This window comes from Globicephala melas, chromosome 19 (genome assembly GCF_963455315.2).
Source record: "Globicephala melas chromosome 19, mGloMel1.2, whole genome shotgun sequence".
In the NCBI taxonomy this organism is placed as follows: Eukaryota; Metazoa; Chordata; class Mammalia; order Artiodactyla; family Delphinidae; genus Globicephala; species Globicephala melas.
This window is the reverse complement of record NC_083332.1, coordinates 61,195,382-61,338,662: the sequence shown is the minus strand read 5'-3', so window position 1 is coordinate 61,338,662 and position 143,281 is coordinate 61,195,382. Positions and strand designations below refer to the sequence as shown.

The following is a 143,281-nucleotide window of genomic DNA, read 5'->3' as shown; positions in this document are numbered from 1 at the left end:
GCCTCCTGCCACTGATGAGTTCTCAGGTGACCCTAGTAACTGACGTCCGGCCGCGTCCCCCAGCCGCCTGAGGTTCAGGGGAGCCCCTCGACTTCCCTTCGCCGCCCTGTAGCTAGTGACGCCTCCGGAAAGGGCCGATGACATCACCCCGTGAAATGGAAACAAAGCGCAGAGGCACGAACGCGCTTATCATCTGCCATCTCTGTGACTCGCGCGAGGCAGAGGAAGGGGCCTGGAGCCCCTTGGAGGGCTGAACCCTGGAGAGAGCGCACGTCCAGAGGCACCCCCAAGGAAGGACGGCCCCGGGCCGGCTCCACCCCCTCGACGACTGTTCCGTCCTCAGGAACGTCAGGCCAACCCGGCGCTCTCTGGGGGCGGGGAAATGCGCCCACCTGCCCGGGGCTCGCCACCCACGCGGAGCCAGCTGTGCCGGTGATTCCTCCCTCTAAAACCGCACGTGCACGTGGGGGCCTCCTCAGCTCTGTCGGTGGGAGATCCAGGCCCCCGGCGCTGTGAGCAGCCTCCCCAGAAGGGACTGCTGGCCAAGCTGCGAGTGACTTGGTCAGGACAGGCCAACCAGGCGGGCTCCCCAAGCCGGCCAGCCGGCCCCCACAGGATGCTCAGAAAAAGTGCGGCGTCCACACCACTCACGCTCGGTGAGCTGTCCTCCCTCGCCCGCGTCCACTCTGATGTTTCCCAATTAACAAAGACCAGGGTTTGGGGAGTGGGGCGAAGCCTACTTCCTCAAAGTGCTCCGCACGTGTGGGGAGATGCTGGGAGCAGCGCACCTGCCCCGACATCCAGGCCCGCTGGCCGGCCAGCAGCTGCCCTGGCGGGTGGAGGCCACCGGGCAGAGGGCAGCTCCCGTGCCTGCGCCTCCAGCTCCATGGCCCCCAACCCCCCACCCCCACCGTGGATGGCATCCAGGCCCGGGCCCTGGCCCCTGGCAGTAGCAGGCGTCATGAATCTCTGCACACAGTGGGAGGGACTCTGCCAGAAACTTGGGTGTCTGGTTGCTTTGAGCAATTGGCTTGGAAGGGGAACAGGTGACCAAGAATAAAAAAGATGATTGCCAGCAGCCGGAGGCCATTCTCGCTATGCGCAACAGCGATAACGCAGCGCGGGCGCCCGTGTGCCCGGGTTCGGGGCCAGGGAGCTTGCTCTGAAGGAGGACTGGGCGGGGGGCGGGGGGGCGTGGAGACAGGAGACAGGGCTGTAAGTTTTAACGGCTCCAGCCAAGAGCTGACACGAAAGCATGGCTGCACCGCGTCCCCCGAGCCCCACGGCTTCCACAGACCTGACGCACGTAAGCCTCTGCAGAGCCTTCCCTCCCTCCATCTCTTTCCTTCACACTCAGGACAACTTGGGGGCTGGGGAACGTCATTACCATTCAACAGTTACCAGTGTCACGAAACCTGCAAAGACTCTGAGATGGAAAAAGTCCCGTCTGCCTCTCCGCCCTCACTGCCGGCGACGCTGCCAGCCCTGTGCCCGCAAGGGGGTGATCCCGGCGCAGGGACTCTGGTCCACAGAGAGGCAGGTGCAGCAGCGGACAGCTCAGCCCACGTGTAAATCCGCAGACGCTCCTCACTGGCGCCTGCGTGCGTAGTTCTCCGAAACCTCTGCAACATGGGCGACGTCTCCCTGTTTCCCTCATCTGTTAACGAGTTACATAAAGTCTCTGACAGGCGTGCATCTTGTACTGTTTACAGCCCGAATTTTATCTTCTTTTTGAAATGATCCTTCTCCACTGGGGTCTCACTGCCAGGAAATGGCCGGGTGTGGCTCTGAGCCCAGATCAGCCCACTCGGTACAGAAGAAAACAGGACAATGAACCTATCTGGTGCATCGGTAATGGGCCGAACATCTGTATTTCATTTAATCCTCATTCTCCAGACGAGGACGCTTACGTTCAGCTTTACATAGAGATTAAGTGGAAAGTGAACCAAATGCAGACGGTGCTCCTCAGTCCATTACTGGCCCCAAAGCAGGCCCTCCACCCTGCATGGCCGGACACGGGGTCCTCCCTGCTGTCCGTTCGTGGGGCGGCTGACCTGAGGCCCTAGCCCCGAGGCCTTCACCCCTCTGAGCCCGGCTGTGAACGGCCTTGAGGAAATTCCAAAGGCCTGAAACACCGCCCAAACCTCTGGAGAAGCCCACCCCCCCGGCCCCCGCATACCCCGGAAGAAACACACCACCTCTGAAAGCTCTAAGGCAACTTTTTAACATAGAGGTGCTGGTAACAGCCATCTACAGAGAAAAACATGTCTACAGGCGTGACTGCCTAGAAAAGAAAGACAGGAGGGAGGGAGGGAGGCCGGCCTCTCGTGGCCAGTTGTCCATGGCCTGGGGATCTGGCTCCTGGTCTGCGACAGAAACACACTGAGACCTTAGTTATTAGAACCCATCCTGCATTCTCGAAAAAGTCCCAAACTTTAGCGCTATAAACATCACCTAGGGGTGTGGCTTAAAATGCAGATTCCCAGTTCTGCCCATAGGGATTCAGGATCTGACTTTCTTCGGGGGGGGCTAGCAGTCTGTATTTTTGATGAGCAGGCCCTGTCGTTTCTGAATCAGCCTAACCGGGGGTCCATCTGCCGTCCCCAGGACGGATAAAGAACCCCGTGACCTTGCGTGGGCAAGAATTACATCTTCATTTAGTGAACGGGAGCGTTTCCTTCAAGTACAAACGCCGGTCTCAACGTGGGGTAGAATCTGTGGCACCTGGGCCTCTGCCGCCGGTGGGATCGTGCGCGCTCAGCACTGCATTCAAGTCCAGAAGCTGCTGGGCGGCCACTCAGCTCTGTGAGGAGCTCACGCCTCACTCGCCGGATTTACTTTGTTGGGAATCTGCCCCACGATGGAGCTGGGCCCCTTTGTACGTCCAGAAGAGAGTTGTTATTTTACACGTTTAGAAGTCTTTACTCCGAGATGGGGTCCATGGCACCTGGGGGTTAGGGACCCTGGTCTGAGCCAGGACCACCAGCAGCACCGCCGGGGAACGAAACTCCTGGGTGGGTGAGGGAAGGGAAACCCCCCCGGGGGCTGCCGCTGGTACAGATGCAGGGTGGTGCCCCTCCCCTACAGGAACGGGGCAGCACAGCGATGGGAGGGGTGGGACAGGTGCTGTCCTGAACAGGTGCTGTGTCCTTCTTCCTCTCATCCGGGCCACTGTCTCTCAATCGTGATGCTGGGACAGGCGACCAGGTAACAAGACGCCATCCACAAAGGCCGGTTGCTACTTAGAGAGAAGGAGATACTCACCTTCGATCAGGCTGCAAAGGAGGGCAGAGGCTACTGCACCCCAACACACAGCCTGTCAGAGCCTGTCGGTTGGAGACTAGGGCCCAGAGAGGTCAAGGGCCTTACTGGAGGTCACACAGCAGGAAGTTTCAAAGCTGGGTCTCTAAGCAGGTTTCAGGCCCCCAAGCGTGCTGCCTCCCCCTTCTCTAAGCGGCCTCCCGTCCACAGCAGGACAAGCGCAGAGCCTGCGGGAGAGCCTCTGGGCTCACGGGGGCTTCCCTCCCTCTGACACCTGTCGGTGATCCCGACAGACAGGGCTTGTAGAGGCTGGGACACCGCTCCGGTGGCCAAGGACCCACAGGCACCGCTGCGCTCTCGGGCCAGACCGGCTCCACTCTCCCTTGGCCTCTGCTGCCCGAGGAGCCCGGCCTCAGCACAGCCCATGCCCCGGGCCGGGTCAGAACTCGGGGAGGACAATGGCTGCTCCCCGCCGAGGGCTTCCCGGCTGAGCCATCGCTGCACAGACACACCTCACCGCAGCCGCCCTCCACGAGTGGAGCTGGGTGACCCGGGTGGACCCAGACTCGTCCGCACTGAGGAAGGAGGGTGACGAAGACCCCCAGAACCAGTGGCAGCTGGTCCAGCCGTGGGGAGTGGGCCTCCAGAACCCGCATCTGGAGCGTGTGGCCCCCAGAACCAGTGGCAGGTTCAAAGCCCCGCTCTGCCGCGCACTGGCTCTGGGACCTGGGGCTAGCTGCTTTACGCCTCTGCACTCCCCTGTCTCCTGCGTCTGGCACACCGGAGGTGCCCAGCAAGTACCTGCTGGCTGGACACGGGGAGTACACGTCGATGGGAACAGCCACAGACGTAACTATACTACACCACCTTCACAATGCGCCCCCTCCCGGTCCGCGTGACAGCTTGGCAGGTTACCCATTACCGAGGCTCAGAGAGACAGGGCTCCCCTGGGGCTCAGCAGGGTCGAGGCCTTCCCAGGAAAGTCCCGCGTTCCCTGCGGTCTGATCAGCCTGAGTCCCCAGAGCCTCCCCGTGACGCAGACGCTGGCTGTCCAGAGGCCTTAGTCACTTCTCCAAGTTAAAAAGATTAAAGGGACAAAAGAAGAACTCGTGGCGCCTTTGCTTCGATTCTCCCCTTCTTTAAAATGTTCAATTTCTTTCTTTCTTTCTTTGCGTTTTTTTGGCCACGCTGCATGGCATGCAGGACCTTAGTTCCCTGACCAGGGGTCAAGCTGGCGCCCCCTGCAGTGGAAGCGCGGAGTCTTAACCACTGGAACGCCAGGGAAGTCCCTAAAACGTTTAATTTTTAAATAATGATAAATTCACAGGAAATTGAAAAGAAAGGTACAGGAGGTCCCGTACCCCCTTCCCCGTTCCCACCTCCCCCGCGTTAGCATCCTGCACAGGTGGAGGAGGGCATCCAACCCAGGAGGTCCACACAGGCCTCGTGCGTATCCAGATTCTGCCAGCTCTACGAGCACACGTGTGTGCATGTGTGCGCGTGTGTGCGTGCGTGTGCATGTGTGTGAGCAGCTCTCCACCCACAGAGTTCATTCCTTTTTATTGCCGACTAGTTTGCCACGGTGTTGAAGGACATCCCAGTGGTTTCCAGTTTGGAGCTGTGAGAAATACAGCTGCAGTGGCTGTTCTCGTGTGAAGACAGGTCTTCATTTCTCTGGGATAAGTGCCCCCAGAGTGTCATCGCTGGGTGGCTCGTTGAGCTTTAGAAGAAAGCACAAAACCGTTTTTTCCAAGAGCTGTACCGTGTTGCACGCCCCCAGCAGCAGACGAGACCCAGCTTCTCGGCAGCCTCCCGGAACTTGGTGTTACCCGTCTGGGCTACAGCCATGCCGGCAGGTGTGTGGCGGCATCTCACTGGGGTTTGAGTTTGCATTTCCCCAACAGCTAACGATGCTGAACACCTTTTCGTGCCCTATGTGCCACCCGTACCTCTCTGTGATGAAGCGTCTGTTCATGCCTTTTGCCCATTTTCTAACTGGGTTGTTTTTTACTGTTGGCTTTTGCGAGTTCTCTATGTTCTAGACCCAAGTCCTTTGTCAACTCCGTGGTTGGCGACTGTCTTCCCCTAGCCTGGATCTCGTCTGTCCGTCTTCTCCACGGAGTCTGTCACTCCGCTGAAGCTTTTCATTTTGATCAAGCCCAGTTTATGGGTGTCAGCACGTTTCTGACAACCCCTGGAGGGGCTGTGCTTTACGTGTCAGTTCTAAGAACTCTCTGCCTGGCCCGGGTCCTGCAGATCTCCTCCTATGTTTCTTTTTTCTAAACTTCTGTCCTTTTCTGTTTTACATTCAAGTCCACGACCCATCTTGCACTTACTTTAGTATGAGGTGCACGGTGGCTGGCCGTCCAGCTGCTCCAGCGCCAGGCGGTGAAAAGGCCGTGGTCCCTCTGGGGAGCGGCCTTTGCATTTTACTGCCAGTCAGCTGGGCACGTCTGAGTGGGTCTGTTTCTGGGCCTTCTTTTCTGCCCCACTTCCTGTCCTCTGTCCCTCCGCCGACGCCATCCTGTCTTGACGGCTGCAGCTCTGTAGGTAAGTGTCAGCAACAGGTAGAGAGGTTCTTTCCACCTTAAGCATCTAGGTTCTTGGCCTTTCCACGGAAATTTTAGAATAAATTTGTCCATATCTCCCAGAATCAATTCTGGGTTTTTATTTTCTCCTTTTTAAAAATAAGCATTTGCAATGATCTACACTCATGCAGGCATGTTTCCAAATCCCTGGTCAACGGTGCTCCAAACGTTTTCCCAAAGTCTCAGTAGATGTGAACGCAACGTCCTTGGCCACCGGTGTTTACCACTTAGTAAGTGGCCTCCTGGGTGGCCCTCCTTTGGGCCAGTGTCTCCTGCCCCCTTGAGCTGGCCCCTCCCCCAGCAGATTCACAAAACCAGAAGGAGCCTCTCCGAGCAGCGCAGTTGGTCCTGGGAGGAGCATGTAGCAGGCTGGGAGGAAGCATTCCTTAGAAAAGCGGCTGGCCACCTGCACTGCAGCCGTGTTCAGATGGCTGTGAACAGCCAGCCTCACCCAGGGCTCCTGAGCCGGGAGGGTGGGGCAGGGCCCGAGAATCTGCATTTCCCAGGTGATGCTGCTGCTGGCCTGGGGGCCCCACTTTGAGAATGCCCTCCTTACATGATAGACTGCTGTTGCACTTTTTTTTTTTTTTTTTTTTTTGCAGTACACAGCCCTCTCACTGTTGTGGCCTCTCCCGTTGCGGAGCACAGGCTCTGGACGCGCAGGCTCAGTGGCCATGGCTCACGGGCCCAGCCGCTCCGCGGCATGTGGGATCTTCCCGGACCGGGGCACGAACCCGTGTCCCCTGCATCGGCAGGCGGACTCCCAACCACTGCGCCACCAGGGAAGCCCTGCTGTTGCACTTTAAAGTAAAGACTGTATCGTTCATGTTATTTAAAGGAAGGATGGAGAAGTGAGGAAAATGCTTTCTTGCAAAGTCAGTCTAATTTTAATCATATGTTGGCGACTCACAGAATCTTCCCTGAAGGAAAAATCACACAGTGCAGAACACATGACATGAAGGCAGCTGTCACACGTCACACATGTGGCAGGACTCGAGTCACACGCACAGAGGGCTCTGTGGTATCAGCTCAATTCATTCTCCTGTTGTCCGCTCAGGGCTGGAAAGTTACCTGTTCCCCGAACTGAGCCGGGTCGGAGCTGGGGACAGCCAGGCCCTTCCTACAGCAACAACCATGCCCTACCTGTGTGGGAGGAGAATGCCCCAGAGATGTCAGGTCCTTGTCCCAGAACCTGTGCTGTGACCCCGCCTGGAGAAAGTGACTCTGTGGGTGTGACTGAGCTGAGGATCTCAGAGTGGGGAGATGACCCTGATTACCCGAGTGGACCCTGAGTGCAGTCACAGGTGTCCTTAGAGACTTGGCACAGAGCCGGGGAGAGGCCCAGTGACTACTGGGGAGGAGGCTGGAGTGGGGCGACCACAGCCCAGGACACCTGAGCCACCGGAAGCTGAAGAGGCCGGAGGGAAGCCCCGCCCGGAGCTGCCAGTGGGAACCCCCCGCCCGGAGCTGCCAGCGGGAGCACGGCCCTGGGACACCTCGATTCCAGCCCCGTGAAGGTGGTCTGGGGCTTCTGGGCCGAGAGCTGTGAGAGGGCACGCTCGCCGCTGTAACTCCCCAGGTCCGGGGCGACTTGCCACAGGACGCTCACACCGCGTGTGGGCACCTGCATGTCTTATTTAATCCTTACGAGAGGCCGGTGAGGCGGCAGAGACCTCGGCCACCATTCGGCACAGGAGAAAACCTCTTCCTCTAAGCTCAGTCGAGTAACTGGCCCACAAACCGCAGCCTGCCCCCAGAGCCCCCACGCCCCGCCACCCTCCACTCTCACCCACGTGCCCAGGGCCACATTCCCCTCCCGCACAGCAGAGCCCCCACGCCCCGCCACCCTCCACTCTCACCCACGTGCCCAGGGCCAAATTCCCCTCCCGCACAGCAGAGCCCCCACGCCCCGCCACCCTCCACTCTCACCCACGTGCCCAGGGCCACATTCCCCTCCCGCACAGCAGAGCTCCCCACGCCCCGCCACCCTCCACTCTCACCCCCGTGCCCAGGGCCAAATTCCCCTCCCGCACAGCAGAGCCCCCACGCCCCGCCACCCTCCACTCTCACCCCCGTGCCCAGGGCCACATTCCCCTCCCGCACAGCAGAGCCCCCACGCCCCGCCACCCTCCACTCTCACCCCCGTGCCCAGGGCCACATTCCCCTCCCGCACAGCAGAGCTCCCCAGGCTGCTCTTGGGCCACCACTTCTGTGGCCACAAGCCCACGCTAGGACATCCCCACCCAGGAGGGCAGATGCTCTGAACTCAGCCTGTCCTAGAGTTTACCCCCAAGGCCTAGAGCAGCTAGGGACCATGTCTTCAAGGAGAAAGCAAAATGAGAAGATGTCTTTTGGAGACAGCTCTCGTGCTCAGGGCATTTTATTATACTCTGGCCACCAGACACTGGACCAGAGAATAGACAGGAAGGGGTATCAGTTAGGATGGAGCAGAAATCCAGTGGCAGGATGGGGCCTGATGCCACCAGGGACCCAATTCCTCTCTTTCCACTCCACCATCCTTAGCGTGTGGCTTTTGTCTTCATGACACAAGATGGCTGCTCCACCTCTGAGCATCACATCTGCCTTCCAGACAGGAGGGGGAAGGGTAAACAGTGCTCGCAGGCTGAGTCTGTCCCTTCTAAGCAGGAAACTCATTGCTTCCCTAAAAGCCTATGAGGAACACTTGGCTATCACCTCCTTGACCTGAGCTGCCACATGACCAGCCCTAACCACAAGGGAGCCTTGGAAGTATTTTTAACGGAGCCCACCGTCACCCCAGACAAGTCAGGGTTAAATCGAGAAGGGAGGAGAGAAGGGATGATGGCGTGTGCCAGCAAGGCCTGACCACACACACGGCTGCACGCGGGGCCGTCAGTGCGGTAGACGCCAGCCTCTCTCAGGAGGTGACCGCTCCCCCCGCTGGGACTCACGTGATTGGCACATCATGCCTGTGTTCTTAAAGATCCTTATAATGTTTTTTATGATCATGAAAATAATATATATTCACTGTGGACAGATGAAAAACTACAACAATGCATGAAAATAATCCAACGCCCCAGGAATGAGCACCGGGACCGTTCGGGGCTCGCGCACTCCCGTCTGCCACCTTTGCACGCTGCTATTTTCCAACCCCCCAGGAATGAACACCGGGACCGTTCGGGGCTCGCGCACTCCCGTCTGCCACCTTTGCACGCTGCTATTTTCCAACCCCCCAGGAATGAACACCGGGACCGTTCGGGGCTCGCGCACTCCCGTCTGCCACCTTTGCACGCTGCTATTTTCCAACCCCCCAGGAATGAACACCGGGACCGTTCGGGGCTCGCGCACTCCCGTCTGCCACCTTTGCACGCTGCTATTTTAAGTGTGGCTTCGACTGCGTCATGCCTTAAACGCAAGAAAAGGCAGTGTGGTCGAAACAAGTTTGGGGTTTCAGGTAAGACAATTCCGTCTTCATCCGGGATCCACCATCTGCTGACCCCGTGACCTTGGACAGCGTTTTGTTTCTTTATCTCTGGTGGCGTCTGTGTCTTCACCTGCAGAACAAGGACCGGGTATGGTGAAAAGTATAAACAGCGTGGGCCAAAGCCCTTGGAACAGGCGTGTGGAGTCGATGGCGGTGCCAGTGCAGGTCAAGGGGGGGCCCACTAATCCTCCAAATGGAAACTGGGATTTAGCTTTTTGTTCAGTAGATTTGATTCTTCCAAGTGTATGAGGCTCGTGCAGACGGCTAAGATCCCTATCGAAACGGGTGCACAAACCCCTCCCCCAAAGCAGGAAGGGGTCTCTTCTTGGTTGTACATCTGCGCCCCCAAATCCAGAACCCTGCCACAGCGGACAACCTGAAGCCCAGAGCCCTTTTCCAGCCGTGCCTTCTGTCCACCCTGACTGCCCAGGAGGGGTGCGTCCTGCCCAGCAGCCTCGAGGCCCAGGGTCCCAGGAGCTCAGTCCAAGCTTCACGTTCACCGACCCAGCTGCTCACCACTGTTCTCTCCACTTGAAGGTGGGGGCCAGGCTGGGCTCCGCTGTCAGGAAGGGGCACCTCTTTGGTGTCACCCAGACAATCAGGGACAGTGGGGTCTGCGTCGCAAGGCACAAGTCCGGCACGGAGCCCGCTGTCCGCCCCCCAGCCCTGTGACCGAGCAGGAACGTCCCACATTCCTGGAGAGGCCAGAACGTCTGCCCAGGAGACCACGACGGCTGCGCAGAGCAGACGCATCCCTCGTCCATCCTGTCGCGGCCCTCGCCTCGCCTCGCCCTTCACCCAGCAGACACGGGGGTGGGGGCGGGGGTGGTGCCCACAGGACTGGCCCTGGACGCATCCCAAGAGCGGCCCTTTGCTGACCGTTTACAATAGGCCGGAGGCCACGACAGCCCTGCTGTACAGAGAAAACCAAGGGCCCGAGGTCACAGTGCAGCGTCCCGCCAACACGCTGGGCTTCAAACCCAGCTTCTCAGAAGCCTGGTCCCCTCTCCTCGCCTAGGCATCGCCAATCCCGCGGAACCTGGCCACCCCACCACCAGGTGCCATGGGAACCGGCTCTAAGTAAAAGGTCCCCAGAGGCAGCAGCCCCACCAGCCCCACTGCAGGAGGTGGTCTGACGTGCGGGCGGTAACAGGCGGTTTGCTTCGTGGTTCACTGCAGCTCCTTGGACCCCAGTGTCTCTCCTGGGGCCCCAGAGAGACCAAGGCGGGCGAGCACGTGAGACACAGCCCTACGCCTCCATCATGGCTGCACCAAGGCTGTTGAGAGGTCGGCACCTGCCCAGTGGGTCCCTCCCAGCTCACCTGGGTCCCTCATGAATAACGCATTCAGGGTGAGCTCGCCAGGAAAGCCCAACGTGCACAGCGACCTATCCTGGTTGAAGGCCTCGGAGGGTCCGCCTTGCTCCAGACCCCCCGCTCGGATTCCCACCTCTGACGGAGCAGCTGTCTCTGCTGGAGAAGGTATTTGCAATGAGAGGCTTTTAACAGCCACACAAGGGTTCTTAGCCGGCAGCTGCCGCTCACGACAGGAGAACATCTTTTCCACGTTGGCTGGCACGGAGGCAAAGGGACGATGGCCTGAAAAGAGCCCAGGAGGCCGGGAGCCAGGCTGGGTGACCTCGAGCAAGTCGGGTCCTGCAGGTGGAACCGCTCGTTCGTGACACAGACCCTGTGAGCAACCTGCGTCAGAACCATCTGGGGACACCCAGGGACACTCCCGGAGCGCCCTTCCCAGAACCAGAGGGTGAGGACCCAGGGGCTGGGGGAGCCCCCAGTTCAGCCCAGCCGTGAACCGGAGGGGGCTCTCCGAGTGTGGACCCTGGACCAGCGGCAGCAGTGCCTCCTGGGAGCGTGTGAGAGATGCAGGTTCCCAGGCCAGCCCAGGCCTGCTGAATCAGACACCCCACGCTGTTTTACCCCCGCCCTCCCCAAGGGTTCTGGTAAGTGGCGTCGCACCGGGTCATTCCAGAAGGGGCTGGAGTTGGACGTCCTGTGAAAGCCACTTCCCACCCTAAAACTTTAATGTTCCATGCGGTTTCTTCCTTGGAGGGTTTGCATTTCATAGCTGAGTGGTGAGGACAAAACAGGATTGTAAACAGGGGATCCAGGCCATGTGGTGTGCGCCTCAGGGACACTGTTTTTATAGCAGAGGGTTTTCTCGATTCGCCCCACGTGGGTGGCCACTGCTCGGGACACCTGCTCACATCCACCAGATGTGAGCAGGTAAGACGTGAACTCGCTGATGGGGCCCCCGTCCCGGGGGCCGGAATGGAACGCGACACCCACATGGCCTGACGGGCCCAACGTCAGAGGCTTAGTCCCCAGCCTCGTGTGAGGACCCCATGGTTATGCCGGGCCCACCTGGACGGTCCACGAAACGCTCCACCTCCAACCCCTGACCCAGGCACACCTGCAACAGTCCTTCCGCCACGTCAGGTCACATATCCAGCCGCCCTTCTGGGGATCAGGATGGGGGTGTCCTGGGGGCCACTTTCCAGCCCCTCAGAGTCACCGCATCTCAAAACAGAAAGTCATAGCCCGCCCTCAGGGGGCGAAGAGGGCAGAGGCACGCGGGACACGCACCCACCCACCGTGGGCCTGGCGAGGTCCACCTGGCAGGGGGGGCACGGACCACGCTGAGGTCACCCTGCCACATGGAGAGCGGCAGCCACCTGGGGTCCCCTCTCCTGGCTGGTAGCGACCCCCTCACCCCAGACTGCACAGGATAAACACCTCCCAGGCACTTAACCAGGACGGGACCAGCCTCAGGCCAGCCTTGCCCACCTGCCTGCACGCCGCAGAGCAGAGGAAACCGTGGGTTAGAAAGAGGTGGGGTGACACCCCAGGACAACCTCGTCACCCCGACAGGGACAGACTGACCACACCCTCCCCGCTCTGGTCACATCTGCTATCTGGGTTGCATTTTAAGGGGAAAAGCCAACCTTTCAAGAGAAACGAATTAGGCAAATAAAGGAGACGCATAATTAAGGGGACACTGAAGGAAAGCACTGGGACCTGGCGGCGAGCATGCAGACACCCGACCCCCCGAGATGGTACACGGGTTCCTCCTCCGGCCTCATCCGTGGGCCTCTGCTGTACCCCCGTCCCCCCGTTGGAGGAATCCTCCTCAGGGCCCCCACCTGCCAAGGACCGTCTGTTAATTGTGAGCAGGGGAGGCGCCGGGGGCAGGACGGAGCGGGGACGGGCTCGTAACGCCTCTGCAACGCGCTGACCTCAGAGGTGCGGGGCATGTGATGGGGGCTGGAAGCCGGCCCAGCGCTGGCGCCCGTCCACGCCGCTCCCTCCGAGGGGGCCCACCGGCCAAGAAGGAAATGTGCTGCGCTGGCCCAAACGCTGCCAGATGTGGTGACGCAAGAGGTTCTGGTTATTAAACCCTCAATTACTCAGGGGGGTGACCCGGAAGATGACTTCCTCACGGACTCCCGAAACCAGCCTGCTGGGCCTGGGCCCAGACTCCGCCTTCCTGAAACTTGGCCTGGTCTGAGGACGTGTCCTTCCGTCCACACACACACGGGCTGGTGTAAACACTTGCCTTCTGAGTGTGCCCGGCCCTGACTTCCAGGATCCGGGCTTCTCCCTTCCAACCAAATCTGCACCAACCAGAAGCCACCACACAGCTCACTGTCACCCCTTCCCCAGCCCACGGCAGACATCATCAATCAATCACCAAAATTCCAAAGCCAGGGCTTTGGAATCCTTTACAGCACAGTGCTTCAGGCAGGTCCTCAATACTCTGTTCACCTGAAATGACACCTAGTCACTTATCTTGCCTGAGATGGTTGTTTGCTTTCAAATACACACTTCATACACTATTTTGAAAATGTCCCCCAGGGTCTCCCGGAAATGGCTTTTACACTTGCAACGGTGGAAATTCCTCTTCACGTCCAAGTGGCGAGGGAAGCCAGCAGGGTCCCAGACATTTATGGTGAAAGGTGTCTGGGCTGCTGGCTTAGCAAATCTGGCCACAGGCAGCCAGGGGTCCACGGCCTTCTGTGTTTATTTGTCATGACACAGAGAACAGGGCAGAACACAGGATCTCCACAAGAAACGTGAAGCAGGGCCCTGGATGAAGCCCGAGCCTCCCCGAGTCTTTGGACGTCTTCGGAGGCTCTCGCGGGAAAGGCTGGGGTCTCACCTAGAGACTCAGGCTGCCACGTGGACGCACCTTGAAGATGTGATGCTGAGGGAGGAGGCCAGACACAAAGGCCAGATATTATCTGATTCCGTTCAGGGTAAATGTCCAGACACACTGAGAAGGTTAGGGACTGCCGGGGGCTGAGGAGATGGGGTGACTGCTGATGGGAACGGGCTTCTGCTTGGGGTGACGAACATGTTCTGAAATTGTTACGGTGAGCGCTGCACCGCTCCACGAACACCCTGGAAACCACAGAACTGTGCTCTGTAAATGAGTGAACTGAACGGCATGCGAGCTACAGCTCGAGAAATCTGCTGCGTCTTCTTTAAGATCACATCTGGGGGGCAGATGACCCCTCTCCGCACAGCCAGGCTGCCGAGAGGCTCAGAGCTTCCGGCCAGGTGGCCTTGGCAAGCGGCTTAACTGCGCTGAGGTCCAGCTTCTGTGACCATAAAATGAGGTTAACATAACTCACCCCGCTCGTCTATGGGGACTCACGTGAGGATGGAAACCCACGACAGCAACGGCCTGGCGCGCAGGAGACAGGAAAGCGGGTCCCTCGGGAGCAGAAGCCTGATCCCAGAGCCAGAGCTAAGGGGCCGCTCTGACCACTCCTGAGGGCTGTGCCCAGCCCTCGCCCACCCGGGAGGCAGGGCCCACAGCTCCCACGGGGTGAGAGCCGCTCCCTGCAGGACAACGGGAAGCAGACGCCCACACCCATCCACAGGCCCACCTGGCGCGTGTGGAGGGGGTCTGGGGAGGAGGGGCATCGCCCCAAATGCGGGTGGAGGGTGCCCAGCGAGGAGGGTCTCAAGCGGGTCCCTGGGAGGGAGGCGGGGCTGGCTCCGGCCGCCTCGGGTAAGGGAGGACTCAGCAGGTTGGGGGGGCAACGGAGTGGGGCCTGCACCCACGTGGAGGGGTTACCGCCCCCCCAACCAGCTAAGGAGCGAGGGGCCTGGCGGAGGGGTCAGAGTCCAGCCAAACCCACAGCCCTGCTGTCCGCAGGCAGACGCGATAGCACCCAAGGCCGGTGCTCGGGGTGGAGGAATCGCAGACTCTGGAGACGGAGCCTCATGACCTCGCCGGCAGTCCGGGCCCGGGTCTGGGGAGGCGGACGAGGGCCCTTCCTACCTACAGGGGCCTCTGCACTCTGGCGACTTGGGACACCGTTGCCAGGAAAATCAGAACCGTGAAGTAAGCACTCACCCTGAAGCCTGGCAGTCTTCCCCCCTTGAAAACTCACGCCATGGGACTCAAAACCCAGGGGACAGATCCCAGCAGGCAGCGGTGGGGACGAACACACTCGGCTCCCGGGAGCGAACACGCCAGCCGCGAGTGCCCGGGCCTCGGGCTCACCCGCCCAGCACCTCATTTCTGTCTTTTCGGCTTAAACCGAACTCCCGGCCTGGAGGGACCCTCTTCTCGGAGTCCAAGCCGGGAAGACGATGGGGGTGCCCGACAGCTGACACTTCCAAACCTGGAAGCCTGACCACCGCCAGGTTCAGACCCGACGGGAGCCCAAGGCATCAGAGGCCCTGAGTTCTGACCCCATCCTCGGCGAGGCAGGAAATCCTGCCCATGTTTTCAACAATCAAGAAGCCGCCCCCGCCCTGTCTCTGCCACCACTCAGGACGCGGGGAGACGGAGTTGCCACCACGTGGCAAGGGCTTCCCGAGATTCTACGTCACGCCAGATTCTTGCACAAAGCGAAGTGACACTTCAGGAGAAGCCACCTCGGAGGCTGGTCTCTGGCCAACCTCACCCATGTTCCTTCCTGTTCTGCCACTTGAGCCCCGCCCAGAAGCCCCGCGAACAGTCCAGGGCCTTCTCCTCTGCGACAGCGTGTAGTGGACACAGGGCCCTACGGAAGCACACGCGGTACGTGGCAGAAGGGCCAAGAAATGCTCCCTAGCGTCTCGCGTTTCCGTCTGTTTCGCCCCAGATGACGTCAGTGCTGAGTTCATATCATCATTCCGGGCTCTCTGAATTACCTACCAGTAGACGGTAGACACAGATCTAACCCCGTTAACTGCTGGATTTTAAACACACACACACCAAGTTTTCACATCGTAAGAGGCCTCCAGCTGGGCCTCACCTTCTGCCTAGCGGGAGTTTTCTAGGGTAGCACTCGGGTATCACGGAGAATAACAAGGGAAGGGGCGAACGACTTCAGCACAAAACATGGGACTTATTATCGGAACCCCGGGATTAACATTTCTGCCCCTCACTAGGTATGTGTCCTTGGTCAAGATCCTCAACCTCAAGTTCCTCACTTGAAAATGGTAGTTGCAAAATCAAATGACATAAGAGGAAATAAAAGCACAACGCGGGCTTCCCTGGTGGCGCAGTGGTTGGGAGTCCGCCTGCCGATGCAGGGGACACGGGTTTGTGCCCCGGTCCGGGAAGATCCCACATGCCGCGGAGCGGCTGGGCCCGTGAGCCATGGCCGCTGAGCCTGCGCGTCCGGAGCCTGTGCTCCGCGACGGGAGGGGCCACAACAGTGAGAGGCCCGCGTACAGCAAAAAAAAATAATAAAATTAAAAAAATATAATAAAAGCACAACGCACAAGACCTTTGGGAAGCTGTGTATTATTATCAGTGTTACTATGTTGTCACTACTGTTACCACCCCAGCTCTGCAGGCAACAGGATTGCCATGTCTCATCCTTTATCTTTCCCTTACCATTTAAGAGGCGGGCTTTTGTATTTTAATTAAAAACAAACAAATAAAAGAAACCAGAACCCATGGGGGGCTGCCATCCTTCATCGCTATGAAGGCCCGAGAGTGAGGGCGGTGGGTGCATCTGCCCGTGTGGACGACCCCTCCCGGGGTGGTTCAGAAAGTCTACGCACGGAAACTGCGACTGTCACTTTTGCTGGTGGCCTGACCGTATAATGGGAAACAGACATATCAAAGCACTGGGAGGCAACCTGCTTTGAAACTTGCTCAAGTGAAACCGTTATGAAGAGACTGCTGGCCCCATGTCTGGTAAAATGGCTTGTCACCCATAGTGCAGGCTTGTGACAGGTTATATGCCACCGCGAGCCCCCCATTCCGCCCGTGCTGGGTCGGGGGACCCAGCCCTGTCTCCACACTTGCTCAGAACAGCCTTAATGAGATGCACATTGAGCAGAAAGTGTCGCTAATCGGGCCTGTCTGCGGCACATCCGAGCTTGGGTGGTGAGACAGAAGACTGTCACTGGGGACATATCACAGAAAAAAAAAAAAAAGAGAATAAATTGGGCAAAGAATAGAAGGCCCGAAGGAAGGAGGGAGACCCTGACTGCGCCCTCAGGGCACAGACCGCAGACACATCTCTCCACGCCAAACTGATCTGCCTCTGGGCTCTGGCTTTGGGTCCAGCACTTGAATTGTCAACAGGAAAGCGGAACGCTTTGTTTTGCCATAAAGATGTTTCCAAACTGCATTTGTTGCCACGGCTTGGTTGTAAGTCTGCATGCATTAATAACGAGAAGAAGAAACAGAGAGCCCCATCACCAGCGCATCCCACCTCCTAAGGACAGCACTTCATTTCACACCCCGCTGCCAGCCGGCAGGGACCCAGGGGGCCTGCACTTACCCCGGAGGCGGCCGTGGCCCGTCTGCCGCGTGTCCTGCGGATGGCGTGCGACGAGAAGGCTGTTGACGTGTCCTCCCCTACTTCGCGGGCCCAGGTGCCTGCGGAAACCGCAGGGTGGCTGGCGCTGCCTCTCCCCGGGCTGCTTCGCTCTCAGCTGGGAAGTCTCAAGTTCCGGACGGTCTGGGATTCCCTCTCCCCTCGCACACACTTAACCCTGCTCGTGCCTGCCGAGGCGTGGTTGGAAGAAACCCAGTCTCGTGTGCTCCAGAACGAAGGAGCGGCGCCTGGTCCCCGGCTGGCTTCCCTCCTGCTTCTCCTTCGTAAACTGAACACATGTGCAAGGAGCCGGAAGATGCTTCTCTGCAGCGCAGGCCCGCTTCTTAACCCTCTGGACCGCTTCCCCGGGCAGCGAGGGCGCACCTGCCGGCAGGGATTTCTGGAGACGTCCACCCCGGGGCTACCAGCCCGCAGGTCTCTGGGAGGCTGCCTTTCGCCGGGCTCCTTTGGGGACTTCCCTCAGGGCGTGGAGCGGCTCAGACCCACACGCAGGCTCGGGAGGCTGGTGGGCGAGGCGGTCGGGGCGGGGGCGGAGAAGCGTGGCCGGGCGGACACCAGCCTCCCCGCTGGTTCCCCTGGGATGCTCAGCGGTCACGCTCCTTCCGGGACCGGCGTCCTCGTCCAGCAGCTGTCCACAGCACCCACACGCACACACCAGTGACCCCAGGGTGGGGAGGGGGGCTGTACGTGCCCGGGGGTTGGGGCGAGGGTCGCCTTTCCTCCGAGTCGCGCCCCTGAGGTGCCCATTTTGTACTCCCACCACGGCGCCCTCGACTCTCGTGAGCCCCCAGGGAGACACGGCGCGAGAGCTTAACACGGCCATTGTTGATGTTGACCCGAAGCGGGTCCTGAAGCCCTACCACCGGCCAGCCTGGGATTCCACTGCCGAGGCAGGAACGGGAGCCGGAAGTGACCCCCTGAGGGCCAGCGGCCGGGAAGGGGGAGAAGTCCCCGCCCCTGAGGGCCCCCAGGCACGCTCACGCACGCATGGCACGCACGCTCACGCACGCCCCCCACGCGCCCACGCACACGCTCACGCACGCCCCCACGGCACGTCCTCACGCACACACAGGCGCTCAGGTCCCCCCTCCCGGTCTGACCACGTGGACCTTGTGAGGCCCTTGTTATTATGCTCCCCGGTCACACGAGGGTCACGTGACCCTCCCAAAGTGTCTCAGGAATCCTCCCTCTTGACTAAGACCCCTTCAGGAAGGACCCTCAGTGGCCATTAGATGGGGAGCCTGAAAAGATGCGTCCCCGATCTTGGTTCCGATTCCTGGTTCCAGAACTCAGCTGATGCCCCACGAACTCCGGTCCACAGGGGGCATCCCTGGGTTCTCCTTCAGTGGCTCCCCCTGAAGTGGCTCCTGCTCCCACGTGGAGGAAAGGGGTGAGACCCCCTGAGCACCCACACCATGGTGGAGAGGCGGCAGTGTGTAGGGGCCCTGTTGGGCTGCCCCCTGCAGGCCTGCAAGGCCTGTGCTTGCCCAAGACCAAAGAAGGAGCCCGGAGTCGGTGACAGAGGCATCAGTGGTTTCATGGGTGGCAGAGCTTACATGTCTGAAGAAAGGTCCTGGAGCAACACCCCACCGCGTGCGGTGGACAGTGGGCAGGACGATGTGGCAGCCTCCAGCCGGGAAGGGGAGGTTACCAGTTACAGTGGAATTGCCATCAGGTGCGCTCATTAGTTACCAGGGAAACCAGCGGAGGGGCCCGTCCCTCTCCTCCCCTTGATGAGCACAGTCACCAGCTGGCTTGGGGCAAGTATGTAGGAAGGTCAGTCAGGTGCGTCGGGTGTAGGTGAATCAGGCGCTGGACATGCAGGTCCATACAGGTCGGACCCTGACTCTGGAGCCAGCTGCCTGGGTTCAAATCTGATTCCGCCACTTACTGGCTGTGCTGCTTGAGGCAAGTTGCTTAACCTCTCTGAGCTTCAGTGTGCAAATCCGCAAAATTCAGATGATAATAGTACCTCTCTCGTGGGGATGGTGTTCAGGATTAAATGACTTTTAACACATGTAACATTCTCAAAGGTGCTATTACTAGAACTCAAAGGAGAGATCCTACCATCCCCTGGTCCTGACACAGGGCTCCTGCGAAGCCCTGTAGTTCCAGCACATAAGAGCAGGCCCCAGGCAGTGAATCTGCCGACACGTATCCGCAGCCCTGAAAACGCTGTGAGCCTCTAGGGCAGTCACTCCGTGGGCACTGCTCTGTGGAAGAACTGCCATGTCCAGGAAACATGTTACAAGGATGCTAACTGGAAACGAAAGGCCCCCAAATAGGGGGCTGGTAAATTAGGAAACATAATGACACAGGTGAGCATGCAGCTCACGGGGTGATGCTTGAGGGGCTGCTACCTTGTGGGCTTTGTATCTGAACATATATTTTTAGATGTAATTTTAATAGGTTTAATAGATATTAATATATATATATTTAGAAGTCCATCTAGAATAGACAAAATAAGATGTCCAGGATGGAGGACCAATGCATTAAAATAAAATGATTAGAATTTTTAAATCATCTTAACTGATGTCTAAGACATTAAATGCTGAATCGGGGAGGTGGGGGAGGGTGGAGAAAAGAAGAATGAATAACTGAAATACCCCCAAACTTTAATCTTGGAGTTTTGTACGATGAGCAGGACTGCGTCTATAATCAGGAAACAGACATTTGCAAAACAAAAAGCCAACTCTGGGGCTTCCCTGGTGGCGCAGTGGTTGAGAGTCCGCCTGCCGATGCAGGGGACACGAGTTCGTGCCCCGGTCCGGGAAGATCCTACATGCTGCGGAGCGGCTGGGCCCGTGAGCCATGGCCGCTGAGCCTGCGCGTCCGGAGCCTGTGCGCCGCAACAGTGAGAGGCCCGCGTACTGCAAAAAAAAACAAAAAATAAAAAGCCAGCCCTGACCTCTCCCTCATGTTCAGTCACAGGCTCTTCCTTTGAAATGTCTCTCTTGTTGCTCCCACTTTTCTGTTTCTGCTCTTCTCTGCCTGACCAAGCCACCTCCCTCCTCCTCCACCCGCTGTCCCCTGCCTGGTCTGCGGGCCCACAGCATCCTGGCCCATTGTCACGCTCACCACCTAGGGTCTGCTGGTGTTCTTGCCCGAGTTACAGATGGGAGCCGAGACTCCCAGAGGCTAAGTGACCTGCCCACGTCACCAAGGTAACAGGTGGCAGGGCTGGGACTTGAGTCCAGTCCCTTGGCCTGTGAGGTCAGGAACTCCCCCGTGGGGACCAGGGCAAAGGTGCCGAGTCCCACGTGGGGCTTCCCTTTTGGAGCTTGTCTGGGAGTTGCCCTTGGGGGCGGTGGCCTCACGATCCATGTCACAGTCATCCAGGTGTCCCCATCATCACAGGGAACATCTAGAGGCAAGTCTGCACCACCCCGCAGAGGAGCAGAGGGACGCGGGCCCTAAACCAGCAAGGGAACATCACAGGTGTCCAGGAGCGGTGCGTTTGGGCAAAGAATCCCAACACGGTGGCTATTTCAGGGTGAGTATCCAGGGAAGGCCCCTCTGAGGAAGGGGCGGGAGGAACCTGGGGCGGAGCCGGCCGAGTGAGGGACCTGGTCAGGTTGGCGAGGCACCTGGCCAGGCTGCCGTCCACCCGTCATTCAATCAAACGCTCACCTGGGGGCTGGGGTGAAGGCACCTGGGGGATGTGTGTCACCTCTGCCACCAGCCGGCTTTAGGTGAAGGAGATCCCCCTCCGTGATGTGCGGGGGCCTCGGCCGCTAGGCTGAAAGCCTTTTGGAGAAATTGGAGGTTTCCTCGAGGAAGAAGAAATCCCGCATCTGAGCTGCAGCGTTAGCTCCTGGCTGTTCCCAGGTGCCAGCCCCACAGCCGTCTGCGCCCAGCCCTGTAAGAAATCTTTCTGCATAAAAATGTCCTACGACTTCTGTCCCTGGTAGAACCCTGCCCAGTACGAGACCGAACCGGTCGCTGGGTGTCAGCTGTCTGAAGGGACCTCACGAGTTAGTAAAACGTGGACGTCCCCGTAGTGCCTGCTTCCTAATGAGTTTCGTACCGTCGGGCAGCTGTGCTCCGGGCAGGTAGAGCCTCTGAGGTCGTTTACAGAATCAGTGAACTGCGCTGTCTGTGGCCACTGCTGTTTAAAGAGCCCAGCTGGGCATCCTGCCCTCCGCGCAGTGTTTCCTGGGGCACTTTTTCCTGTGGCAAAATGCGATTAAACGTAAACCATCTCAGGTTAGACCACTGTGTCCAGAAAAACCATTTCCTGAGATGTGGCCTGCCTGATGTGTTGGAGTCTCCTTTTTAAACAAGTGCTTGCTCTATGTTGTAAACAAGGCCTGAAAACACTTTTAAGCATCAACGTGGCTGACGTGAGCCAGCTGTTTCGGCCGCGGCTGCATTCAGAACGCCCGGGTAGGTCTGAGCTTCCTGGCACCCGATGTGTCCCAGACGCTGAGCCGGTGTCGGGCTGGGGCCGGCACGGGGGGCTTCGAGCTCCCGCCGCTGCTCCCAGTGCATGGCCGAGGCTGAGCGCCTCTGGTCTACCCACAAGAACTCTGATTGAGGCACTTCAGAGGAAGGCTTTTCCTTCGTGGGGCAGACACAGCCTCGCGCCCTGCTAACAGCCTGCCCAGCTTTGGGGAGGAGCTGAGACCCAAACCTGGCCTCCCGAGTGGTGAAACTGCTAGTCTGGTTGTCACGTGAGGGTGTGCCCTGCTTGTGGCCCTGCGGGTTGGAGTGGACCCTCCGAGCAGGTCACTGATGCTGACGGGAGTCCAGTTACCCCAGGATGACTAAGAAGGGACCTGGGCAGGAAAATGAGAAGGTTTTGTCTGTCTCGGGTGTAGCCCCACGTCTAGGTTCTGTGCAGGTCTGGGTGCTGGTTCCAGTCACACCCCCCAAACTCAGTGGCTTCTCTCACACCGTCGGTCGGCCAGGCCTCTGGGGAGGGCCTGGCTGAGCAGTCTCCACTTGGGCCGTGACGTGCAGGTGTGGTCCTGTGTCAGCCGGGGCTGTGGCATCGTCTGAAGGCTGGCCTAGGGCGGGAGGGGCACTTCCAAGGTGGCTCTGTCACGCGGCGGGCACGTTGGTGCTCTTAGCCAGAGACCTGTGTTTCTGCAAGTGGCCCTCTCCGTGGGGCTGCCTGAGTGTCACGACACGGCGGCTGCCGCCATCCAAGAGGCCAAGGCGGAGGCTGCAGTGCCTTTTATAGCCTCAGAAGTCAACCCCATCAGCTCCGCCCTACGCCATTGGCCACATGGACCAGCCCTGATTTGATGCGGGAAGGTGACGCTGACCAAGAGGCCGGGATGAGTGGGGTCATCGTGGAGGCTGACCGCCACTGCGCCGTCTCAGAGGGTTCAGAGAAAAGCAATGGGAGGGTCCAGGGAGTCAGATTAATCACCTGAAAATGACCAAATTAGATAGGAGGGGGATCAGCGTTAGACCGTGGAAGGCGGGCTGACGGTGAGCTTACAGAAGGAGCCAAACTCACCATCTCCGGGCCGAAGTCTTAGACCTCCCACTTCCCATCTGGGGCTGTGACCATCACGTAGCTCCCTCAGCAGCAAAATGGGGACGGTGGTGGTGCCTGACCCCCTTCTACACCTACCTGTTAGGAGTTCGAAGGAGTAACAGAAAGAATAATGAAGGGCCGAAGGGTGATGCCGTTGTCATTAACAGCTTTACTGTGCTGCAAGTCATATGCTGTACGTTTCACCAGTAGGAAGCCCGTGATTCAGTGGTTTGGGTCTGCCGTCACCAAGACAGACTCGTGAGGCCTTTTGACACTTGAGAGGGTATTTTCGGGCACTGAAGAGAAATGCCGGTCGATGTGGCTAGTTCAGCAGGGAACTCCTTGCCCCGGAGGTACTAGGAACCATGAAGTTCGGGCTGAAAAGGACCTCGGTGGGAAGACAGGTCTGGAGGCGTCAGGGCCGAACCGCCCGTGAGTGGATATCACCAGAGAATCCGCTTCGCTCCCGTGATTCTGGCGTGAAGCCTGGCGGCCTGTCCCGAGGGGCCTCAGCACCACAGTGAGAACCTGCTTCCTGAATCCAGCGCCGAGTTCACGGGCCGACATCCCTACCCACGTTCTCTGGCTCTGTGGGGAGAGGGTCCCTGCGGCCGGGGGCATAATTCCGCCCTCCCCTCCTGCAGACGTTTCCCAGCCCCTGCAGCTCACCCTGGGACCCGTCCAGCCCCGCAGGGTGGGGAGCTTGGGGTGTAATGTCGCCCCCCGATCCGACCCTCCTTTCCTTTGTGCTTCCGGCTCCAGCCAGGCCGTCCTGCAGCCAAACCCGGGAGAAGGGGCGGGTGGGCCCCACAGGCCGGAGCACCGGCGGGGGATGGTGGCGCGGCCCGGCGGGCTGGCCAGGCACCTGCACAGAGGAGACGGGCACTGGCCGCGTGACTTTCCTACCGATCGACGACATTCGGTGGGAGTCAGGGTGCGGCTCTGGCGGCCCAGGGCAAAGGGACGCGAGCACGGGCTCACGGTACGTGTGGACTCGGACTCACTTCTCCCGGCCCCTTGCCGCGATCCTTGACAAGGCCAACGAGCAGAAGGCCCCGTGGGCCCCCGAGCCGGGTCACAGGGTGTCCTCCGGAGTGGAGAGGTGGGGGCTCCGTCGTGACCCCAGGAAACAGCAAGTCCCAGCCAGCCCGGACGCAGGTCACGGGGTTACCGCTCTGAGCGCTGGCCTGCCCTGGCCTAGTGCAAGCTGTGTTGCCAAAACGCTCCCTCCTCCCCTCGCCAGCTGCAGCCTGAGAATACCCGCCTCGCCCTCTGCCCCCGGCCCTCGGTCCGGAGCCAAGAATTCCGTGACAGACGCCCAAGCCATAGTTCACAGAATCACTCCCCACCACTGGACACGGAGGCCTGCTCGACCCTCTGCCAAGGTCAGGAGCTGCTGCAGAAGTCTGCTAGGAGGGCCTCGAGGACGGACTCTGTTCTGAGTTCCACCCGGGTCCAGGCTTCCCGCTGAGCCCAGGCTGCTCCGTCCATCAAATCACAGCCTCGAGGGACAGCTTCCTAAGGCCCACAGAACCCTGCCATGGACCGAGCGAGGAACTCTGTGCATCAGTAACCTGAACACACGGCCCACCTGGCAGGGGAAGTGAGCCGGCAATGGGGAAACTGATCATGAGATAAACACGGATATAAACGTGTGAGTGAGTGCATTTGTGCGAGGGTGACTGTGAGTGTGGACCTGCGTCTGTACAAGTCCTAGTTCTGTCCACTGAGAGGGCTGGCAGCTGTGACACCCCAGCAGCAAGGACCCAGGGCACCCCAGCACCCAGATCATGGTTTCTAAACACCAGCTTCCACTGACAGTGGCCGGGACTCCTTGGAGAGATGGCCGATTCCAACCTGGGCAGGAAAACACCAGATGCTCCTGGAACATCTTGAAACACCAGACGGCCAGGAAGCCGTCCAGGGCCCCCGGGGGCCCCCAGCGTGCTTGGAGCCAGCCTGACAGGGTGCCCCGACAGGAACAGACTACCGCCTGCTGAAAAGAATTGTAATTCACGCGCTTATACTCAGATGAATAGACAAGTGGAAGTCTGAGGAAGCGTGGGATGTTTGTGTAGTTTTAAAGTGCTTTCCTACAAAATAGTTACTTATAATAAAGAGGGACGGGGTAGCTCTGCAGGGGAGGCTGATGTCGTTTGCATGGCCAGTAGAGGGATGGATCGAACCGCCCCCCTCCGCCTGTGCATGGAGCGCATCCACCCTCCCCAGGGGTGGGGCTGACCCGTCCACAGGCCCAGCTCTGCTCGTCCCTCCACCGGCCTCTCCTGACCCGAACGGAGCCCTCCCGATGTCCACCTCCTGCTCTGCTGCCCGAGGGCTCACACCGGACGAGGGCCCAGGCTGGAGGGACTGCAGGGCCTCCGGTCCGTGGGGGTGGGGTAGGGGGGTGGTCAGCAAGGAGGGCCCCCAGGACCATGGGTCTGAGCAAGGCCCCAAGGGACAGCCGTGTCCCAGCGCTCAGAGCACCCACAGGGGGCCCCGGGCCTGGTCTGTCCACCACCCACTCCTCCACAGACGCTGAGTGCAGGCACCAGGGTGAGAGGGCGTCCCTCCACAGTGCCTCTGCCCTGTTGCCCGTGCTCCACTGTCACCCCGTCGTCCCCGCCGAGGAAAGGAAGGGCTGCCCCGCGGTGGGAAGCCAGCTGTGCCCAGAGGGGCTCCCGGCCTTGTGGGGGGGAAATGGGGGCCTCCAGGGCTTTCTGGTCTCCCACCCCGCCCCCTTTTGCTCACAGTAACTCCCGCACCTGACATCACGGGTCCCGCCTCCACCCGCTAGATGCCAGTGGCACGCCCGCCCCCAAGCTGCAACCCCGCAGTGTTTTCAGACATTGACCAGCATGTCCTGCGGGGTCAGGATCACCCTGTTGAGAAACTCGGTTTCCTCCTATACCCACCCTTGTCCCCTCTGTTCGCTGGCAAGGCTCTGGCACCCGTGGCTTGTGGATAAAACGACTCCACCAGCCCCACGTGAGTCAGGGAGGCCGGGATGGGGACTCCCGCAGGCACGCAAGCGGTCCGGGTCCTCTGGGGCCTGGTCCCAGCTGGAGAAAGCAGCACGGGAATAAAGCAAACGGTACTGGGTGCACGAGAGATCCACCTGCAGGGCTCGTGATAAACTCCAGCAAAGACCAGACACAGGCCTGCAGTCAGCTACACCCACGGCACTGAGATCATCCTTGAAAACAGCAAGGCCGGGGGGAGCGGGGCCGCGGTAAGCCGGGTGCGGGCTCAGGGGGCCTGGAGCTGCCCCAGGCCTCGCGGCCCGGCCGGCACGAGGTCCTCGCTAGGCAGGCCGCCCGCGGGTGGGCGGAGAGAGCCTGGGACTCCAAGGAGCGGCCTTGACCCACACCCACCAGCCTGGCCGGGAGCCAGGGCCCCTGTGTGCTCACACCCGGAGGTCCTCTCAGGGAGCAGGGCCAGCACAGTCCCCCAGGGGACAGTGCACAGGGAATGAGCTGAAGACCAGCCTTGCCGCCCACATCCCAGGCCAGACCCTTCGTCCCTCCCTCTGGGCTCCTCAGCCCCCAGCTCCCTCGAATCGGGGAGCTGGTGGCTAGACGGAGAATAAATCCAGGTTTTGTGAGGCCAAGAGCTCACGCAACTTTGTGGAGTCCTTCTCAGGAAAAGCAGTGCAAAGTCACGGACACCAGACCGGCACGGTGGCGAACACTTGGTTCCTGCTCTGCCGGTGCCGCAGTGGTGGCGGCATCCCCACGTCACCACTGGGTGCGTCGGGCCCGGGGGCGCTCAGACTCCCCCTGGGCGCCGCCCCTATCTACACCCAGGACGGCTAGCGGTGCTCAGTTCTACTAGAAGAGACAGCAAACCCGTCAACACACCCCACTAAACCCAGACGCTCCGTATCCCCCACCTGCTGCCCCAGGACAGGCCCCAGACGAGCCAGAGCCACTGCAGCGCCCGTGCCAGGAGGGGAGGGGTGATGGGGGGTCGCGCCGGTGGTCATAACCAAATGCAGCTACGACGTCACCGTGCAAACTTTACGGAAGGTCACGGCCACGGGAGTGCATGGCGAGGGCCCCTCCCCGGGCCTCAGGAGGCTGGAACTGGGGTGGGGGTAGGGGGCCCCAGTGGGCACCTCCCAGGGTCAGCAGGGGCTCAGGTCCAGCCAGGCAGCAGGGGCGGCTGCAGCCAGTCCTCCCAGCTCTGCCCACTTGGGCTTGCAGCCTGGTTCCGGGGTGGCGTCAAGCAGGCGGGTCCTACGGGAACCTCAGGCCGCCATCCAGCTGTGCAGGCGGGCCAGGCCGCCCACCACCCCCCACTCCTGGCTTCCTCTGGGCATCACGGCCCCTCGGCCCTCTGCCCATCCTCCCGAGAGGGCAGCTGACCTAGAAACGCAGCCTGGGCCTATGGGTCCTACGGCCTCATGGAACGAAGCCAGTGGTAAAGCAACACGACCAGGACAGTCACAACCGCCGCCTGGCAGCTGTGCCCACAGCAGTGACCCTCACTCCTGGCATCTGCCGGCAACGCTCGGATCCGGGTTTCTCTGGGCGAATCTCACTCCTTGTAGAGCCAGCCAGTGGCTGCTCGCTCCCCGGGGCCGCGGCGTGTGGGTTTCCAGGGAGGGAGCAGCGAGGGCAGGTGGACGGCAGGCTGTGTGCGCTGGCACCGTCCTAGGAAGCGGGCAGCGTGGGTGAGTGGTCTTTGATGCCGTTGGAGGGGGAACCAGAGCCTGACCCATTTCCGCGTTTTCTGGCAGAGGAAATGGACAGAGAAGAGGCACGGCTCGCACAGGCCCTGCTCAGTCTGTTATTCCATCCGACTGGTAGGGCGGCCGCCGACTCCTTCCCCTAAACCAGCTGCTGGCCGCTGCCCCCAACTCCGCTCTGGAGGGTCGCCAGCCTTCTCAAAAGCCCCTGGGCGCCTGGCATGCGTCCCCTACTCTGGGTGTGGGGGGGGGGTCACGGAGAAACCTCAAGGCTGACCGACCAGCCCTGCGCCCGAGCAGGGGCCGCTGGGGGCTCTGCTCTGACCCCTCCTCCCGGCGCCCACGGTCAAGGACAGGAACAGGCTTCCCGAGTTGGCCACCTCTGGACGCGGCAGGAGGAGCTCCCCCCAGCTCCTGTGTGTGTGGAGCTGGGCCCTTCATTACCCTCCGCCTGGCACAGTCTGGAAAGCGGAACCCAGGACAGGGTTACTGCCCGGTGACTTCAAATGGCTGGGCCGCGTGGGGTGGCGGGGGACAGACCCTTCTGAAAACGAGACTCACTGGGGGGATGAGAGGAGGCCCATCCAGGTAAGGAGGGGTCCGAGCTCTAAGCCCACCCAGGCCAGGCCAGAGCGGCAGCCTCCGAACTTCCTAACATGTTCATTTGTGCTGCAACCAGAGGATGTGTGTGGGAGGGAACGGGAGCGGCCGGGGTTGGGTAGGGGGGACACTTTCAAGGAAGGTACGTGCTCCCCGAGCCACAGCCAGACCACGTACAGCCCACCTCAGGAGACCAGGACAGCTGGCCAGAGGACTAACCCTCCGGGAGGCCCTGGGAAAGCAGGTTGGGGTATGGGGTGTGGGGAGGGGGGCCAGAATGTGGGGCAGCGAGAGGCGGGGGTCAGGTCAGGGGCCGGGTGCTCTCCGGGCCTGCTTCCTCCTCGCCTGGCTGAGACGGGGGGTGATTTTAATGCACAGTCAGGATTCCGTGGGATGCAGCACAGAGAGCGCTCAGCACGTCTGAGGCTCTGAGGCTGAGTCCCGGTGGCTGACCTGACCCCATGGCCACCTCCAGTGCGGAGCCCCACGCAGACACTGAGAGTGTGGGTTTCTAGCTGTGCTCCGACACTTGCTTGGCGGTGACCCCTGTGCTCGCTTCCCTTGATGAAACAGTGAGGCTTTGCCAGCAGTGAGGGTGGGAGGAGCTGGAACAGGCCGGGGAGGGGAGAGTGGGCTCGCCAGGCAGCATCACGCGGCCCCTGGGAAGCGCAGGGTGCTCCCCCGCTGATCTGTGCAGGTAGGCGAACACTGGGATTTTCTGTGTGGGCTTTTGCTAGATGAGTAGGAGTTCAAGCGGGTTGAGGAGGGAAGAGAGGGCGTGAGGGGCGAGGCGGTCAGCGGGTTATGGCTCCCGACTGGGTGAAGGATTCTTGGGCTCAGGAGGCCAGGGGAGGGGGCCAAAGCCCAGGAGACTCCAGGGCCCGGGCAACAGGGCACCTTGTCACCCACCAATGGGGACAGGTCTCCCTCGGGAGGTTTGTGATTTTCCCCCATAAACATCGTATGAATCTTTAATTGGATTTATTTCTTGATATTTTACGGCTACTTTAATGAAGTCTTCTTAAAGTTTCATTTTCATGTGACTGCTGATGGAATGCAGAAATGCAGTAACACTCTGTACAGGAAGTCCCCTACACACAAAGCTTCAAGTTGGAATTTTCAGAGATGCAAACGTGGCCCTGTATGCCAGCCGTTGTACCGTACTACCGTACTTTTCAAGGTACTGTACTGTAAAATTAAAGATCTTTTACTTTTTGTGCTTGTTTTTTATGTATTATTTGTGTGAAAAGTAGCATAAACCTATTACAGTAGAGTACTATGTAGCCGATTGTGTGAGTTGGGTACCCAGGCTAATTTGTTGTACTTATGAACGTGCTCTCAGAAGGGAACTCGTTCGTATGTAGGGACTTGGTTTTGACCCTAAACCTTGCTAAGCTAACAGTTGCGATAACCTGTCTTTGGAAATTGTTTGGAATTTTCTAGAACACAACGGCATCACCTCAAATAATGACAGCTTTGTCTCTCCCTTTCCACTCCTGAAGTCTTGTTTCCTTCTCCCCCACGGCTTGGAAGGCCTTCAGCTCAACGCTGAACCAAGTTCCTGGGGTCAACGGTGAGCCTGCTGCCGGCCGGCCGGGCTTTGTGGAAAGCCTTGAGCGAGGTGAGGAAGTTCCCTCTTATTTCTAGAATGCTGTCTCGTTTTTTTTTTAGCATTTTGAATAGAGGCTGGATTTTTTTTTTAAAGGCTGGCTCTGCTTCTGCGGAGCTAATCGTGTGACTTTCCCCCTTAATCTCTAAATGTGCTGTGTCACAAACCAGGCTGCAGTCCTGAGCTAAAAACACACGGGCACCAAGAAAACCTGAAGGATTTATTGTGTCCACGCTCGTGAATTCACGTATTTAGTTTAGGGAGCTCAGCCCGGTTCCTAGAAATAAAATAAACCTCAAGCCCGATGTGTTTCTCGCTACCCGCAAGTCAGGCAGCGAATGATCTCCCGTCTGCACTTTGTATTATTGCCAGATTTGATCTGCTAATATTTTGCATAGAATTTCTTTTCTCTGAGTAAGACTGGTCTGTAATTTTCTGTCCCTACTCATCTTCTTAGGTTTTGATGCCAAAGATATCTGAGCCTCATAACTGAGCTGGGAAATGTTCCGCCTCTGTTTTCTGAAGGAGTCTGAGAAAGGGTGGGCTACGTCCTTCTCTGAGCGTTTGGGACACCATTCTTCATCCTGGCTATTTTCTTCTACCCTATTTTCCAGTTCACCAATGATCTCAGCTCTGCCTAATCTGCCACGATACCTACATCCTGAATTCGCAATTTTGATTATTCTGTGAAAGTTGTACAATGACGCTTTTGTACTTCGAGCAAGTTTTCAGGTCACGGTTCCAATTCTCAGTGCTCCTGTCTCTGAACATCGTAAGCAGATTGTGTGAAAGCCTGGGAGAAGTCCAGCGCCCGTGGTCCGCTGTTTATGTTGGTTCCGTCTGTGCTGCCTTCTCACTCGTCTGCTTGCTTATTCCTGATTGTGTGCTGGGTGGTGAGTGTGCACAACTGCTTGCGCACTGAATTCCATGCCATCTTCCTTTCACAAGGATCGTGTGTGCTTCACCCGGCAGTGGGGACACAGCAGTGCAAGACCTCGGCAGCCCAGCGTCTGTACCCCAAGAGGCGCCCCCGTCCTGTGCCCCCTTCTTTCTTGCCTTCTTTCGGAGCCATTGGGTATTTTTCCTCACGGCAACTTCCCCCCTGTTAGCCTGGAAGCTACAGATACTGTTCCTAGTCTTTTAATGGATAAGGAAGGACAACTTAACGGCTGAAGCCCAGACTACTAGTTCTCTACCATCTTCCCGAGTACTCCCTTCATCACACGCCACTTCTTTTTCTCTGTAAGCCCCACAGACACTGCTTTCCCCTACGCAGCCGGTTTCCCGGACGACTCACATTTACCCCTTTCTCTGGGCTTCCTTCCTCCCCGAGTCTCAGATCCTCCGTCTGGTACCACCCGCCTTCCGCCAGAAGCGTAGGTTTTAAGATGTTTTAGTGCGGGCCTACCGGCAGCAAACTCTGGCCCTTTGTGTGTCTTATTTAGAAAGAAGAAGAAGAAAAACAAAAGCTTTTAGGGTGAAGCGTGACAAGGAAACATACAAATCACGGCACACCTTCGCACAGCGCCAGCGCACCCAGCTTAAGACACGCGGAGATGCCAGCCCCCCCGGCCGCCCGCCTGCCTCACCACTGCCCCTTCCTCCCCGGATGATTCTAACGCCAGGGAGGAAGGAGGCTCGTCCTGCCCCCTCTTGAAATGGGCATAAACGGGGTCACGGTCCTGCTTCCGGCCCCACCCATCGGTGTGACGGCAGGACTCCATCCACTCCCACGACTGTTGGCGTCCCGTGGGAAGGGCAGGCCACGGGAGGCACCCCGCGCCGCTGTGAAGGGCGCGGCGCCTGGAGGGGCTGCTGGACCACCCTCCCCGGGGCGCTCTCCCCAGTAGGGAGTCTGCGCGCTTCCGCCCAGCCCCGCCCCCGCCTCGCGGGAGGCCCCACCCGCACACCCCTCAAGGTCGCTAGTCTTTCGGATCCTGGTGATTCTGGAGGCATCTCATGGTGGTTTTGACTTGACCACTGGAACACTTTCAGACGTTCGTTGGCCATCTGGAGGGCCTCTTGCTGTGGTCTGTTCATGCGCGCATGTCTTTTGCCTTTCCTCGGGCGAGTAGCATGGGGGCAAAACTCACTAATCAATAATTCGGCCGCGATGAATGAATGACCGTTATAAACCCCGCTTCTGAAAAGGATCAGATGGTTTCCCTCCTCCACCCCATCCCTCTTCCCCCGTCTCCCTAGGGGCACCCGCGCTTTGTCCATTTCAACATGGACTTGTCTGTCTCTCTTCCCTTCCTGGTAGTAAGAAAGCTGATTACCTTACAGGTCCAGATCATGTCCGTTATTGGCTAGAAGGGTGGCAAACACCTCCCCCACTCGTGGCTGCTGGGGTCAGTGCTGCTCACACAACAAGATGGAACATGAGCCTCTCTGTTCCGTGCAAGAGTTTATAAAGACTGCTGTTCTTCTGCAAACATTTCCAAGCCCTTAACAGTGAAGTCGTCTGAGCCTGGAAGTTTCCTTGTGACGAGTTTTTAACTTATAGGTAAGATTCCGTAAGGATAGGTGCTATTAAGAGCGCCATCAGGAAGGGGCAGTATAGGAGTTCCCAGGGCTCATCCCCTCCCAGGAATGTCCCTTTGAACAACCAACCATCCACACGTGAAAATGCTTCCCAAGAGCTCAGGACTCCGGGTGAGGGATTACAGCACGTGGGTGGAGCAGAGAAATACGACAAGACACAATGAGGAGGGTAGAAAAGACAGTTCACATTACCCATCCCTGCCTCCCCTCCCCCAGGCATAGGTTGTCCAGCAGAGAGACACCCTCCGCACTGGGGAGGGCGAGTGACATGAGCGCCCGACTTTACCCCGGACTCGAGCACCCGCAGGTGGCTGCAGGTGTCCGGCTTGCCCCAGGGAACCCAGGCACCAGGCCTGCCCAGCGGCTGACCAGGTACCAGCAGGAAGCTGCCCAAGGACTCCAGCAGCGAGCCCGTCTGCGGACACCATCCCATGACCCACCCGGGTTCCTGGATGGGCCGACTGATGAAGGACTTCCCTGCCAAACCCAGTCTGTACAGTTGGAACAGGTGCCTACTTCTTCTAATGTTCAGACACCAACACAAGGCCACGAGATCACGAGTAATCAAGGAAACAAGACACAAAAGGGAACTAATACATCCAAAAAAAAAATCTTTATAAAAAAGAAAGGGAACTAATGAAATTACAACGAGCGACACCAAAAAATGGAGATCTATGAAATGTCTGACAGAGAATTCAGAAAAATCCTCTTAAAGAAATTTAGTGAGCTACAAGAAAACACAGATAGACAGCTAAATGGAATTAGTAAAACAATGCGTGAACAAAAGGAGAAGTTCAACAAAGAAACAGAAAACAAACACACACCAGCCCTCCACCCCCAGAAACCCTAAAGTTTAAGAATACAGTGAGTGAAACGAAGAATCTGATAGAGCGGTCCAACAGCACAAAGGATCTGTGAACCAGAAGGCAGCCCACCTGAAACCATCCAGCCAGAGGCGCAGAAAGAAAAAAAGAATGAAAAAGAGTGAAGAAAACGGGTGAACTATAGGACACGGTTAAAAGGAAGAGTGGGCACAATACTGGGATCCCGGAAGGAGAGAAATGATGGCGGAACTTCCCAAAGCTGGAGGGGAGAGTTAGACCTCCAAGTTCCTAAAGCTCAGAGATCGCCCTAAAATTTCAACCCCAAACTATCTTCTCCAGAACACAGTACAAGAGAACTGTGTAAAATGAAAGCCAAGGGGAGAGTTTTACAAGCAGCAAGAGAAAAAAAAATTCCTCACATACAAGGGAAGCCCCGTGAGGCTATTAGTGGGTTTCTCGGCAGAAGCTATGCAGGCCAGTGGGATGACATATTAGAAATGCTGCCAACAAAGAACACCCAGCTCAGCCGTCCTTCCGAAATGAAGGGGAGATGAAAGTCTCTTCTGAAGAAATAAAAGCTGAGGGAGCTCCTCACCACTGGACCTGCCTTACAAGAAATGCTGTAAAGAGTTCTTCATGCTGAAATGAAAGGATGCTAATCAGTAACATAAAAGCACATGAAAATATAAAACACACCAGCAAAGGTAAGTATATAGTCAAACTTAGAATACTCTAACACTGTAATATGGTGGTGTGTTAATCACTTCACTCTAGTATAAAAGTTAAAGGACCAAAGTATTAAAAATGACCTATAGCTGCAATTAATTTGTCAATGGATACACAAGGTAAAAAGGTGTAAATTGTGACTTCAGAAAGATAAAATGGTCACTTTGTTATAAAGCAGAAACTAACACACCATTGTAAAGCAATTATACCCCAATAAAGATATTTAAAAAAAAAGAAAAAAAGATAAAATGGGAGAGTTAAAAGGTAGAGTTTTTGTGTATGGTCAAAGTTGGTGTCAGCTTTAAAAGGACTGTTGTTAAACCTACAGGGGATACACAAAAGATGAAGAAAACGGAATCAAAGCACACAGTATAGAAATCATCAATTCACAAAGGAAGACAGCAAGAAAGGAACAAGGGAACTACAAAACATTAAGAAAACAATAAGATGGCATTAGTAATTCTTCATTTATCAATAATAACTCTAAATGCAAATGGATTAATTCTCCAATCAAAAGTCACAGAGTGGCTGAACAATAAAAAAACAAGACTCAAATGTATGTTGTCTAAAAAGAGACTCACTTCAGCTCTGAGGACACACACAGGCTCAAAGTGAAGGGATGGAAACGATATTACACACAAACTGGGAACAAAAGACAGCAGGGGTAACTATACTTACATTTTTCAAAAGTTTTGACTTTGAGTCAAAACTGTAACAAGAGACAAATAAGGTCATTAAATAACGATAAAAGGGTCAATTCATCCATTTATCAAAAGGATATTACAATTGTAAATGTATACAGTGCTCATGGTGCTGATATTTTTTTTTAATAAATTTATTTATTTGTTTGTTTGTTTGTTTGTGGCTGCATTGGGTCTTTGTTGCTGCACACAGGCTTTCTCTAGTTGCAGCGAGCGGGGGCTACTCTTCGTTGGCGGTGCGCAGGCTTCTCATTGCACTGTCTTCTCTTGTTGCGGAGCATGGGCTCTAGGCGTGCAGGCCTCAGTAGTTGTGGCTCGCGGGCTGTAGAGCGCAGGCTCAGTAGTTGTGGCGCATGGGCTTAGCTGCTCCGCGGCATGTGGGACCTTCCCGGACCAGGGCTTGAACCCGTGTCCCCTGCATTAGCAGGCGGGTTCTTAACCGCTGCACTACCAGGGAAGCCCGGTGCTGATATTTTAAAAAGATAAAATTAACAAACATTTAGCTAGACCAGCTAAGAAAAGAAAAGAAGATTCAAATAAATAAAACCAGAAATATGAGGAGACATCCAACTGACACCACAGAAATACAAGGGATTGTAAAAGACTACTATGAACAATTACACACCAACAAACTGGATAACCTAGAAGAAATGGATAAATTCCTAGAAACATACAACCTACCAAGGCTGAATCATGAAGAAATAGAAAACCTGAACAGACCAATACAAGTAAAGAGATTGAGTCAGTAATCGAAACCTCCCAACACAGAAAAGCCCAGGACCAGATGGCTTCACTGGTGAACTCTACCAAACCTGTAAAGAAAAATTAATGTCAATCCTTCTCAAACGCTTCCAAAAAACTGAAGAAGGGATATCCCAAACTCGTTTGCAAGGCCAGCATTACCCTGATACCAAAGCAAAGATACCCCAAGGAGAGAGAACTACAGACCAACATCCCTGATGAATATGGATGCAAAATTCTCAGCAAAATTCTAGCAAACCAAATTCACTAGCACATGAAAAGGGCCACACACCATGACAGTGATCCCTGGGATGCAAGGATGGTTCAACATACACAAACCTTTACATGTAACACACCACATTAAGAGAATACAGAGAAAAATCATACCATCTCAATAGATGCAGAAAAAGCATCTGAAAACTAGAATATCCTTTCACAATAAAAACTCTCAACAAATAGTTATAAAAGGAACATACTTCAACATAATAAAAGCCACATATGACAAACCCACAGCTAACATCATACTCAATGGTGTAAAGTTGAAAGTGTTTCCTCTAAGATCAGGAACAGGACAAGACAAGGGTGCCCACTCTCACCATTTCTCCTCGATCTAGTATTGGAGGTTCCAGTCAGAACAATTAGGCTAGGGGGGAAAAAAAAAAAAAAGACATCCAAGTCAGAAAGGAGTAAGTTAGTCTCTGCCTGCAGATAATATGATCTTATATATAGAAAATCCTAAAGGCACCACCAAAAAACTGTTAAAACTAATAAACAAATTCAGTACAGTTACAGGATACAATATTAACATACAAAAATCAGTTGTTTCTGTTTCTGTACACTAACAATGAACTATATGAAAGAGAAACAAATAAAACAATCTCAATTACAATAGCATCAAAAACAATAACTTATTTAGGAATAAATTTAACTAAGTAAGTGAAAGATCTGTACATTGAAAAATTATAAGACATTGATGAAGGAAACTCAAGACACAAACAATTGGAAAAATATCCTGTGTACATGGATTGGAAAAAGTAATATGGTTAAAATGTCTATACTACACAAAGCCATCTACAGATTCAATGCAATCCCTATCAAAATTCCAATGGCATTTTTCACAGAAATAGAAAAAACAATCCTGAAATTCTTATGGAACCACGAAAGACCCGAATAGCCAAAGCATACTTGAGGAAGAAGAACAAAGCTGGAGGTATCATGCTTCCTGATTTCAAACTATATCACAAAGCTATAGTAATCAAAACAGTATGGTACTGCCATAAAAACAGACACAGACCAATGAAAGAAAATCAACATCCCAGAAATCAACCCACACATATACGGTCAACTTGTATTTAACAAGGGAACCAAGAATATTCAATGGGGAAAGAACAGTGTCCTCAATACATGGTGCTGGGAAAACTGGATAACAACATGCAAAAGAATGAAATTGGACCCCTGTCTTACACAACTCACAAAAATTAACTCAAAAGGGATTTAACACTTAAATGTGAGACCTGAAACCATAAAACTCATAAACGAAAACAGAGAAAAAGCTCCTTGACATTGGTCTTGGTAACAGTTTTTTGGATATGACACCTAAAGCACAAGCAACAAAAGCAAAAATAAACAAGTGAGGCTACATCTAACTAAAACACTTCTGCACAGCAAAAGAAATAATCAACAAAGTAAAAATGCAACCTACAGAAGGGAGAAAATATCTGCAGACCATCCATCTGATAAGGGGCTAATATACAAAATATATAATGAATTCACATAACAGCAAAAAAAACAAATAAATCAATTGGAAAATGGGCAAAGGACTGGAATAGATACTTTTCCGAAGAAGACACACATATGGCCAACAGGCACATAAAAAGAGGCTCAACATCACTAATTATTAGGGAAATGCAAATCAAAACCACAATGAGCTATCCCTTCACACCTATCAGAACAGCTATTATGAAAAAGACAGAAAATAATAAGTGCTGGCAAGGATGTGGAGAAAAGGAAATCTTTGTGCACTGTTGGTGGGAATGTAAATGGGCACAGCCGTGATGGGAAACAGTATGGAGGGTCCTCAAAAAAATTAAAAATAGAGCTACCATATGATCCAGCAATTCCACTTCTGGGAATGTATCTGAAGGAAATATAAATTTTTCTCTAAGCACACCTTTCGATGTATTCCATGAGTTCTGATATGTTGACCTGTCGTATTTAATTGTCAATTAGAAATACTTTTCCACTCTGATCTCTTATTTGACCTTCTTCCTGGTCTGGTGTGTGGGTGACTTGAATAAAGTTCAAAAGAGCAGGTGGGAAGAACAGAAAGCGTGCCCCGTGACCGCCGTATGCCGTGTTCTACACGTCGATTAGGTCAAGTGCACTAATCACACTTGTGATTAGGATGTGGGATGCCGTTTGGACATCCCACACCTTACTGACTTTTTTCCTGTGCTGTGTTTCTTTTTTTTTTTTGTGGTACACGGGCCTCTCTCACTGTTGTGGCCTCTCCCGTTGCGGAGCACAGGCTCTGGACACGCAGGCTCAGCGGCCGTGGCTCACGGGCCCAGCCGCTCCGCGGCATGTGGGATCTTGCCAGACCGGGGCATGAACCCATGTCCCCTGCATCGGCAGGCAGACTCTCAACCACTGCGCCACTAGGGAAGCCCATAAATATTGACTTTGATGCCTTATAATTGTACAGCATCTTGATCCTTTCTCTCCGGGGCAAGGAAAGGGGGCTTTACAACGACTTAGCTCCTTTCCTGCCTGCCCCAACCTTCAGAGCAATGTTTTCCAACATTTTACTGTGAGGCAGTTTACACGGAGTACTAGATACACCTCCTCGTTGTTGTATTTGCCCCCCCGCCCCCCAACCTTCTGCTCTCAGAACCTCCTCCTGGGTCCATATTCCTGCTCTTGAAGAAAATGTCTTTCAACTTCCTTTATAGGATGGAATCGTCTGCAGGTGACACCCTCATTTTTGTTCCTGTTTTTTTAAATGCTGCCCAATTCTTTATTTTTAATAACCTTGAGATATAATTTATATCCCCAAAACTTCACCCCTTCCAGTGTGACTTCTAGTGGATCTACAGAGTTGGGCCAACAGCACCACTAATTCCAGAACATCTTCGTCCCTCCAGAAGAATCCGCATTTGCAGTATTAGTCACTCCCTACCTCCCCTCCCCCAGCCCAGGCCACTGCTCATCTGCTCTCTGTCTCCACGGATTTGCCCATTCCGGACGTTTCATACAAATAGAACCACATAATATGCGGGCTATTGGGTCTGGCTTCTCTCACTCAGCACGTGTTCAAGGTTCATCCACCATGAAACCTGTGTCAGTGCTTCCTTCCTTTTGCGGCTGAGCTACAAGGCTGCTGTGTCGGTGGACCCCGTTTTGTAGGCTGTTCCCAGTCTCCGGCTATCGTGAAAAGTGCGCTATGAACGTTCGTGTGCACATTTACGTGTGGACATACGGTTTCAATTCTCCTGGGTGTACACCTCAGAGCAGAGCTCTGGGCCAGATGCCAACTGTCACCGGCGTTCTTGAACAGCTGTTCTACTAAAGACCCGACTCCGTGCAGAGCATTTTTCCCATAACGCCTCTGCTTCTGATGTGCCCTCCCCTCATGAGGGTGGTCCGTCCTTCCTCTCTGGCTACTTCTGGGTTATGCTTGTCTTCGACGTTCTGCGTGTGTCCAGGCACGGCTTCCTCTGTATTTCTACGTGAGATCTGTTCTGCTTCCCCAATCCTTTACGTGTCATCTTCCTTCTATTCTCTCCTTCTGGGATTCCAGACACACGTTAATTAGACCATCAATATGGCATGCTCCTTCAGACACGACTTTCTCTAAAGACCCCCCAGAGCTGGGACTTTCTGGGGCTGGAAGAGGCCATGCCATTCAACAGTGCAGCTTACTCGTGGGAGCACCCCAATTCTGAAGGCTCACGCTGCCTCGAGGGACACCGTGCCTGGAGACACTCCATCGTGCAGCCCCCTGCACCCCAGGCTCCATCACAGGACTGCCAGGACAGCCACGCCCCTTCCTCTGGAAGGGCCCACACAGCTACATCAGGGCCGCCACAGGCCCAGGGGCCATCTCCTAAGAGGAAACAACGTGACAGCCGCCGTGGTCATAAATACATTTTATTCCATTAGAAATGCACAATCACAGTGCTGACAGCATCCCCCTAGAAAAGTAGGTAAGCAACGTTTCCATCAAAATCGTTAGTCTTCTTTTGCAAATACCTATTCTCATTACACTGAACAGAGCACACAGCAAAAGGCTTCTGCTACTCCACTTTTTTTTCAATTTTGTTTTTTGTTATAAACACCATAGCAAATTAAAAAAGCTGTTTGAACAGAGAAAAATATCGTAGTTCTTGATTTCCCACGTGTACTTAACGCGACCACGCTGTGCTTCCCGCTCCTTCCCCGGACACGGCGGGGTGATCAAAAGAAACAGGGTCTTCAGGCGGGGGCGGCAGGGGCTACCGTCGTCTTTATTTACCGGGGCACTCTCCCCGAGGATGAGGCACTCGGATGCACTTGAGCAGAACGTGTGCGGGCCCCCTCCCGTGCGAAGCCGAGGGACGGGTGCGTGTGAACGGTGCGGGTGACGGGAACCAGCGCTGAGCGGTGGCTCTGGCTCGGGCCCTGTCTGGTCGGCGGCCGTCCCCTCACTGGATCTGGATGGCCCCATGCTCCAGCTGCATCTCGGACTGCAGGGTGGGCTGCAGGGCGTCGGCCGCCTGCAAGAGGGGAGAGGGCGCTTTCTATCAAAGGGCCCAGTGTGCGCATCCGGGCCACTCCCTGGTCACGGACACCAGCGGTTTTCAGGCACAGAGTAAACACACACCCGAGCTGGAGGGTGAGGCTGGGGGCCTGAGTGTCGCCCCTGCTCTGGGAGAGGATGCTCCCGGCAGCTGTGACAGATCCAGGGCCACGGTCCGTCTCTGTGGGGCCCTGTCTTGGCCCCTGCTCCCCCCACACCTACCCACCGCCTCCCACATGTGCCCCTCAGCTCCAGCCACCAGCGCTGCGTTCCCATTCCCACTGGCCGTGCACCCCAAGTGATCAGCATATTCACAGTTTTAAGGTAGTTTAAAGGAAGAAAACACAGTCCTGGACTAAGTCACTGACATCCATCTCAGCCACTAAGAACGGGCTCCCAGATGGAGATCACTCGGGGGGTTTTCAGACTCCCCCAAGCCGCTGGTCAAAGGCAACACCAGACTCTCAGAGGTGGGCTCCGCGGCTCCGCTGAGGACCTGTAGCTGGAGGGGCCCGGGGGCGGGGTGGGGTGTGGTGTGCACGGCGGAGGCAGAGTCCCGCGGGGCCAGCGCTCCGCCTGCGACTGCAGCTCAAGGGAAAGGCAACACGGCATTTTCGCAGCGGGGGTGGGGGGGTGGGGGCGGTTCCCCACCCATCTGAGGACTCAGCACAGGCCTCCTCCGCGCCGTCCCGAGGCCACAAGACGAGCTGGGCTGGGCACTCGGGAGGCCCACACTCTGGTGGGGAGCCCTGCCCTCCCCCCTCGCCCTCAAAACGCGGCAGGAGACTGGGGCCCCAGGCAGCAGCGAAGCACAGCGCAGCGGAGCAGCGCCAGCACAGATGGGGTGCCCTCTCGCCTGCCCATGGCTGCTCCGGGGAACGGGCCCACCCCTCACGCAGCCTCTGGGGCTCGGGGGGCTCGGGGACCTCGGGAGCCAGACCCGTCCTTCCCCAAGCACCAGATGAGGAGTATGACCCCGTTCCGAGCAGCAAACTCTGGAAGGAAACCCACAGGAGGGCGGGAGCCCTCCTGCTAATGAAGAGACCATTGGGAGACCCCTCCCTGTGCGTGAGGCAGGCGGGGGCCCAGGGAGGGGCCTGGGCCCCAGGGACCGAGCCCTTCTGCGGGGAAGACACTCCAGAAAGTGCACATGTCCCCCTCTGATCTACTGCTCTGTGTGCTACGTGGTCCCACTGGCGGGAAGTCAGGCGCCGGGAGCTCAGTGGACATGGCTCCCCTCAACAGTGACATCCGCACAAAGACCACAGACCTGGCCCAGGAAGACCTGCCACATGACACGCACCCCAGATTCAAGGCACACACTCCGAGTACCCCCATGCGTGTGAAGCAGCAATGATGTGGGTGTCAGACCCGCCCAGCTCGGAGCCCCAGGGTCCTTCTTTAGGACAGATGTCCCTCGCACCACATGAATAAGCTCGTCCACCCCCCACCCCAAGTTCTGTAAGCCTCGTGCCCGCTCGGTCAACCTCCAGAGCGGCACAGTGTCCAGGCCGTGGCTGCTGCCCACGTGGCACAGTGGACAGGTCTGGGGAGAAGAGGGGGCTGCACCTTCTCCAGGACACACGTTCCAGATCTCTGGGCCAGGTGGGGACTTGTTGTGAACCAGGGTTAAGTCCCCACAGGACCGCTGATCACCCAGCCAGCCACCTGGTCACCAGGGCCACCTTGGGCCACCTGCCTGGCCCTGCTGAGCCGTGTTCCTCAGCAACTACCAGTGGGAACAGGACACGACACCTAGGACGGCGACCAGCGGAGGCCAGGAGGGGAGGGGACCGCGTGGAAACTCAGGGCTTTAATTCTAAGCGTCAAGGCCGAAGGCAGGATACGCGCAGCTCATCAGTGCTGGGCAGAGGAGGCGGTCCAGGAAGGAGGCAGGGAGGGGCCAACAGGCTGAGGTCACAGCGATGAGAGTGCCCCTGCCCAGAGGCACTCAGCAGTGAGTCAGTGAGTCAAGCCCACAGCCCGAGGATTGACGGCACCCGTGTCACCCTGGCACCAGCAGCCTGAGCTGCTCCAAGGGCACCCTCTCCGGACCACGCTCTGACAGACCTTGATCACACTGCCCCCAAACAGGCTCAGGCACGAGCACGGGGGCCCACGCCTGGCTCCCCCATACCCAGGGGAGGCCACAATGCTCGCCCAACCAAGCACACCCACTGGGGCCAGAGGTGCGAACGCTTCGAACATCTCGAGCAGCAGCCCCCCTGCCGAACTCACGGCTCAGAAACTGTCCAGATGGAGCCCGAGCGCTGCTTTTCTGGGGCTCCCGGGAGAGCGCAACCGCGAGCAGAGCGGGAAGAGGACCGCAGCCCAGCGCAGCAGAGCTCGGCCCACCAGAGGATGCCATGGGGGAAAAGGGCAGAGGCCACAGGCAAGGGCTGCAAAGGGACTGCCCGTGGCCGGCAGGCGCGCAGACCCTGGGCCGGCCCTGCCCCAGCCCGAGGAACAAGGGGGTCTCAGGTACACTTAATTTGGCCTCTAAATTTATAGGTAAACATTTGCATGAGACAAGAGTTATCTCAAGAAATTGTTTAAGGCTGGTATCTGGGCCAAGAAGCAACCTCTCACCTTTACACTTTCAGGCACTTACAAGACACGGGAGTCCCAAGCGAGCGCCCACGTCCACACCATCACCTCTCGTGGATCACTCACCTTCCTCGCGGGAGAAGGCCCAAGTGCGTTCACCACCTGCAGGAGGCCCAGCCCTGTCCACTTCCCAAAGGGAGGACCCACCTGGGCTGCAGCGGTGTGGTCGGTCACCGGCGCCAGCTGCACGTACTGGACCTGGATGTCGCTGCCTTGGAGCGGCGAGCCGTCCACCCCCGTGGCAGCAGGGTCTGAAGAAGCCACGGCTATCAGCTGGGCCCCCTGCAGCACCTGCAGACACAGAGCAGAACCGCGTCAGCATAGATAGCGCCGGGGGAGTCTGCCCCGTGCTACCTGGACCGCGGGGCGGGGCACCTGCTGACAAGGGTGTGGCGTGCGGGTGCGCCGTGTGGACATGCACGGCAGGACCAGGCTGCTCCACTGCAACTGCAAGTCACCTCCCTCAAACGTCCAAGTGCTGGATGCTGAGAGGGGCTTTTAGGCCTTACAGGAAAAAATACCCAAAGAGCGAACTGAACGCAGGGATGTGGCCAAGGGCGAGTCTGAGATGGAACAGGAGCTAAAGCACCTGGAGACCTTCCCAGAGTCACCGCTTTCTCAGGTTCATGGAAAGGGGAGCCTGAGGGCAGCCAGGAGGACAGGCAGACGGCCGCAGGGCCTCGACCCTGGGGCAAGCAAGACACATTCACTCCGGGGAGAAGCGGCCCCCAGACAGTGGGCCACTAATCGAGTCTGAGAAACAAGCAGAAATGGGCACGCGAGTCACAAGGCTCCAGGCTCCAGAGGGAGTCGAGGAGGGCTGTGTGTGTGGAGAGGAGGGTGAGGCCCGGATCCCGGGGGAGGATCCGACTAGCCTCCAAGGAGACAAGTCACGGATCACGGACCCCCGTCCCGTACACCAGGAACCCCACTTGGACTGTGCCTGCAGGGAGGGACACATGAGGCCCCCATGACGGGCTCTGGGTGACGCCATCACTCACGAGCTCCCACACCAGGCCCACCGCGCCCTGCAATAGGCAGGCGGGCGGACTGGTGCCTCGACGCCCCACAGGGAGGATGGCGAGTGGGCGGGGGCCTCCGACGCTCTGCGTTCACGGGAGTGAGCTGCCGTGAGCTGTGGGGCTTTTGACTTGGGGCTGCACTCCCACCCCCTCAAATTACACGCCCACTGGACCACCCCCTGGGGGCGCTCACCAGCTGCCCGGGCGGGGCGGCCGGAGTCACGCTTCCTGCCCAGCCCACGGCCTCCCACACGGGGTCAGAGCTGAGGATGCTGAAAATACACGCTGCAGTTTCAAACGCGATTCTAGTTTTTGATGAGCTAAAGTTCTATTTCTTTAATAACGAATCCATCAGTGGAAAAAAGCAGGAAAATTCGATTTTCAGAATAAAAGACAGAAGAAAGTCCTAACTGGTTTTCCTTTTGTGTCTTCGGAAGCCATCTGCAAACACAGTTTCACATCTCGTAGCGGCCAGCTCTGCTGGGCAGAGTGACGGCCCAGAGACGGGTATGTCCCAATCCCGGGCCCCGGGACCTGGGCCGTGTGCCCTGACAACAAGGGCACTTTACAGATGGGGCTGAGCCGGTGATCAAGGTGGGAACGGCGTCCTGAAGCATCCGGTGGCCCCTCAGAAAGCAGAGAACCTTCCCACATAACAAAGCGCGGACACCACGCAGCTTTGGAAGATGGAGCAGGGGCCACCAGCCAAGGAACGCAGCACCTCTGTCTCCCCGGGATTCTCCAGAGGGAACCAGCCCCGTGACCCCTAAACTTCAGCCAGCAAGGCCCGTGCTGGACTCATGACCTCCAGACTGTGAGAGGACACACTTGCACATACTCCACCAGGTGTGGTCATGTGTCCCCGCAGACACAGCCCACGTAGGTGGCCACGCTCATCTCCTTGGCTTCCTCCTTCCGGGCGGGAACCAGCTTCTAGGTCCCCAAAGAGCTGACCTGACAACAATGGCTCTCTGTAAAACACCACTCTGTCCTGTATTAACTGTGTGTACTAATGAGTTCACGAGAGGTTTTAAAAAATTGGAGAAAACTGACATCCCCTCTATTATTCATTTTCTCTTCCCCAGAACTTCCCCACCACCAGATCATTCATGGTCAGAAAGACAGGCATGGGTCTGCCCAGTTCTGCAGCTCTGCCACCCGGTCGCCAGGGAGCAGCCACCCCCTGGACCCCGTGGGGACGAGCAGCCTCGGGCAGCAGCCGGTGTGGCCCCAGCAGGGCAGAGGGCAGCGGAGCTCAGGGGCCACCCACGCTCAAAGCCCAGCGCCCCTCCCCAGGAGGCCAGGAACGCCTCCGCTGGGGTTCAGTCACCCTTGTGGCTTTTTACGAAAGCACAGCACGTCCCAGGAGGGCCTCCCGCCTACACACTCCCAGCAGGGACAGAAAGTCAAAGGATCCAAGCTGGGAAGCCAGCAGGACCTGAAGACAGGGGGACAGGAAGCTGAGTTTAGTCATTTTCCCGAAAAGAGCAAAAAGTCAAGAGCCCACGCAAAATCAGAGCCACGACACGTCTCCTTACTCTGAGCAAACCGAACAGACGGGCCTGCTCCTGCTCTCACAAACTACGTGTCAGGACGAGGGCCCCCGGGGGCGACCTCCATGGGGGCGGCTCTGCCAGCCGGGCCGGGAGTCCCCAACCCCCCCGGCGCACCCACTCCCCACTGGCCCGTGCCCCAGCCACCTGCTTGGCCGTCCAGGCTGCTGAACCACCACCCCCTCTCCACTGCTGGTCTCCCCTCCCCTAAGGAAGGGGCCGGCAGCGGGGACCAGGGACTCCCGCGCCCCTGAGGACGGGGCCGGCAGTGGAGACCAGGGACTCACGCGTCCCTGAGGAAGGGGCTGGGAGCGGGGACCAGGGACTCCCGCGCTCCTGAGGACGGGGCCGGCAGCGGGGACCAGGGACTCGCGTGTCCCTGAGGAAGGGGCCAGGAGCGGGGACCAGGGACTCCCGCGTCCCTGAGGACGGGGCCGGCAGCAGGGACCAGGGACTCCCACGTCCCTGAGGAAGGGGCCGGCAGCGGGGACCAGGGACTCCCACGTCCCTGAGGAAGGTCCCCTCTGGGCCCTGGCTTCCTCGGCCACCGTGCACCTGACTCCAGACTCAGCGCATCCCACGCAACAGGAAAATGAGCTCCGTGACGACACGGGTGGGAGGGTCTCTTCTGTTCACTGCCGGATCCCCATCGTCCAGCGGTGTACCTGACGCTCAGTAACTATTTCTGAACTAAGTGAAGATCATGCTGATGTTGACGAGGAAAGAGAACGAGGAACAGGAGGGGAGTGGAGCAGAGCTGGTCCCGAAGCCCAACATTCAGAAGCGTGTCCGCACGCCCTTCGCCCTGGCTCTCTTGTGGTCCACTCTGCCCCGAGCCTGGCAGTTCTGGGGGAACCTAAGAGACTCAAACAAAAAGCTTTCAGAAGAAAACAGGAGGAAGGAGGGGTTAAGTGTTAAGGAGAGACCTTGTCAGCTGGAGGATACGGGCTGGTTAGGATGCCTTTCTCGCCAAGAGTGACAGCTCTGGAGCTGTGAGCGGGGAAGAGGCAGGAAGAAACACACAAGCCAGGCTCACTGCCCGCCTGCTCCATCCACCCACCCGGGGCCTAGGGGCCAGACGTAAGGCCAAGCCCCTGGCACCCTGTGAAGAGACGCATGCACATCCCCAAGCTGGGCCCTGGAAAGGCAAGGTCAGGCTAGGGCATCTGGATCTCCAGGCTGGTCCTGCATCAAAGCCGGACACCGAGAACCCAAGAAGCGGGTACGCACACGTGCTCTGCAAACCTCAAAGCACCAACCGAAGGCCGGCGCAGCACAGAGGGCTCGGCGCAGTCATCGCTCATGGTGGGCGTGGCGGGGGTGGTGGTGCGCGGAGCACAGACACATCACACTGTGAGATTACAGCGAGCAGCTGAGAGCAGCTGACGGAGGCAGACAGAACTCACCGACGAGTCTGAACGTACGGAACGGACGCTGGCTTTTTCTCTGACTCTGAATCTAGCCGTGTAAACCATCTCGAGGTAACTAAAGTGCCTCTAACGACCAAATCCCAGCGAGCGGCTGGCCTTCACCGGACACTCCCCAGCAGCCGCTGCCCACCCGCGCGGAGCCCCCACGCTGCTCCCTCAGTTGAGGACCCACTGCGTGTGAGACACTGTGGGCAGGACGCGACCCCAAGGAGCCTACATTGTGGAACAGTCCCCGGGCTGTGAAGGGAAATGACTGCTTCTCAGGAGGAGCAGATGAGAACTGGCTGGCGTCCAGATACGCAGCTGGGGGGACCTCGGCCCGGAAGGCCCGGGGACGGCTAAGGAGAGAGCTGGGGGAGGTGCCGCAGAGGAGAGCGTCACTGAGGGCCGAGGCCGGGGGACACAAGCTGCGAGGCTGTAGCCTGTGCTCCCCTGTCACACCCTCACCCCCGCCTGCAGGTCCTGGACTCGACTACAAATGTTAACTATTACAACATCGTCACAGTTTTGTCACTGTTGTACACGGTGAATTTAAAGTCAAATCTAAGACTATCTTTTAATGAAACTTACGAAGTCATGGAACTTATTTCAGAGTTCGGCCTGCCCTCTGGTTCTGGAGATGAGCCACCACTCCCTACAAGTGCAGGTGTACCGCGGTGCCCTACGAGTGATCACTACCAGGCTGGCGGGTAACTAAAACGCAGGAAAGGATTCTCAACTGGGAATGCTTCCAAAATGCCATGGCCTTTCAACGTTTCCACACTGGTTTGGTCTTGATAAGCGACTCAGGAATGAGTTGAACACTTAGCGCTAAGCGAGCATGCGCCTGGACAGAAGGGAAAGACCTCCCGGGCCTTCCGTTATCGCCCCCGCCCTCCAGGCTCTGCCCTCCCCCGCTCCCCCCAGAAAAGTGCAGGGAGGGGGTCTGTTCTTCAGGTGGGGCGGCAAGGACAGTCAAGGGAGACAAGCGTCTCCATGGAAAACGGGCTCTGACTCCAGTGGGCAGGAAGGGGCCCGCTTCTCACGTGGCACTCGAGCCAGGGCGCCGCCAGGCTGGGAGAGGCCGGCGGTGACACGGCCTCCAGGGCTGCTCCACCCACCAAAGCCACCTCGCTCATCCGCGGTTTCAGTTACCCGCCGTCAACCGTGTCCGAAAATAATAAATGGGAAAATCCAGAAATAAACAAGTGCTAAGGTTTGCTCTCGCGCGGTTCTGAGCACTGTGATGAAATCCCGTCCTGGCCTTTGTCCTGCACGTCCCACCCGTTAGCCACTTAGGAGCACCTAGGTCATCGGCTCCGCTGTCTGGGGATCACAGGGCTTGCGCTCAGGACACCCTTCTTCTACTCCGCAGTGGCCCCGAAGCACAAGAACAGTGACTCTGGCATCTGGATGTTCTCTTACTGTGCCTCATTTGTAGAATAAACTTCAGCACAGATGTGTAAGTACAGGAAAACCCTAGTACGGGTCTGGTGTTACCCGTGGTTTCAGGCATCCTCTGGGGGTCCTGGAACACATCCCCCGCAGACAAGGAGGCACGACTGCGGCGCCTTCCTGCAGCCTTGGGAAGGCACCACCGGGGCCTCGCCTGGCTTCCCTCCACAGTGGCACACGGGCCCCAGGGGCCCCCGCACTTGGGCGGGAGGGTCACACGGGCCCCCTCTGTGGGCCCCTGTGCCAGGCACCTGTCCCGAGTGACTGGCGGGTACCCGAATGGGACAAACAGCTTGCTCAGCGAAGCCGTCCTGGACACGGACCCAGAGCAAAGCCCTGTTGGGCTTTGGTGTACGGGGACCCCAGCCGCCTCCAACTCCGGCTTAAGAATACGTCTTCTCAAAAGCAGACGAAGCTTGGATGAGAGAGCGGCCGCGAGAAGGAGTCAGAAGGTCGGCTCTGCAGCGCCCCCCCCCGCCCCCCACCGCTGCTCGGGGCAGGAGCGACCCCACCACCACCTGGAGCTGGGACGTGGCAGTGCAGCCAGCAGCACACCTGGCAGGGACAACCCCACAAAGGACAACCCGAAGGGCCTCTCTCAAAGGAGGGGCAGGAGCAGACGCCCTGGAGGCAGGGCGCTTCTCCTGAAGGTAAAAGGAGCGAGCGAAGCCAGGACAAATAAAAAGTGCTCTGCGGGCCAACCACACTGGGCACCCTCGGCGGCGGGGCCACCGCGCAGCTCCTGACACACACAGTCAGGCTTACCTGGATCTTAGCTGGTGACAAGGACTTCCGCTGCGCAGAGTAGCAGGATCCCTGCGGCACCCGAGGCCACTGGACACCTGCCGGGGGTCCTCGCTCTGGCAGGGGGACGGGGGCGGCCCCAGAACGAGCACAGAGTCGGCCCGCGGCAGAGGTCCTGCCGGACAGCGAGGGCCTGGCTCGCCTGGCTCCCACCTCTCCCGACAACGAGCCGCGGCACCTTCCTGCATCCTGCTCCTTTCTGTTTGCAGCCTTTCCCAGCAGGCGGTGGGGGGCAGAAACAGCTAACTGGAAAGCAGCAAGCTCCCAGGACAGTAGCCAGAAGCAGCGCCTCCAGACTTCCAGGGCAGCTGCCCGCGGCCGGACCGGGCGAGGGAGCCGGCGGAGACACGCGTGCGCCGACGCGGGTGCAGCTCGCGCCACCTGGCCGGCCTCGGTCACAGGCTTCCCTGGTGTGTCTCTGAAGCAGAGCCCATTATTTTCAGACCAAAGAAAAATGGCACAGTGTCCGAATCTGAAGCCGCCGACTCAGGGAATCCTGGATCTACAAGCGCTGTTTTTCTGGAGTGCACACATCTGGTTTTCCTCTATATTCTGTCAGTTCTGAAATGCTGTTTGATACCCAACTGAGATAATGCAAAACTGGTGCAAAGCCTAAAATAAATGCAAGGAGCCCAAGGACTTTCCAGTAATACTTAGAAACAAAACTCACAATACAACCAAGAATACACCCAGACACGCGCACACACACACACGCACGCTCACGCACACAAAGCAAAAAACCCTCATGCACTCACAAGACAGGCACTGAGCACAGCTTAATTAAGTGCGTGGCCAGGAGAAGGGCGAGACCCTCACGCCTAAGGCCCCCGGGAGAAGCCACGGTCACTGACCTGTGTCTGCATCTCCGCTTGAGCCCAGCTGGTTATGGTAACATTAGCACTCAACCAGTGGCCTTTTCCAAACCTGGATGTTAATTCAAAGAGCAGCTTCCCCCAGGACAGAGAGATGAGGAGGCGAGAGGAAGACGCCCCAAGCCGCCAACCGGCCAGGAGACCCCGCGGCACAAAATCTATTTTGTACAATTGTACAGCGAATGTCAGAAACAAACAACCATTCTTAAGCCTCTAAACCCAAAGACAGGAACGCTAATCTGCTTCCTGGGATCCCACTTGGAGTTCCTGCCCACGAGGGGCACGGCCAGACACAAGCACAACTGGCAAGGAACCCCAGAACACAACAGAACCAGACCGAACAGCGCTCCCTGGGTGTTCCTGGAGCCCTCGGCGCGAGGCCTGGCCTGGAGACTCCTCACAGGCCTCAGGGCTCCAGCCAATGGATGCAACGTTTCAGAAAAGCATACGCTACGGCCAGGCCAGCAAGCTGGCGCTTCCAGAGCTGACAGGCCAGCAGTCAGGAGCCAGATTTGCAGCTCGGGGCGGTGGCTCCCGTCAACACAAGCAGCTTCTGCCCTCGGCTCCGTTCCTCCTTCCAGCCTCGGGCGTGAGCCTCGATCGCAATCCGGAAGAAAGGAAAACAAAGCCTAAAACTGTGATAAAGCAAAAGCGGAAGTCTGGAGACGCGCGGTATTCAGCCCATCATTCCAGAGAGGGCGGCGCTCCTGGGAACAGATCTTAGCCATGTGTCTAAAGACCTTCCCGTCGAGGGAGGTGGGGGTGACGGGGAGCGGAGTAACTCAGCCACAGTCAAATCCAGGGCCTCCACTTGCCCGTGGGCTCCAGGCCTCTGGCTTCTAGAAGGGTCAGGTGGGGGTGGGTAGGGAGCGGGTAAGACAGCGCTGCAAGAACAAAAAAGGTGTTAGTTACGCATGTAAGTGACCTGACCTGTCCAGTCCCAGGGAAGGAAGAGGGTGCCCAGCCATCGGCAAGGAGCTGAAACGCCAAAACACGGACACAGACGCTGCAGCTGCCGTCGCGGCCAGGAAGCAGAGCGCAGGCCGGGGTCGGGCTCAGGCCGGCCTCCCTCCCTGCTCCCCACCCCCTGACTGTGTGCTGGACTCCCACTGTTTCTTTATTTAATTTGGAAAACTCACCCCACAGAACCACAAAAATTATCATCGTGTTCACTGTGATGGGACGAAAGAAAGAACTTCCAAAAAGAGGTGATGCAATTTTCCTACTGAGTTCCAGTCAGCAGGGAGCATTTGCCAAAGGACCCACCATGCAAAAGGCCGCTGGGACCCAACTCCACCCCCGGGGCCATGTCCTCCCCAGGAGCCTGCCCGCCCGAGGCCGCGTCTCAGAACAATCCATGCTGACATGAGGCACATGAGGTTACTGTGCGCTCAAGAAGGTATATGGGGACCAAACAGCCCAAATCCCCGTTCTGCATCCACAGCAGAGCTGTCACAGGTCCAGAATCCTTCCTGGGAACAGACAGGGTGCTCTGGACTGAGTGTCGAAGCCCTGATTCCCTGCGTGATGGGGTGCGGGTGTGGAGGTGGGGCCTTCAGGAGTTATTAGGGTTGGACGAGGCCACGAGTGTGAGGCCCCTACGAGAAGTCAGTGCCCTTCTAGGAGGGAGAGAGACACAGGACCCCGCCCACAGGCACACCAAGGAAACCATGGCCTCTTGTTTGTTACCACGAGTGACCAGGGAGGAAGCTGAGACTCAGAGGCTAACTTATGTGCCCAGGACCGCAAGGCAGAAAGAACGCAACCAAACAGAAGAGGCTCTGAGGGCGGCTGTTCCGACTCCCTCCAGGCTGCCCCAGTACAGCACGAGGCCAGGTCCAGTCACATGGGACGGGAACGCGTCAGAAAGAGTCAAAGAAGGTTACATGGCAAATCAGACAAGAAGAAACTTCGAAAGCCTCATCTGACTTTAGAAATCATTTCCCTTTAAAATAGAAGGAAGAGCACGCACTCTCAACCTCTCTCCACCGGCCTCTGTGATGAAAAGGCTTTGAGCCCTTCGTTCCATCTCCTTGGCCGACTTGTCTCCTTGCCAGACACCTGCCCATCTGGCATCATCCGCCTGGGGGTATCTATCTTCCGGCTCCGGGGGCTCCGGGGAGCTCAACTCAGGTGCCGGTGGAGCACCGCCCTAAATGGAAGAGAATTCTCTCAAAAAGACCCACCTGGCGGTTACATCACAAAGACCTACTTCCAGGGAGCCCCGCTTTCCCTCCTGTTCGCCGTGCCCGGTTTACCCGAGTGCCCCCCGTCCCCTCAGAGCCTGGTCTAGACGGCTGACGGCCGCGGCCACGCGTGTGGCCTGGGAGGCACCTGTCTCCCCGTCTCCCCCTCCGCACCCGCCCTCGCTCGGTAACGCATGTGCCAGCAGGCGGGGCGGCTGTCACCGGGCTGCTGGCCCACGCTGCCCCCTTCTAGAGGGCTCCGCTCTGAAGCTGGATGTCCACACCAACGTTCATCTTTCGCCGCAGGAAGGCCACGGTCAGAGTCTGAGCCGACCTTCACCGGTCAGCACGAGGGTCGTGTCTGTAGAGCAAGGGGACAGCGTGGGAACGTTACGTGGGCACGGGGCTGAGAGCAACAGCTCAGCGGGCAGCTCTGAAGCTGGGTATGGGGCCACCCGAGGAGCTGTCTGCTCGTTTTACTTTGGCGTCAGCAAGAAACATCGCCTGGATTCTTGAAATCAGTGACTGTGTTTGCCTACACACGAAAATAGTTCTAGATGAGTTTTCTACCCTGAATGCCTGTCATCCGCGGCGTGCCTGTCGGTTCAAGGGTCCTTCAGCCCCTCCCTCCCTCTTCCTCTCTCACACACCTGACAGGGGTGCCAGGTGCTACCTTCTCTCTCCAGTCCAAGCCCAGTGGCACATCACACGGACTGCATTTCATTAGGGGGCCGCAAGTCCTCAGAAGAGATGTAAAGAAAGACGGTAGCGGAGTTTGCCAGTACGTCTGCACATGTTCCCCCTTGGTCGCTGTGTGAGAGGGAACTCAGAATGAGGGGAAGCGTCCTGATTCCTTGGGACCTCCTTGACCAGAAATCGGCCTCTGCTCTGGAGCTGCATGGAGCCCGAACGTGAGCATCTGCGCCGGTTCTGCCTCGGGTGGCGTCAAATTTCTGAACACAACGCCCACGGGGCCCAGGCTGGGGGCCCGTCTGCGTCCTCCAACTCTGCCAGGCATTCCAGACCCGCCGGAGCAGCGGCCTTGGCCCGCACCCGGGCGCCCTGATCAGACTGGGCCTGTGATTTCTAGACGAAAGATTCCTCACGAACACACAGTGAAGCCCACGGTCACCCTGAAGTGCACTCTCACAGGGGGGAAAAGTGGGGCATGACATTGTGCTTGAAAGGTTTGTCTTCTGCAGTAACTCTGCTGAGTGGCTCAAGGCCTCACTCGTGTCCCAGCCCCGTGCGAGCTCTCACGCCGCAGGCCCGTCTGGTGGCCCCGGCCCCCCGGCTCAGCTTCCGGCAACTTCCACCACGTCCTCCTGAGACCTCCAAGCCCTGGAGACCCGTGGTGCCGGGAGAGCCCAGCGCCAACTCCGGCACCCCACCCGCCCAGATCCACTGTCTAAACTCAGACGCCGCACACGGTACAGCGACTCCCCTCTGGGCTGCAACCACCAGAGTCCACACGTGACTCCACCTAGAGCACGCAGAGCGAGCCTCCAGTCTCTACAACGTGGACGGCCAGAGCTCCTGGGCTCGCTCGGGGAAAAGCCAGGGCCTGCGCAGAACAGGAGGGAAACGTCCCCACGGGTACTTTCCATCCCCTGTTTCTCTTACTGTAAGGAAGTGAACCATCTGGAAAAATGGCCAGCACTTCACGGGGCAGCCCCATTATAGGGCTGGCCTTCCACCCACCCTCCTCCACAGCTAGAAATCCAGAAAGTGAATTCCTGGTGCAGGAGTGGTAACTCGGTTCCTTCCAACAGACAGCAGCTGCCCTGACGGCGCCTGGAGTACAGTTGCTGGGGTGAAGAATCCTTAGCTGCTCTGCACCATCACCCAAACGCCAGGGACACTGCTCCAGCACTAGGCATGGGCTCCACTGCCCGCTGCACGCACGCCCCTCACGGAAAACACAGACAGTGACAGAAAAGCTTCAGGAGAGCCCAGAGAAATCACCAAACCTTCCTTATGCAGAAAACGTTCTACAACTTCGGCCTCACTAAGAAGAAATTTGGAATTAGTCAGAACTCACAATTTTTCAGCCTACTGAGCTGTAAGGTTTAGGTAAGTACTGCTCCAGACATTTCCAAGTTATTACTCATGACTAAAATCATCAGTGAACATATGCCACACTTTAAAACGGCTTAAAAATAAAAGTGTATCAAAATGCTTTCAACTCGCATGCATATCTTACAGTTAACTAAGGCTAATTTGAAATAATTACTATTGTATTCATTCACCAACAAGGAATCACTGAGTACTGACAACTGATACTACACTGGGTACTGTGAAGAACAGAAATGAACAAAATTTGGATCTAATAGCATTAAAGCTATTTAACTTAACATTTTAAACGTATATTTGAAAATGATGAAACTCATCAAAAACGATTCTCGAATTTTAAGGCCTGTCACTCCTCCCTTGCCTGTCTGGAGTCAAAACCTTTGAGGTGGGGCTTGACCAAAGGGGCTCAGGGCCGTGGGCGATGCGTCCAAACAATCGGAAGGGCCTTTGGGGTTTTCTTGTAAAGCTACTCAGCCTCAGCTGACATGAGCCTCCAAAGACATCGTGACTCTAATGACCTACAATACTGGAACCGTACACGTAAGTAACCACATGGTGCAACTTCTTCTAAAAACATCATTACAATATCCTTCCCGGCCCAAACCTCTGTCAACCTCCTCTGGGCCTTGTCCGACCAGAAACCGTCTTGTTCGTCACAGCTCTAGGGACAAATGACAGGCGTGGATTGCCCCGCCAGCGTCACTAACTGGCCATCTTCAGCCACGCCTAAAACTGCCTTCCCCGCTGCCCACGGGCCCAGGAGGTGGCGAACGGGGAGCCCTCCGGCAGCCCCAAGCCTCCGCTGGGGACCAGGATTCCCGAGGAACGGAGCTGGCAGCAGGAGATGCCGCCGGGTCCCGCTGCCCCGGGCAGGGCGACAGCCTGCAGCGCCACGCTCGCTTCCATGGCCGGGCAGCAGGAGACGCGCCGTTGTTTCTGTGACTCTTCTAGGGTATTTTTGGGAACCACTCAACACCAAACTCCCTCCACATCTGGCCTTTTCTCATTTAAACGATATTTTCCACCATTTCTGGTAGAGAAGGCTTTTCCATGAGGGGTTAATTCCCTGAGCTACCTAGGTTCTCCAAGATGTGTGTCTGTGTTTTGGAAGGAACATATTTTCTTGAAGGGAACATTTTTATTAGAAGTGAAGTGACAGTGTGAGGGCTTCCCTGGTGGTGCAGTGGTTAAGAATCCACCTGCCAATGCAGGGGACACGGGTTCGAGCCCTCGTCTGGGAAGATCCCACGTGCCGCGGAGCAACTAAGCTCCATGCGCCACAACTACTGAGCCCACGTGCCACAACTACTGAAGCCCACGTACTTAGAGCCCGTGCTCCGCAACAAGAGAAGCCACCGTGATAAGAAGCCCGCACACTGCAACGAAGAGTAGCCCCTACTCGCCGCAACTAGGGAAAGCCCGTGCACAGCAACAAAGACCCAATGCAGCCAAAAATAAAAGTATAAATATTTTTAAAAAAAGAAGTGAAGTGACAGTGTGTACCATCTGCAAGGCTGAGACTGCTCTCCTGGCGTGGCAGACCACTAAAAGTGGACTAGAGTCCCTGGGAATGGCAGACACTGTTTCACTGCTATAGATAAAGGCACCCTACACACACACCACACACACCACACACACACACACACACACACACACACAGCCCTTCTTCTCATCCACCCCAAAAAAGGCCTACACTCCAAAAAAGTCCTACACATAAAATGTTGGATACTTCCCACCTCTTCTAATCTTTTTCCCAGCTGGGTTTATAATGCCTCATTTCATGGAAAAAGTTCCGAGAGCTACTGAAATTTACTTTTAAGCAAAGTATAAGGATGGACACAAATGCCAAAGAACTCGAGAGAGGTTTAAGAGTCTCGAGAACACCAGGCTATTTAGTTACGTACTGGTGAAGTTATCTCACAGATGCAGGAGGAGAGTAACCTGGACACATCACCGTGTTGCCTTTTTTAAACACAGGTGACCCATGCATGTGTGTGTTTCTGTGCGTGTGTGTGTGTGTGTGGCATATTCATTATTGCAGAGACGGGCTTTGCCAGAACACACACAACTCCCAGGTTTCCAAGTGTCCTGACGTCGTTCAGCCTACAGACAGACAACTTTTTTCATACGCATCTTAGATGACGTTAACCACAACTGTAAAAAAATAAAAATCTACCAAAATACGCATCTAGTTGAAACAGTACTAAACCATGTCGTGATTCACAATGTAAGCACCGTGACTAAAGCTCCAGTCTTTAAAGATGCCCCAAGTGGCTGAAAATCTCCCAACTATGGAGACAAAACGGACCCAGATTCCGATGTTCCAACAGATACGACATTGCCTGGCAATGGAGCTGGGACCAAGTGAGCGCTCACATCTCACTGGATCTGCATCGCCTGGATCCACACGCCCTCTGGAAGCAGCTCTGTGACTCTTCACGGCTCTGCTCCACCCCTGAGCGCCTACTGAATGCTCAATGCGACAGGCAAGAACAGAGCGTGGACCTGCCCCTTACCTTTCTCACACACTCCTAGTTTGTTACCTCCCCCCAGTAAAACTCCTAAGGGCCAGGCAGAGGGAGCTCTGTCACTTTAGTCTCCACAGAACGAGGCAGAGAAGACATATCACAGCTCACAAGCATCGAAACTCGCTTGAAACATCCCTTGATGGTGGTGTAGGGGGAGGTGACGCTGGTGGAGGTGACAGTGGCTATGCAGTCCTGGTGGTGGAGGTGACAACAGCAGTGATGACAGCAGAGGGGGAGGTGACAGTGGCTGCTCAGTCCTGGTGGTGGAGGCGACAACAGCAGTGATGACAGCGGAGGGGGAGGTGACAGTGGCTGTGTAGTCCTGGTGGTGGCAGTGACAACAGCAGTGATGACTGTGTTCTAGAGACCTGGAGCCAAGGCGGGGGCTTGAGGACTCATATGAGAGCTGGGGGCTGCATCCAACCTGGACTTGACCTCCCTGCACAACCCTGGAAGAGGCACCGGCTACTGTCCCCACGTGTAAAGGAGAATAACATCCCCTAGTTCACATCATCAACAGCAACACAAGGCTGGGGTGTCAGAGGGAGCGTATGTCCAGCTCCAGAAAGGGACACCGGCCCCGTGGGCAGCGGGCTGGCTCCTCCCATGGCTGTGGCAGCCGGGGAGGCCGGAGCATGACACTGGAGGTGCAGGGGGCCCCAGCCTCCTCCTCCTGGGTTGTACTCTGACCTTTAGTGACAACTCGGTATTAACTAAAACAAAGGCGCCAGCGCCCTCCCAGGGGCGGGCCTGCCCTCGGGTGCTGACGAGCCCAGGAAACAGAGGCGCCGCAGACACAGTGGCCGGGGGGGCCTCGCGGTCGGCCAGCAGCAGCCTGCTCGGGAGCACCGCTTCTTAGTCACACGAATAAACGTTGCGGTCTTTGCTTTGTTTTCTTAAACTCCCCCAAAACCAAGAGGAACAGAATGCAAAACTTAGAAATCGTAAAAATCTAGATTTTAAAAATCTCAATTCTTTAAATGCAGAAGAGGACATTTTAAGACTGTTCTAACAGTTCAACAAAGATTTAACAATACACAATAATCATAAAAAACGCACCCAACTTTTACCATCGGCCAAGCTGCCCCAACGAAGCACAGTTAATAAGTGTCAAGTTCTCGATGCAGATTCTATGCCACTCGGGTGGGTGGGCTGCGGTCTCGATGCCAGCGCTGACAGACTAACTCCCAGCCCACCAGCCTGAGCGGGGAGGCTCATTTCCGGGGCTCGTGGTGCGTGATTCACCCAGTAACCGTCTCCATGAAAATCCACCGGGCCTCTCTGGGCACTCAGGCAGGCCCCTCCTCCCCGTGAAGGACACAGGCCCTGCCCTTCAGGAGCTCACGGTCAAGCCACGCCAGGCCCAGAATGGATGCCGGGAGATGTCACATCCCTCTTTGCCAGCAACATCCCACACCGCCCTCAGGAGCGTGGTCACCATGGGGCCTGCACGTCTGCACCCCAGCTCTCAAAAGCTGGTGACATCCGCCCCGCGGACCCTGCCACCGTGCTGTGAGGCCCTGGGCCACTGGGGGAGCCCTCATGGAGAACCGAGGGGCTGGGGGGACAGCCCAGCTCCAGGCCCGGGAGGGATCCCTTGGACAGGGCAGCCCCGAGCCTCCAGACGACCCGGTGACATGACGTGGCAGAACCACCTCCTCCCGCTGGGCCCGGTGAACCCCGAATGGTGAAGGGTAATAATTTTTTTTTTTAATTTATTTGTTTTTGGCTGTGTTGGGTCTTCATTGCTGTGCAAAGATTTTCTCTAGATGTGGCGAGCAGGGGCTACTCTTTGTTGCGGTGCACAGGCTTCTCATTGCGGTGTCTTGTTTTATTGTGGAGCACGGGCTCTAGGCGCGCGGGCTTCAGTAGCTGTGGCACGCGGGCTCAGTAGTTGCGGCTCGAGGGCTCTACAGCGCAGGTTCAGTAGTTGTGGTGCGCGGGATTCAGTAGTTGTGGCTTGCAGGCTCTAGAGCGCAGGCTCAGTAGTTGTGGCGCACGGGCTTAGTTGCTCCACGGCATGTGGGATCTTCCCGGACCAGAGCTCGAACCCGTGTCTGTTGCATTGGCAGGTGGATTCTCAACCACTGCGCCACCAGGGAAGCCCCAAGCATAATAACTGATTGTCTTCTCTGGCCCCAAATTTGGCGGTGGGGGCGGGGGTCGTACAGCAAGGGATGGCTGCAACCAGGTGACGATTAGACCAGCAGCACAGGGACGCGCCCCAGTGCTCACAGTCTCACAATAAAGCTCGTGGTTCCCGGCATGCGTTCGTCTACACAGCTGAAGGGTGACTGGCTCAGGACTGGCTCTAACCGGGGCAGATTCAGAGCCAGATGTCTCTGTGCCACAAGGCCAGCGTCAACGCGGGTCCCCAATCCTACGGTCTCACTGCCAGCCGCTGTCCCCCGAGCACGACCGAGCCGAGATGAGGCGCTCACCCCGCCTCCCTTGAACTCACGCACGCTGAGCAGCTCAGAACGCTCAAAGCAGAACAGCCAGGAGACGGAGCAGAGGCAGCGCCTCGTCTGTGTCACTGCATGTGTCCCCTCGGAATCTTCCTGAATTACCCAGATGAACCCAACGCGGGGACCACACTCGTGGACGTGACAGACACGCTCGGCCTCACACCCACTCCCTCCTCAGCAGTGGTCTTCACTTGAGGGGTCAGACGTGAAGCTCTAAGTGAAACAACACACTTCGACGCCTCAGACAACCTGACCCCCAAGAAAACAGTGACCTTTAGAGAAGTGAGAGGGAAAGAATAAAGCACACGCACACGTCCCAGGAGACGTGTGGCTTTGACATGAAGCGCCTGTGACCCCACAGAGCCCCACCACAGAGCAGGCCCTGCCCGGACCCACACCCCCCTCCCGCCAGGAGGATGCCCTCCGCTTCCCCACCACCATCTGCCTCCTGGAAGCCAATGTGACACTGAGAGCATTTCCAGAACAAACGTCCTCTTTCGGCCACTTCTTTCCTCCAATTCTCAGAGGTCACCTCCCGTGTAACGTCTGTACTTCCAGATTCAGTTCTGCAACTGCACTGCCACCTCCTAAACTGAGGAAGATTATTTTGCCTTTCCTCCAACTGATTAGAGAAATCAGAAAGATTATTTTGAGTTGGCTAAATCTTCAACCACATCCAATTCATCAGAACCAAAGCCTGTACCTCTTGCTGTCTAAACTGAATATCCAGATATTCCCTTTAAAGACATGGCCACGTTTTTACCCAAAATTCACCATGCAAATTCGGAGAGCCCACTGTGTGGGTCGCAGGTGATTTCTGAGAAGCCAGGAGGCGCTGTGGTTCCATGGGAACCAGTCCCCGGTCTGAGAGCATGACCCTCAGCCTGCCCTGCCCTTCCTAAGGGTCAGATCCCTGAAGCCCAGCACCTGCTGCTGCCAGCACCGGGGACCCCGCTGACTGGGGTCAAATTCAGACAGTTATCGACAGTACACAGTCCTGCGGCGTGAAGAGAAAGCACCCCGAAATTGTCATGCATTACTGCAAAGTCACCCGGCCCCGGCCGTGAGCAGCTGAAGCAGGACAGAACCCATCGTGGTGCTTTAAGGGCCTGGAAGCGAGCGGAACCCCTCTGTGGACAAGACAGCACAGTGGTGGGGAAAGGTGGGTGTCTGGGAGGCAGGGAGGCCCTGCCACGTGCCTATGCACATCATCAGATGGGAAAGCCCCCTGCACGTGGTGGGGCTGTCCCACACCCCACCCTGCTGCCCCACGCACGGCCAGGAGGAGTCGGGATGGAAACGGTGAGGCCGCCTCTCGAGGCCCGAAGGCAGACTCACACCCGCAGTGCACCTCTGAGCTCTAAGGAGGGCGGACAGACCTGGAGCCAGAGCCGGGTTTACCTGGCCCACCGGTGAGCTGGGACGCAGGAAAGCCGGCCGGGGAGCAGTGGCCCCAGCTTGGGGTGTCCCCTCTCTCCCCCAGAGGGGAACCCCTCCTCACCTGGAAAAGCTCCTCCGGCAACCACAGGGTAGGGAGAGCAGCTCCCCAAGCACCCACTGGGGTCCAAGGCCCAGTGTTTGTTGGCTGGACTCAGAGAGGCCCCACTTTGGAGACTCAAATTCAAACCTTAACGGTGACCCGATTCCCCAGCGACGAGCCCAACTGAAGTGACTGCTCCGTCCACAGCTCTGGGGCCTGCCTGCCAGCCAACAGCGCAGGAGGCTAACGGCACTGTTCCCGCAGCCAGGCCCCTGCTGCCCACATACTCACGACAGCGGGCGGACGTGACCGCTCCTTTCAAAGAGCAGCATCTTTTTGCTTGAACACAGACCCTCACTTCCCCCCCAAAACAGCCTGCATTTCGAGGGGCAGAACATCAGGCCAGCACAGCCCTGGAGGCAACCAGACTCCAGGCGTGAAAGGCAAACTGTTGCGTGATTGAAGGCGAGGATTTATGGACAATGCGCGGAAAGGTCTCAGCGGAAGGACAGACGCTGTGCTAAAGGGACACAAGGCACAACTTACTGCTCCCTAAACATGTTTTTAATCACATCATTCTTAATTAATGCACCAAACCAGGTCAAATTCTAATCCTGTACAATTCATTTAACAATTTTAAATATCTTGCTAAGGTTAAAAGTGTCCACATAAGCTCACAAACATCTCTAACATATACAGCGGCAAAGCCAAGAAAGCACATGTTGCCGGAGTGAACCCGACATGAACCTCGCGTGCGGCCTTGTTGACCGATGGAACCCTCTGGGGACTGTTCTGTCTACACTCGGCCAACTCGACGTCCGGGTCAGGGAGAGGAACGAGCCTCACTGAGATGCTGAGGCGTCTCAGCATCCGATCATGACTGTCACTCCACTCGACAGGGACTGGGTGAGAAGTGTGACTGGGACATTTTTCCAGTAACCGGAACCCGTGCTCTCAGCCCAACTGGAGCTTCACCTCTAACCCCCATGCTCTCCTCTCCGCCACCCTCACCCCTCCACCCTGGGTTTGAGTGCCTAGCCTCACAGGGCCTACCTGGGGGTTGGGGGGCCCCTCAACCCTTAATCTGCTCCAACAGACGCAAGCGGCAGATCGCGGTACGTGAGGCCCAACGTGGGCGGCGGGGTCCACGCTGCAGTGTGGAGAAGGCTGCCCTCCCGCTGGCAGAGGCTGGCTCGACACCCCTGCGCTGCTCCCCGCTGTAACCGACCCTCCAGGACAGGGCTCCTCTCCCTACACCTTCCCCGAAAGCACAACGGAAAGGCAAGCAAACACAGCTGCCCGGAAGCGACACCCCTCCCCAGGCTGCCGGGTCACCTCGGGCCACCTCACCAGCAGCAGCAGAGAAAACCAGAGCACAACTCTGGGAAAGCAGAGGTTTTGCTTCAAGGCTCAAGTGACAAAGAGCCCCCAGCTTTGCCGACCTGTAGTAAGAGCCCTGAGAAGGATGCTAAAGAAGAGGGGTAACTAAGGTTAAAACTCAGCGCAGCTTTTAAAATGCCGCAACTCTTTGGCCTTTTGCCAAGGCAGCCATTTTTCTATATTAATACTGCTTTAGGACTTCGATTAGAACCTCATGAGTATGCTCAAGATGACACTTTCAACGAAGAAAGTCCAACTTGAACATCGCACTCATCCCAAGGCGCTCCGAGGGCTCAACAGGAAACCCTCGGGGCGTGACGTCCTTTGGTTTCGAGTCCAGCAACGCACACCCTGCATGACCATTTGTGGCAGACACGAGGCCCTCGCCGAGGACGTGGGAAGCGCACACAGTGTGCCAGAAGGGAGCGTGCACTCAGCTCTGAGAATAGTGTCTATGGTTATCTTGATAGTGACTGAGCTCCATGGTCATGATTCCTAAGTTACGTTCTATAAAAAAGGAAGATCGTCCAGACTCTCTCATAATTATTCAGGTTATAAACATCTCTTTAACAGAAACTCTTCATGAGGACGTGAAAACGTCAATCCTCGAATTCACCAGCAATTTCACTCCATCTTAGAAAGCAAATCACCCCTAGAACGCCTCGGCCGGACGCTTCACTCTGTAGACAGTTCACATCAGGTGAGCTCACTGAGGGTTTCAGGGTCTTTTTCTCAGGACCAGAAAAAAAGGCAGTGGTTGGAGTTTGACAGCAATGAACGGGAACGAAACCTGCCTTATTCTAACAGACAGCTGCTGCACAACAGCCCAGGGCCCAGCCGTCCACATGCCCCAGCCCCGTGTGTCTCCGTGTGTCCCCGGGGCCAACGCTCCCGCTCCTGCCACGCTGGGATCCACCGCAGGTGAGCACTTACCTGCCCATCTTGTCCCACGTGGTGTATCTGTAGATTGCCCTGCAAAATGGATGAATAAGGGTGTGATCAAAGACAACAGCTTCAAGGTGCACGAGACAGAGGCAGGAACGTCCCCAGGCCATTAGTGAAAACCAGCAAAACCATTAACATCAATTCCAACATCGGTCCCTTGTAGCCATAAAAATCCCAAAATATCAATACTTAGGCTGAGTTTACAGGTGCTATTTTTCCTTACAAAAACAAATAAAACAAACCAGTTAAAAAACATTGTAGCCATCCCCCAACCCTGACCCCCAAATGGAAATGTCTTTTTTCTAACTCTTCACTTTGAAACAATCTCAGACTCACAAGAAGAACCAAAAGTAGTACAGAGAGGTCCTGCGTCCCATCACCCAGCTTCCCCTTTGGGACATCTGACACATCATGGAGCATTACGGCAACCAGGAAATCAATGGGACGTGATGCAATTAACCAGACTACAGGCCTACTGAGATCTCACCAGCTGGAAATTCATTTTCATTTGTTTAAAAAAAATAATAGTTGTTTTAAGTCTCGTAGGCGCCGCTAAATGTCTCTTTACAGATATCCTCATTTTGACCAAAAAACTACCTAATTTTTAAGTGAACAAAGTAAGGTTTCATTGTGATAAGAAGACTAACTGCACATTGTAACTTATTACAAAGTAATCATTACACTATCAGCAATTTTTTCTAATTCAATGCATTCAATTCCTAATGGAAGCAAAAAAAAAAACCCACTGGATTATATAGAGGAGGAATTCAGTTAAGAAAACTAAAAAAAAAAAAAAAAAAAGGGCAAAACTGATACTAAAAATTGAAATTCAGTAAGTATTCTAATGAATTTTTAGCAGAAACAATATAAAAGCGGATGTACCTTGATTTCTCCTTTTCCAACCCTAACCATTTTCCTTCCTTTCAAGGGCCGCCAGCAAGGCAGGCGTGCTGGTAGACGGCCGGCCCTCTGTGGCCGTGGCCTCCCCCTCACCTGCGCCTGGAGAAGGGAAGCTCCCCCGCCCCCAAGGGGGCGCCTGCGCTTAGCTTGCTGCCCACCCCCCCCCAACATGTTGCTCTGTGTGAGCTCACAGACACCCACCCCCAGTCCGCTGGCCCCGCAGGAGGCAGGGGGAAGCCCACTCCTTACCTGCGGTCAGGCCTCCCGGGACCTGCCCCTCCCATCCCCCAGCCTCTGTGCGCTGCTCCCCTTCACCGCCCCACCCCCAGCCCCGCTAGCCTCCCCACCCCCCGGGCACCCACCTGGCCGTGCGCCCCACCTTCCCATGGACACACCTGTCCCGTCATCTGAGGACTCACAGGGATTTGTCCAGCTCGGAGCCGTCCCCTCAGAACCCGCCCACCTCTTCCCTCTCTGACTGTGGGGCTGGGGGCTGGGGGCTGGGACTGAGAGGTCGGGGGCACTAACGTCACCCACTTAAGGAAAGCAGCCCGGTGCGGCCGGAACACGAGAAGCCAGCAGGCACCGCTAAACGAGTCCCAGGCTTCCCCGGGACTCTCCAGAGACCGGGGGCCAACAGCCCCTGGCGCCGATGCCGGAGGCTGGAAGCAAGCCCGGCCCTCAGCTCCGCCCACATGGCACACGTTGGGGGGGATATCCAGGGCGAGCACTGCTCCCAGGCGGGGACAAGGTGCAGGAAGCCACGCCCCAATCTGCGGGCTGCAGCCCTGCGCCCCGCAAAGGACAAAGGTCAGAGTGCAGAGGGCCCGTGGGCACAGAGCGGGCCCCGGGCTGGCAGCCAGACTCACCTCGCTGTCCTGCGTGATCTGCACCTGCTCCCCTTGAGGCACCTGGGCGATGTGGAGGTGGCCCTGTGGGATCCGCAGAAGAGAAGACACCAAGAAGCATCAGAAGAAACAAGAAACGCTCTCCGAAACGTTTGTTCCTGATTCTCCACTCGCAGTTCAAGAAAAGACAGCTAAGGCCTGAGTGGCCAGCATCACACACGCACGGTGTGAGCTTACTAAACACCCTCTCGAAGTCTACTGTAAGGACGTAACACAGAACACTTCGCAGTAATTCTTAAAGGGGCAACGAGGCCTAGGAAAAATCTGTTACATCTTTAAATGTTACTAAACAGGCAAATTTAAGAATGCGAAGGACATACAGGAAAAGGGAGAAACCACAATTCTCCAGAAAGCTAAACTGACAAGCTTTTTTTAAAAGTGTACTATCAACTCAGAGGGACCAGAAACCTCATGGACTTTCAGACAGGGTCCCTAGTGACCTGGGGGTGCTGGAGGCTAGGAGGGTGGGTGGCAGTTGTACACGTGTCTACACAGAAAACACGTCAGCCAACTCTTTTTAAATCAAAGAAACCCGTGACTACTTAAACAGCTGCAGTAAACAATAAACGTGCTTCCAAAGTCTCAGACTCCAAGTCAAATGCATTTATGTTTGTAGATACAGGCAGACAGATAACTCCTGTAAACCTTAACTCAGCTCAATGAAATGAATATCCATTATCTGATTTAAAATTTTACCTTAATCAAAATGGACCCGAAAATAAACTACTGTTGAATTTTCTATTGCTTTCATTTTACTACATCTATGTAAACCCTATATCACAGTTATCTCTTCTGGAATTCTTTCAAAGAACTTCCTTACTAGCGAGATTAGAGTAACTGCTTTTGTGACTGTCAGCTAAACAAAGAATCCACTGTTTATAACTGTTCCATCTCCCTTGGAAGAAGAAGAACTCTTCACAATCCTCCTCAGTGCTCTCGGGAAGCCCTCCCTTTCCAGACAGCGGGCTGAGTGCAGCATCAAACCAAGGCCGCCTGGGTCAGAACCAGGGCTCCAGGAGGCAGCCCTGCAACGAGGCCCACGGCGAGGAGGCTGGGTGCCTACAGCATCCCCAGCATCCCCGGGAAGTTCCTGCCCCGCTCTCCCACGAAGCGTCGGGAGGAACGTCCACCTGGGCCGGCAGCACACAAGGGCGACTCGTCACACAATCGAAAGAAACTACACAATGACTAAGGCCACCAGCTCTCTCGGCTGGCCGCAGAACGAAGTTATTCTTCTCCTCTCAGTAAAGGGTGCCCAGGCTTCTGAACTGAGAAAATATCTGTGATACATCTTGATGTCTCCCAGGAGGACAGGCAGAAGCGCACAGGCAGAGGAGCCGCGAGGGGCCGGCAGAGAGGTCTACGAGATGTAGGAGGCCTACCTTAACTATTTCTACTTGGACCCCATCCCAGGCTGTCAGCGGGATCCAGAAGTGCAGGGAGAGCTGGTCGTGGCGCCCCTCCCCCCACTTCCCAGCCGTGCCCTCCCCTTCCACTCGCAAAGGCAAACTGGCGAGAAGTACATACTACTTGGACCTGTCCGTCCTCCCCGATCTGGTGGATCTGGACCTGCTGGGCGTTGGCCAGGGCGTAGTGCAGGGCCTGAGGCGGGGGCTGCTGCAGCTCACTGGCGGGCGGCGGCGTGCTCATCATGGTCTCTGCGGGGAGATGCACACGAGCCTGAGCTGCCGTCCTGGGGCTGAGCCCACCTCTGCCTCCCTCTCTCCCCAACCACACTGCCCACGGAGATGAAGGGAGAGCCTTCGTTCCTGGACTTCCAATGTGCAGTGTCGTGAGCAACAGCTGTTAGACAGCGGGGCTTTCTCACCTGTAGTCAGCGTCTAAAGATCCAGTGACCCACAGACACAGATGGTTCCCACCTACTACGTAAGTGAAGCTCCTCAGATATAGTGACAAAAACGGAAAACGAAAAACAGGAAAAAGTGCACACTAAACTCTGTGTCAGACCGGCGCAAGGCAGGGACCGTGGATAATTAACGCAACTTGGGGGAGGGAGGGACTTCCCCAGGGGTGCAGCGGTTAAGAATCCGCCTGCCAATGAAGGGGACACGGGTTCGAGCCCTGGCCCAGGAAGATCCCACAGGCCGTGGAGCAACTAAGCCCTTGCGCCACAACTACTGAGCCTGTGCTCTAGAGCCCAGGAGCCACAGCTACTGAGCCCCTGTGCCACCACTACTGAAGCCCACGTGCCTAGAGCCCATGTTCCGCAACAAAGAGAAGCCACCGCAATGAGAAGCCCACGCACCGCAACGAAGAACAGCCCCTGTTCGCCACAACTAGAGAAAGCCTGCGCGCGCGCGCAGCAACGAAGACCCAAAGCGGCCAAAAGTAAATAAACAAAACAAAAAACTAACTTGGGAGAAAAGTTCCATCCACTCAATTGAAGGAACACTTCCAGTAAAAGTTTACTTTCCATGTTTAACCCAGAATGAGATGCGTTTGTTTTCATGTGTTGTGTATTAGTTTTAACTGTAATACTATCTCAATCAGAGGAATTTTCTTATACACTTAGAACATTAGGACTCAGAAACAGAAAGATTTTAATTTTCAATGTATATACATAGTTTTGTTCTAAAGAATGGATTACTCAAAAAGGCTTCTAAAGATAAAACCATATTACATTAAAATGAAATTCTGTGAGAAGTAGAATGCTGATATGAATGGAAAGAGGAAAAAGATTAAATGTCTGATTCTTGAAAAAAAGAATTTTCCTGCATTTTTTAATAGCTTAACGGTGGGTATCAAATTGACATGGCATAGATTCCACTGGCTGCCTTTTAAAAAGTTACAGTATAACAATATTAAGATGTTAATACTTACGAAATTCAAGTTATTGAATTTACCATGTCATCAATAGCTCCCTCTAATTATGCAACGTGAAGACTAATTTAAATCTATGTTTTACAATCAATACTGATATCAAAGTGCAGTGCAAAAAACTGCATCTGTTACTTGCTTGTGGTCAAGAATAATCCAAGAGATACGGCAAGTGACCCCAGGCAACGACTCACGCTGAGGGAGGACCACAGCCCCCGGCAGTGACACGGCAAGGGCAGCCCCTCAAAGGCCTCGCCCCCACTGGCCGCGCTGCCCCATGTCCAGAGAGACACACAGTCAGGAGCTGGTTCTCTGTGACCCTAAGGTTCTGGGCCCTACACGGATGCTCCCCAATGAGAGCTGTGGGGAGAAGCGCTGGGGGCGGAGGTTTACACTGTAAAACGCAGCCACCTTAAACTCAAGCACATACGAAAGTTCACATGGTGTGGCCAGACAGCAGGGTGAGATACAAACGTTTTAATAAACTGATATTTTTAAAATCCCTTGAAAACCAGTGATGTTGTGGTCTGTGTTCAAATTGGCAGTACTAATTCAGCTTTAAATAGACCAGCCTCGGCTCAGAATCTCACTTGTAGCATTTGTCTGCTGATACTTCAAAAGAGAACACGGCAACTCCAGCTGGAATTACTACCAATTCCAAATGAACGGAATCCTGGCTAAATTACACGTTCCTGGATTATGTGTGTCACCAGAACAGCCTTAAGGAGCAGATTCACTGGGTCAGGCCGCGAGTCCGCAGGAAGGACGAGGACGAAATCCCAGAGGCCCTTTAACCAACCACCCTGTGCTGTATCGAGTTTGGGCCAAGTAGGCAGTATGTTAAAGTAGAAAAAGATCCTCAACAGAAAGTTACAGAACAACGTACTTCCAAGAGTTTGATGAAAGAAGAACGTGGTCCGTGCTCCTCTCAAAACTCCCAGGGCTCCAGCGCCCGAGGAGGGGCCGCCCTCTGGCTTCCAGCGGACCGCCCGAGAGCAGTCCAGACCCGTCCCAGAGCCCGGAACTCGACCCCCGTGCTTCCCAGACACACAGCACCTGAGGCAGAGGGAGTGCGATGGTGCCGGCCTCCCTCAAATGCTCCTTAAAAGGCACACCTTGACCCCCGCCCCGACGCAGTGCCCCCTGCTGCACAACCCAGGCACAGAGACCCAGGTGGGCGGAGGCAGCAAGGTGCCGGGTGGCACCACGGTGTCCGTCCTCCGAGGCCCATCAGGACGACACAGAGGGCCCCCTGCTCCTGAGAAAGCGCCCGTCACTCTGGCCATGGACGGTGCTGCTGCAGCCAGCAGACCTTCCCAAGCCACTGAGGCCGGCCAGAGTCCATTCCGAGCCACACGTCCTGAGGCTCAGCGCCTGCCCGGCCACGGCACTGAAGAGCCCCTCATGGTGGCCATTCACCACCTGCAAGAGGCCACGGGACCAACAGCAGCACTGAGAGTTGCCAGACCCACAGCCTGGGGACCTCCCTGGTGGTGCAGTGGTTAAGAATCTGCCTGCCAACTAAGCCCGTGCACCACAACTACTGAGCCCGTGCGCCACAACTACTGAAGGCCACGTGCCTAGAGCCCATGCTCCACAGCAAGAGAAGCCACCGCAATGAGAAGCCCGCGCACCGCAACGAAGAGTACCTCCCGCTCGCCGCAACTAGAGAAAGCCCGCACGCAGCAACGAAGACCCAACGCGGCCAAAAAGAAAAAGAAAAACAAAACAAAACCCACAGCCTCTTAGGAGGAACCCTGACACGTTTATGGACAGAAAAACAGAGGAACTAAAGACATGCAACTACCATTAAAATGAATTACTGTCATTCAACTGAAAGAAACACTAATAACTGGAAGAAAAACGAAACAACAAGTGAGCGAGGGTAAAGACAAAGCATGACATCACCAGCCTGTGATGGAGATCAGACCTCAGGGGCAAAGGCCACCTGAGTCCCCAACCACAAGGTCAGAAGCGGATGCAAGGTGGCCAGCCCAGCAGTCCAAGCACAGCTTCAGGACCCAGCATCCTCCTGCTCCAACGTGGGCTGGACAGGCTTGGGGCCTCACGCAGCTGCTGGCTGGCAACGCCGAGCCTCAGACCACCACCCAGAGGCAGGATCTGAACTGAACACAATCCTGAGAGGCCCGCCTGCAAGTCAGCTCGTCACGTGTCCCGGGCACCTCCAGAGGCGGGGACGCGGGTTCCACAGCCCACCTCATCTGATGGGGACAGGCACTGAGCACGGCCGTGCTGACCAGGTGGCCCCGGGGTAAGACGGCAGATCCCCGGCCACACTGAAACCTACGTCCCTGGAGCCACAGTCCCCACGCCTACCCTCTTAGGACCACAGAGCCAGCCCGGTTCGGCAAGGAGCCACCCCCAGCGGGGCCCCAACTGCTACCTAAGTTCCCAGGACAGAATCCTGGTGGTGACAGAAAGGCCGGGCTCCTCACCGAGAGACTCTTCAATGCAGGCCCCGAACAGAAGCTCTGCTCAGCGCATGACCTGTCTGGCCCACGAGAGTCGGCTACCCCCAGCTTGCATGGTTCACACGGCAAGCTAAGGCCAAGTATGTGATAACCACCAAACCACCGAGGAAAACCGCTTCCTGAGGTCTGGCTCAGCAAGATTCATAACCCCGTAAGGACTCCAGGTGACCTGGTTTGTCACCGCGGCGCTTCCAGAACGAGAGCTCCGCCCACCCTGCCCGCTGCTGCCCCTGAATCCCGGTCCCGACCCCGGTCAGGGCTCAGGTCTGAGAGCCACTGCCCAGGGACCGTCCGCGGGAGTTAAAAGACCATTTCTGTGACAACATTTTGAGACATCTTCGGTGACAAGCGATGCTGGTCTCCTTGTCACTCCTGGTGAACTTTCCCAGCTGTCCTTTCAATGCCTGAAAAGAAAGCCTAAGAGCTTCCCGTTCTTGAGGGTGAGTATACCCGAGGCTGCGTCCTCACCATGGCAGTAACGAGCACGACTTAGGCTGCACCCCAGCCTTCGCCTGCAGACGCCAGGCAGATGGTGACAGTGACAGCGAGCCAGCGACGTGCTGGCCCACCAGGCAGAGGGAGCAGCGCTCAGGGTGGCGTCCGAGGTGGTCCTGGCCCAGCTCCTGGTGCTGCTGAGCCCAGGATGCCCTCCACCTAGACAGCTGCCCCGGGAGCCTCTCACAAGGCACGTGCAGGCACAGAACCACCGTTCTCACTCTGACCGTCCCCGGGGCCACCTGCCTGGGCCACCCTGCATCGTACCTGAGGCGCCGTACGAGGACGAGGACGGGGTTCTCCTGGAGAAGCTCTTGACGGCCAGGCTCTGGCCTCGCTGTTTTCGCCGCCAGGCCGTCCGACATTTGGAGTCGATGCTCTGTTTGATTCGATACCAGTCGGATTCCGTGATTCCAAATTTATAGAAGAGGTGACCTGCAAGAACACACCCGAGGGGAGGCTCTGTGAGGCACGGGCCTTCTGCGCGGCTGGCGGTCAGGGCGCAGCGCCAACAGGAAGCGTGACGGGCGAGAGCCGCCTCAGGCCTGCCTGTTGTGTGCAATGATCGCTTCTCATTTATTCAGCTTTAACCTATCTGACGTGATCCACCCCCACCAGATGGAGTCGGGCAACAAGCTGGAGGTGAGGGTTCGCACAAGCGTCCTGGATGCCCCGCGTTCCAACTGTCCACCCTGATTTCACGCACGGCCTCTAGGGTTCTGAGGCCGAGATGGAACGCCAGCTCGTTCCTCCTTGCTCATGCCTGCCTGGCTGCCTCCTTCCCTCCTCTCAAGTCTGGGCTCCAGCGAGAGCTCAGTAACCCTCCCCTCAACCAGCCCACTTCGCCCCAGAATCCTCCCACCGCCAGCCCCGTCCCGGCGCTCTAACACTTTAGAGAACTTAGATGCTGATGGCGTTTACACCGCTTCCCCCACAAACACGGGGCTCTTTGCTCTCCTCGTCCATGCCTGCCGAGAACCCAGAACGTCCAGGCACACGACAGATGCTCACACATTTGTTGCCCAAATGCTGGTTACAACTCAGCTGAAGACTTTCTTCCACTGCTACTGGAGTCTGAGGCCTACGGAACTTCCCTTGCCTCTCCATCTGCCTCCCTCCATCAGAATGAGACTCCCTAAGGGCGGACATAATCCACTCCCTGGGGCCCCACCGCATGCCCAGCCCGGCCCAGCCGAGTGGGCATCACCTCCACTGGACCGCTGGCCGCAGAGGGCAGGGCAGCCCTCTGGCACCCTCGCTGTCCGCATCTGCGCCACGGCGAGCTCTCAGTGCAGGATGTGGGCATCTGAGACCACTTACCAGCAAGGAGGAAACCGGGTGGCAGATGGAGGCCCCTCCCTGCCAGCCCGCCCAGCTCTCACTGGACCACTTCACTTCTTCCTTGTGCTGAATCAACAGGGAATAACGGTCAGGAACACGGGAACCACAAAAAATGCTTTTCAACAGGGTGACCTCCTTTCTAGCTGGTCATGAAGCTTTGCTGATTAACGGGAAAATAAATGCATGAAATTCAAAAATTTAATAATAAAAAGATTCAGCTCGGGGCTTCCCTGGTGGCGCAGTAGTTGAGAGTCCGCCTGCCAGTGCAGGGGACACGGGTTCGTGCCCCGGTCCGGGAAGATCCTACATGCCGCGGAGCAGCTGGGCCCATGAGCCATGGCCGCTGAGCCTGTGCGTCCGGAGCCTGTGCTCCGCAACGGGAGAGGCCACAACAGTGAGAGGCCCGCGTACCGCAAAAAAAAAAAAAAAAAGATTCAGCTGGAAAACTTGCTGTTTTGGCTACTAAGAACACCCAGCTTGAAGCGGCTGCTGAGAGATCATTTGATGCCCAGTCCCTAAACTCTGCTCTGTGGAGAGCACAGACCCTAGGAATAATCAAAACAAAGGAAGTCTCTGTTTTCTTAACTACTGTATTAAGTTTCTTTTGTCTTGGAAAGACACTTAACTTTGTGAACATAGCCTAAGGCATTTTTGACTCCAAACAGAAAGACAACCAACACGTCTGTCACCTTGATAAAAAGAAATTGGGTTAAGGAGGGGCAGGGTTTACAGGATCAGAGAAGATCAACTGCAAGGTAGTCTCGGCCCCACTTTGTCCTCCTGCAGAAAAGGAGGCGGCGCCTCGCTGGTTTCCAGGTCATCGCTAAGCTAACTGAGTCATCGCAATATTTACTGAGATGCTCCATGCCGGGCACGGCTCTAGATGCAGGGCGGGGCTCACAAAGCTCCGGCCAGTTACCCACATGAGTGACAAGAGGACCCAACTACCCACTGTAGTTACCACAGAACGTAAATACTGACTGAGCCCAACTATGAGAACAAGAACCGTAGAGTCACAAGGGGACCCGACCACTAACTACAGCTCTACAGTCACAGGCGGAGCCAACTCCCCACCACAGCTACAGAGGAGCCCGAATACAGGCGAAGAAGTGGCGACCACACGTGTCCAACCACCTCATTAGGCACCTGCTCCAATACAGAGGACACCCTGCAGGCCACCCTCAGATCCCCTCATGCCTTCCCACAAGGAAAACACCTTCCGAATGCCTCTAGGGATTAATGAGATCATGCAAGATTCCAAAGCTTGCTAGTAATAGAAGAGAATATATACAACACACACGTGGGCACACAAGCATAAGAAATGAGTGAAAACATTCATACTTAAATTCAACTTTGTAAAAACCAATCTGCCAGTTCAAAACCTGGCTTACATCCTTCAAAGAAAAAACGTACATTCGTAGAGTTGTGCGTTAGCCATTTTCAAATTCTTCTAAGACATCTTATTACATAGTTCCTTCCAACAGTGACTCAAGACTCCAGCTCGATGGCAAATGCCCCCGGGAAGCTGCCAGGAAACACTAAGGAAGGAGCCAGCCGCACCGATCCTCCCCCACCGAGAGCCGTGCTGCAGGAGGGCACAGGGGGCTCGGCTCCGCCCCCGGAGCCTCATGGGTGGGCTTCCTCTGACTTTGCTAAAAGCGTTCTTCAACTTTTCTGCCAGCCCTGAGCAACCTCAGCTGAGTGAAAGGAGGAGGAACCTCTTACAATGAGTGATAAAAAGATTACTTTGAATTAACTGGTATTTCACACTTGTTGAAGCATTTTATCTCAAGTCATTTGATGCTCCTAAGAAAACCTCATGAAATAAGAACGTCAATCTCCTCACTTCAGCTCCAAACCGAGTTATCAGTGAGGAGTGAGAACCAGCCTTAAAATTCGGGCCTCCGGCGCCCACCCAAGTGGAGAAGAAACGGCTACAGAAAGCCCAGCAGCGCCTCCCTCTGCCCAGACAGCAGCGGGCGCCCGTCCGCAGATGAGCCACGTAGCCCCCCAGGAGCCCGGGGAGACTAATGCGCTGCTCCCAAGTGCTGCCCGGGCGCCCCCCGAAGATCTGAGCGGGTCCCCGTCCCTGCTGACCACCTCCCCCTTTCCAGGACGCCCATCGCTGACACTGGTGGTTCCCGGCTCTCATGTGAGCCCCACGAGGGGCTGAGATGCACCGCAGGAAGGACAGACAAGAAAAAAGGCGCGGGCCTTGGAACGCTGTGTACTCAGGGAGGGGTGTGGGGTGGCGTGGGGCTTATCGGTCACAGCGGAATGAAAACCAGGGCACTGCTAACATAGCCTCGAGTTCCAGGGAGAGGGAAGCAGCAACCTGAGTGCTGGCAACTGACTTCTTCACGTGACGGTCTCAGCTCCCGTGTGGGCACCGCGGAGTCCAGCGTCCCGGCCACAGAGCCAGGCTGGCCCCCTCTCCCCACACAGAGGAGCCGCAGGCACTGGGCACAGCACCATGAGTGAAGCCGCTCTTCGGTGATGAGGAGAGCCCGGTGGCCGCGGTCGGCAGCTCCAAGGTTGCTGTGAGCCAGGGCGCCCACTTGCGTCCATTCTCACAGGCTCCGTCCCACCACCAGCCCACATGAACCACGACTTCCTCCCAGCTCCCAGAGACACATGCTGGGCCCAGAGGAGCCTGATCACCCAGGTTCCAAAGAACCCAGGCCCTGCGTACTGTGCTGAAGTGTCCCCCAAAATTCATGTCCGTTCCAGGACCTGGGAACGTGACCTCCCTTGGACACAGGGTCTCTGCAGACGTGATTAATTAACTGCAGATGCAGTCACACTGGAGTACAGTGCGCTCTAAGTGCAGGATGACTGCTGCCCTCAGGAGAGGAGACACACAGACACACACACAGGAGCAGATGGCCGCGTGACGACGGACACGGAGACTGGAGTTACGCTGCTACAGCCCACAAAGGCCACAAGCTGTGGGCCTCTGCCAGAGGCAAGACAGACTCATCCGTAGCCCTGTGAGGCAGCGTGGCCCTGACGGCGCCATGGTCTCAGCCCCGTGGCCCCAGACCCGGACAGGGCACCGTGTTGTCGGCGGAGCTCGGTACGGCAGCCCCGGGCCACTCGGGCAGCCCGTCGCACGTGAGCGAAGCCCCGGCAGCAACACCATCTCTGCCCCGGGGGGGCTGACCCGACGACAGTCCTCCGTGGACATGTGACTCCTCCATCTGTGCCCAAGCTGCTGGGGGGCTCGTGGGATCTCACCACGTCGGCGCCCCCCTCACAGACGTCTTCAAGGACCTGTCGACGCTGGGGAGCGCGTCCACCTCCTCTCTGTTCTCATCAGATCAGCCAGGCGTGTCCCGCAGCCTAAGCAGACGCCTATGTGACCCACCAGTAAAAACCCTAAGAACTAAGGCTATAACATTCTCAATTCGAGGAGGGAAAAGGCAACTGCTCCATTCTTAGGTCACATGCCTCATGACAGCGTGGCCAATTTTTTTTCAGTTACGATAATGATCTACTTTTGCACGGAGCACACGAACTACATGGCTGGTTATCCAAATTTCTGGGAGGCCCGTCAACCCTTGGGAACCCTGAAGAAGGTGGCATCCCGCACGACTTCGCTCTCCCTCAGTAACCTTGTTCCCTCTCTAGAAGAAGCGCCTATGTGTTTCAAAATGCTGGGCTTTTTCCCTTAAAAAAGAAAGGGAGGAAAATACTTCTGACACTCAGAAAAGAAAAATGTAAGTCCAGTCTTGTCCACAGCGAGGTGGGCGTGGCTGGCGGTGGCAAATGTATTCTCTGGGTCGGAATTCCTCTATTTTAAGGACACCCACAGGCTTCCCCTGCCTGAAAAAGAAACTGTAGGGACTTCCCTGGTGGTCCAGTGGTTAAGACTCTGCGCTTGCAATGCAGAAGGCATGGGTTCGATCACTGGCTGGGGACCTGAGATCCCACATGCTGCACGGCGAGACCAAAACATTAGAAAAAAAAGAAAAAAAGAAAAAACTGTGAGCTAAATGTACAGGGCAATTTGGGCTGCTTACACACAGCAGCTGTCCGCGCGGCTCCCAGCCAGCCCCAGACACGCCCCACCCTTCTCCCAGGCACGGGAGCCTCCGAGAGAACGCAGGCAGGCCGGCCTCGCTCCAAAACACCCTCCGGCCCACCGCTGGCTCCACTGTAAGCACGACCACCCCGCTGCCTAGAGAACCGGTGACCCCTGCAACACGCAGCAGCCATGGCGGCCCCCAGGTGACCCTCAGTCCAAGCCTGACATTCCGGCTCATGATTCCAGAACCCCTGGCATCAGCCGGCATGCTGTGAGGGTCCCGGCTGGCACCGTGCTCTAGAGCGGGGGCACTGCCTGCCATGAAAGCAACATTCTTTTGGAACACGGTCACGCCGATCCGTCCGCATTGTGAGAGCGGCTGCTTTCAGAGCCCGGCAGGTACGACCCAGGCCTCACAAAGCCTAGAACACAGACGGCAAAGCCCTTACGCACCTGTCAGTTGGCCTGGGCTCTGCCCGCCATGCCCGGCTTTCTTCCCCCCCGAGGGCTGACCTCAGCGCGTCCCACGGGTGGGTTCTCAGGAGCCACCCCACATGATTCCCAGCCTCCGAGACACACACGGGGACTCGGAATGGCCGGGGCCATGAGCTGGGGACCAGGAGGACGAGCCCCCTGGGGTGAGGCAGGGACTGGACGCCCAGCTGAGTACCTGTCAGGAAAACCCGCAGCCAGGCCACCCCCCAACTTCCACCAAGGTCAGTGTGCAGACACAGGAAAGACAACTCCGCCTGTGCATGAAGGCTCCCGGAGAGCTCCTCTCCCTGCTTCTCACCGTCTGCACCCAAAGGCCCGGGGATCGCCGTCAGAGCTCTGTGTGAGCAACGAGGTCCCCCGGGCAGGGTGGCACCCCTTCTCTATTGTGAGACAGTGAACTCTGGGTAATTGGTTTTCCACTCCGTTTCGCTAACTCAGACTCTCCAGCACCAGGGTTTTCAGACGTGACCACCTGACCCTCCTGCCGGAAGCCTACGTGCTTCCCGCGCGTCTTTATCGTCAGCCGTGTCGAACGCCTTCTGGGTCGGGCGGGCTCTCGGGTGAAACCAGGCCAGCGGGTGCTGACGAGCAGGAAGCGGGCACGCCGCACCCCTTCCAGATGTCACCCGGACGATGCCGTCACGACAGACTCCAGCCTGCGCCACCCTCGCAGCCACGCGGGGGATCCAGATCCCTATGACGAGGTCCCCGGCCCCACCAGCGATGGCAGCCCAGAACCCCAGCCCTCTAGGACAGGGACGAGGCGGGTGGCCTGCCTGTGCCCTGGGCAGCCCTTCCTAAAGGAAACGTTCAATCCGCAAAGGGCTCTCTTGGCCCCGTGCCCAGGTCTGACCCAGAGCCCCCTCCCCCCGACAGCATGGTCCCACCCCCAGCGGAGCCCTCCCGCGGCCGGCACGGGGGTGGCGGCAGACACTCACAGCGGATGCCGTAGATGGTGAGGGGGTCGAGCTGCTTCTTGCCGTGCTTGCCCTGGCCCGAGAGGTTGGAGACGGCCTGCACCTCGCGGTGGAAGAGGTAGTCCAGCAGCGTGAGCGCCATCTTCTCGGCCGTGCGGCAGTTGGTGCTGATGTGCAGCATGTCGGAGGGGATGATGGCGCAGCGCACCCGCATCTCGGGGTTGTTCTCGTCCCCCAGCCACGTGCCATTGGGGTAGTCCTCTGCGAGAGAGAGGGGTCTCGGTGAGCTCCGGCCACTGCCCCCGCTCTCTCTACCTCCAGCAAGGCGGCCCGGGCCGTCCCCAGGACAGGCAGGGGGCCCACAGAGAGGAACAGGGCAGCTGGCGCTCCTCCCGCCCAGGAGGAGAGGCGGGAGACCCCTGTCTGCGAGCCCACCGGCACCCCGCCAGCTCCGTCTGGGATGAGAGACAATTTGGGAGGCACACAGTGGGCACTGGGCCTCCCGGCTACACCCTGACCAAGTGGGCCAGCGTCCCCCACCCAGCCTCCCTCTCTGTCACAGCCTCCCAGGAGTTGCAGGATCGACCACGTGTGTGAAAGGGCTTGACGGCTGTCAAACAAACATCAACTTTAAAAAGCCTTATCCTTTGGCAAAAGGAAACTCCACGTATGATCACAAATCAAGAGGACTCTTGACTCGCTTGGACATCTGGCCGCTCTCCAAACGCTCCCTTCTGATCCTAACGTGGAGGCAAGTTAAGGTGTGAGCGGCGGCCCCTGAAAGCACCAGCGCTGGGCGGCGATAAGGGGGAGAGTTAGAGCCTCTAAGAGGGACGCGGCTTCCTGCCGAGGCCGGCGGGCCTTTAAGCCGTGTCCCAGCCAACAGGGTCATCACTGTTTCAAGATTTCTCACGCGATTTGTTTTGAAATGTCCTGATATTTACATTCTGGCCTCTACGCGCAAAGAAGGCCCCACAAGGGCAGCCAGCCCCGCCTGGCTTTGCCGCAGGCCTGGAACAGAGCACGAGGCCCAGAGGCCAGCCGGTCTGTGACTCGCACCCCCTGCCCTGCCACGCCACAGGCAGCCGCTCCCGGCCGGGCTCCTGAATCACAGGACATCCTCCGACACCAGGCGAGGCTCTGCAACCCCGTCAGGACGACCACGTCACCGATGGGCCGGGGCGGCCGCTGGAAGGGCCGGGGCGGACGCTGGAAGGGCCGGGGCGGACGCTGGAAGGGCCAGGGAGGCTGAGCTCCTGACTTCAGCTAAGGACAAAGAACAAATCACAGATCTGATTTTTGGAACTCGGAATCAGAGGTAAGTCAGAAGAATCATTTCTCAGGAACACAGATGGTTTAGAAGTGAAGAGGTAGAGCTACGAGCACAGGCTCGGATACGTGCAGTTTTCTCGCCAGCAGCCACCTGTTACGTTCACCTGCCTACAGGAAAGCTAGTGGACACGTGATCTAAACGTGGATGGAAAGCGACTTTTAGAGGCGCTGTCTCTCAGTCATCCCTGGAATGCCAAGAAGGCTCCAACTCCTGGAGAGTTTATTAGTTTACCTACAGACACTGGGCAACTCTACGCCTGGCACGGGGTCTAGTGCTCAGGATCTAAACCGTCAGCGAATGTAGGATCAAAGGCTTAATTACACCAAACAGAGTGGAAGGACCACCCTCCCTCCACCTGCGGCCATCAAGCCACAAGCAAATAGAGGGAGGGACAGGGAGGGGAGTGGGGGGGGGGCAGGCCGCTGCAGGAGGGGCGCCGCGTTGGACTCAAGGACAGTGGGCTGCAGGCTCTACCCCACTGCCACGGGGCCAGAGAGCCTTGCGCTTTTCTCAGAAACAAGTACCATGAATTCTACAAGGCCGACTCCCACGTTTAGATGATATCTTTAAAGCAAAGTAAACGCTGGGCAGGAGCTCAGCATCATTTTCCAAACCGCGAGTCAACATCTCATCAAAGTGACGCTGAGCGTGCGTGGAGGTGGCGGGATGGCCGTTCCGTCCAAGAGCGAGGCCGGCTCGGCTTCTCCATCACTGACTCCGACTGAGAGCCGGCTTCCCCGGGGGCTGCCCGCACACGCGCCCCCTCCTCGGCTCCCCAGCCCCGGAAGCATCCTCTTTGCCAGAGCCCTCGCACATGCACCATGACAGAACCAGAGGCTGCGGGGCTGGGGGTTGGGGGTCAGGGACAGAGTCCTGCCAGCCCCCAGCAAGGGGGCCTCGGCTCTCTGGCCGGGGCAAGGAGCGCCCCACCTGTCCAAGCCCCAGACCTGGCCCTACTGCTCCAACAGCGATGCGCCAGAGCAAGGGCCACCTTCCTTGCAGACGCCACCCCGGACAGCCTCAGCCTCCCAGCTCCAGCGACAACCGAGAAAGGCGGGGCCACGCCACGCCATCCCACGCACACAGCGGGGTCACACGTGGGTAAAGGCAGACACTGTCAAACTGATCCAGGAGGAAGGAACGAAAAAGCGACCTCATCTATTAAACTTAATTCTTAGGAAGGCAAAACACCAAGTTAAATGAATGAAAGCGTTCACAAAGGAAAGCCAAGCCTCATTTTTACGTAAAGAATGACCATCCTCAGACCGATCAGAAACTCCCCAGGCTTCACGGATGATCTCTGCGAGCTGTGCTGCAGAGGAGAACATGGAAACGGCCGGACGGGCTCAGTGAGGAAGCGACCGGCTGGCCACCGTGAGCGGGAGGGCGCGCGTGGCCACTGCAACGGGCTCTGCGGGCCCGCGAGGGCTGTCTCCTCGCCCAGTCCCCTGCTGACACGTGGCCACGGATGAACGCCCAGCCCCAGAGCTGGCAGAGGGGCCTCCAGGAGTATTACCAGGACATTCTGGAGGAGGAAACATGGCATTTTAAATTCCTACAGAAGTTATTATTTCAGGGAATACTGCTCCCCCCAAAAAATAAATTAGTCTAAAAATTAACTATTTTCCCTCCCTATCACTCCGGAAAATAATGGCTTAAACATCTCTGGTCATGTAGGAAATTGTCCAGAAAGTGTCTTTCAAACACCTCAAAATTTTGCAAGGCATTTTATAACCTGTCTACAACCTAACTTCCATCATGCTGTGAGTCTCAGGTGTGTGGTCATCTGACCAGCAAGAAGCCCGAGCCAGGCGGACAAGAAACACAGCCTGCAGCAAGTCTGACTAACACAGCCATTGTCGTGGGAACAGAGGACCCCTCCGGGGCAGGGAGGACCAGGGCTGCACAGTCACTGCCGAGGCACTCCCGGGAGACGGCAGCGCCTCCACGCTCCCTGGCCCAGACGCTAGGGCGCACAGTCCTCACCCAGGTGCGAGGACCACACCTGCTGACTCCGCCCCAAGTCACCTCTGACCCGACCCGAGAGCCGGAGCCCAGCCTGGGCCCAGCTTCCCACCAGTGACAATGAATCTCGTCTTTTAAATGTAAAACAAGACGGAGCACCAGCCCACATAAATATTTGAGAAATCTGCCTTTTGACAATTCAGAAAGGATATATTTATTTTACTAAAATAGCTTGGTCCAGTTTTGGCATCTGAAACAATAGATTCTAGTGGCTTTATTTAAAAACTACCAGTTGGGTTATAAGAAAAATAAACTTGCTTTCTATTCCAATCATTTAAATCTTTAATTAAATTAACTGACATTTCTAAAAACGCTATTCAAAGAAAAACCTTCAGCAGTAGCTTCAACTTTCTTACCAAACAGTTCAGAATACAAATACTTCTTGTGAGGGTCTATTTTAGTTCTAGGAAAATGAAACGAACGGGAGAAAGCCCCAAGACGAAAAAGATGGCCACAGTCTCAGGGTCGCCGACTTGACAGAGAGATAAAGCAGCTACCTGTGCCATGCCTCCCCTGCTCCCCACCCGCTGACACACATGCATACATACACGTGTATACACAGAACACACACGTCCATACAGGCACGCACACACACGCACCGGCACACGTCCCGAGGCAGCTGATGCACACACCAGCACGTCCACTGACACCAGGGAGCCTTGGTTCGGAGCCACTCGGCTGGGCCCGGGCCTAGGCGTGGGAGCTAATCGCGTGGGGCAAAGACAAGACAGTATCTACTCCGCGCCTCCTGCGTGCCAGGACTTCACATGCCTTACTGCAACTCAGGGACTCTGAGAAAACGCGACACAAGGCGTCACCACTCCTCCAAAGCAAAGGGCAAACTGCGAGTCCTCCGACAGCAGCCTGCATGCCCTGCACACACGTCACGCAGGCCGGGAGGTCACCAGCACTCCAAATGCCACCCCGGAACCAAGCCCAGCCCAGCGCCCGGGCTCTCTCCAAAGACGCCGGTGTTCCGTCCAGGGGGCCCCAGAAGCCTCTAAGTCCTGTGCGGGCAGCTGTGATGGAGGGAAGGGCCCCCAGGATGGGCCACTCGGACACTTGCTGCCTTGGCTCCCAGACGCCCTGGCCGCCAGTCCCCCTCGGCGATCACTCACAACAGGCTTGGTCTCTGCAGCCACGAGAGGGGACCACCAGGGAGGCGTTTCAGTCTCCACCCAAGGGATGGTGACGACGCAGGCTCTGAGGTGAACGGGGTGTCCACACACGGCCCAGGGGGTCACATGAGGTCAGGTCCTCGAGGCCGGCTCCAGCACCTCTGGGCCAGCCTCAGAGGACACCTCGTGCCCACGAGCAGGGATCAGGCTGTGTTTCCATTGGGCTTTTATAAAGGCTGCCCAAGCTGGTTACGAATTTCTCTACGTGTGAGGTGCGGGCTGGGGGTGGGGGGGACCAAGTGGCCCCGGGAAGGGGCTCAAGGAGGCTTTCCAGAACAGGCCCTGTGGGCCGCCTCTCAGCATGGACCACACTCCGTCCTCGGAAGCTGTCGCCTGTTTCTGAGCCCTTGTGAATTAAGGTGTTTACACCCTGACTGTGAGCCTCATTCAAGGGTGACGCCTGCAGTGAATCGGTAACACTCCAACCAACCACAGAACCTGACAGCTTGCCCTCCTGGCTTTAGACACAGTAAACTGTGTGCCTGCAGACCAAGCGCCTCTGCTCCTTTGGGACTGACGTGACATCTTCAAGCTATGGACAGATTGACAATTTGGGGTTTTTAAACTGGGAATTCGAAAGCGTTAGGTTACATACAGGATAATGCTGTAGGGAAAGGGAAAACACAAACGTCTCTGGCACTGCGGCCAATTCCATCCCCCCGAGGCTGGGCCCATCCCACAGAACCACGTGGCCACACCTTGGACGGAGCCCAGCCTCTTCCGGGGAATCCCGCCCGCTGAGCACAGTCGTCATGAGCTCAACTGTGACAACAGCGAGTGTCCAAGGACACTTGGCAGAAAGAGCGGGAGCACTGGGCAGAGACGGGGTGTCCCTATGCTGGGTCCCACATGCCGACCCGAGACTCGGCGAGGGATGCTGTGACGCCACCCTCCGGCCACTCTTCTCTGATCTGGGATCAGTGACCATTCACTACGGGGTCCTGCACAAAGACCCACTGACGTTGTTACACTACTCCTCTCTCTTAATCCTGCTCTTGTCAGCAGCCTACTTACGACGGCTGCTAAAATGCGTTTTAATGTTACCAAATACACAAAGGATTTATGCAGGGACTTCCCTGGCGGTCCAGTCGTTAAGACTTTGCCTACCAATGCAGGGGGTGCAGGTACGACCTCCAGTCGGGGAGCTAAGATCCCACATGCCTCGCGGCCAAAACACCAAAACATAAAACAAAACCAATATTGTAACAAACTCACTAAAGACTTTAAAAATGGTCCACATCAAAACAAATCTTTAAAATAAAAAGAATTTGTGTTAAGAAAAGTTCACGTAAAATAAATTATGTGAACAAATTCTCAAGAAATGTTTCTGGCTAAACTTCCTCCTCAGCACACGTACAGCTGCAGTTTCGTGAACACAGCAATTTGTACTGATCTTGTTTCGTAGCCCACAGCCCAGCAACACCCCGGAGAAGGTGCCCCAGGGTCCCCGTGCTGTGCCTGACAACCCTGCTGAATCAATCACCTGCTCCTCCCAGACTTTCTCCCTGCCCTGCCCCCCACCCCAGCACAGATATGTGAGTATCTGTACCTATTTATACTCACAGATACGTGAGTATAAATCACTTCACTGACTGGGGCTTTGCAACATATACAAGGCTGATTTCTGACAATAATTCAATTATAACAGAAGTACTTCCCTATTAAAGGCAAGTACCAAACGTTTTACATGCAGGATTAGTCAAGTTCTGTAAGAATTATCAAATGCATAAACGGCAGGAATTAAACTCTTTATTAAGAATCTAACTAAATCCCTTCATTAATGCACAGATCCCACTTTTGGTCCACTTTGGCTAATCTGTTTCTCTGACTCAGTTCACCAGCTTAATCTTGGAACGATGAACCCCACACACTTTCAGTACTTTCCAAAGATCGGGGTAAACGAAGGCCTCGTGCCGGGGAAGAGAAGGGCAAGAGCTAAGAGCTAAGCCTGCGGCTCACCGCTCCCCACCGTCAGCGTTTCTCTGATCCAAACGGAGCTGGTGCCGTGACAGCCAGCACTGCCGATTAACGCACGGGTAAATCCCCTGGCACCGCTCCAGTATAATAAAGATCTGCTAGGGGACGGCATGCCAATTCGTGCAGACAATGTGGAATTCTTAAGAAACAGCCATTCTGAAACTCTGTGGTTCTCTGCAATCAGGCACAGAAATACTTTTATAAGAAGAGAAGAACGTCTGTCTACGTGCAGCCCTGGGCTCTTATCAGGAAGTAAGACGACTCCACCTAAGGCCGAGCCTCCAGCCCTTCAGCGCCTACATCTTATCCCCATTTCTCTGATAGGAAGTCGCTGACTGGACGCTCCCCAGTCGAGCAAGCTATTCTGGTCCCGGGAGGACGCGGGAGGGAAGCAGCGAATCCGACTCTCAGTGCATCATAAATGTCACAGGATGTTGGCCACAGGACGCCACTACAGGCCCGTGTGAGACGTTCGCAGATTAGCTCTTTTGCCCACATTTACGTGCACACACCGGCGGTCTCTGTTCCATCTTCCCAAACCCCGTGCCAACCGAGGTGGCTCAACCTGACATTCTCAGGACGTAGAACTGCGGGGGGGTGGGGGTGGGGACACATTCCCGAGGACAGTCGCAGCAAGCTTGCACTCAGACACACAGAAAACCTGTACTTTTTTCCCTACAGATTTTAATGCTAATAAGCTCAAATTCGGATCCCTTTTTGTAAGCTCACGTTAGAGTCAGTCTGCAGTCCCCCCTGAAATATATTTCACATTAATCAGATCACATTAGGGCATACAAACTTAAAAGATGACATTTTTGGTTTTTATGATAACCCCAGACTCCCCCCAAATTATCCAATGTCATGTTTCAGAGCTGAGGCCGTTTAAACCAAACAAGTTAGGCCTAAAGTACACAGCTAGACCTACGGGAGTATTTACCCAAAATCCACATGGAAAAAGAATAAGAACAATTAGCTTTCTCTGCAATTGTTACAGATGTAATTTTCATTCGATATCCACTAAGATGAAATCAGGAGCAACCCTCTTTTCCTCAAGTCTAATGAGTAGAGAGACTAGCTGCCCTGACCCAGCAATTCCACTCCCAGGTATCAGCCCAAGAAAAATGAAGACACGCACAAAAACCTACACACAAACGTTCAGAGCAGCACTGTTTGTGACAGTCAGAAAGTGGGAACGCCAGCGTCCATCAACGGGTGACAGATCAGCAAAGTGTGGCCTATCTACACACTTAGATGGGCCGTCATCCGGCCATAAAGAGGAATGAAGGACTGGTGCATGTACAACGGGAGGGCACCACGTGCTTCCACTCGTATGAAACATCCACAACAGGCAACCCCACAGACAGGAAGCAGATCAGAGGTGGCAGGGCTGGAGGCTGGAGCACGGGGGTACTGCTGTGGGGTCTCTTTGGGGTGGTAAAAATACCCTGCAATTAGACAGGGGTGATGTGCACCCTCTACCGGCACGTCTGCTTTAAAATGGTCAGTTTTATGGAATGGAAATTAGACCTCAATTTTTTTTCTAAGTGGCCCAGTTTGCTTTTTCTCTGTTCCCTGCTCTGCCATCTCAACCCTAGCAACTTATGTTAGAGGTGAATGACGTTTTAAGGAAAACATTTTCAATGCTTCAGATGTGGTAACAAGTCTAACAGGAAAATCTTTGTAGAAAAATCTATACTGTGCTCTTAGGAAAAATCAACGACTCAGACGGAGAAGCAGAAACACCTCACCAGCCCTTCCTAGTTAACAAATTATAGGCTTGAGGACCCAGTGACACGATGCTACATCTGCCCAGTTCCCTCCTCTCTCTCTGCGCTATTTTGGGAAACACTGACTCAGCCCTCAAGAGAAGGGCAAAGCTGCCAGGTGGCAGGAACCCTCTGGAGGGCATGCCAGGCCACCACCTGGACCCAGAGCCAGGTGAGAGTGGACCCCAGACCCAGCAGGAGAAAGGATGCTCCCCCTATATCACAGTGGGCAGGGGCAGCGTGGACTCAACGTGGACGTGTGGCCCCTCTGAGTCTGCGTGAGGCCCTCATCAGAGACACAGGACAGAGCTGTGGTCAGACAGGTGAGCCAACCGCTACCTCTCAAGTTATAGCTGTCCATCATCGGAAAGCCTCCAGAGCTAGATTCAATAAGCACACCTGACTGAAAACGATTATGTAAATCTGTATCAACGTGGAGAGATTTCTACTATGCAATGGGGAAAAGCGAGTTACAAACTCGTAAATCTAGCGTGTATGTTAACGCAGAAAAAGCCCAGAGGGTTTCTGGAGATCTCTGGATGAGGAATGTCTCCGGTTATTTGTACTTTCTTTGTCATTTTCATATCTTAGCATCTTTCAAAAACAATAAACATATATTACTTTTCTAAAAAGCAGGGGGAAAAATTACAGCTGACACCGGAACAATGTGGGGGGTTTCGACCCTCCATGTGGTCAGGGATCCACACGTAACTGCTAGTGGGCCCCCCGTGAACGCAGCGCCCCCATATTCACGACTCCCCGTGTGCAGACCGTACAACGCTGTAACAACTACTAGTGAACAGTCCACGTGTCATGGACCCGCGCAGTTTCAGCCCGAGTTGTTCAAGAGCCGCGGCACGCCCATTACCGTCCACGCGGAGAAGAGGAGCAGCTTCGAGGACGCACCTTCCGAGTTCAGGGTGATGAGGGTGACGTTGTTGCCGATGTTCTGACTTCCTGACTGTCCACAGTTGGAAACGGAGTCGCTGGCCTCGGACCCGCTCTCCCCGTCCTCATTGTGGCTGTCCTCCTGACCTGGCACCTTCACCACGATGGTGTTCTGCCGACGCCCGGGCACCGCGCTGCGCGGGAAACAGAGACACCAGCAGTGTGGTGAGAGCAGCACAGCAACACGCAGAGATGGTTCTGTACCCCGACGTTCTCCCCTTCACGTCTCACAGAAGCTACCTCTGCACACGCACTGGGCCACCAGCCTTCCCTCAGCTCTTTCTACTCAGATTAATAGCAGGAGACAGCCTGTGGCTCCAAGAAACTGTATGAAACTTGGAACGTTTAAAAACATGTTTACATCACAAAAGAAGTGAAATCACAAACCGCTGTGACTCAAGGCCTAGAACGCTCCCTTCCGATCATGGAGGTAACCCTACAAAACGCGGACGTTTGAATCAGGGTGAGATTGAGGCCGTGTCAAAGGAAAGGCTGAGTGAGAGAAAGTATGTCTGCAGACCCAGACTGACTGCACCGATCCACTCCGTCCCGAGAGATGTCCTAGAAATGACCCGGCCTGTGAAGACGCAGCTCTCACTCCCAACTAGCCCACTGCCAGAAACCGCTCGAGGGGGCTAGAAAAGCCAGTCGAGGATCTCCTGGGGGGCATCCTTAGCACCACAAGGGACCCCGATACAGCGCAGTAAGGCACGGCCAGGAAACCAGACACCAGCCAGCTCCGAAACGGGCTCCATTACCCGGAGGCACGCTACTGCCTTCTGAATGACCTTTTCGACTTCCTTCGAGATGCTGCCGCGCACGGGGAAGGGGAAGCAGCGCGAGGTCCCTGCTTGCCGAGGCAAACCCCGGGGGGCTCCATCCTGGGGGCTGGACCTCGCTAAACGCTCCGGACCTGGCCACGACTCCGCCCTCGCGGGCACGAGGCACACGGACCCTCTGCGGCTCTGCCGGCCCACGGTCTCGGCCCGAAGCGTCCGCACCCACCTCCCGCGGCCGGTCTGCTTGGGGTCTGGGGCCCTGGGGACCTGGGCTACAGCCAGGTAGAAGCGGGACCGGCTGCAGGAGGGCCTGCGAGACTCGCCGGGAAGCAGCGCGGTGGGGCCGACGCCGGCGGGGCGCCAGCACACGAGGGGCGATGGTGCCCTCCACGCACTCCCGCCTCTGACCCAGGGTACAGCCAAAGCGTCTCCAAAGAAAAAGGGGTGGAAAAGGCACCACCTCGAAACGCCTCCGCCACTTCACCAACCAGAGGGGACGTCGCCGACCCGACATGCTCGGACAGACAAGACAGATGGGAGTGAGGTGAGAGGGCGGGATCCGCGCATCGTGGTGAGCACACAGGGTACCTCCCGCCGGCACGCACGGCGGTGGACACAGGCCAGGCCGTCCTCCCCAGACCCTGGCTGCGGAGAACCCTGGGCCCAACGACACGGGCGCCCCAGGACGCCGCCCTGTCCCCGGGGCCCCAGCGGTGGCGGTGAGAGGTGGGGTGTCGTGCTACTGACTTGCTAATGATATTTTCCAGGGGATCCGGTGCCCTGCCGCTCAGGGGGTCTTCCATCTTGGCTACAACGGCGTTCTGCCGATCACTGTTGAGAATTACTGTAGTCTGGGGGACGACGCTAGGGAACAAAAGAATCACAGAGAAAAGAAGACCTTAACACGACAGCGTTCATTGTCAGAGCACAGAGTCATCAAAAGTCAGCGCCCACGCCCCGAGCTCCAGAGGGGAGGCCCCGGCAGGGCTGCGCTACGTGCACGGGTGACACCGGGCAAAGTGCGAGCCGGGGCTGGGCTTCTTAATGGAGAGTCTATCTCTGCTCCTTGTTGGCACTGCCGGGAGAGTCGGGTTACAAATATTTACATGTTTACAGAGAAGAGACAGAGGTGTCACAGCTGTCACTGTGCAGGAAGGTTTCTGAAGGAGCAGGTCTGCATGAAAAGCAGCTTGAGACTTACTCACTGCATCCAGCGAATTCCCACGTGCAATCTGGGCTTTCGTGACCACTGTGCTTATCAGTTCCATCCCAGGATGTGAGTATCATGACAGAAAGGGGCGAACACCTGCGGAGGGGCTGCGGGGGAACCGCCGGGCACTGACCTCTGGGTTCTGCTGGGCCAGTGCAGGAACTACAGCCAAGGGTCCGGGGACTTTGCTTCGAAGGAAACGATGCTACAAAAGAATTGTGCCCCCCCGGGGGCTCTTTCCGGAGGGAGGCATGTGTTTATTTATTTTTTTATTTTTTGAGACACGTGTTTAAACACGCGGGAGCCAGTGGCTCGTCTCTAAGCACAGTCGTCAAGATTTTTTGCTCATTAACCTTCCAGCCCTCAGCGCTTCCCGCCGTGCTTTGTGCAGAAAGAACAGGCACTCGAGATGTACAGCAGTGTTACCTGAGAGCAATGTCATGCCTGGATCTCTCTCTCCAAACTCCAAGTCGGGGAAACCCTGCTTTTACAGGAGGAAAGCCCATGAACCCAAAGGCACCCATGAGAAGCCAGCCCCTGTCCCAGCCACACCCTGTTAAATGTCCCCAAAAGCAGAGGCACAAATGGCACCGTGTCATGCGGAAGTGAATGGCAGGACCACAGGATATTTTCCTAAAAAAGAAGCATAATCGCCTGCATTCCACTCAAAGGCGTCAGCATTTTCTCAGCCGTGCTACTTAATCATCAGTGACACCTGAACTAACCCACCAGATCCTGACCACCTACCCACAGGTCAGGCACCACAAGTGGCCAGGTACCGAGGTCACACACAGGGTACCCACACAAAGGTGTTCCCTCTCACCCCGATAGGACATCACGATGGACACGAGCACATTCAAGGTCTGAGATGTCTGCCGGAAATAAACAGGTTAAAATGGATTCACGCCAACATCCGGCAAAGTCGTTAGACTAAACACACCTCTGTTTCCTAAAGGACCTTAAGACCAAGGAAATGCTGGTCTGAGACAACCAGCTTCAAGCTGGAGCACAGGGAGCCCCGGGGCACCTGACCGTCCGGGGCCCCTCGGTGTGCAGATCCCGCAGGGCCTCAATTCCCAGACGCCCTCCTTCCAGAACGTTCTATGTCCTAAAGATGATGCCCCAGGAGAGCACCTCTGGCCAGTGTGGTTGTTCCCTTTCACAAAGCCTCCCCGCAATCACATTCAGGCACCCCGTCCATCCAGACGTAAGACAGCAGGCGCTCTGCGGGGGTCACTCCTTACCACTCGCCTCTGACAAAGCGCACGCAGGACCTACTTAGGGTTTCAGCTCACAGATAATCAAAGTAATCTGTGATGACAGACCACTAAGACTGCTGGCACACACCTGCAAGAAATGAGGACCTCCTCCATCTTCCACAGATTTATTTATGTAAACACAGCTTCTCAGAACTTCAAACTATAAAAACTGAAAACAGAAATGGAACCAACATTGAACCCTGCGTCATTTTAAGTGATAGATTACTCATAACCGTGCAGAGATTCAGGAATTAACTAACACTAAACCCCATCCATCTCAAGGGTAAATTCACAACACTGCATTGTTAACTATAAACTGGTAATAATTTACCCTGTTTTGTTCAACTGTGTACTAAGAACTGTAATGAGACCTCAATCCAGAAGAGCTTTTTTTTTTAACCCTCCAGGCCTCACGGTTACAGTAGATACATTTTTCAGCTTCAATTTCTATCCGTATTTCTGTTGCACAGGAATGCACCAGCCTGGCTGACAGGATAAAATCTTGTGACGGAAATGAAGTGGGAAAGAAAGTTCAAAAAGCAAAAGGGACGATGTAAAATTTGACGGTCCAAAGCTTATTCATCAGGGGACTTGTTTTTAATGGATGATGGTATTTAGATTATAACAGAAACATTTAAGTGAGCAATGAATCTGTTTTTAAATACCAATATTAATATTCCAGAAAATACACCTTTCCACTAATGCAATTACGTCAACCTCAAGTTGTACAACTTAATATTTTGTTTTTCAAAAATTATGGAACATCCACATCACATTAAGACAGCAGGGCTTCCCTGGTGGCGCAGTGGTTGAGAGTCCGCCTGCCGATGCAGGGGACGCGGGTTCGTGCCCCGGTCCAGGAAGATCCCACGTGCCGCGGAGCGGCTGGGCCCGTGAGCCATGGCCGCTGAGCCTGCGCGTCCGGAGCCTGTGCTCCGCAAAGGGAGAGGCCACAACAGTGAGAGGTTCGCGTACCGCAAAAAAAAAAAAAAAAAGAAGACAGCAGTAGTTATCCTGAGGGTCCGTACGGGGCAACTGTCACAGCACGTCAGTGTCCTGCCAAGGCCGAATCACAGCCCCAGGTACCCAGTCAGACACGATTCTGGGTGCTGCTGGGAAGGGGCTTTGCAGATGTGATAGAAAGTCCCAGTTGGTTGATGGTAAATTACTCGAGAGACAGATCACCCTGGGTGGGCCTGGCCTGATCGGGTGAGAGCTTTAAAAGGCAGTTTAAGGGCTTCCCTGGCGGTCCAGTGGTTAGGACTCTGCGCTTCCACTGCAGGGGGTACAGGATCGACCCCGGTTGGGGAACTAAGATCTCACATGCTGCGTGACATGGACAAACTAAATAAATAAATTAAATATTTAAAAAAATAATAATAAAAGGTTGCATGACATGGACAAACTAAATAAATAAATATTTAAAAAAATAATAATAAAAGGTTGCATGACATGGACAAACTAAATAAATAAATATTTAAAAAAATAATAAGAAAAGGTTGCGTGACATGGACAAACTAAATAAATAAATTAAATATTTAAAAAATAATAAGAAAAGGCAGTTTAGGCTGTCCCCGATCTTGGAGACTCCAAACAGCTCCTGCCCATGGGGTGCCACCCGGTGACGATGCCCCCTGCCTGTCCACCTGCCACACAGACTGTGCACATGCTTGGCTGCCTCCACAGCTGTGTGAGCCAATTCCGAGTGGGAAGCCCCTTAGACTGGGTGCTGGCTGTCCCCACACACACCCCTCCCACTGCTTCTGCTTCTCTGGGAATCCTGTGTAAGCGGCAGCGTGACACCGAGGGCGGGAAAGTGACACTGGGACCCCGCTGGCACCAACCCCGGGCCTCGTTCAGATCGCACCAGTCTCCACGTGCGCCTGTCGTGCTGCCTCCCGGACACGCCCACCCTCCCTCCCCAGCGCACCCGCTAACCTGCTCCCTGTCTACCGCTCGGACGGACGTGGAGGATGTCACAGAGGTGGGAGCATGGGGCGTGGGACCTCTGAGCCACCTCTGCTGACACCTCCCAGGCGGCCAGGCCCAAGCATGTGCCTAGGGGCACACCCGCATGTTTAACCTTTCACCCAGACAGGGGCCTTCGGGGTGTCTGCAGGTTTGGTTATTACAAACAAAGCGGCCATGGCCATTCATGTGGAGGTTCTGTGTGAACATGAGTTTCCATTTCTCTGGGATAAGTGCCCAAGAACGTGCTTGCTAGGCCACACGGTGAGGACATTTTAACGGCGAGAAATGCTTCCGATCTGTTTCCAGAGCCGCTGCCCCGTCTTACACGCCTACCAGCAGCGGCGCGAGGCCCGGGGTCTCCGCGTCCCGCCAGCATCTGGAGGGTCCCTGCTGTGTCCAGCTGTCTCCTGTCCTCGTCTCCCTGCTGGCTAGCGCTGCTGAGCTCCTTTTCACGCGCTCACTCACCAGCCGCCTCTCCTCTCCGGTAAAAGAGCTGTTTCTGCTTTCTGCCGACTTTCCACTTGGATTGTTTGACTTTCCACTGTTGAGTTTTGAGAGGTCTTTCTTCTAGACATTCCACTAGTCCTTTATCAGATATGTGGTTTGCAGTTTCTCCTGGTCGGTCGCTTCTTTTCAGCTCCTAACAGGTCTTTCAAGGAGCGTAAGTTTTTAATCTCGATTGAGTCCACGCTCTCTTTATTTTTCATGGATAATGCTGTTGGTGTGACGTCTCAGAAGGCTCTGCCTAGCCCCAGGTCCCACAGGTTTTCTCCTGTGTTTTCATCCCAAAGTTTTACAGTCTTACATTTTATGTTGCAATCTGTGATCCATTTTAAATCAATTGCTGCTCAAGGTGTGAGGTTTCCACCGAGGTTCATTTCTTTCATTTTGCCTGCGGAAACTACTCCCGCACCATGTGTTCAAAAAGCTGTCCTTCCTCCATCAAACTGCTTTTGCACCTTTGTCAAAATCTAGCCGGCATATTTGTGTGGGTCTATTTCTGGGCTCTCTATTCAGTTCCACTGATCAATTTATCTATTCCTCGGCCATTCTGGTTTTTAAAACTTTATGTGCTCAGTTCATTCTTTCACAGTCTTAAACCATTATTTATACCTTTACTTAGAACTGTATGTCAGTTTTCAAAGTTCCTGTTAAATAAAAACTTAACCAAAAGGGAAAAGGGAAATGCCTAGACCCACAGACCATCCTGATTGTTTTAATTCTAAGATGAGGCTAACGTGCAAGCTGAACATTCTTGCCTAATTCTAAAATTATGCTAGTTACACACAAGCTGAATACTCTGGCCTAAGGACATTATCATTCAGAAGTAAAGCACGCCCTTTGTGGTCACAGGTCACAAAGCACGCTTGTGACCTGTGACCACGTGCCGCGGGCTGCCCGCCCTGGCAGACAGTGACTGTGAGCGCAGGGCCCCCACCACCTCCGCGGGGCAGTCACGCGGGGGCCGCCCCCCTCAGGCAGGACTGCCCCAGGGCCCCGCGTGAAACAAAGCCTCAAACCTGGAGCGGGCACTGTGGTACCTTCCCCGCACAGATAGCCAACAGCCCGTCCAAGATCACACAGCCACTCAGTGGCAATGGCAGGTTTGAGCCCAAAGTCCTCAAGCAGCAGAGCCAACGTCCTTTACCAAAGTCAGTGAAGCCGGACCTGCACCCCACGACTCCCTGAGCATCAGAATTTCCTGGGGAAGCGAGGGCCCGCCCTGGAGAGCCTGGACTTCTCTTTTTTTAACAATTCCCCCAGGTGATTCTGATGGGTGCCCCTGGTTTAAAACAACACCAAGCACAAAATCCCCGCCCACTGCTCCCAGTAGCACCAGCCTCCCCCAGAGCCCACCCGGTCCAGCCCACTGTGCATGTGACCTTCCGTCTGCTTTGTTCAGTGACGCATCCCGGCTGCCTAGATGAACGCCCAGGACACCGGCAAGCCTGTGTGTTCAAGGAGCAGCCTCAGATCTGAGGGGCAACCTCGGGCTCGCTCGGCTGGTCCATACTGCGAAAAAAAAGAACAGAGCAGGCGCCCACAGACGCAAGGCCCAGAGCACAGCCCAGGATGCCGTCCTCACTCAGGGCAACCTGCGTCCTGAGGGCTGACCGTGTGCGCCCAGCAGGCACGAGGCTGGCTGACGGCGTCGGACACTCGGTGAATGATTTCTCGGCCTCCCGGGGATCAAGGAGCACTAAGCGCTCACACGCGTCATCCCCTCACAGCAACCCTCGCTCACGACTTTTACTCGCCTTCTACTGATGAAGAAACTGATGCTTAGAAAGGGTAGAATCTGCCCAAGGTCTCATCACGTTCAGGTGACGGAGCCTGGATTCAAAGCCAAGAATCTCTCGTGCCCTTTGCCACTTGTTGGTGAACAACAGGAATAATCCTATTTCAACTACTGCTACCACTTACCCTTTCAGTGTTGGGGATTTTAATGGTTTTATTTTGATGGATTTAAAACCAAATATCTTCAGCTTTCAGAGCTGTCCTGGGAAACATTTCCAAGTTCTCTTACAAAGCGGCCTTCAGCCTCCCCTGAGTTTCAGAACATTGCTTGGTGAGCAGGTCAGAACGCCCTGTGCTGCTGCCCTAAAGCACCGACTCCTCTGCCCCTTGCTCGTCAGTCCCACCACGTGACCATGGTTTGAATGGACACCGAGGCTGCCATCAGTGAACAAGCGGCCACGGACGTGGCTCAGGGCAGGCGGGGGCAGGTTGGGCATGGGGTTAAACCCCACCAGCACTCCTTAGGCTCCCTGGAGGAACGGGGTCCCTTGGGAAAAATCAGGTCTGTCCAAGCAGCATGGTCACCCCTTATTTCCAGTTTCCAAGGAGCAAGAAGAACGTCCACAAGCGCTGACTGTGAGTTCTCTGAGCAAAAGCTCATCCGGGAGCGGAGAGCAGCCGCCACCCGCAGCAGCGCGCCGTGGACAGCAGATGCTCTAGGGCTGGGGCCGGGCTGGCGCACCCCGAGCATCCACAAGTGGGCGTCCACACAGGCTGGGGGCACTGCCGTCTTAGGAGAAGCTTCTAACCTTCCCAAAACAAGGCTAGGCGACTTAAAATGCCCAGAGGTGAGGCTGCGCGGCAGGGGGGGGCCGGGTCACGGTGCCTGCACCAACTCCCAGCCGGCAAAGCCAGCCTCCAGAGTGACCTGCGACCGCAACGGCGCACAGCAGCGCGGCTCACACGGGGCTGCTGCCTGCAGCCTGTGGTGAAAGGGACGCTCGCACACTGAGGTGTGGGCGCCACCCTGGCTCACACCTGAGTCAGCTTGACTTTGTGGCCTAGCGGACACTCACTGTACATCTGCTTTAACCGTTAAAGAAAAGGCCACAGTGATCAGAAGCAGAGAGTGTCCACGCGAAAATAACATGAAATGCCTCCCTCCCCGGGAGGCCAGGGCTGCTCCTCCTTCCACGATAAGCCTCCCTTCCCAGGTGCCAAGGCCACGCCGACTCTGTGCGCATGCTGGTCTGTCCCGTGGGAACCCTGAAGGAGTGTGTGTGTCCCTGACCTGTCTGATGTTCCCTGTTCTGACGAGATGTAAAACTGTGCTGAAAACCCTGCTTCTCTGGAGCAGTCTTCTGCGCTACAGTCCTTAGTTTCACTCACGTAAAACTCTTCTCTGTTCATATTATAGATTGTTTATTGATTATTTTCGTCAGCACATGAGTGAGGCAGTCAAGTTGGGCATTATTTCTGCTCACACAATGATGCCCAATTTTGTTTTCTGTGGTGGGGGAGGAGTTCCAGCCGAATATTAAAAAGTGTGTGGGGCTTCCCTGGTGGTGCAGTGGTTAAGCATCCACCTGCCAATGCAGGGGACATGGGTTCGAGCCCTGGTCCGGGAAGATCCCACATGCCGCGGAGCAACTAAGCCCATGTGCCACAACTACTGAAGCCCACACACCACAACTACTGAGCCCACGTGCCCGAACTACTGAGCCTGCGAGCCACAACTACTGAGCCCACGTGCCACAACTACTGAAGCCCGCACGCCTAGAGCCCGTGTTCCACAACGAAAGAAGCCACCACAATGAGAAGCCTGTGCACAGCAATGAAGAGGAGACCCCGCTCGCCACAACTAGAGAAAGTCCATGTGCAGCAATGAAGACATGATGCAGCCAAAAATAAATAAATAAAATAAATCTTAAACAATAAATACAAAAATAAGAATAAAAAGTGTGCAAAAAATTGTTTGCCTCCCTCTCTCCTACCATTGAGCCTCACTACAGTATATCTGCTGACACTGATCTTTCTGCAATTCAAAATTGTCACTCATCCAGCTCAGTTTTGGAAATGCTGAGTTTTGTGTAACCCTCTATTGACAGAAGCGAGCTCACAAGCATCTCGAGTAATCCTCTTTTCTGCTTATGAGAACATGCCAGCAGGAGGGTAAGGCACATATCCTTGGCTTTCCAGTTATAGTCCTGTCTCACATACAAGAACCGGGGTCCTAATAAAATACGAAATTGTGTCCCACGTATTGTACTTACAAAAAGAAAATTGTTTACTTTTTTTACCGGGGTCCTAGAGTTTCAGTAAGAGCAAAAAAAGAGGGGTCGGGGGGACACTCAGTTAAACAATAAAACCAGATTTTTTATTAAATTAATAAAATAAATTAAAACAATAAATAAATTAAATTAAAACAATTTTGTTACTGTTTAACACTCAGTTAAACAATAAAACCAGATGCCCCGAGGTCCTCACACCTGAGAGGCAGGTAGGCTGGGGTCCACCATGACCCCCTGCCCCCTTTCATAGGTGCACCTGTTCTGGGAGATGCCGCACAGCCAGGCTCCATTTCCAGGTGCCTTCCATGCAAACGTAGCCCCGGGACAAGTGCTCACGCATCCCAGAGGCCTTAGGGAGTAGGATGGAGGGCATGGGGCCTCAGGTCCCTGCGGGGAGAGCAGTGGGGGGACCAGAAATGCCACTTGGCGCCAAGAACATGAGCAGGAGGCACAAGTCCCAGGGGTCCTGGGCTGTGGCAGTTCCCGTAAACCAGCCAACAGCCAGGCATCTGAACAGTCACTAACATGTGTCTTAAAGGGTTTATTTCTCTAGCTTGCAGGTTAAAGATGAAAAGGTCATAAAAACCAGGATCCACAAAAACACTCTTAGGGATAAGAATAAATTAGCACTGAAACTTTGTTTCCAATATCGAAGGGGATGAGCAAAATACAGTGTAAAACCAACTCCCCCAAAATAACCAACTGCACCAGAGAAATGGGGCAACCTGCTGCCACGAACGTCAACCCCCAGCTGCCTGGAGCCAACAGGACCCAGAAGGCGTGGGATCCACCCCGCCCCCACCCCACAGACGCCACAGCGCCCAGGACAGGACGCTGCAAGTGCAAAGTCACAGCCCCGAGGCAGCAGAAGAGCTGTGCGTCCCTTCTTCTCCTTCCCGAGGAGCTGCAGAGACGCCTGCTCACAGAAAGGCAGGCCTGGGAGTAGGGGACACCCCAGGCAGCCAGACCCTGGCACCCACAGCTCCATCCCCAACGAAAGGAGACAGGACGCCTCTAGGACTAGGCAAGGGACGTCTTGCACAGCCCGGAAGGAAGCGCTCAAACCAAACAAAAGACCCACAAGGGGGAGGGAGGCGTCAAAGGTCACCAGAGCCACCGACGAGCACTCCCGATGGCCAAAGCTGGGACAGCGTGAGGCCAGTGCCTGAAGGGGCAGACGCTCCCTGGGACGTAGCGCGCGACTTCTGCTCCCTGAGCGGGGCTGGCACAGGGGCCGGGGAGGACAGCGCCTGCGCAGAGGCCAGGCCTGCCGCCGCTCAGCCCCGTGACCCGCCTCCAGGCCACACAGACAGGCCACGCCGTGCTGCACCCCAGCAGAGGCGGTGGGAGGCCTTCACCTCTGCAACCGTCCTCCCCAAGCCACCAGGGGCACCCCACGAGACACCTGACCAGCACCCCCAAAAGCCATACAGACAAGGGGCTGAGTAAGTGCCGCAGGCCAGGAGCCCGAGGAGACTCAGCAACTGAATGTCACGTGGACCTACAGTGAAGAGAGAATATTATACAAATAAACTCCAGAGTTTCAACAAACAGGAAACCTCCTGAGGGACACAAATCAAACAATACCGTCTCAAGAAGTTCCACGTTTATTAAAGTTCTGCATTTATTAAAGAGATTGAATTCAAAATTAAAACCTAGGCCAGATGTCTTCACTGGCAAACTCTACCAGATAGTTAAGGAGGAAATGAAACTAATCCTATAGAAACACTTTCAGAAAACAGACGATGGGGCTTCCCTGGTGGCGCAGTGGTTGAGAATCCGCCTGCCAATGCAGGGGACACGGGTTCGAGCCCTGGTCCGGGAAGATCCCACATGCCTCAGAGCAACTAAGCCTGTGTGCCACAACTACTGAGCCTGCGCTCTAGAGTCTGTGAGCCACAACTACTGAGCCCATGTGCCACAACTACTGAAGCCCGTGCGCCTAGAGCCCGTGCTCCGCAACAAGAGAAGCCACCGCAATGAGAAGCCCGTGCACCACAATGAAGAGTAGCCCCCGCTCGCCGCAACTAGAGAAAGCCTGCGTGCAGTAACAAAGACCCAACGCAACCAAAAATAAATAAATTAATTAATTAATTACTTCTTTTAAAAAAACGGACAATGAGCTCACCTTCTGAGGCAAGCATTATCCTGATAACAAAACAGATAAAGACACGTCAAGAAAGAAAACTACAGACTAATACAATCCACAAACAGAGATGCAAAAATCCATAACCAGATATTAGCCGTCACTCCAAACACATAAAAAGGGTTCTACCCTACGATCAAGTCAGGCGTATTACGACAGAAATGCAAGGCTGCTTTAGTATCCAAAATCAAGCAGTGTAATTCACCGTAGCAACAGAATCAAGGAGGAAAAGCAAATGTCATCTCAAGTAGGTACATAAAAAGCATGTAAACATTCAACGCCTGCTCAGGACAAAAACTCACAAAATAAGGAATCTAAGGGAACTTCTTCAGCCGGACAAAGAGCAGCTATGAAAAATGTGCAGCTAACATCACACTTAATGGTGAAAGGCTGGTTGCTTTCACTCAAAGACCAGAAATAAGGTAAAAATATTTTTTAAAAAGTATACACTGAAATGGAGATCACAGTCAGTGCGGCAAAGTAAGAAAAGGTACAGAACTTTGATAGGAAGTAAAACTTTTTAAAAACCCTACTGAAAAGCTACTAAAACAAGTGAATTTAGAAATAATTCAGGATAAAGGTCAGCAGAGAAAAGTCTACTGTATTTCTATATACTGCCAATGAACACGCAGAAGTTAAAATTTAAAACACAATACCATGTATTAGAGCATCTAAAAGTGTGAAGTACTTAGAGATAAATTTAACAAATGCATGTAAGAGCTTTACAATGAAAACTACACGACACTGCTGAGAGGGATCAAAGACCTGCGAACATGGAGAGGTGTACCTTGTGCGTGGATCAGAAGACTCAATGGTGTAAGGACGGCAGTTCTCTCCAGATGGTCTTCAGATTCAACACAACCCCAATCATGAGGCATGAGTTATCCTAAAACTAGAGAAGTGCTCCAAACTATGAGAACGTGCATCATCTATTAAAACTTCTGACTATACCTGCTTTGGTTATTAGACTGCATCTCTAATCTGCAGTCATGAGGTTAACAATCCCCTAAATTGTATGTATGTAAACTGTATGTTTTCTTTGATCTGTAGCCCTGACACGTACAGGGTATCAGGATTAGGCCCCCAGAAGTGTGCAGCTGTGAAAGGTAACCCACACCAGTCAGGAAAAGAAGTCATACGTACACAAAATTAAACGGAAATCGCAAAATGCAAAATTCGATAAGGAAAGGATGAAGCAAATCCCTCATGGCTAAAACCAAACCATTTCTTCACAATTCAAACAACCCTATCTTGTCACAGTCCAAAGCCTATGAAATGCTGTACTTTCGACCTTAAACTCTGAACGATATGACTACCCAGAGACGCTGGGGCTACAATGCCGGAACCGAGACGCCCAGAAGGAGGCCCCTCTCTACCCAGGAGCCATGAGGGCTCAAAAAACCAGAACAGCCAGTCCATAAACATCCATCAACATTTTTACTTTTTTAAAAAGACCCTCTGGGAAATAAAACAAAGAATCAGCAACCAGCGTATTAGAGGGAATTTAAATAATTTAATAATTTAAATAACTTTTTGATCAAATAGTTCAATTCTCTGTGGGTGAATAACCAGCTTAGAGGAAAAGAAAGAAGAAAACTTTCCCCTTACACGTAAACTTTCATCTTACATGACACATCTCTCTGAAAGAAAAACTTTAAAAGAAATCACTTTTTTTTCTTTTTTTCAGTTTTGAGTATTAAAAGAAGACTCTCGGGACTGCCCTGGTGGTCCATTGGGTAAGACCCCACGCTCCCAATGCAGGGGGCCTGGGTTCGATCCCTGGTCAGGGAACTAGATCCCACATGCATGCCACAACTAAGAGCCCGCATGCCGCAACTAAGAATCCACATGCCGCAACGAAGAAGCCCGCAGGCTGCAACTAAGAGCCCTCGTGCCACAACTAAAAGATCCCACATGCCTCAACGAGGACCCGTGTGCTGCAACTAAGACCCGGCGCAGCTGAAATAAATAAATAACTATTAAGGGGGGGAAAAGAAGCCTCTGATTCATTACAATTGTTTTAAAATTATAGGAACACACTAAAGCTTTAAAAGAAATGTTTAAGCTTTTAAAGCTAAAAATTTGTTATATGTCAATAATATCTCAATAAATAAACCATTTGTACATTAAAAAATAAAGAAAAGAGGGACTTCCCTGGTGGTGCAGTGGTTAAGAATCTGCCTTCCAATGTAGGGGACGTGGGTTTGATCCCTGGTTGGGGAACTAAGATCCCACATGCTGCAGGGCAACTGCTAAGCCGGCATGCTCTGGAGCCCATGCACCACAACTACTGAGCCCACGTGCTCTGGAGCCCGTGTGCCAAAACTAGAGAGACGCCCGCACGCCACAATGAAGAGCCCGCACGCCACAACTAAGACCAGAAAAATAAATATATATATATATATGTATATGTATATATAAAACAAAAAAAGAATAAAAATCAATTGTTTTAAAAGAAACACAAGCATTTTTCTAGTTAATCAGTATGTTCAGTTCATGAAAACAAACAAACCTGAACCAGCTGGCTTGGAGTCACTCTCGGTAAGTCTGGCTCCACAGGACCCCGCTGGGCAGCAGGGACAGGTCCCTGAGTCCCCACACTGCACATGGGCACTTGCACTGGCCTTCCAGAGGGCATCTACCAGGACAGCAACCCAGGTGGGCCTGCACCCCAGGCTCAGCTCGGTCCTACCTACTGCCGTCCTTCAAGTGGCTGTGCCTGGCCTCAAAGCTCAGAAAATGGGGTTTTACATTAATCCAGATAAACGTCCCCATCCACACACTTGATCCCATCACGCCACGCAATTCAATGGAGGCTGCTGAAATGCTCACGGGGGCACGTGAAGGGTGAGCTGCCACGTACTGAGCTGTGCAGCTCGTCACAGAAAGCTTCGGCGCCTGCCCCTTCCAATGCCAGCACGACACAGCTTTAGGGTTGAAACCTCACATGGCTACACCTAGGATCACAATGAGGCAAAATCCAACAAGGAGGAAAGGAAGCAGTCACCCGAAAGAAGCCAAGTCCATTTTTCTTTTTCCCAAGTAGAACACCATTGCTGAATGAAAGCCCATCCAAGTAAACTTACAAACATGTTTATTACAATGATTAAGCTTTAGCATCAAAGAAAAAGGTTTTCTCTCTTTCTTTCTCTTCTTTTTTCTTGAATTTATTTAAAGGATCTCATTCAGGCGTAGAATCTGAAAAATCTGGATCCAAAATGCCAAATAGGGTTGGCAGCAGTCCACTGCCCTCTGTGCTCTGGGAATTCAAGAGAATAAATAAATAATTCTCAGAGCTGAGAGCAAAGTCTAGTCCAGGCCAGTTTTAATTAGAAATAACCCACAGGCGAGTGGATTTCGGTGCGTCCCACAGCTGCTGGACTGCTCGGGGCCAGGTGCGGCCTCTCCGAGTGGAGGGGCCAGTGACGCTGCAGTGGACAACTCGTCACCCACCATCCAGAGGCCTCGTCACAGCCGACAAGCCCCTCAGGGTCGTCCTCGTTTGTCCTGGGAGATGACAGACTTCCCAACAACACTCACGCCAGCGCCAAGTGGCCTAAGGAATCTTAAGTTATTTTCTAAAGCACATGACCCGGATATAAAATAATGTGGGATTTATGTGCTTCTAACTGTTATTTTAGCGTCTGAGTCACAAAGTACTTGTAGAAGTACTTTATTACTCGGAATGTTAACCGACCTCTCATTGTTTTTTGGAGACTTCCTTTTCTGTGTTCTACTACCCACACTTAAGACACACGTTTCTCATTTACTTATGTGCTTATAAATTAGTCATTTTCTAACTTAAATATACACTTTTTTCATTGATATACTAGGGTTGAATTCTTGACCTTTACTTCTGCCCAAATTTTCTTGTTAACAGCTTTCGATTACTGGTAATTTTTATTTCTCATTTTTAGAACATTCATGGAGGGAAATGCCAGACTTAGTATCTTCTTTGAAAATCATTCATAAACAACCTATTCTAAACTATGTCTAAGAAAACAAAGGAGTGACCTTTCCTTCTATTACTCTAACATTAACTTGTATAAGTAATGGTTTTGTTAACGATAGTAATGAATCTGCCGCCAACATACAATAAGTGTATTCTATAATGGGTTGACTTTATGTCACGATACAATCCTTTAAAACCAGAAGAGCTAACTGAGCTGGATTAACTAGATTACACACCTGAGTCTGTATTAGAAAACTTTACTCTGATTTCACCACTTGTCAATGCACACGGAGGTCTCTCCACGATGACAGCTTCTCCCCAGCGGAGGGAAGCGCTCTGGGTTTCCTGAACGGGAGAGTCGCTAACACGCCCCACGAGCCCCGCCGTCACCGGAATGCTGGAGAGAGAAGGGGCCTCCCTGCAGTCTGGAAGTGCCTTCCCCCAAGCAGCCATCAGCGCCATCGTCAGACGGGACGTGGCCCACGAGTCAGGCCGCGCTCAGCAGCAGGCCGGGCGTGGCCATGGCGGGTCCATCACTGGCCTGCAGGAGAGGACAGGGCTGGTGGTCCCTGCAGACCTGCCCCTCTCCCCCATCCTCCTTCTGAAAACGGGCAGACTGGAAACAGCACAACTCTATGACTCAGCCCGGTCACCCCATGGTGTCAAACGAGGACAACCTGCCCGCCGAGGTCCGTCCTCCCCCCTGGACCTGACACCCAGGGAAGCCCCAAACGAGCGGCCTCAGGGTCCAAGCACAGCTGCAGCGCCACCTGCAGCCCCGAGGACCCGTCCTCGTCCGCCCAACCTCATGGAACGGCCACAAACCACCGACGGTGCAGTATGAGCAGCACATCCCTGGGTCCTGAAGACGACCTCTTCCCGACACAGGTGACAAAGTGACACACCACCACAAGAGCCATCCTTACTCAGGGCAGGAAGCCTGTCTCACTCTCGCCTCACCTCTCAGAGCAACAGTCCTCGAGGGCGGGGCCCGGGGGCGCACTTGGTTATACCTGAGACCCCACGGGTTTGGCAGGCAGAGCCAAGGAGGCTGCCAGCCTTCACGGCATGAGACAGCCTCCCCGACAGAAACCTTTCCCACACAGATCCCATAGGTCCCATTCATGGGCGTGAACAACATGCTTCTAACTCTCTGAGCCCAGAATCTTACTCCATTCTACACTCATACACAAAGTATTTTTGGATAGTTTCAACGTAAGGTGAATTTTCCTGGAATTTCACTATTGTTTGAGTCTAGAAAAAACTACACTTTGCTTTATGTGAAACTTCATCAAGAACTGCTCATTTTGAAATATTCCACCACCAACTGGTATCTGAGTCCCAGGGTGACAGCCCTCCCAGCTGCCAGCTCTGACATGGGAGGTTTGGTCCTATTCACTAACTCCTTATGTAGTTCCCCCAGCCTTTTCCATATCAAAATATATGTTATTTTATTATACATGACCATCCTTTTATTTCTCCTTACATTATTATTAAGACATTACATTAGTTTTTAAATTACATTTTCTAAACATTGCATTTTAGGATATGAGGGCATTACAAAAAAATTATTCTTTAAAAAAGGCACTGGCTGGGACTTCCCTGGTGGCGCAGTGGTTAATACTCCGCGCTCCCAATGCAGGGGGCCCGGGTTCGATCCCTGGTCAAGGAACTAGATCCCACATGCATGCCACAACTAAGGAGCCCGCCTGCTGCAACTAAGATCCAGCACAACCAAATAAATAAATAAATAAGTAAATGGACAACCAGCTTCTTCAAAAAACAAAAAAAGGTACTGGTCCTGGTAGGTCTGAGCCTCACTGCCTGCAGAGAGGACACACTCCACAAATGTTCACTGGGAGAAAAGATACGGCTGACCCATCAGGACAAGGTATAAACACAGGGTGAATCACCACGGACCAACAGGCCTTCCCTTTGGGGACAGAGACCCCTGGGGCCCCCCACCCCGGCTGGAGAGCAGCTTTCGGGGCCACGCAGGGTCTCCAACACCCCAGGACACTTCTGAGAGTTAAAGGAGGCCCACACTGCAGGCGTCATCCACGGCTGTCCCAGGCAGACCAGGACAGGCAGCCACCTTGACACGAGGCACATACTTGAGCACCCTCCTCAATCCCACGTGCCCCAGGGCACACGTGCGTGGACCTGCAGATGCGGCAGCAGCCTGGCCGTGGCTCCCCCTCCTCTGAGCCCCACCACCCTCCTCCGCAGACACACGGGAGAGAGGCAGCAGTTGGCCCAGAGAGCCACGACAAGACCCTCAGTAAAAGCCCCGAGCTCTGGTCAAGCGCAAAGACAAGTGTTGCCATCGTCACACTGAGATTTCCTCGTAGCCCACCGTGGGCAAGGATAAAAACACCAGTGGAGGGCTTCCCTGGTGGCGCAGTGGTTGAGAGTCCGCCTGCCGATGCAGGGGACACGGGTTCGTGCCCCGGTCCGGGAAGATCCCACATGCCGCAGAGCGGCTGGGCCCGTGAGCCATGGCTGCTGAGCCTGCGCGTCCGGAGCCTGTGCTCCGCAACGGGAGAGGCCACAACAGTGAGAGGCCCACGTACCGCCAAAAAAAAAAAAAACACCAGTGGAACTGATGGAAGGAGCCGCCCACGACCTGAGCTTCCGCTCATCTCAGCAGAGCCCATGACGGTGCCCTGGACCAAGGACAGGCAAACAGGTCAGAGACAGAGACACCCTTCCCATCGGCCCACACTCTCCAGAAGCTTTGATTCAAACGGCACCTGAACTACTACACGTCACTACCGTTAGGCTCTAGATAGAAAAACAAAATACAGGCACAATAAAAACTATAGACACGAATGGAAAGTTTGATATACTCAAGTGGAATGTATAAAAAGCTACCTATGGGGCTTCCCTGGTGGCGCAGTGGTTGAGAGTCCGCCTGCCGATGCAGGGGACATGGGTTTGTGCCCCGGTCCGGGAGGATCCCACATGCCGCGGAGCGGCTGGGCCCGTGAGCCATGGCCGCTGAGCCTGTGCGTCCGGAGCCTGTGCTCCGCAACGGGACAGGCCACAACAGTGAGAGGTCCGCGTACCGCAAAAAAAAAAAAAGCTACCTATGAAGAAAAAATTCTCTCAAGACTAGCCAGATGGAACAGAAAAAAAAGAGAAGAAACGAACGTACAGCTTCAAAGCTCCGGTGGGCCAGTTCCAAAGGAGAGATGCACCAGCCTGGCTTATGTCAAAATAAAACTGTGAGGACGACCCCAGCCGCCCCACAGAGGCCCCGTGTTTCCTTCCAGTCTGACTAGGATCCCTCCCTGAGAGCACCAGGGGGCATGGGCCCGGGGAGGAGGTTCTTACCATCGCACTTTGTTGCAGGTCTGGGTGGCGCCGAGAGGAGAGCCCGCCACCATGGGCACCTGGATGGGGCTGTGCTGCTTGTTGGTGACCAGATCCAGTTTCTCTTCCAGTGATTTACATGTGGCCTCCAGAGCCTGCAGCTTGGCTTCAATGCTATCCAATCGCAAGCAGATTGTCTGGTTAATGGAATACAGGAATGACTGCAAGTGAAAAAAAGGAAAGCTTCAGGAAGGGCATCCTGAACTCCAAGGAGATAATTCCAAGGAACATCAAACAGTTATTTCCCAGACTCAGCTGTATCTATTCCCACAGAACGATCCTCGCACTTCAGCTCTTTAGTTATAAGCCAGAAGCATTTCACTAGACAAGCTCGACCTTGTGCACTCACAATGTGACTACTTAATCGGGCTCTTCTCTGTGTAGTTGCGATTCTTAGTTACACTTAAGTCCGTATAACACAAGATGTAAGTGGACGTTACAACGCAAGTTTCTATTAATCAGTAAACTTACACATAAAACTGGTCAAATTCTACAATGAAAACAGATGACATCCAACATCAAAACGGCCCGGAAACCGCCTGCTCGCGTTACACTCGCCCGAGCCCCACCCCCAAGATGAAATGCGTCAATGACTCTCCTGCGCGTGGGAGCAGCACGCCTGCCACCTAGTGGCCACAGAAAGAGCAGCCTCGCCTTCCACTGCTGCCATCCAAGTCCCGCCGACCACAGGGACGTGTGTGGCTCCAAAGGCAAGGAATGGCTCAGACAAACACCGGACAGGAAGCTCGCCCCCTCCCACGGCGGCTGCTCCTGCCCTGAGTCGGCAAGGGCACAGAGGGAAGCAGGCTGCTGCCCCCGCTGGCCTCACCAGCTGATACTGGGAAACGGGCGCCAGCCCGGAGCAAGCCCCTGGGGCATCCAACCGCCCAGCTCAGCAGTGAGGGGGGCAGGGGGGGCAGCAGCTGAAATAGTGAAGAGCTCGTATTTTACCTTGTCTCTCTCCTTTTCTGCCCTTGACTTCAAAGGGAAAAATGCCCAGAGTGCCAGTCACATCAGCAGGAAGGGGACAGACCGCGGAGAGCAGACGGGCACAGGGGCCATTCGGAGCAGACCGGGACCCCAGCGCACGGAGGGGGCGGCACGGAGGCCGGCCCCTCTGCCCACTGGCCGCGGCTGACCCACTCCGGCGGCCGCTCCCCTTCCTCACGGGAGGTGACCCCACAGCTAGAGCCACGTGGTCCATCACACCGTGCGGCTGGAGTCAAGGCCCAGGAGGCGGGGAAAATGGATACTCTTATTCAGTGCTTTGAACAGACTGAGTTGATCTTCTGAAGAAATTAAACACATCTGTCTAACTGCCCGGTCTGTACGGCAGTAAGGGCAGCAGTGGGGTAAATAAAACCCACACACTGTCCCAACAACCTGCTGTGTCTCAAGCAATCACCCCCCTGACAAGTCCCATCGCGGGAGAGCTGACACATACGGGAGAGGGCTAAATCCCACACCCTCCGCTGACTCCCCCGCAGGAGCACGGGCCGTGGAGGCACGGCAGGCCGCGCCAGGGTCATATGGAGACACAGCGCGGGCGGCCCATCCCCTGAGAGTGACATCGAGGCAGCGCCCGAGGCCCACCCTGACCTAAGACGTCGCGACAACCACTAGCCGCTGGCTGAAGTCTTGAGATCAAATCACCGATGACCCCACTATTTTTTATAATTTGAAGACGTCAACCATGCGGCTCCCAAATTCCCTAAACACAGTGAAACCTCCTCGTCTTAATTCTGAATTAGAAGTGATTCTGCCTGGAGTTTGGACAAACATCACTGTTAATACACTAATAACACAACTTCACAAATTAATAAAACAAAGAAAGGCAGAGAATAGTACTTTTAAATAAGTCTTCTATATACAAGGGATATTAACCAAAAATCATCCAAATCTATTCCTTTTAAAGAGCTCTGAGCAACCTAAGTGTCCAGCGACAGATGAATGGATAAAGAAGATGTGGCACATATATACAATGGAATATTACTCAGCCATAAAAGGAAACGAAATTGAGTTATCTGTAGTGAGGTGAATGGACCTAGAGTCTGTCATACAGAGTGAAGTCAGTCAGAAAGAGAAAAACAAATACAGTATGCTAACACATATATATGGAATCTAAAAAAAAAAAGGTCATGAAGAACCTAGGGGTAAGACAGGAATAAAGACACAGACATAGAGAATGGACTTGAGGACACAGGGAGGGGGAAGCTGGGGCAAAGTCCGGGAGTGGCATGGACATATATACACCACCGAATGTAAAATGGATAGCTAGTGGGAAGCAGCTGCATAGCACAGGGAGATCGGTTCAGTGCTTTGTGACCACCTAGAGGGGTGGGATAGGGAGGGTGGGAGGGAGACACAAGAGGGAGGAGATATGGGGATATATGTTTATGTATAGCTGATTCACTTTGTTGTACAACAGAAACTAACACAGCATTGTGAAGCAATTATACTCCAATAAAGATATATTAAAAAATTAAATTAACCAATTTAAAGTGAAAAAAAAAATAAAGAGCTCTGGCAATCTGGTGAGCACACTTTTCCTAGCACACGGGTGCCGGGTTCAAGCCGGGGCCCGAGGCCCTGCTCGCCAACCAGGGGACGGGGCTGAGGCGGGGGCGCTTTCACTGCACCTTATCCACATCTGACTGCTGTACTGTTTACCACACACGCCTCTTTTGTGATAAAATTATAACTGCACTTTATTTTAAGACATAATGTGGGGTTACTGAAGCAGCGGCCCTCTATCCATTAGTATGAAATAGAAATTTAACTGAATGTGTCTTTAAACCACGCCACGTATCTTTAAGCTCACGCTGCTTCTCCTTGTTAAAAAGATGAGCCAGATGTTTCTAAACACAGCCCTACAGAAGCAGACGGCATAGGAGAAGTCGCTTTGGTTCTCTGCACTGCTGTCCTAACTTCTCACAAGTGCTGGTGTTTATCTCCGTGGCTCTGCAAACTGCAGACCAAACAAGCAAACCCAAGAACCAGCCATCACCCACGACTGACTCTGTGGTTTCCCAGACCCCATCCAGCAAACTTTAAAATTCAGGTGACTTAAACGATAGGCACCAAAGTGCTTCATCACTAGTAGAAAATATTCGCCACAGGAATTGTGCACTTTCCCTCCGTGCACGATAGGTCCACGGGTCTACGGAGGACGAGGCCTCATGTGGCAGCGATCCCAGTTAAACCATGTGATTCTTCAAGGGAAAACGTCATGCCTTTATGCATTCGTGGGGGGTTGAACAGTGACTCCCAGAAATGATACGTCTACATCCTAACCCCCAGAACCTACAAACGTGGCCTTTCTTGGAAACAGTATCTTTCCAAACGTAATCAAATTAAGATGAGGTCATCCTAGGTTAGGGTGGCCCTAAATCCAATGAGACTGCCCTTATAAGAGACAGAAAAGGAGAGACACAGACAGGGAGGAGAGGCCACGTGAAGACGGAGGCAGATACTAGAGGGAAGCGGCCACGAGGCAAGGGACGCCTGGGGCCCCCAGGAGCTGAAAGAGGCAAGAGGGACACTCCCCCAGAGCCTCTACAGGGAACTCAGCCCTGGTGACAAACTGATTTCAAACTTCTGGCCTCCAGGACTGTGAGAGAGTAAATTTCTATTGTTTTAGGTGCTCCCCGCTCTGCCCCGCATTGTGATAATTCGTTATGGCAGCCCCACATAAGATACAAACAAAAACATACATTAATATTTTTACCTTGATAGAAGGATCCTGGCAATTGATCTCTAGTCGCTGACGTTTCAAAGCTGGTTCATCTTCGTCTGTCACTACATGATTCTCCAGTACAACTGAAAATTAAAGGCAGAGACAAAAACACTTTAATTCAAAAAGTTTTACAGAGCTGTTTAATATTAAGACAGGAAACAGTTCTGACACCTGAAGTGTAGAGGGGTCACCTTGAGGTGACATGAGAAATGGCACAACCTGCTTCATATTTTACTTTTTACAGGTTTAACTTAAAATTCTCAGTCAGGCAGAAAACAGGATCTCTCCCTAATCTCAAGAAAAACTGAGATACCGGATAAATTTTTTCACTAATGCGCCACTGAGTTGACCCCCACACCGAGACAGCAGGCTTTTCACTCAACGCTCTATCCGGCTTCCCTTTTCTGATAGAATCCAATCGCTAATAATGATTTCTTCCCGACTTTAAAATAAAGTCTTGTCAGCCGGCCACCTCATTCCAAAATCAAAGCCACTCTCTGAATATTACATTTTCTGAGGTGCTAATCATCAAACTTGTCTCCAACGTAACACGCTAAGTTACAGGGAAAGCTGCTTCCCCGGCCAGTGTGGCTGAAATCAAGGCCTCCCACCAGCACCTTCCAAGGGGTCTTCAGGGCTTCTCCACGGATGAGCAACTTGGCCCAAGTTCAAGGCCAGCACCACATGGTCCCAAACCCGGTGCCTTTACACCTGTATGTGCCAGGTGATTCGTCGCAAAACTCTAAAGTGTAAAGACGCTGAACAGACCTGCGACTCTAACGTGAACCGTTCAGGGGTCCCAGGCGAGACCAGTAAGCTGGTTTCCAGAGCTAAGTTGTCACCCAAAGCTCTACCTCACAGAAACCAGCCACGGGCCAACGATGCCAGAAGCATCCTGCTTACCAGAGGGCCCTGCATAGTACACTGTGTCTCCACACCTCAAACACCTCCATGAAATGTGTGGGAATGAATTGTCATTAAGGTAAAAAAGGAAAAATCCGTGGCTACAAGTGCAAAACACAGGTTCTCAGAACCTTCATCGAAGCCTACCTACTCCCACTGGACGCTGGTAATTAAGAAAGGACTGGGAGGACGGGGAGACTCCGGCAACCGCTAGTCTGATCCTTTTAACTTGCTGAAATCCAGTCCAGAGAGGTTAAGCGACTTGACCAGGGTCACACAGCTGGTTTCCTGTAACTACAGGAAGGAGACTCCGAGCCCTTGGCAGAGCGAAGCACCTCAGGCTGTAAGCAAAGGGCAGCAGAGCAGATGAGGGAAAGGAGACACAGCCCGTGGCGGGGACAGGGGCACACACCTGGGTTCCGGCGCTCACTTTCTACGGGCCGCGGGGCTGCTAGTTTACTTTCTTCTTGGTCCTTTCTTACTTTGTTTTTTATCATTCTGCATGCATTACTTTTAAAATTAGACAAAAGAACTCAGTGTTCATTTTAAAGCCATCACGATCACCTGCAATGACAGGCCCGATGAAATTTACAATCGTACGTGTGTGGAGATGGGCAAAGAGACTGCAGCCATGTGGTGAGAGAGTGCAAAGTCACAAGAACCTAAGCATTTTGATTTTAAATGGAAATCAGAAAAAAACGGAAGGACGTACATGCCAATAATTTAAAAGCAGTTCTATCACTAGGATTATGGGAAACTTTTATTTCTTCTACTGGCTTGACTATACGGTTTAAGTTTTACAAAGTTCACATTTCAGAAATGAGGAAAAAAATCATCTCAATCTTAAATCCACTCAGGACAATCGTGTGGGATGCAGCACAGTGCTTGCCGGTGTTGGGGGAGCCCTCTGGGGCCAGAGATGGCAGGCCTCCTGTCTACGGAGGCCTCAGGGAGCCCTGCACACAGTAGGTGTTCACTACACAGCCACAGCTATACTTCCCAGTTAGTTAAGGAACCCACATGGAACACCACCAGGATCAGAAGTGACTTCTCTAACCCTTCCTTGGACTGTAATCTACAGAGAGAGAATTTAATTGGGAAGTAAACTGTCAGAATGTTAATAGTTCTAAAAATGCTTAAAATCTATATAACTGGAATATTTTTCTTCTACAGCATTGCAGTGTGAGTGTTTTCTAAAGAAACCGTCATCCACCCACCAAAATATGAACAGCTGTTTTTAAAATCGTGATGTACAGTGACAGCGCTGCGTTTTTTCTAGTTCACTGGTCTCTGAGGCGTGGTGCTAAATGAGGTCAAGTCTTCACATTCTCGCTCTAAACAAACTGGTTCACTTTCACAGAGAAAACTGGGGTTAAACAGCTACATTCAGACACCCTGACTTGGCTCAAGGATCTGGCAGGTCTTGATCTTGCCAGTTACCAGGTGACAGTGCTTCTCATAAACAACTCAGAGGCAAAATGACAAAAACTGACTAAAGAATAGCGTTCGTGAAAGGGTGCCCCAATCTCTTTGTGGCTGCTTGTTCAATCCCCAAATCACATGCTACCCACCCTTCCATATATAACTAATTTCCCAGTGAAGCTTTCTCAACTAACACAGCAAAGAGATCACACAAGATAGACATCGTCATACTTTCTTATGAGATTTCTGAAAATTCTCTTTTCTGTGGGGAAAAAAGTTAGCATTTCAACTCTACTATTCCAGAAAGAATAACCAGACAACCAAAACACTATGTGATTTAATTGTATATGCTTGTTATTTCAAACTTAACAGAAATATAAAACTTTACGAAAAAAAAAAAAGGAGGACCCTTACTAAGAAATCTTTTTATAAAATAAAGTGCTAACAAAGTATTTCATAGGTGAAGTAGTTCAAGATGAAGTTCTTGAAATTTAGGGTTTCCCTTATAACGTGTCTAATATCTAGTTAAGGTTCCAAAGTAGATGGGTGCCTTTAACGTGACTAAGGAAAATTACCAGCCCTGGCAAAAGGGCAGGAAAGTCACCTCACAGAATAATCGGATAAAATGTGTCTTACCAAAACTCTGAACATACACAGCAGTTCAGCTTCTGGGAACGTACCCTACGAAAGTATTTGCTGCAGTACGCAGCAAGGACCTTTGTAGCAGGGTGTACTTAAAAGAAAAACAGTGTTAACGATGTTAACAGCGTCCCCAGGGAAGAGGTGGATGAAGGAGGGAGCAGCATGCATGGAACACCTCGCAGGTGTCCACGTGCAGGGCAGACTGTCCACAGCAGCGGAAGAGGCCCAGATGTGACCACAGGGGGCTTTAAAGGGGAGTCAGGGGAGCTGGGGGCAGGGCAGGAAGAGGGGCCGAGGCTGGACAGCCACGTGTGGTGCACAGGTGGGCCGAGGGGAGGCGGAGGGACCACCAGGGTGGGCATGGGGCTGACAGAGCTCACGCGCTCTGGTCCGGGTTTTTCATACGGGGCGCGCACCGCTTTTTCTCTTGCTTTACTGAAGGGAGAGGAAACTTGTGGAAGCGCTTTGGGCTTTTACAGACTCGGGGGAGCGCCGGCTCCCTACTGCCCGCGCTGTGTACCTGGGTGGTCGGGACTCAGCTCCTCCACGGCGATCTGCACCACATCCGCCAGGTCCTGTTCTGACATCATCCAGGACGAGAGGAGAGTGGCCGGTCAATGGGCAGGAATCAGACTCACCAGGCACGGGGTTTCTGTCACCTAAAAACAAAAGCCAGGATAGCGGAGAGGGAGATGAACGATCCTGACCTTGAAATGCTGGAAACTGCTAGCCACGTTCTGTATCCAAGAGGACACCAGAAGCCTGTGGGTTTTTTAAATATAGGGTTCTTCTTGCCCCAAACCACCAAAAGGTTAGTGTCCTTTGAGAACTGAGAAATGGCCCCCAAACATTTCTCGCTGCCTCTGTCCTTCAGCACCAGACTAGTCCCCACCTCGCCAGTCCATTCCCACACCGCCTCCTAAGTCACCTTCCTAAGACAGCTAGAACGCGTCACCCCAAGCCAGACGTCCCCGGGTCCCCTTCTTGCCCACGGAACACGTCCTGTCCCTCGCCTGCCCCTGCCGGCTCTCAGATCCACTAGACACACCACACCCCGGAGAGCACTGAAAACATACCTCCCGAATTTTACCCAAAAGGACCCTTCCGCCAAGGCTGTCCCCTCGCCCCATTTCCACTCCTCGCGGCGCCCTCCCCTCAGGCAGGCAGAGAGCGGCAGCTCCTGGGAGGACTGAGCCCAGCACCGGCCCCCTGCCCCAGCCCGGGGCCTGTCCGCCACCACCCTGCCACCGCCGAGATGGTACCACATCTGCAACACAGTGCGTTCCTTTCTTCCTGATCCTCAAACGCTCTGATCAGGCCTAGACACACCTTCTCCAAGACAGAAATGAGGCCACGTCACCCCAAATAGGACCCATCAACACAGCAGTCTAAATGCAGCACTTGCAGACAGGATGCCTGGAGATCAGGAATCAATGCACCATAACACTTTTATCATTCTACACTTCATATTTTAATTACCTATAAACAAGTATTTATGAAAGAAGTAATGTATCTTCCCCAACTGGACTGCACGTTCCCTGAGGGCGGACAGCGGGCACCCAACTCTACAGCACAGCGCCTGCCCCGCACGTGCCCACCCCCACCATGCCCACACAGGGCAGCTGAATTAAGAGTTTCAGATCACCTAGCCTCAATCAGGAGTCTACTGACAGCTCCTTTAAATGGCTAAGTTCCAAAGGCATAAAATTAAATTCGCAGGTTCCACACGTGTTCGTAAATCCTATAAAGCCAGATTTAAACTCTACAGCTTACACGGTAGCAGCGCCAGGATTTCTTAGGGACAGCTATTTGCAGAAGGAGCCGAGCTCCTCCCTTAAATTTCCCTTCACAAAACGAACGCAACACCTTCATGTAGGTGCAGTCCATCAAATGGCCAAGGTGTGTCACCGCCATTTAGGCACCTCACGCGAGACTGAGGAAAGCACGAAAGCACCAAACGTCCCTTCCAGAGCAGACGCCCATGACAAACAACTGGGTGAGCCCTTCAGAAGTCCAGCTGGGGAGGGGTGGCAGTGACAGACAAACAACTGGGGGGGGACCGCAGAGGCACTGCCAAGCCCGTCAGAAGTCCAGCTGGGGAGGGGTGGCAGTGACAGACAAACAACTGGGGGGGGACCGCAGAGGCACTGCCGAGCCCTTCAGAAGTCCAGCTGGGGAGGGGTGGCAGTGACAGACAAACAACTGGGGGGGGGGCGCCGCAGAGGCACTGCCGCGAGCCCTTTAGAAGTCCAGCTGGGGAGGGATGGCAGTGACAGAGATTTTTAATCTCTCAAATGAGGAGAGCGAACCCAGGTCAGGGTCTGTAACAAGCTGAGAGATCGGGTGTTTCCTGAAGAGCCCCAGAGCATGAGCGAGTGGACAAACCACTGACAGCACGAGGTCCTCAAGGGTGCAGCAAGGAGGAAGCAGGGGTCAGCGAGAAGGAAAAAACGGGTCTGCTTGGGAACAGTGGCTGAACCCAGGAGGTGAGCACCACTGGGGGCAGACAAACGCCAGGGCAGCTGCGGAACGGCCACAGGCCAACATTCTGGGCCACGGACGCTCAAAGACTACTCATCCAAAGCTCCCTCCTGCGCTAAATACACTGGAAAGAAATGACTAGAATAGAATACAAAGCATACAGGACAGGGAGAATGAGAGTCTAATTACGGGGGGGAGAGGAGAACAGCCAGGAGAGCACAAGAAAACAGCTACCACATGTTTTACAACTTTCTAAAAACAACAGAAAATAGAGCTCTAGGACACGGAAATTAGAAAAACTATTCTAAATCTAGCCTTCCTTCCATATATCCAGGAAAATCAATTCCACAGAAAATTAACAAAAGAAAATATTGAGGTCAAATCTCATGCCAAGGTGATATATTTTAAAAGTGAATAGGAGCAAAGTAGCATCACTACAGACAGTTAAAGTATGCTAGAAAGACATGTCCCTAAGAGATGAAAACTCTATCTTAATATTTCAAAACAAACTAATACTCATGAAAGAAATTATATAAGGTATCACTAACCATAAACCAGCATTAGAAAAACTCAGAAATGAGGGGGGAAAACTCAGAAAAGATTAGAAATAAAAGGAGAATAATTTTGGAAATGAAGGCTAAACTAGAAGGAATCCAAGAGCAAGTAAATACAATAAATTATACCGTAAGAAAAACAAAATGGGGGCTTCCCTGGTGGCACAGCGGTTAAGAATCCGCCTGCCAATTCAGGGGACGCAGGTTCGAGCTCTGGTCCGGGAAGATTCCACATGCCGCGGAGCAACTAAGCCCATGCACCACAACTACTGAGCTTGCGCTCTAGAGCCTGTGAGCCACAACTACTGAGCCTGCAAGCCACAACTACTGAAGCCCACGTGCCTAGAGCCCGTGCTCCGCAACAAGAGAAGCCACCGCAATGAGAAGCCTGCGCACCGCAACGAAGAGCAGCCCCTGCTCGCCGCAACTAGAGAAAGGCCGCGTGCAGCAATGAAGACCCAATGCAGCCAAAAATAAATAAAATAAATTTATTTTAAAAAAAAGAAATGAAAGGAAAAAGTTGAAGAAAAAGTAGCTGACAAGCAAAGAGGATGCAACATATGTTTAATAGGGGACTCTACAAAGAAAACCAAAGGAAAGCGATGAAATGGAATACTACAAGCAAATCTGAAAAAACTCTTCAGAAATGAGGAGAAAACATTTGAAACTACTTATGAAAAAGACACACCATAAACCTGGGGCAGGGCAGGCAGAACAACCAATACCAAGACACATTCTAGTAAAATTATTTAAAGAAAAAAAGAAAAGTTATTTTAGACATCTAGACAAAAATACTGGACACCTTAAAATGGTGGGGGGCAGGGCAGGTTATCCAACTACAGCAGAAGAAGGGAGACTCACACACAAAAGACACTCGAGGAAAGTAACGGGAGCCTTTACACCCAGACAAAGTGAGCTTCAGGTACACAGGCAGCAACTCGTGCCAACATACAGCACTCAGAGAACAGCGCTCCCAGAAACCCTTCCTGAAGAAACTGCTGGAAAACAAGATTCAGAAAACCAAGGTCACTTGGAGAGACAACACATGAGCTGGTCAGTGGTGAGCAGCCTACGTTTACATGGAGAACCGAGACTAAAGGAGAAAGCAGTCTGCAACGGCTCTATGCTCTGACAACGGAGATACAATTTACCTGCTTAGAAACGGGGAGAAAAATTGGGAGAGTACACACAAAACAAATTTTAACAATTTTAACAATCACACTGGGTGGTGGCGTGGGAACTCCCTCCGAGAATTTTCCACGCGCAAATGAGGATCTACAGGATATTCCAATTCTGTCACTCCCGATGTCCTGACAAGCAGATCCAGAGGTCGGGCAGAAGAGGTCTCGGGGCTGCGGATCTGACTCCAGGCATGTATTGGAATTGGACATATGAAGTCAGGCGTGTGTGCAGAATCCAGGAGCTGAATCCAGTAGCAGCGTGCCTCCCTACAGCCTACACTGTGAAATACCGCCTCTCACCAAGAGATGAGGGCTTCCTGGAGAAATGGCCAATTCCACATCTGAGGCAAGGAATATGCAAGATAACATCTTGTCATCCCAGATGTAGGGAAGCGATCAAAGACATCAGGGCTGTACCAAAAGGACTCAGAAACCAACTCAAAGATGCTCCTCCTGGCAAAAGGTGGGAAAAAATGACCCTCAACAAGGGTAACCACGTCCATGGGCTGAAACAGAAATATTTTTAAATTCATTAAACGGGGGGGGGGGGGTGGGGGGGGGGTGAGGGGCGGCATCAAAAAGGCCCCTATAAATTAAAGGAGACTTCAATGACAACAACAAACAGGCAAAACTATGATTTTCTCTATTTGTATTGTATTTAATAAAAAGGTTTTTCTTAAGGCAAAATTCAAACAAAGTGGAAAACACTTGTTACACATGCACCAAAGAGCTAATTTCCTTCTTTCACAGCAACAGAAAAAAGACCAATAAAGCTAATCAAAAGGAGGATAAGAATGAGAGTAAATTCACAGGGAAAAAAGTCGCAAAGCTTTTAAGCACGAGAAGACACGACCTCTCAATGCAAATTTCAACCAGCCGCTCAGTGTGACAGGCGTGCTAGAGGCCTGTCAGGACGTGGGCGCTCTTGTGCGCGCTTGATGGGAGCTTAGCTCTGAAGACCAATAGGCAACAGGCATCAAAGTGCTGCTGCCCGGCCCTGACCTTCCCACCAAGGAATCCTCCCAGCACAGAGAGTCACACGTTTGTGCAAATATCTACCCACCAGAGAAACAAAACAACCAAGGCATTGCTTTTAGCAGCAAAAGAATGGATGATGCAACCTGAATGCTGTTTTAAAAACACAAGTCTGGCACAGCTGAACAATGAGAGACTAGGCAACAGTCTAGAACAGGGGTCCCCAACCCCCAGGCCACGGACTGATACCAGTCCGTGGCCTGTCAGGAACCGGGCTGCACAGCAGGAGGTAAGTGGCGGGCGAGCGAGTGAACCTTCACCTGCCGCTCCCCATGGCCCCCCATCACGCACATTACCGCCTGAGCCACTCCCCCCACCATCTGTGCAAAACTTTGTCTTCCGTGAAACCGGTCCCTGGTGCCGAAAAGGTTGGGGACTGCTGGTCTAGAAGGACCAGTCAGAGCTCTCTAAGGAACGACTCCCAAGATGCAGTATTACGTGAACAAAAATGGGGCAGAATGTGTACAACACACTTTAAAAAAAAAAAAAAAAGCTAGACATGCACACACTATCCCTGGGGCACAAAGATGAAAGGAAATTCTATTTGCCTTTTTTTTATCATGTACATTTATCAGCTTTTCAAAAGTAAAAATACTTTTTAAAAATGGTCAGACAACTAAATATTGAGGCGTCCACCGTGAGGAAATCCTCACCTCCGACCTCCCTCATATGCAGTACGACTCTCAGCCCTGGCACCCGTTCAGCCTCACCCGCAGCCCCAGGACTCAGAGGCAGGCAGAACCTACAGCTGGGAGGGCCCAGCAGGCCTTACCGGGGTTATTCTAAACCTGGGTCCTCTGAAGGTGACCTCTGAGCAGATTAACTGTGGTTGGTACAAAGACCAAAGCCACTAGGGCCATAACTCGGTCTTTTTTCCAAACTAAGAACCAAAGCAAGGATTATTAAAGGGGTACAGTGGACTCCTTCATGAAGGCAGTGGCCCTCAGTTAGATAATACCACCCTACCCACCTTTGAATTGATGGATTTAAAACGTTTTAGGGTCACGCACTGCTTTCAGGATCTACTTTTTAAAAAATTACAGATCCTTTTCCAGGAAAAAAGCACAGACACAGTCCTGCCAAGTTTCAGCGCCTCATAATTACCAGAGACTGCTGGCTGCCTACCCCAGTACCTGCTCTCCCTGATGCTCAGTGTTACAAGAGTCCGAATTCACAGGGCACGGGGCCACCAGACAGCACAGCCGCTGCTGCAGCACCCCGTGGCCACGTGACCCACTCTGGCCAATGGGGTGTGAGCGCAGACGCAGTGCGGGGCAGCTCCTGGACCCTTCCTCCTTCTCGCCCTCCTGCTGCTGGCCTCCTGGACTGCCTGCCTCGGACTTCCTTTATACCAAAGGAAAATCACCAACCACCTGCTCTAAAAACAACACATTTTGGAATCTGCAGCATGCAGCCAGGCTTAACCTCCGTGACTCACCCCATGAGCCATGGGCCACACGTCCCAGGTTAAATACCTGTCTCTCACAAATGGCTGGTGGAACGTTCTCAGGTGCCCAGCTTAAGCTTTTCCTGATTTCTAGAAGCTCCGTGAGTGACTTAAGAAAATACTCCGAGCTCACCATAAAATCCTGAATCCTACCCTCTTCCAAATGAGGACACCACACAATTATCTAAGCTGTTTACTCAAACTGACTCTACTGCCAGGATAAAGAGTCATTTAAAATTCTGCTAACAGTGAACGTTTGAACAGAAAAAATTAGGGCAACAAGCCCAAGAAAACTAGAACAGAACGATGCATGTGGATGCCAGTTTGGCAAATGAAATTTGCCATTTCTCAGAAATCCTGGAGACAGTCCAGTCTTAATATCGTAAAGCAGCTGGACTGCGATTACTGTTCAATAATGTCTCTAAACAGCAACGACTACAAGCCTGTGAAGAGAGCGTCTTCCAGGGTGCTGGCGGAAAAAGAGCCCACCGACCCAGATCAACCACCCAAGGGCTCAGCCTCAGGGGACTGGTAGAGTAAATGACCTGAGACACCGCAGTCACTCATGTGAATGGACAGGTCTCCAGAACACAATACTAACAGAAAGGAGCGTAAGAGGAAAATTGCATGTATGTGTAGTCACGTGTCCGTGTGTGCAAATGCACACGAGATGCTCTGGAACGATACACACTGAACCAAGGTGACACAGGAGGGAAAAGGTACAGATAAAACCACCTGACCTTCATCCTTTATCCTTCTGGACTGCTGAGCTTTGGCTGCGCTGGGTCTTCGTTGCTGTGTGCAGGCTTCCTCTAGTTGCGGCGAGCAGGGCTACTCTTCATTGGGGTGTGTGGGCTTCTCACTGCAATGACTTCTCTTGTTGCGCAGCACAGGCTCTAGGCACACGGGCTTCAGTAGTTGGGGCTCGCAGGCTCTAGAGCGCAGGCTCAGTAGTTGTGGTGCATGGGCTTAGTTGCCCCGCGGCACGTGGGATCTTCCCGGACCAGGGCTTGAACCCGTGTCCCCTGCATTGGCAGGTGGATTCTTAACCACTGTGCCACCAGGGAAGCCCCTGGACTGTTGAACTTCCTATAAGTACATATTACTTATTGTGCTTATTATTATTGATTTTGTTTTTCTAAAACAGAGCAATAAGTACACGGATGAGGCCAAGCACATCAAATCTGGATAAAAATTAGGGAGCCTTCTTCAATCCTGACTTCAATCCACCTCCCAGCCTACAGCGTGTGAGCGTCCACAGCCATGACCACTCGCGCAGGTACGCCCTGCCATGCCCTGCCCTGCAATGCCCCTCCTCCTGGACCATGGGTCAGACTACCCCTCTCCCTGCGGCTGAGCGCTGGACCTCTTCTCATCCACACTGAAATACCATCTATCTGCTGACGGCTCACGATCCACTTCACCTCCGACCTCTCCCAGGAACTCCAGATCTACGTGACAACCGGCCTCCAGGCCACTTCCCCTGAGTGTCTAGTCTCAACGTGAAGGAATCCAAACTGAACTCGTACCTCTCCACAACCAGCCGACACCTCCAGACTTCCCACCCCAGGTGCTCAGGCCAGAACCTTTGGGCCTTGGTTCTCCTCTCTCATCCGACCTATAGGCAGAATCTCCCGCTGTCCTCACTCTGGCCTTATCATTGCACATCTGGACCCACGCACTGGCCCCCACCTGGGTCTCCCTGCTCTGTCTTTGCCCCAGAATTACTGCCAATGTTTAAAAGCTACGGGATCACGTTAAAGCCCATCTCAGCATCACTGTCTGCTCAAAGCCCGTTGAAGGTTCCCCAATCATTCAAGGTGCGTGCCTGGCGGCCAGCACCAGTCAGCCTCTCTCCGCGCCCCTCAGGCTCCCTGTGTGGCTCCTCAGTCTGCCGTCTAAGGAGGCCGCCCCAGCTGGGCAGGCACACACCAGCTCAGCCCTCACCCTCCGAAGTCCACCTGCCCCTCGGCCAGCCACTCCTCACCCGTCACACCCACCACCAGCACTCACGTCCCTGCTGCCCTTTCCTGCTTTATCACAAAGCCCTTATATCTAACCTACGACACAGGCTAAACACCCATCTTGTTTAGCATCTGTCTCCCCTGCTGGAAGACGAGCTCCACTGGGCCGGAACTCTCACCATCTTGCTCGCTGCCGGCCTGGGGCCTGGCACACCATGCACGTCCATGCCGTGGGTCTAGTGGGAGAGCCCAAAGGAGAGTCACCCCCCAGGGCAGAACTATGAAGGGCCGCACATCTGCTGACAAAGCGTGCAGGAAGGGCGGCAGAGTTCTCTACATCTGTGTTTTGATTTCAGTAAGGACTGTACCACAATTAAGTCACAAATCTGTTTAGCTTACAACTGTGAACTTCATGCAAATGACATGTTAGGTTTAACAGTGAAAATACAAGCTGCTCAGGGGTTGTCAGCAACAGACACGAGCAGCTGTTCATCAGCAGAAACACAGAACGATGTAAATATGTTATTTTTCTCTATTAAAAAGAAGCGTTGAAATAAAAAAAACACAGAACTGCACATTTAGTTTTAATTTTGCTCATTTTTAAATATTTCGGACACCTGTAAAATAAAACCACAAGGCCACTGAAACAGGAAAAAAAGAAAAGCCACTGTAATCGAGCACACGACTGAACTTCAGCAGACGTAACCAGGCAAAGCCCCGTGTGCCCACCCTGGGATTTTCTCAGTCACCACCGAACGACATCACACGGGTCATCTCATTAGGGATGTCACAACATATGGGGTTTTTAGGGCAGACACTCTGCACAGAGCTCTTTCTCCCATCAGCCCTTGAACAAGCGCCCCACTGAGCCTGTCTGCAGGAGGCTGTCCCTGGGAGGCGCACACTACAACCACTGTGTGACCTCCGACTCTGCTCTACCAGAACTACTTCCCAGCCGTCAGATCCCTGCAGGCGAGCCGTGTGAAGAGACGCGGCCCAGGTGCCGTGACGTCGTGGGTGGAAGCGGGGGCACGCCTAGCTCACCGTGGAGGGGCCTCGGGAGTAGGCCATGCCAGGCTGACCTCCCTTTACAGATGCCAAACACACGGACTGAAGACAGTCCTCGGAGGAGCAGGAGCGGCCCCGATGAGTACAAGGGACAGAAGACCCTGAAGGAGAGCAATCGCGCAGGAGACAGTGGGAACCGCCAGCACCCAGGCCCAACAGCATCCCCGTCCCACCAGATGGGGATGGGACGGTGCCCCAGCCACCGCCCCGACTCTGGCACCAGCTTCACGTCCACCTGAGCAGCAAGGCCGAGTCCACACACCGTAAAGACCAGAGTAGTAACCTCCACCCCCAGCAGGAAGCGGCCCAGTGGTGCCCAGTTAAAAAGCTCAACTTCCAAAAACAGGGCACCTCCAAGAAAGTAAAGATCATTCCATTCAATCAGATCCATCTGGATATAGATGGAGTAATAAAATTAATTAAAAGCCAGTAGGAAGTAAGCAAAGAAATCAACTTTTATTAAACTGAGACATGTGAACAAAACTCAGCTTACTGATTTTCCCCAAGTCAGTGTGGCGTGGCAGGGGGACGTTCAAAGGACAAATAGGGAAGAAAGAGAAAACATGACTATAAATGACCAGCCAGGTACTAGATCATCGGAAAGCACTGATTCTTAAGAAAATCCAGGCCACACTGTTTCTTCTTCAAAACAGCCCTCCTAAAAATGTTTAAGTTTGAAATTAGGAGAAGAAGGTCAAACTAGCCTCACATGGCAGGTCCTTCCCCTCTAAAGTTAGCATGTTTGATTAAACTGGCCACTTCTATTCACCTTTTCCAAAATATATAAACCTCCTCAAATACAGACCACCAACGCAGGAAACGGAACTGGCCGAATTTAAATTGATCCCACAGCACCACTGTCCTACTTCAAGACACACTGGTCTCAGGACCCCCTTCCCCATCTGAAAGTTAGTGAGCTTGTATTCGTGGACGTGCATCTATCAATATCACCATCTCTGATATTAGAACAGAAAATGTGTGAATACTTTATTCATTTAAAAATTACAAAAATCCATATATTACATATTAACATACAAAACTTTTTTTTACCAAAAATAACTACTAGAGGGGCTTCCCTGGTGGCACAGTGGTTAAGAATCTGCCTGCCAGTGGAGGGGACACAGGTTCGATCCCTGGCCCGGGAAGATCCCACGTGCTGTGGAGTAACTAAGCCCATGCACCACAACTACTGAACCTGCGCTCTAGAGCCCGTGAGCCACAACTACTGAAGCCCGCGCACCTATAGCCCACAAGCCACAACTATGGAGCCTCTGCTCTACAGCCCACTAGCCACAGCTACTGAGCCCGCGTGCCGCAACTACTAAAGCCCATGCCACGTGCTCCACAACAAGAGAAGCCACGACAATGAGAAGCCCGCACACTGCAAGGAAGAGTAGCCCCAGCTCGCCACAACGAGAGAAAACCAGCCTGCAGCAACGAAGACCCAACACAACCAAAAATAAAAACAAATTAGTTAATTAATTTTTTAAAAATAACTACTAGAGTTTCCAAAACAACAGCAGTAAAATCTTAGCAAGAAGAGACACAGTTTTGCATTTTGACAAATCTCTTTAATGTCAGACTTACTGGAAAACAACTGGGTTCTCATATCTATTACTGCATGAAAAAGAGGGCAGTGCGTCTGAACAGCCCGCTCAAGATAACTGCGGATATTCCTCTGTAATACAACACCAAACCTCAACAAGGGCTTTATTTCTCCCCAAACGTGAGCTGCAATGTGGAATCTAAAACTGTACTGCTGAACTTTTTGTTACTTTATCACTTTAAAATCTGTCTTTAAATGGACATTTACCTGGGTCTGATTTGGTCATTTGGAAAAATACTGGTTCAGTGAGTTATGCAGACCTTCCGAATGTTGTTAATTACAGATTATCTAAAGCAACACATTCCTTAACATCAGCACTGATCTCATCAGAAAAGTCCTGGGGACTTCCCTGGCAGTACAGTAGTTAAGACTCAGCGCTTCCACTGCGGGGGCACGAGTTCGACCCGCGCTCAGGGAACTAGGATCCCGCATGCTGTGCGGCGCAGCCAAAAAAGTAAATTAATTAATTAATTTTTAAAAAGAAAAAGAGGGGCTTCCCTGGTGGCGCAGTGGTTGGGGGTCTGCCTGCCGATGCGGGGGACACGGGTTCGTGCCCCGGAGTGGCTGGGCCCGTGGTCCGGAGCCTGCGCTCCGCAACGGAAGAGGCCACAACAGTGAGAGGCCTGCGTACCGCAAAAAAAAAAAAAAAGAAAGAAAGAAAAAGAAAAGTCTTTAAGTCTTAGGAAGCTGCCAGGTTCACAGTGGCAGATACAAGCTTTCTGAAATTCCAATTCTACTTGGAAGTACAAATTTTACCACTGGCAATAGTGTTAGCTGCTTTCCTTGCAGTGACAGGCTAACTCTGTCCGTTTAGTAAGAAATACTGGTAATGTGTCAATTCTTCCGTTATGGTGGTCCATGAAAAAAAGCGGCCAGTTCAGCTAGCAACCCAAGTACCTGCAGAAAGGCCCATCTTCCAGGCAACCTCCCAACTCCAAAACGCAGAAGTGCTTTCCACACACTTCCTGTTTTGTTACAGAGTATTAAAAAGGGGTGCACTCAGGGCTGAGATTTAACAAAATGAATGATTTTCACTGCTGCCCCAAGGACATTCTTAGAGGAGAATGGCTTTTCTGAACTGCACGGCAGTAAGGAATCCAGCAACAATGGTAGCTCGGGGACTCGGTCCAAATGTTAACAGGCAAAAAGAGGCAAATGACCTCTTGACAGTCATGAAAACTATTTTGACCTCAAATACCCACTGGGAATGTCTCAAGGACATTCCTGGGGTCTGTGGACCACAATGACAACCACTGCCTTCAGGAATTATATCTCTAGAAAGAAAGCGTAAGAACCACATACACATTAAAATGAATTTCAGATAATGTCTGCTATAAAATGGAAACCATAAAAGCAATTAAAAGCAACTTTTACTTGATTTACCAACTGCCAATGATAAATGTAAATACAGTGCAGAGGCCTGCATATATCTCGCAATAAAAGTTTCAGTTTCTACGTAGATAATGCCCATATTTTAATTCTTCTCTGGTAGCTCCTAAATTGCTTACACTGTGAAGAATTATTCTGATAACATAAAGTACTAAATCTGCCACAGATGCAGGACTGTAATAATGTACGGGGACTGTAGGCTTAAACGCCTTAACCTTACTTCTTAGTTCTGTGACGAGCCTTACTGAGTGTCTATGGACTACGTATACAATTAACATCAACGACCTTACTGCATTTATTCATACATTCTTCAAAAAACAACCCCCGGGCTCTGTGCTAGACACACGCCGAAGGGAGCAGCGCTAGCCCTGCCCACAAGACACTTACTAAGGCAGTAAGTCGGAGCAGTGACACTGGGGGTATCCTGGGGATCGACTGCCCGCCAGGGCTGAGGGCAGACACGGGTGGGGGGCTGCAGCAGCTGCCTGGCTGGGAGGATCAGGGCACGCTGCCCAGAACCGGCGGAGAGCTGAGCAATCGGAGGACGAACGAAGGGGTCAGAGATGCCGGTCTACTGGCCAGACTCTTGAAAAGTCCACGGCATGAAACAAACTGGCAGAGGCTGCGGAGACCTGCCAGTGTAGGGAGGTCCAGGGGCGGGACAGGGAGAGGCAGCCACAAAGAATCTCAGGGGAAACTTGAGTATGGACCGTATCTTCAGTGACTCGGAATCACTGCTCCTGTTTGTAGGTGCAGTTATGTAAAACAATGTCCTTGCTCCCAGGACACGAGTGCTCAAGCACTGAGGGGTGAAATGAGGTGACCTCTGCAACTTACTATCAAACGCAGGAAAAAACAGAAACAACGCAACGTGCCAAAACATCGCCCCGTCGTGCACCTAGATGCAGGGTGTATACCTGTGTGTCCACCAGGCCCCTCTAGGAAGTACCCTCTAGATTCCAGCGAGGAGGCAGCCAGGATCACAGATTCAGTCAACAAGCTCAGGTGAGCTCGGGGAACCAGCGCCCTGGAGGCGGACACCGTCCCGGCCACGGCCATGCACGACGTAATGGTGGAAAAACAGCCTGTACCACCTCTGCTACGTACCTGCAAATCTCAGGCGACTGCAAAATAACTGTTTTAGAAAAAACAAAAATAATAAAACCCTCCAATCCACTCTGCCGCCCGCCAGCTGCCATCACGTCCCTCCAGAGCCAAACTCCTATAGCACATTCTGGAACTCTCGCCCACGCCCGTCCGCAAACACCATCCCTCCCCACACCCTTCAGGCCCCCAAACAAAACACTGGTTTCCAAACTCACCGTCGGACTGGACAAGAGCCCTGTGAACAATTCCCACCGGCCTCCCCGCTCAGCACTTCTCCTCGCTCAGAGCACCCTGGGGTCCTCCTCCTCCCCGGGGTTCACCCCTGGCCCCACCTACGCTGGGCCCTCCAGCGGCACTAGGTCTGAGCCTCACGCCGCGGCCCCCGGAGCCCCTTCTGGGAACCAGAGCCCAGAAGCACGTGTCCTGGGGGCACACGGCAGGCCCTTACAGGGAGTGACACCCATGCGCCCAAGTCTCCACTGCCGCCCGGACCCCTCACCAGTGATTTCCCTGGTCCAGTACGTCAAACCACACTATGGCCATTTGACAATAAAATCCGCTCCCGCACTTCCAAAGCTGAACTCTGCCCCCATCCCTACTCTTTCCCGAGAGCACCGCCCAAGGAGATCCCACCAACCCCCCCAGAAAGAACCCTGCAACTCCTCTTTTAACTCTCTCTGCTGTCACCCCCAGCATCTGACCATCACCAGGCCCGGGGGCCCTGCCCACCTGCTCCTTCCCACCCAACTCCTCTCCCACTACACCTGCGCCGCTGGGCTCCGCTTCCTTGAACCCGTGAACCGGCTTCCCTGTCCCTGCCTCTGGTCCCTGGCGATTAGGTGTCATCTCTCTGTAACCCACCCTAAGGTGGAATCCACGGATCTGTCCCTTGGTCCCTCCCAAAGCCACACACGGTGAGGCGGGAAGCCAATCCCCTCCCAGCCATCCTGCAGATGAGTTCCAGGCTCATCCCTCCCAAAGGGCTGTCGTCACAGCGCCCGGCTTGGCATCACATCTAAACTCTACCCGCATTTCAGGCCTCTCCCAATCCGGCTCCTGCCTACCTAGATATGACCTCATTTTATTCACTCACTCACTAGACCAAGGGTTGGCCCCGTGGACCAATTCCAACCCTCCACCTGTACAGCCCATGAACCAAATCAAAAGAAGAACAGTATGTCCTGACATGAAATTACATTAAACTCAAACATCAGTGTTCACAAATAAAGTTTTATTGGAACACAGCCGCAACCAGCTGTCTGCACACTGGCTGGGGCTGCTCGGGGGCTGTCACAGCTTGTCCAGTGACTGACAGCCTCACTCTAATGTAAAAACCTCTGCTCTGTGCGCTGGATCATCACGTCACAAACACCCTGCTGGGCACATGGGAGCGACCCGTAAATCCTGGGCAAGTGAATAAAGAAACGACCTTGAGGTTCACGTGCTCCGTAAGCACAGATTCTCCTGAACTAGTCACTGGCCTGGCAGCTCCTTCAGTCCTTCAGCTACAGGGACAGAAGAGATCTTGGTTGTAATCATCTTCCCGTTGTAAAAATAAAAAGGTAAAACATGAAACATTTGGAGACTACAGGCAATGCTCTCTCCTACACTTCACTTTACTTGTTGCTGTGTTTTTTACAGTTAACGTGGAAAACATTCAGAGACGTGAGGACAAATTAGATGACAGGTCAATTTTTTTTACCTCTACAGAAGAAAGTTACGTCGCAAAGAGCCACAACACATCACGCTGAATTCAGGGTGAAATTTAAAATTTTTAGTCATTTTCCCACTTACATGTGCCCATATAAGAAATATTGGCCCTAAAATTATAAGAATTCAAACTCAACATTGCAAACTGTCTAAAACCATCTGATAGAATTTAAAATTGTCAATAAAATATCACTGAATAACAAATAATCTGCCAAACTTACAACACTATATAGCAACAGAATCTACCACAATTTACTTTCTGAGAAGTGCAGGAGAAAAGTCACCTCCCTGGAGAGAACAAGAGGCTATCTTAAGCCTGATGACTGTCAAGGGCGGCTGCTGGGCCAGCTGTGTGGAGTTCACACTGGAGGATTCCTCACAGTAGAAACACACATTTATCAAGGGTCCTTGCGTTTCTAACAAGTGTACACTTTACAACCATGCCCAAGCTTTTAACTAGCAAGTTGTACTATTTAAATCACCTCTAAGCTCCTGTCCAGTTCTCAAATTCTAAGATTCTGTGATGTAAGTTTATCACAGACAAAACTCTGACCACATGCAAATGTCTATCAACTAAATCTGCCCCATATAAACTGGTAAGCATAAAAAGATACAGGGCCTGGTGGGTGAAGCTGATGATAATAGCAGTAATTATAGGCGCTACCATTCATTGGATCCTAAACACATCTTTGCATTATTTCACTGAGTCTTCACAACCTTGGATGTAGGTGCATCCCCGTTTTACAGAGATAGGCCCATCCCCTCACCATAAATATTTATTAAGGCAACATGAGACCGGAGAGCAGGTGGGGTGGCGGTAGGGGTAGGCATGGAGGGCAGGGCCCGGTCACTCGGTAACGCACTTTGCGTCGGGCTAACTAACCCCACTGCCATCCATCACCACATGTTCCCTTTGCCTCCCCTGAGAGCAGGGCTGTGCATCCATCCATCCTTCAGCTCCCTCCAGAAACTGCAATCCGTTTAGCACTCATCTGCCCTTCCTGTTTATTCCCAGGAACTGCAAAGCTTGGAGAGGAGGGTGGTCAGCCGTCCAGGGTAAGGATGCCAGTGTCCTAATCATTTTCCACCTGGAAATTTCACAGAAACCAAATAATACTAACAACATGTGCCAAGATGTTAAGGAAAGCTGTACTCCTAGCCAGGAACATAAAAAAAGACGATGAACACCCAGCTCGAGCAGTCATTAAAACAAGTAATGAGGACAGGTGACAGATGCAGGGACCACTCCAGAGGTTTCTGACGCACAACTGACATCAGGCAAACACAGCCGCTCAGAGGCAGGGCCCATAACCAAGGAGAACAAAGTAATCTGATCTACAACAGAAAATGGACAAAAGTGTAAGGAGCCCGCCAAGGACGAGTCGCAGATGCTGGCTGACCCATGCACAGCGCTGGCATGGCTCGGTGGTGGCAGACACAGCCCACGCCACTGTCACCTCGGGGGCCGAGGAACCAAGTTCACAGTCTCCATTTTACTCAAGATCATAATTCTCAATGTGTAATTAAAACTTAGTCATGGGGACTTCCGTGTGGTGCAGTGGTTAAGAAACCGCCTGCCAATGCAGGGGACACAGGTTCAAGCCCTGGTCCGGGAAGATGCCACATGCCGCGGAGCAACTAAGCACGTGCACCACAACTACTGAGCCTGCGCTCCAGAGCCCACGAGCCACAACTACTAGCCTGCGTGCCACAACTACTGAAGCCTGCGCTCCTAGAGCCCATGCTCTGCAACAAGAGAAGCCACCGCAGTGAGAGGCCCGTGCACCACAACGAGGAGTAGCCGCCGCTTGCCACAGCTAGAGAAAGCCAGCGCGCAGCAACGAAGACCCAACACAGCCAAAAATAAAGAAATTAACTAATTTTAAAAAAACAAAAAAACTTAGTCACGAAAAACAACATCCTAAAGATTAGAAACTGCACTTAGAACCCCAAAATTACTGGGCCTGATCTAAGACTGATGAAAAGTTCATGCGATTAAAATGTCCATGTAAAGCATGTATTTATAAAGATACTTTAATCTTTTCAAAGCCACATGCGTAGTCAAATGCCTTAATCAGACCAGAATGCCTCCCTTTTACTGCTCCAGAACCCCAGGAAGCCGGTCTGAAACGTGATGAGGACTCTGAACTTCAGGCTGCAAATGGGCGAGGAGGCCCAAGTACCAAGAACGCCGTGTGCCAAGGGCCTCACACATGCTCAGATGTGCGCCCCACACCACCGCGGGAGGGAAGCCGTGCGTGGCTACCCTGCACGCAGAGCAGACGCTGCCAAGTCTGCCCCAAAGCCAAGCAGCCACAACACTGCTTTGAGCTGCACAGGTCCACCGATATGCAGATGTTTTTCAACAGTAAACATTTCGGTACTGCACAAGCTGCAGCTGGCTGAACCGAAGATGCAGAACCATGGATACGGAGGGCTGACTACAAGTTCTATTCAGATCTGCCACTACGTGCAGGGTTGGTGCCCCTACCCCCCACACTGTTTAAGGGTCAGCTGTACTTTTGTAAATAGATGGGTCCAGCACTGAACAGCAGAAGCCCTTAGAAAATAACCCTTCCCCAGCCCAACAGGACTATGTAGACTGGAGAGTGACCTTAAAGAACTTTTATAAACTTAGCAAATGACACCACGTAAGGCCACACTCATTTCTCATCCACAGCGCTAGCACATCATAAGCCCACCGCGTCCACACGTGCAACCAATGATCTGGGCAGACTTTAAAAGCAGCCCGGCATTCTGCCTCTTACCTCTACTGTCAGTCTCTCCCATCCCGCTCCCAAACAGAACAGCAGAAGGAAATGATTATGCAAAGTGATTGCTGTCAACAATAAATACGCAGACTTTTGATGTCACTAAACTTGTAATTTGTAAGGAGTATGGTGCCAATTTATGATAATGTCGGTAAGGGCAAATGTTCTTAGGGAAAAATACATCCAAAGTTAATACAGGAGTCCCTTTGTCTTTTGCTAAAAATGGACGTTATTGGGATAATTAATAAAATCTGAACTAGATCTGATGCTTAGATAACACAGCTGCATCGATGATAGATTCCTAATTTTGAAAATTGTACTGTGGTTATATAACAGAAGGTCCTTGTTAATAGGAAACAGCCATTTAAGTGTTTAAGGTTAAAGGGACTTCATAGTTTAAACTGTTCAGGAAAAACAATAGAAAAATATATACACACACAAACACAGAGAGTTGCAAAGAGAAAGGATAAAGCAAATATAAAATATTAGCATCTGAGACTCTAGGACAAGCCTACACCATAATTCTTTGTACTATTCTTGCAACTTCGAAGCCTGAAAAAACCCAAATCCAATTCCTATGAAGAGATGCTGAGGCTATTCTTCCAAAGAATGGCAGTGAGGACGGACAGACGCGTTCTCATCTGAAGGTGCTTCGCTGACACCAATTATACTTCGTGCAGATTTCCCCAAAATACACCCTGCTGACGACCCCAGGCTCCCTGAGTCAGCAGAGGAGCGCAGCCGCTGGCGGTGGAGCGGCCTGCAGGAAAGGGGCCCAGAGGGGGCGCCTCACCACCGGCTCACTCTCGCCCAATTCCGCTGCTTGACTTCTTTCCCCAGCTTGCATGAGCACTTGCAGCCTCGAGTCACACACTACGGTCTGAGGGGCAGGTCCAGCCAGCGGTTAGTTTTTGTAGGTAAGTTTTATTGGAAAACAGCCACGTCTATTCCGGCCTCTCCAAGGGCAGAGCTGAGTGGTTGGGACAGACCCCCAAAGCCAAAAATGTCTACTCATATAGCCCTTGACACAAAGTTTGTTCACTTCTGCCCTGCAGCCGAGCGTTTAACCACATCAGTGGCATCTCCAGACTCTAGAAACTGCCTGGAGACTAAGACGGGGAAAAAGAGACAGGAACTTTTGTTGAAGAGCAGCGATCGTGGCCTCCTGAGAGGCGCTCCAGGATGGGCTGGCTCTGCCGGCTCCACCTCCTGTTGGCCGGAAAGAGCGATTTCTGCTTCAGATTATAGTGGATCCACAGAAATCCCAAAGAGGCAAAGCAGGCTTCCTGAGCTCTTGAATGATCCCTGGAGAACTCGGGAAGCAAGTTGAATTGAGTGGTTTTTGTTTGTTTTGGCTGCGTTGGGTCTTCGTTGCTGCGCGCGGGCTTTCTCTAGTTGCGGGGAGCGGGGGCTACTCTTCGTTGCGGTGCGCGGGCTTCTCATTGCGGTGGCTTCTCTTGTCGTGGAGCACAGGCTCTAGGTGCGTGGGCTTCAGTAGTTGTGGCACGCAGGCTCAGTAGTTGTGGTGCACGGGCTTAGTTGCTCCGCGGCATGTGGGATCCTCCCAGACCAGGGCTCGAACCCGTGTCCCCTGCATTGGCAGGCAGATTCTGACCAGGGAAGCCCTGAGTGTTTTATTAACAGCTACGCACAGAGGGAACCCCAGGCAGTACACGTTTGCTTTCATCTTACTGCCTTCAGCTTGCTTTCTCCCAACACAGTAGGACTGCATTTTATACAAAGCTGAATTATGCAAATTTAAGTTATACAAATGTAAAATAATGTAATAAATATTAAACCGTCGCTTCACAAAAAACGTGAAATTAGTTGAATCCTGCAAATCTGAAAAATCCACAAAATGTTTAATTTCAAAACTAGAAAGCCAGTTGACTGCAAACTATGTTTGCCCACTGACAGCTGCAGCAATTCTTCACTGGTAAACAGGATGCCCAGCATTCTTTGTCAGATTCAGTCAAAATCGTGGGTGGAGTGAATGACTTGGCGTCTCCAGGGAAGCTCCCAGCATAGAAGGCAGCTTAACGCAGCACTCTGCTCCTGAGACCCACCCCTGGCTCCAGCCCACCAGTTCACAGGACAGGTCCCGTCCTGCCATCCACCTGCCAACGCAAGTGCAGGGCCACTCTTGGTGGTGACAGCTGGAACCGCAGCCTGAGTCATCCCCCCCACCCAGGAAGATCCAGGGGCCCGGGGGCTGTCACCACACTCAAGGGACACAGTTCACACCAAGAAGGAAGCGCCAGCAGCACGCGCACCAAGTTCTCACTGCCAGCTGTATCCAAACCCATTGCTACTTTAGAGAGGGTTAGCTTTGCTTCAAGTCATCTGATGACTTTCCACCTTGAAGAAAACGGAGAAATCACTAGAGACCAGAAGCAGCATTCTTTGCAGCACAGAATGTAAATCTTTATTACAAAAGGTTTGTCAGTACAGGGCTCTGCCCAAAGCCGCTCAGCGCAGTGCCGGCTTCCTGACACCACTCCGCCCGCCCCATCCCTACCTGGGCCCTTCCTGCCAACTCACTTTCTCCTTCAGAGCATTACCTGCACTCATGTACGCTAAATGCTAACACAGGAGGACTTAGGGCAAGGAAAGGGTAGTCAGCTTCCACAGACCCTCCATCCCACCTATCTACCTTTTCAGTGATGTAATAAAACCCATTCTCATCTCTTCACCTTCTCTGGCCTTTTCTGGTGGATTTTATTCTTCCATCACTTATGCATTGTCAGCAATCCGACCCTATGGGTCACCAGTCATCGCCACCACCATCCCCCCTCCCCAGCACGAGGGTCCTTATAAAGACAAAGCAAATCTTACTGGCCACCCCCCAACAGAGGCAGATGATCCAAAACATTTAATCAAATCAGACAGTTCTTGGCTATGGGTAGATGTGAAAGATGCAGAGAATTTAATTCAAAATAGGAATCAATTTCACGTGACTTCCACAATGCTTCGGGTGTACTCTCAGCTAGTGGCTTAGGAAGTTAAGGTTTCCATCGTGTTTTCATTCAAGAATACCCACAGGTTTCAAGCAATGGCAGGCTCTGGGTGGTCATCCCAAGCTCAGCTTCCTCTCAGACTTAGTCTGCAGCATTATGGTGAGGGCGTGCACTGGGGGGGTGACAAGACGTCAAGAGCGATCCCCCTGCTCCCTGCCCCTCTAGAACTGAAGAGGGCCCCCTCTCTTCCCAGGAGGCAGGCCGGGCACAGCCCGGATAGTGGACAGACAGAGTCAAAGGCAAGGCAGATGGCATAAAATGAGATCATTAGCTAAAGCTCTCGCTTTTAACTGGTTTCACAACCTACACAAAAGTGAGAAACCTAAGGGTTAAGTATTTTTAAAACTACTCTGAAAGGGAGGGATGATGCTAGGATTCTACTCTTCTGTGGACTTAAATGAGCTCCAGGTACTATCCTGGAACAACAAAACAAGTGTAACTTTTTAAGAGCAAATTTCAACCATGTGATGCCGCCCCCCAACCCCCCCCCAGCAGCTCTCAAATTTGCCAAAAATAAACATTTCAGAATGGTTCAGGGCAATTCCAGTGAACAATTCATTATGCAATTGTTTTTATGACCATCATATATGTGAAGTCAGAGAACACAGTAACGACCTTTATTTCCCTCTCCTAAAGGGAGAACTTTTTACAGCTTTTTCTAAGACATTCTCGTTGAGAACTTTAATACGTATTTTCCCCCAGAAGTCTTTTCTTCAAAATGAGAAAATGCTTATTTTTTCCAGATTTAAATAGCTGAAGTGGTAAAGTTAAACGGACATTTTAAAGTCAGTCGCCATTGTCACGTAATATGTATACTTAACTGTACCGCTAAAGTTTTCAGAATTTATAGCGTAGATGAAGGTCATAAGGAAAAACTAAGGCTAGTAAGCTGTAAGTGGTGTTACCAATAAGCCATTTAGGCAGACTCACCTAGACCCTGTGCCAGGGATACCCATTTACCAATCCACCAAACAAGGCTTGTGGTTCTTTATCTCTTTTCTCCTTGACAACCATCTAACACAGGAAGTATTTCTTCAGCAAAGTGCATATGCTACACCTGGAAGTCCTTTAAAGTGCAAATTCTGAATCTTTCCCTATCTTTCAACACCTGGGGTACTTCTGAGGCGCACTAGTCAAGATTTTGGCACATGTGCCTCAACTTGGGTTTCGTCATGGTTAGACTTTGGGTATGCATTTCTGTCTCAGTGCATATCAAGAAACATGATATCATTATGTCTTATTACTGGTGATGCTGAGATGCTATCTGCCAGGTTTTTCCACTGTGAAGTTACTATTTTTCGCTTGTAATTTATAAACATCTTGGGAGAGATACTTTGGGGCTGTGTAAATATCACAGATTGGAAGAGACTTAAGGAGACATGACAACTAAATGCAGAGAGGGATCCCGGATTAGCTCCTGAAACAGAAAAAAGACATTAGTGGAAAGCTGATGAAGTTCAGCAAAGTCTGCAGTTCAATTAACAGTACTGTGACGATGTTAATTTTCTGATTTTTATAAGAATATTTGATAATCTAAGATGTCAGCATTAAAGGAAGTGGGTGACGGCCATAGGGAAGCTCTCTAAACTATTTTTGCAATTTTTTCTGTAAGTCTAAAGTTCCTTCAAAAGGAAAAGTTTACTGGGACCTCCCTGGTGGAGCAGTGGTTAAGAATCCACCTGCCAATGCAGGGGACACAGGTTCGATCCCTGGTCTGGGAAAATCCCACATGCCACAGAGCAACTAAGCCCATGCGCCACAACTACTGAGCCCGTGCACCACAACTACTGAGCCTGCACACCACAACTACTGAAGCCCGTGCGCTTAGAGCCCGTGATCTGCCACAAGAGAAGCCACCACAATAAGAAGCCCGCGCACTGCAACGAAGAGCAGCCCCCACTAACCGCAACTAGAGAAAACCCGCGCAGCAACGAAGACCCAACGCAGCCAAAAATAAACAAATAAAAAATAAAAAAATTTTTTTAAAAAGGAAAAGTTTACAAAGCTCCAGATTCTGATTCCGTATGTTGGACGGGGCCTGAGAGTCTGCTTTTCTCTCAAAAGCCCAGTGATGGTTATGCTGTGGTCCTTGCTGTGGAGCACTCCACTAGCAAGGCTCTGGAAAACACAACTGATGTATTTCACTACTCACAACTTTCAGAGGACAATCAAGTAAATGCATCAAGATTACACTTTGAGCACTGTAATCACTGCTTACCTAGAGGCAATCCTTAAACTTCGGCCCAGTGACACAGAGAGAAGCTCACTGCAGAGTCTAAAATCACAATCTTTGCTCTAACGCTGTCTGTGCTTGGCCTTCCCCAGACGAGCCTGGCACCCTGCAAGGCTGCGGAGCCAGAACGGCCAGCAGGAACGCACACCACCCGCCCACAACTGCAACGCAGCGGCGGCCATGGGGACCGTGATCTGGCCATCCATCCCACTGCTGGTGGGCAACCATCACCAAGGCCACTGGGAGGCAGGAGAGCAGAGCAATGAGAACAGACCCTGGACTACCTACTCACAGAAAGCGACTGGCCCCACAGGTGAGCTCTGCTCATCCCATTAAAATGACTTTTAATATCGTATAATAAACCAACAAGAAAGAATATAAGACAACAGGCAAGAGATTTGGCAAACTTCTGGCAGACCAAGAGGATTTAATGGGGGGAAAAGGAAATAGCAATCTGGAGCACACAGGAGTGGATACAACCAAAGGAGGGCTCTAAGCCTGTGGATGGCGAGGACCCCATACCCAGGATCCTCGGTCGAGGGCGAGGGCTGTGGCTGCCCACAGAAGTCAGATCCCTATACAGAAGAGCTGCACCACGGCCCTCCCTACACCAGATGGAGCAGCCCCAAACCAAAGGGGTCTTCCTTACGCTGAAAGGCCCATAGAACACCTGTCTTCTGGCATTTGAGGTCCCAGCACAATAAATAGTTCCCAAACACCTGAAGGGAAACCCGCACGTTTTCAAAGTCAGCCCCACAGGGGACTTCCCTGGCGTTCCAGTGCTTAGGACCCCACGCTTTTACTACAGTGGGCCCGGGGTTCAGTCCCTGGTTGGGGAGCTAAGATCCCTCAGGCCGCGCAAATGCGGCCAAAAAAAAAAAAAAAAAAAATTCAGCCCCACAGACTCAGATTTCTCTGCCTGCTTCCTCCTGCCTTAGACAAGAATAATTACCAATACTTGAGGAGTACTTGCCACACAAAGTAAGAAGCCAATCTTTTTAAAAAGAAGAAAACAAGTGACACTAGAGGAAACAAGAAATCAGAGAACAAGAGAACTGAACAATTCCTTAACAGTATATCCTCAAAGCCAAGGACATAATGCATTCACCAGACAATACGTTATTACGAAAAAAAAGAACAAGTCAGTCCTCAGAAATTAAAACTCTGTAGAAATAAAAAAATTTTAAATAGGACTGGAAGATAAATGGAAGCCCTATCCCAGAAACAAGAATAAAACGACACAGGAAGAGGATAAAGACGGGAGACTCAGAGAGTTAATCCAAGATGTCCATCATCAAACTAACAGCAACTCCTAACATAGAAGAGTAAAAGCAGACCAGACGAAATTCTCAAATGATACAAGAGCATTTCCAATTCCAGAGCCGAAGGACACGTCCCCAAAGTCAAAGAGCACTCGTGGTGGGACTCGACACTTTCGGGGCATTCCAGAAATGGCTGAACACCAACGAGGATCCTCACGAGTTACCCAAAAGGAATAAGGCTCCTTGGCATAAAGTTTTCATTGAAATAAAGAAAGCCAAGATTAAAACGTGAGACCTGAACAAACGCAGATGTATAGTAAAAGAAAACATCAGGATGATACCTGGGCTGGTCTAAAGAGTAATCAGTCCACACGAGAAAAAGGTTGGAGAGATCCAACACCATCCTTGATAATTTAAAACGAGGTAAAGAATCAATGGGAACAGAAAGTGCAAAGAAAAAGAAAGGCCATCACAAACAATAGGAAAAAAAAAAGGCTGTATAGAGGGGAAATGTATTAGCTGGCTGTGAAGCAGTATCTGCCCGACAGGGATAGAAGAGGTGAGATAAGGTACGAAAAGCTAACGCATCCTGTCGTAACAGCAAGTCAAGAATGTATAAAACCAATACAATGCCAGCTTATTATTTAGAGCTATGGAGAACTTCGAGAAACAACAAAAAGATATCAAAGAATTTGAGGAGCGGAACTGAGAAGTGGGGCAGGGGGCTTTGCTTCTCATGTTAAGTTTTCCACGGACATTTTATTGGGTACAATGCTTTATTAAGATATCAAGTATGTGTGCAGCTCTTTAAGAACATGGACTTGAGACAGATCGCGTTCAAACCTGGCTGTGTGTCCCGGACAAGTCCCTTACCCTCCGTGAGCCTCAGTCACCTCCCTGCCCACCTGCCTGGACCGCTGTGCTGAGAAACGCTGCAAACGCTCGGCGGGCCCGGCCGCAGCACAGGACCCGCACATGACAGCCGTTTGCTACAAATTAATGCCAGAGGTGACAGAATCCCACGTCCCAAGAAGACACGCTTATTTTAATTGCCAGACAAAGGAGAACTGGAGCTGAATCCACGGAGTTAACGTCACAGGCGGTTCAGGCGTTCCGAGCACCGACTAGTGGTCCCCACGGGCGTCCCCCTCACTCGGGCCCGCCCCGGGTGAACCTGCCGCCTCCCGCACTTCCGCTCCGCAGCCGCGGTCCCCGCGCCCGCAGCCTCCGGCTTCCCGGGGCCTCTCGGAGGGGCTGCACCGCAGCAGCAGCGCGACCCCGCCCCGCCCGCCCCGCGGCCGGACGCCGCTCGTGAGGGGCAGGTCCCGGACGAGAGGCCCGCGCCGGCGGGGGCGGCGGGGCGGGGGGAGGGGCGGCCGGAGCCGGGCGCTGAGGTGCGGCGGACCGGCGGCTGACAGGGCTGACGCGGGGGCGCGCAGGGCGGCGGGCCGTTGCGGCCGGTCCCCGCGTCGGGGGGGCGGGGGCGGCGGCGCGGGCGCGGCGGCCGGAGGAGGGCGCAGGGAGGAGGGAGGAGGGGAGATCTCGCTCTCGCTCTCGCTCTCGCCCCGCGGGAAGGGGGAGGCGGAGACGCGACCGGCTGCGGGAGCTGCAATTACCGTGTGGGCTGCGGAATTCTCGTGGTGTTTGTCGAGGAGATGCGATAATGGCGTCCGTCCTCGCGAGAGAAGCCGCCGCTCTGCGCAGGCGCTGCGAGTCCCTCCCTGCGGCCCTCTGCTTTGCACCGTCTGCGCAGGCTCCCTGGGCGGGCGCGCCGGCCGGGGGGCGGGGCGTAGGGGAGGGGCCTGCCGCTCGGGGCCTGTCGCGCGCCCTTCGCTGGCGCTGGTGACCGCCGGACATGCGCACGCGTCGTGCTCCCGCGCCACAGTTTAGGCCCCTAGGCTTCTTTCTTCCCCGTCGCGCGCTCGGGCTCCTCGCTAGCCCCTGAGAAGTCGCATCGCTGGACCGTTGGAGGAATTTGCATTTTCTTTGAGGCCTAATGAATAGGAATTAGCTTCCCGACGACTACATATCCCGGAGGACCCTGCGCGAGCTTCGAGCAATGCATTCTGGGACTCGTGGTTCCTGCGTCTGCGCCAAGCCTGCCGGTACTTGTGGTCCCTCCGCCCTCCGGTCGCCCGACTGCGCCCGCGCATGGAATGGTGGGACTTGTAGTTCAGATGCCGCGGTCGGCTGCTCCCGGCGAGGCTCTAGCTACTGCTCTGGCCGTGTTCCCCCGAGTAACAGCGGGTGTTCAGGGGACCCTAGGGCCGTCACAGGCTCGAGGGCACACTCCTGGAAAAATATATATTAATTAAATGTGATGTATATTTTATATGTAATTGATGTTAGTTATGTATCGTGTATAATATAGGGACTGTTACATATGAAAAACGTAGTATGAATTTGGCTGTATTTATAGAGCATAAAAGTGCGTTTGTGGGTACTCGTAGGAAAAAAATTCCCAAACTATAGGCAGTTCCCAGAAATGTTATTCCTGCTTACTGGTATTGCTGGGATTACCACTGCTTTTTCATTTTTCTTCTCGCCTCTGTTTTCTGAGTTGTTTACAACGAGCTAAAATTCCTTTGATCCTCCAAACACAAAACGGTGGAGCTATTTTCATTCGGAAAGGAAAACGCTGTACCGTTAGTTTCCTGCCCACTTCTCTTTCGCCAATAATAAAACCGTACTCAGGGCAGTAACCAGCTGTGCGGCCTTGGGCAACCTTGTTGCGTTAGGGGCTCTTCAAGAAATAGCCCTCGGGGGTCTCCTGAGACTGGTCACTGGATTCCTCTGCAGGAAAAGTGCCCTAAAGAAATTCCAAAGAACCACAGAAGCTCAGCGCTTGGAAGATCCTGATAATGAAATGAGATCTGTCCTGTTAAGAGGTGAGGAACAGTCCAGAGAGATTGGAAACATTGCTCAGCAAGGTTACATAGCTGGAAAGAGATGAAAGCGGGGTCTAGAAGCCAAAGCACCTGGGTCTGGAGTCCAGAGTCCGTTTGCAGTGGGAAAAGGGTTTCTGAAGCCAACCGCAAAAGTCCCGGGAGAGCCGTGCTTTCTGTCCCCACTTCTGTCTCAATTACAACCAGTCTGAACACATAACTCTAAAATTCTTGACAAGGATTCATGAATATCTGACGAGAAAGCAGATGAACGTAGGGTGATGGTTTTCATACTATTTCAGAACATCACCAAGTCCTCATCTGCAGCTCCCTTCCAGGCATGGCTTTGCCTGCTCCTTCCTTTCCAGGCCACTGCTAAGTCATCGGACGTCATTTTTAAGCTGATCAAAATGACAATTGTGCTTAGGCTGGAGTGCTTGACTTTTCTTTTCTGTTTCTGATGTTTCACGTTTATTTACTTTTCACTTTGCTGCCCAGGAAGCTCGAATAGACGAAGGTGTGCAGTATTGACAGCTGATTAACCATGGTTTAAAAGAAATTAAATAGCTAGAAATCAGCGAAGACAACTGCCTACCAATGAAAGTTGACTTCCCTACCACAGGGGACTCTTCTCCTTGCCATCAATCCTTACAAGAATCCAATCCAGGGAATTCCCCGGTGGTCCAGTGGTTAGGACTCCACACTTTCACTGCTGAGGGCCAGGGTTCAATCCCTGGTTGGGGAGCTAAGATCCCACGAGCCACACAGCGCAGCCAAAAATATATATATATAAAGAATCCAATCCAAGTTCCTGGAGTTAACTAGGCTGAAGTCTCATCACTGGGGGCTTTATGGAAAGACAGGGAGGTGCACCCTGGCCTGGATGACACCAGACATGGGGGACCACGTGGATGTGCGTGCACCAGGCGTTTGCAAAGATCTCAAAGGCCCCTTCTTCAAAACCGTGCAGGGCCCACTTCAGGCACACCCCGGAATCCTTAGAGGGTCCTGTTCCTGAAGATGTGCCCAGCATGGAGAAGAGTGAGTTATTTGTGAAGCCCTCAGTTGCCCAGGAAAAGCCTAGGAAACAGTATAACTCCATAGAGCAGGGCTGTGAGAGCAGGCCTGACGTGGGCTTGGAGTCCAAGCTCCCTGTGGCAAGTTGGCCGTCTCCTCTGGGAACTGGCGTTTCAGACTCAGAGCTCGTGAGGCTATTGGGAGGATTCGATGGAGCAGAGTTTGTAAAGGATTTAGCGGAGGGTCTAACTCAGGAAATGATCATATTACCGTGTGTTGAATTACCTTGCCTTGGCCAGGCACATCTTATAATCCCTTCTCATTGTGAAGAACATGAATTTCAGAGAGGTTAGGCAACGCGCCCAGGGTCACACAGCCATGGCAGTGCTAGAGCTTTGAGGAGGAGGGTCGTGAGCTATGGCGGGAAAAGTACTTAGCATGTGGGATATGCGGGTCCTTTTTGGCCAGGGGACAAGTTTTGTTTCCATCCTAAAATAACAGGAAGCCTTTACAAGGTGTGGGGCAAGGGTGGATATGATGAGATTTGCATTTTCAAAATTCACTCTGGCGGGAGTGTTGGAAAATGAGTTGGGGTGGGGAGGAGGGGTCCTGAGTGGACTTGGGGAGAGCAGTTGAGGCTGTGGTAGGGGTTCAGGCAAGAGACGGCGGAGGCCTGAACCAGGGTGGTCACAGTGGAGACGGAGAGGCGGGGGAACCGAATCAGGAGATTCCGAGGGGTGACGTCAACGGGACAGGAGCACGAATCCGACCCTGGGGCAGGGGTGAGGGAGGTGGGCCTCTGGATGCCACCCGGGCCTGCAGATGTGCAACTGGGTGGACGGATATGCTATTCCCTGAGCCTGCACTGAACGGTGTCTCTTTGTGCCCCGTCCACCCAGGGGACCTCTCGTGTAGTTCCTCCCCCATCCCAGACACCTGGAAGAGACCTGGTTTGGGGGTGAACCGGAGTCCTGGGGACAGAGCTCAGAGGAGGATTCAGGGGGAGTGGGAGAGAGCAGCAGCCTGCAGCCCCACCGCTGCTGGCGGGGATTCCACCCAGGCCAGGACAGACCACTGCCACACGTTCTGGGCCGCCGAGAAATGTAAGGAAGTACCAGCAGTAGAGATTCCCTTAATGTAGAATTAACCATTAACCATTGTGAGGCGTGCAATTCAGTGGCACCCGGTGCGTTCACGACGTTGTGCAACCGACACTACCTTGCTCCCGAACCTTTCCATCACCCTTTACCCGTCGTTCCCCTTCCTTCCTCCCCCCTCCCCCCAGCTCCTGGCAACTGTCTGTCTGCATATGTGCCTGTTCCGGACATTTCGTATCAATGGCATCACACGATATGTGGCCTTTTGTGACTGGCTTCCTCCCCATAGCGTGATGTTTTCAAGGTTTATCCATGTCGTAGTGTGTGTCAGCATTTTGCTCCTTTTTTTTTTTTTAGTAAACTTTATTTTTTAGAGAAGTTTTCAGTTCACAGCAAAATTGAGCAAAAAAGTATAGATTTCCCACATACCCTGTGGCACCTCTCCAACTTACCCCGCATCAGCATCACCTCTCGACCCAGAGTGGCGCATGTGTCACAGTCGATGACCCTGCACGGACACGCCACCATCACCCCGGTCCAAAGTCTACATTAGGACTCACTCTTGGTCTTGAACGTTCTATGGGTTTGGACACATGACGTGTATCCACCTTTATAGTCTCCTGCAGAGTAGTTTCACTGCCCTGTAAACCCTGCGCTCCACCTGTCCGCCCCTCCCTCCCCCCAACCCCTGGCCACCCCTGATCTTTTCACTGTCTCCATAGTTTACCTTTCCTAGAATGTCACAGACTTGGAATCATGCAGTCTGCAGCCTTTTCAGATTGGCTTCTGTCACTTAGTCACATGCATTTACGATTCCTCCGTGTCTTCTCATGGCTCAACGGATCATTTCTTTTAAACACTGAATAATATTCCACTGCCTGGATGTCTCACAGTTTATTCATCCCTTCACCTACTGAAGGACATCTTGGTTGCTTCCGAGTTTCCGCAGTTACGAATAAAGCTGCTATAAACATCCATGTGCAGGTTAGTATGTGGACATAAGTTTTCAGCCCCTTTGAGTAAACACCAAGGGGCCCAATTGCTAGCTCATATGATAAGAGGATGGTTAGTTTTGTGAGAAACTGCCCACCGTCTTCCAAAGGGGCTGCTCCACCGCATTCTGACCGGCAATGAATGAGAGCTCCTGCTTCCTCACGCCCTTGCCAGCGTTTGGTGTTGTCAGTTTCTGGATTTGCGCCATTTCTAGTAGGTGTGTAGTGGTATCTCATTGTTGTCTCATTGTTCCCTGATGACACAGGACGTGGGGCATCTCTGCAGATGCTTGT

The 143,281-nt window shown here is 53.8% G+C and overlaps 1 protein-coding gene across 8 annotated transcripts; it reads right to left on the bottom strand.

Annotated features, from left to right (window-relative positions):
• Positions 1-34,275: 34,275 nt before the first annotated feature.
• BANP (BTG3 associated nuclear protein) lies at positions 34,276-138,743 on the bottom strand. Of its 8 annotated transcripts, XR_009560089.2 has the most exons (15): positions 138,613-138,743; positions 112,692-112,830; positions 109,196-109,287; positions 105,430-105,629; positions 87,774-87,890; positions 86,206-86,381; positions 77,042-77,281; positions 70,508-70,675; positions 65,943-66,073; positions 64,377-64,439; positions 62,596-62,634; positions 42,580-42,723; positions 39,562-39,802; positions 34,989-35,691; positions 34,281-34,773 (listed from the first exon to the last, which is right to left on the bottom strand). XR_009560089.2 is itself a non-coding variant. In XM_060289269.2 (13 exons), the coding sequence occupies exons 2-13, from the start codon at positions 112,759-112,761 to the stop codon at positions 35,659-35,661; spliced, it is 1,473 nt and encodes a 490-aa protein (XP_060145252.1). In that variant the 5' UTR covers positions 112,762-112,830; positions 138,613-138,743; the 3' UTR covers positions 34,279-35,658. The 8 variants fall into 8 exon arrangements, 2 of the variants coding, with proteins under 2 accessions (XP_060145252.1, XP_030704972.1); XR_009560090.2 differs by lacking the exon at positions 138,613-138,743 and adding an exon at positions 119,610-121,370 and having other exon boundaries at positions 34,280-35,691; XR_009560088.2 differs by having other exon boundaries at positions 34,281-35,691.
• Positions 138,744-143,281: the final 4,538 nt, after the last annotated feature.

Excerpts from the sequence above, each read along its gene's own strand:
- BANP (XM_030849112.2), bottom strand. The coding sequence starts at position 112,761 with ATGATGTCAGAACAGGACCTGGCGGATGTGGTGCAGATCGCCGTGGAG. Across the intron at positions 77,282-86,205 it reads CATCACCCTGAACTCGGAAG|AGGACTACCCCAATGGCACG; the intron begins GTGCGTCCTCGA and ends TCTCTCTCGCAG. Across the intron at positions 42,724-62,595 it reads ACGTGGGACAAGATGGGCAG|GTGCTGCAGGGGGCCCAGCT; the intron begins GTAAGTGCTCAC and ends CTGTGTCTGCAG.